The 144,179-nt window shown below is 40.2% G+C and overlaps 1 protein-coding gene across 1 annotated transcript; it reads left to right on the forward strand.

Moving 5' to 3' along the window:
- The first annotated feature begins 25,264 nt into the window (after positions 1-25,264).
- Positions 25,265-96,187, forward strand: LOC128636772 (E3 ubiquitin/ISG15 ligase TRIM25-like). Its single transcript, XM_053689751.1, has 3 exons — positions 25,265-26,101; positions 67,196-67,247; positions 95,868-96,187. The coding sequence occupies exons 1-3, from the start codon at positions 25,589-25,591 to the stop codon at positions 96,185-96,187; spliced, it is 885 nt and encodes a 294-aa protein (XP_053545726.1). The 5' UTR covers positions 25,265-25,588.
- Positions 96,188-144,179: the final 47,992 nt, after the last annotated feature.

Consider the following 144,179-nt stretch of genomic DNA (forward strand, 5'->3'; position numbering starts at 1 on the left):
CCAAACCGGCGCAAATATTGGCGTCGCCAGCTTTTGCGGGCGACGATTTTTATCGGATCGACCCCCAAATGCCCTTGCTGAACAAAAGGCAGAATAGTCCTTATAGTCACCATCTTGAATGTTGGTATCCTTACATAACGATTCAATATTTTTAGATCCAGAACTGGTCTGAAAGAATTCTCTTTCTTTGGAACAATGAACAGATTTGAATAAAACCCCAGGCCCTGTTCCAGAACTGGAACTGGCACAATTACCCCAGCACATTTCAGAAACGCTTGAGCTTTTACTGGGTTTACTGGAATGCATGAAAGAAAGAATCTTCTCACAGGCGGTCTTACCTTGAAACCTATTCTGTACCCTTGTGAAACACTGTTCTGAATCCAAAGACTTTGAATCGAATTGATCCAAACATCTTTGAAAAATCGTAACCTGCCCCCTACCAGCTGTGCTGGAATGAGGGCCGCACCTTCATGCGGATTTGGGAGCTGGTTTTGACTTTCTAAAGGGCTTGGATTTATTCCAGACTGGAGAAGGTTTCCAAACAGAAACTGTTCCTTTAGAGGAAGGGTCAGGCTTTTGTTCCTTATTCTGACGAAAGGAACGAAAACGATTAGCAGCCCTGTATTTACCTTTAGATTTTTTATCCTGAGGTAAAAAGGCTCCCTTCCCCCCAGTAACAGTTGAAATTATTGAGTCTAACTGAGAACCAAATAATTTATTACCTTGGAAAGAAAGAGAAAGCAAAGTTGACTTAGAAGTCATATCTACATTCCAAGACTTAAGCCATAAAGCTCTTCTAGCTAAAATAGCTAAAGACATATATCTGACATCAATTCTGATGATATCGAAAATGGCATCACAAATAAAGTTATTAGCATGTTGAAGGAGTTTAACAATGCTATAAGCATTATGGTCTGACACTTGTTGTGATAAAGCCTCCAACCAGAAAGTTGAAGCTGCAGCAACATCAGCCAAAGAAATAGCAGGTCTAAGAAGATTACCTGAACATAAATAAGCCTTCCTTAGAAAGGATTCAAGCTTCCTATCTAAAGGATCCTTAAATGAAGTACTATCTGCCGTAGGAATAGTAGTAAGTTTAGCAAGAGTAGAGATAGCCTCATCAACTTTGGGGATTTTCTCCCAAAACTCTAATCTATCAGATGGCAAAGGGTACAATTTCTTAAACCTTGGAGAAGGAGTAAATGAAGTACCCAGACTATTCCATTCCCTAGAAATTACTTCTGAAATAGCATCAGGAACTGGAAAAACTTCAGGAATAACTACATGAGGTTTAAAAACTGAATTTAAACGCTTAGTAATTTTAATATCAAGAGGACTAGACTCCTCCATATCTAATGCAATCAAAACTTCTTTAAGTAAAGAACGAATAAACTCCATCTTAAACAAATATGAAGATTTATCAGTGTCAATATCTGAGGTAGAATCTTCTGACCCAGAAAGATCCTCATCAGAAATAGATAAGTCAGAATGATGGTGGTCATTTAAAAATTCATCTGAAATATGTGAAGTTTTAAAAGACCTCTTACGTTTACTAGAAGAAGGAGGAATAACAGACAGAGCCTTCCAAATAGAATTAGAAACAAATTCTTTAACATTAACAGGAACATCCTGAACATTAGATGTTGAAGGAACAACAACAGGTAATGGATTATTACTAATGGAAATATTATCAGCGTTGGATAGCTTATGACAACTAACACAAACTACAGCCGGAGGAACAGTTACCAAAAGTTTACAACAAATTCACTTAGCTTTGGTAGAACCGACATCAGGCAGCGCTTTTCCAGAAGTAGATTCTGATCCAGGGTCAGGTAGTGACATCTTGCAATATGTAAAAGAAAAAACAACATATAAAGCAAAATTATCAAATTCCTTAAATGGCAGTTTCAGGAATGGGAAAAAATTCAAAATGAAACAAGCCTCTAGAAAACCAGAAGCAACTAAAAAGTGAGACTGAAATAATGTGAAAAAAACTGGCGCCAAGAATGACGCCCATATTTTTTGGCGCCAAAAAAACGTCCGCAATACACATACGTCAAAAAAATTACGCAATTACGTGAATGACGCTGGAAATTACAAAATTTTTGCGCCAAAAAAGTCTCGTGCCAAGATTGACGCAATAAATAGAAGCATTTTCTGCACCCGCGAGCCTAACAGCCCGCAATTTTGAAAAAAAGTCAATTGAAAATTTTAAGGTAAGAAAAATAAAATTTATATGCATTTTCCCAAAAAAATGAAACTGACAGTCTGAATGAAGGAATACTGATTATCCTGAATCATGGCAAATATAAGTTTAACACATATATTTAGAACTTTACATATAAAGTGCCCAACCATAGCTTTGAGTGTCATGAATAGAAATAAGATTTACTTACCCTAAGACACTCATCTACATATAGTAGATAGCCAAACCAGTACTGAAACGAGAATCAGTAGAGGTAATGGTATATAAGAGTATATCGTCGATCTGAAAAGGGAGGTAGGAGAAGAAATCTCTACGACCGATAACAGAGAACCTATGAAATAGATCCCCTAGAGCAGTGCTTTCCAAACTGTGTGTCGGGACACACTAGTGTGTCGGCAGCAGTTTGTAGGTGTGTCCCTGCTTCAGCACAAATTTTTTTTAATTTTTTTTTTTTTTGGTTTCTGACTTTCCGCCTGCTTGCTACGCATATCACATGGTTGACATGTGATTGATACCTAGGGGGATACAGATCATCTTAACCTATTGGCGCAGCTCAGTGGGAACTGAAACTATTCCCATTGGCGGCACATTGGCTCCTAACTGCACGTGTAGTCTCCTTAATTGGCTTGTGACTGCATGTGTAGTCAGTGAGTGGGACAGTAGTGTGATTGCAGCGCGGGCAGTAGTCTATCGGACTCACCGAGCTCTGAGGGCGGCAGCTTAAATGCTGAGCTGAAGTCAGTGTTTTTTTTTGGCAACTAGCTCCCAGTAGTGCATTGCTGCTCCTGCTCTTGATATATGGATAGGAAGTGGAAGCTTAAAAATGCTTGATGATGAAATGTGAGTGTCTTTATCTAATATTCCACCAAATATTCAGAAATTGTGTTCATCCCATCAACCTCATACATCCCATTAAAATAGCAAGTAGCTATTGGTGTTATTAAACTTTTTTTAATTCTTGCACATACATACTGTTACTTGTAAATAAATTTCATTATTATATACTGTAATTTATGTATGTGTCTGTATCTCTTAAAACAAGTTAGTTTAACCTCCTTTTTGCTAGTTCAACTGAATTACTGTGTCGCAAAATGATGTAGGTCTAAAAAGTGTGTCACCAACAGCAGTGTGTATGCAGTGTGTGTGTGTTAGTGAGCAGTTTGTGTATGTAGTGTGTGTGTTAGAGAGCAGTGTGTGTATGTAGTGTGTGTGTCAGTGAGCAGTGTGTATGTAGTGTGTGTGTGTTAGAGAGCAGCGTGTATGTAGTGTGTGTGTGTGTTAGCGAGCACTGTGTGTATGTAGTGTGTGTGTTAGCGAGCAATGTGTGTATTTAGTGTGTGTGTGTTAGCGAGCAGTGTGTGTATGTAGTGTGTGTGTTAGAGAGCAGTGTGTATGTAGTGTGTGTGTGTGTGTTGGCGAGCAGTGTGTGTATGTAGTGTGTGTGTGTCAGTGAGCAGTGTATATGTAGTGTTTGTGTGTGTGTGTTAGAGAGCAGTGTGTATGTATTGTGTGTGTTAGCGAGCAGTGTGTGTATTTAGTGTGTGTGTGTGTTAGAGAGCAGTGTGTATGTAGTGTGTGTGTGTGTCAGTGAGCAGTATGTATGTAGTGTGTGTGTGTCAGTGAGCAGTGTGTATGTAGTGTGTGTGTCAGTGAGCAGTGTGTATGTAGTGTGTGTGTGTCAGTGAGCAGTGTGTATGTAGTGTGTGTGTGTCAGTGAGCAGTGTGTATGTAGTGTGCTTGTGTTTGAGAGCAGTGTGTGTAGGTAGTGTGTGTGTGTTAGCGAGCAGTGTGTGTATGTAGTGTGTGTGTGTGTGTCAGTGAGCAGTGTGTATGTAGTGTGTGTGTGTGTTAGAGAGCAGTGTGTATGTAGTGTGTGTGTGTTAGCGAGCACTGTGTGTATTTAGTGTGTGTGTTAGAGAGCAGTGTGTGTATGTAGTGTGTGTGTCAGTGAGCAGTGTGTATGTAGTGTGTGTGTGTTAGTGAGCAGTGTGTATGTAGTGTGTGTGTGTTTGTGAGCAGTGTGTGTATGTAGTGTGTGTGTGTTTGTGAGCAGAGTGTGTATGTAGTGTGTGTGTGTTTGTGAGCAGTGTGTATGTAGCATGTGTGTATTAGCGAGTAATGTGTGTATGTAGTGTGTGTGTGTGTTAGTGAGCAGTGTGTATGTATTGTGTGTGTGTTAGCGAGCAGTGTGTGTATTAAGTGTGTGTGTGAGCAGAGTAGTCAAACAAGCAGAGTTTAACAACGATATAACAGTCCAGTAATATTAACAGAGCACCCAGTTAAGTAACACCTATACTTGGGCAGAGAAAAGGGGTAAGTTAGAGACTTACATAGGCGCAGGATTTGTGCCACAGGAGATCCAGACCGGTTCAGAGGGAAGAGAGACATGCGGCATTGACGTCATTGCCGCACGCTCACAGGAACCGCCACATCCCTGGCAACAACCGCCACATCCCTGGCAACAGCCAGAGCGACGCAGCGTGACACTATCAGGGCAGCCTGCAGATCTCTTGACCTTGAACCATACCTCGGAAGCTTGGCATTCTGCTGAGACGCCATCAGATCCAACTCCGGCACCCCCATTTGAGGGTTAACCTGGAGAACACCTCCAGATGGAGAGCCCACTCCCTGGGATGAAATGTCTATCTGTTCAGGTAATCCGCTTCCTAGTTGTCCACTCTGGAATGTAGATGGCAGATAGACAACAATTGTGAGCTTCCACCAACTGAATAATCCGGCCCCCTCCTTCATGTCTAAGGAACTCTGAGTTCCTCCCTGGTGGTTGATGTAAGCCACTGATCTGATGTTGTCTGACTGTAACCTGATAAACCGGGCTAAGGACAATTGAGGCCAAGCCATCAGAGCATTGTAAATCGCTCTCAACTCCAGGATGTTTATAGGGAGAGTAGACTCCTCCTGAGTCCATAGTACCTGCACCTTCAACAAGTCCCAGACTGCTCCCCAACCTAACAGGCTGGCGTCCGTGGTCACAATCACCCAGGAAGGTCTTCGGAAGCATGTGCCCTGAGACAGATGCTCCTGAGAGAGCCACCACGGGAGAGAGTCTCTTGTCGACTGATCTAGATCTATCCTCTGAGACAGATCCGAATGGTCTCCGTTCCATTGTCTGAGCATGCATAACTGCAGAGCTCTCAAATGGAATCGAGCAAAGGGAATGATGTCCATGGAAGCGACCATCAGACCAATTACCTCCATACATTGAGCCACTGATGGCTGAACAGTAGACTGTAGAGAGAGGCAAAAGGGAAGAATTTTTGATTTTCTGACCTCTGTCAGAAAAAGTGTGAGTGCGTCTTAGTTCCGGGACGCAGTGAAAGTAGTTCCGGTAGTGCAGGGATCCCGAGAGGGACTTTAGGTTAGGGTTAGATAGTAGTGATGTTGCGAACTTAAAATTTTGCAAACGTCCGCAATTGTTCACGAACGGGTGAACTGGGCGAACCGCCATTGACTTCAATAGGCAGGCGAATTTTAAAACCCACAGGGACTCTTTCTGGCCACAATAGTGATGGAAAAGTTGTTTCAAGGGTACTAACACCTGGACTGTGGCATGCCGGAGGGGTATCCATGGCAAAACTCCCACGTAAAATTACATAGTTGATGCAGAGTCTGGTTTTAATCCATAAAGGGCATAAATCACCTAACATTCCTAAATTATTTGGAATAACGTGCTTTAAAACATCAGGTATGATGTTGTATCGATCAGGTAGTGTAAGGGTTACGCCCGCTTCACAGTGACAGACCAAACTCCCCATTTAATGCACCGCAAACAACCGCAAACAGTCCATTTGCACAACCGCAAACTCCCCATTTGCACAAGGTTGGATACCAAGCTAGCCATGTCCCGTTCCTTGTCCTCACTGATGTCATTGAAGGTCTCTTCCTCCACCCAGCCACGTACAACACCAAGTGTCCCCGAAAGGTGACAACAAGCCCTCTGGGATGCCTGCTGTGTTTGGACTTCCACCTCCTCAAAGCAACCTTCCTCCTCTGACTCCTCTTCTTCAGACTCCTCTCTCTGCGTTGCCTCTCTCTGCGTTATTATAAGGTGTGTTAAGTAGTACTATTCTTATCAGTTTAATCCCTGTTACGTCCCCTATCAGGACCGGGAGATGGAAAAAGATGCTTGGTCGGTCCTCCTACTTCAAATTTGGGGCACTGCGCGTGCAATCGTGGCCGGACTTTTAGCCGACGGACATTTGGCCGACGGACATTTGGCCGAAACACAAGTGCCTGTCAGATAACAGTCCGGCCACGAGATAGATAGATTTGATAAATAGATAGATAGATAGATACATAGATTAGATAGATAGATCAATAGATGCAATAGATACATTTGATAGATACGATAGATAGATAGATAGATTTGATAGATAAATAGATATATGTGATAGATATATAATTTCCCAGACAGAGAATTACAAGACGTGTGGTCTGGGACCCATGGTAAGGTTCCCAGAGGCAGTTGCGGCGCCAGGGGACGTGTATATGGCATGGATTTTAGGAACCGGGAGATGGAAAAAGATGCTTGGTCGGTCCTCCTACTTCAAATTTGGGGCACTGCGCGTGCAATCTACTGTGCCACCAGATAGGAGGGGTGTGTTAAGTAGTACTATTCTGATCAGTTTAATCCCTGTTACGTCCCCTATCAGGGGACGTGTATATGGCATGGATTTTAGGAACCGGGAGATGGAAAAAGATGCTTGGTCGGTCCTCCTACTTCAAATTTGGGGCACTGTGCGTGCAATCTACTGTGCCACCAGATAGGAGTGGTGTGTTAAGTAGTACTATTCTGATCAATTTAATCCCTGTTACGCCCCCTATCAGGGGACGTGTATATGGCATGGATTTTAGGAACCGGGAGATGGAAAAAGATGCTTGGTCGGTCCTCCTACTTCAAATTTGGGGCACTGCGCGTGCAATCTATTGTGCCACTAGATAAGAGTGGTGTGTTAAGTAGTACTATTCTTATCAGTTTAATCCCTGTTACGTCCCCTATCAGCCGTCCCCTTGGCAGCCGTCAGCAGGTTTACCCAATGCGCAGTGTAGGTGATATACCTGCCCTGACCATGCTTTGCAGACCAGCTATCAGTGGTCAGATGGACCCTTGCCCCAACACTGTGTGCCAGACATGCCATTACTTCATTTCGCACAATCAAGTACAGGTTGGGGATTGCCTTTTGTGCAAAGAAATTTTGGCCGGGTACCTTCCACTGCAGTGTCCCAATAGCTAAAATTTTTTTGAATGCCTCAGACTCCACCAGCTTGTATGGTAAAAGCTGGCGGGCTAAGAGTTCAGACAAGCCAGCGGTCAGACGCCGGGCAAGGGGGTGACTTTGTGACATTGGCTTCTTACGCTCAAACATGTCCTTGACAGACACCTGACTGTGGGCAGATGAGCAGGAACTGCTCCGGAAGAGAGATGGAGTGGCGGATGGTTGAGAGGGGGCAAGGAGGACAGCAGTGGTTGACGTGGCTGAAGATGCTGGACCAGAAGGAGGATGGCGGCTTTGAGTTTGTGTGCTGCTTCTACTCATGTGTTGATCCCATAGGCGTTTGTGATGTGCGATCATGTGCCTTCGCAAAGCAGTTGTACCTAGGTGGGTGTTGGACTTCCCACAACTCAGTTTCTTTTGGCACAGGTTGCAAATGGCATCGCTGTTGTCAGAGGCAGACACACAAAAAAAATGCCACACTGCTGAGCTCTGCGATGACGGCATTCTGGTGGTGGCAACAGCACGCGTTGATTGACGTGCTGTCTGGCTGACCCCGGGTGCCGATGCATGCTGTCTGACTGTGCCATTAGCTCCTTGCAACGACCTCCCCCTACTTCCAACTCGTCTCCTCCTCTCTGTCTCCCCATCTAAACTTACCCCCTGTTCTTCTTCTCTTCTAGCGGGCAACCACGTGACATCCACGGACGCATCGTCATCATCAACTGCTTCACTTGTATCTGACAAATCAACAAAGGAAGCAGCAGCAGGTACAACATCATCATCATCACACCGTACGTCCATGTCTTTAATGCTGCCTGACTGAGACATATCACTGTTATCTACATCCTCTGTCAATGATGGTTGCGCATCACTCATTTCTTCCAACTGATGTGTAAATAACTCCTCTGACACATCAAGTGAAGCGGCTATGGTGCTAGTGTTGGTGGTGTCGGCAGGCGGGTGAGTGGTAACTTGAGAGGTGCCCGAAGATAAGCTGGAGGAGGATGGTGCGTCAAGGTTCGGAGCGGAAGCTATAGAAGATTGGGTGTCCTGTGTTAAAAAGTCAACTATGTCCTCCTCAGAACTTTTTGAGTTCATGGTACGTGGCCTCTGAACACTGGGCATTATTCTAGGGCCAAAGGGAATCACAGCACCATGACCACGACGGCACCTGCGGGGTGGCCTGCCTCTGCCTGTAATTTTTTTTTAAATGTACACTTACACTACTATTAAACAAGATATGAGTGGTGCCACTGGGCAAGTGGGCACAGTATACGCTGTGAGCCTGACACAAAAAAGCAGACATGTTTCACAGTCCAAAAAGTTTTTTTGTTTTAAATGTACACTTACACTACTATTAAACAAGATATGAGTGGTGGCACTGGGCAAGTGGGCACAGTATACGCTGTGAGCCTGACACAAAAAAGCAGACTGATGTTTCACAGTCCAAAAAGTTTTGTGGTTTTTTTTAAATGTACACTTACACTACTATTAAACAAGATATGAGTGGTGGCACTGGGCAAGTGGGCACAGTATACGCTGTGAGCCTGACACAAAAAAGCAGACTGATGTTTCACAGTCCAAAAAGTTTTTATTTTTTTAAATGTACACTTACATTACTATTAAACAAGATATGAGTGGTGGCACTGGGCAAGTGGGCACAGTAAACACTGTGAGCCTGACACAAAAAAAGCAGACTGATGTTTCACAGTCCAAATTTTTTTTTTTAAATTTACACTACTGTTACACCAGATATGAGTGGTGGCACTGGGCAAGTGGACACAGTATACGCTGTGAGCCTGGCACACACGCTGGCAGGCAGGTAACTGCAATTAGATTACACAAGCAGACTGATGTTTCACAGTCAAAAAAGTTTTGTTTTTTTTAAATTTACACTACTGTTACAACAGATATGAGTGGTGGCACTGGGCAAGTGGGTCTGGCACACACGCTGGCAGGCAGGCAGGCAGGCAACTGCAATTAGATTACACTAGCAGACTGATGTTTCACAGTCAAAAAAGTTTTTTTTTAATAAATTTACACTACTGTTACAACAGATATGAGTGGTGGCACTGGGCAAGTGGGCCTGGCACACATGCTGGCAGGCAGGCAACTGCAATTAGATTACACTAGCAGACTGATGTTTCACAGTCAAAAACGTTTTTTTTTTTTTAAATTTACACTACTGTTACAACAGATATGAGTGGTGGCACTGGGCAAGTGGGCCTGGCACACACGCTGGCAGGCAACTGCAATTAGATTACACAAGCAGACTGATGTTTCACAGTCAAAAAAGTTTTTTTTTTTTTAATTTACACTACTGTTACAACAGATATGAGTGGTGGCACTGGGCAAGTGGGCACAGTATACGCTGTGAGCCTGGCACACACGCTGGCAGGCAACAGCAATTAGATTACACAAGCAGACTGATGTTTCACAGTCAAAAAAGTTTTTGTTTTTTAAATTTACACTACTGTTACAACAGATATGAGTGGTGGCACTGGGCAAGTGGGCCTGGCACACACGCTGGCAGTCAGGCAACTGCAATTAGATTACACTAGCAGACTGATGTTTCACAGTCAAAAAAGTTTTTTTTTTAAATTTACACTACTGTTACACCAGATATGAGTGGTGGCACTGGGCAAGTGGGCACAGTATACGCTGTGAGTCTGGCACACACGCTGGCAGGCAACAGCAATTAGATTACACAAGCAGACTGATGTTTCACAGTCAAAAAAGTTTTTGTTTTTTAAATTTACACTACTGTTACACCAGATATGAGTGGTGGCACTGGGCAAGTGGGCCTGGCACACACGCTGGCAGGCAGGCAACTGCAATTAGATTACACTAGCAGACTGATGTTTCACAGTCAAAAAAGTTTTTTTTTTTAAATTTACACTACTGTTACACCAGATATGAGTGGTGGCACTGGGCAAGTGGGCCTGGCACACACGCTGGCAGGCAGGCAACTGCAATTAGATTACACAAGCAGACTGATGTTTCACAGTCAAAAAAGTTTTTTTTTTTAAATTTACACTACTGTTACAACAGATATGAGTGGTGGTACTGGGCAAGTGGACACAGTATACGCTGTGAGTCTGGCACACACGCTGGCAGGCAGACAACTGCAATTAGATTACACAAGCAGACTGATGTTTCACAGTCAAAAAAGTTTTTTTTTTTTTTAAATTTACACTACTGTTACAACAGATATGAGTGGTGGCACTGGGCAAGTGGGCCTGGCACACATGCTGGCAGGCAGGCAGGCAACTGCAATTAGATTACACTAGCAGACTGATGTTTCACAGTCAAAAAAGTTTTTTTTTTTAAATTTACACTACTGTTACAACAGATATGAGTGGTGGCACTGGGCAAGTGGGCCTGGCACACACGCTGGCAGGCAGGCAACTGCAATTAGATAACACTAGCAGACTGATGTTTCACAGTCGAAAAAGATTTTTTTTTTTAAATTTACACGACTGTTACACCAGATATGAGTGGTGGCACTGGGCAAGTGGCTTGGCAGGCAAGCAACTGCAATTAGATTACACAGGGAAAAAAAATGATGTTCTAGCTACACTGTCCCTCCTCTCACTAACAATGCAGCTTCTGAATGAATCTAAAATGGCTGCTGTCCAGGAGCTGGGAGGGTCTGGGAGGGAGGGTCTGCTGCTGATTGGCTGTTATGTGTCTGCAGACTGTGAGATACAGGGTCAAAGGTTACTCAATGATGACGAATAGGGGGAGGATCGAACATCGCATATGTTCGCCCGCCGCGGCGAACGCGAACAAGCTATGTTCGCCGGCGAACTATTCGCGACATCACTATTAGATAGTTCAAACACGAACAAAGTGCAGGAGAGTTTCCAAGTGTTAGATCAAAGTTGATAGCAACAAAATTGCTAGAATGCTGTAGATGGACCTGAAAGGAGAGAAAAAACAAGCTCCTTTGCGAAACTGGTATACTTCAATTTTCAGGCAAGGTGTAATTGCGAGAGCTGACTTTAAATAGGGAGGATCCATAGATGGGTGGGGATATACCTTAAAGGTGTATCACAGGGTTTCTTTGATTGCTTCCCCTTATTCCAAGACTGATTGGCCTTCCACGAAGACTTGGAATGCTCCTGTTTAGAAGAGGAAGACTTTTGACCTTTGAAGTTACGAAAGGAACGAAAATTACTTTGACGTCCTTTCAATCTGTTCTTCTTGTCTTGTGGTAGAAAATACCCTTTTCCACCAGTAATATCAGAAATAATTTCAGCCAGGCCAGGTCCAAACAAGGTTTTACCCGTGTAAGGAAGCGCCAGAAGCTTGGACTTGGAAATAACATCAGCTGACCAAGATTTTAGCCACAAAGTCCTGCAAGCTAGGAGAGTGAAGCCAGACATCTTGGCTCCTAGTCTAATAACTTGTATGTTAGCATCAGAAATAAAGGAATTAGATAATTTGAGAGCCTTAATCCTATCTTGGATCTCCTCCAATGGAGTCTCTTCTAAAATAGACTCAGACAAGGCATTGCACCAAAAGATGCTGCACTTGCTACTGTGGCAATACAAACTGCAGATTGCCATTGAAAGCCCTGATGAACATACATCTTTTTCAAATAAGCCTCCAGCTTCTTGTCCATGGGATCCTTAAAGGAGCAGCTATCCTCTATAGGGATCGTAGTTCTCTTAGCCAGAATAGAAATAGCCCCTTCTACTTTAGACACTGTGTGCCATGAATCTTTAATGGAGTCAGCAACAGGGAACATCTTTTAAAAACTGAAGACGGGGAGAAATGTATCCCTCGCTTCTCCCATTCCTGTGAAATAATCTCTGTCACACGGTCTGGAACAGGAAACACTTCCACAGAGGAAGGAACATCATAGTATTTGTTAAGCTTACTAGATTTTTCAGGGTTGACCATGACAGAAGAGTCGGAGTCCTCCAAAGTAGCCAATACCTCCTTCAACAGTACACAAAGGTGTTCAAGCTTTAACCTGAAGTTTACTTCTTCAGTATCAGATAAAGGAATTATACTGTCTGAATCTGAGATTTCACCCTCAGAGGCTACCGACGTATCCTCCTCATCAGACTTATGAGGAAGGGCAACCTGTGTAGCAGTAGGTTGAACAGTAACCTTGTTATCCTAATCTCTAATTTTTCTCTTGTGTTTTCCCTTAAGCATAGGAAAAGCAGATAATGCCGCAGAAGATACCTGAGCAGCAGTTTCTGCAGGCAAATAAACTCCTCCAGGAGGCTGAGAGGAATCGCAAGGCACTGCATGTGACGCCATTGAGGCTTGGGACGTTTGAGGAGAAAGCTGAGGTATTGCCTGAACAGCATCATCCTGGGAGACAGGCTTTTGTGGTTAAGCATGCAGAACAGAATTGCATGGGCAAAACAATTTGTGCCTCTAGGCATAGCAAGCATTTAGTAAAAGACAAAGTCTTGCTCCATGTCCATATGCCAGCCAAATAAAAAACAGAAAAAAAAACTTTTTTCTTTTTATTTTATGTAACTTTAATACTGTCTCTTTTAAAAAGAAAAAACAATTTTGCCAAGCGTTTCAGAGCGTTATATACTCTAAATAAACAAAACTAACAGAGACCTCTACACCTCAACTTTGACTGAGGTGTTTCATTTGACCTCCGGACTAGGATTCCCAAAGTACAGAAGACGACACAGACCTCCTGCCGACCAAGGGAAGCTTGCAATGTCGGAAAAGACGCGGCTCCGCTTATAACTAAAAGCGGAAGAGCGGGTCACATGACCATCCGGCTGACACAATTGCGCAGCTAAAAATTAAAAGCGTGTATAGGAAAAACTGCCTTAGCGTGACTCCGTGTCTAGCAGTCTAATCACCAGACATACCTGCATATCATGAGGAGGATATTAAAGGCATATTTACTCAATTTTAAAAGTGAAATAAAACCATTACTCCCTGTAAGAGTGTGTACTTGAAGAAAACACAAAACATACTTCCAATAAAGAGCCACAACAAAATAAAGGTTAAAAACTGTCATTAACCCTTTAGTCTCTTATCACATGATCAGTGCCTGCACCCTGCCAGAAAATATCCTATCGCAAGGATATAAAATGTCCCCAGAAATTGCAACTAATCCCTCTTTAAGTGCAATGTCTCCAGAACCTAGAAGACCAAAAAGTACTTACCTGCAATCTAGCTGTCCGGCAGGAAAACAGCTCACAAGGCGTGAAAGGACACATACTCCTTACAGAGACCTGTAGAAAAAAGAAAGAACAGAGTAAACCTACTCTGGTTTTCTATAACTAGGGCAGCAATATATTAGGAACAGAGTAAACCTACTCTGGTTTTCTATAACTAGGGCAGCAGTATGTTAGGAACAGAGCAAGGACCACTTAACTACTTCCTAACTGCTTAAAAACAACCACTAGTCTACTGAAGAGATTAACATGGACTAAGCTAAACCCAAATCCTTGCTTGCAGGGAAAAGTACCCAAAAAAGGAATTCATTTCTTGAGACACCAAATTTCACCTCCTCCATTGACAGAGGCAAAGAGAATGACTGGGGATTATGGGTCGGGGAGTGACACTTAACAACTTTGCTGTGATGCTCTTTGCCTCCTCCTGCTGGCCAGGAGTGATATTCCCACTAGTAATTGATGACGTTGTGGACTCTCCATATCTTAGGAAAGAAATATCTCTAAAATTAGACATTTCTTTACACAAGACACAACTAAGATTTTAATACACTCTCTCATCCTTTTCCGTCTCGACTACTGCAACTCCATTCTCACTGGTCTCCCCAGCTGCCGCCTAGCTCCTTTACAATCCTTAATGAATGCCTCTGTCAAGCTTATCTTCCTTACACGTCCCTTGTCATCTGCTGCCCCTCTCTGCCAATCCCTTCACTGGCTTCCTCTTGCCTCCAGGAATAAACACAAAATTCTCACTCTGACATACAAAGCCCTCAACTGCACTGCTTCCCCCTACATCTTAGACCTTGTCTCCAGATAATCTCCCTCCCTTCCCCTTTGCTCTGCTCATGATCTCCTACTCTCCTCCACTCTTGTCACCTCCTCACATTCCCATTTACAAGACTTCTCCAGACTGGCTTCCATCTTATGGAACTCTCTGCCTCGCTCCACAAGACTCTCCCCTAGTTTTGAAAGCTTCAATCGATCCCTAAAGACACTACTGTTCAGGGATTCATACAACCTACACTAACCTTCCTATCTCCACTGCTATCCCCTTGAACCCGTTAGCATGTAAGCCTATGAGCCCAGCGGTTTGTAGTTCACCTTCATAGGAGTCAACTACAACAGTGCAGCTCTCGGCAGGCCCCTCTACCCATTAGATCCCTGTGAATGTTATATTGTATACGGCCTATGTTATTAGTGCTCTGGAATCTGTTGGCACTCTACAAATACCTGATAATAATAATAATAAACCCTACACTCTGCAGCCGCAACAACCAGTCTAACAACAGTACCTGGGACCCATCCTCCAAAGAAATGGCCCTCTCATGACAAAATCCATTTTTCCAAGTGATGTGAATATGGCTTCCAGGTCGCAGGGGCCAAAGAAGCTCGAACTAAATGGAAAACCTTGTACTACATCCTGCGATCTGCCAGTGAAAAAGAGGACATGGGAGCCCATTAATGGTGGCCGTTGGCACCAACCTCCTAAACTGTGCCACAGAAACCTGGATAACATGTCAGCCACTACATTATTAACCCCTGGCACAAATGCTGTGCTGCAAAGTAAATATGTAGTTGCAAGCATTTAAGGACTAGGTGACAGAGCTATCTCACCACTATCTGAGAGGAAACGACAACCTATTGATAGCGAAGACTACAATAAGATTGTAGCACCAGAAAATTATGGAATGATACCTGAGGCTATGCCCCCAAAGCTCTATCCCACAACAATTCAAACAGTTCTAAGAGGGTAAGATTCATAGTAAGACCATGTTCTGACCAACAGGCGGGCCATGGCTCAGCTCTCCATTCACCCTCCAGAAAACTCCCATAACCATAAGTGCCAGCAGCATCTGTGTAGAAGTGTAAAACCTTGCTAAACAACGGGCTCGCTCTTCACAACAGAACATCATTAAATTAGTCACAGCAAACAGATACAGGAACATTCATAGACCAAACAGTTTGGATATGTTAGAAAAATTAAGGGATTTTGGCATTGAAGCCAAGTGCTGAATAAGGCACTAGTAAATTAATAAGAGAAGAGGTTAAAAATAAACACTTTATTTAACAAATATGCAGTAACGAACAAAAATATCAAAATGGATCAAATTAGGAAGTGGGTAATCACCATCCACTCCTACAAATATATTATTAAATGATCCAACAGATTTAAAAACATTAAAAAAGGGCTGTGTGCCCTAGAGGCTGAGTTGCTGCAACACAGAGTATAAAGTGAAAAGAGCATACAGAGACACGTATCACACAGAGCATACAGACTATGCGCTCAAAGGCATCCTCCTGTCTGCGTACTGCTGGGATTGAACCCAGTCAGCCGATTTCTAAATAAGTGCCCTGTATCTGGTTATCACATTCATACCACAAATCATTCAGTGGCTATGCATATCATAGGGTATGCTTATATTCTTAAAACTGCTCCAATTTCACTTTAAATGGCTTTTATACGTTCATAGATGGATACAGTGTATCACCAGTCGTCACTGTGTAACACATGAACTAATCATAAATTAATCTGTATACTAAATATATTAGGTAGTTACAAATGATAACTATGTTCACTTTATGCTCAATATCATGTCCAATATTAGGATAGCGGTATCTCTATACAATATAAAGTACACGTTGTGCACTAAGAGCCAGTCTAATTGACCTCTAGAAAATATATAGAGTCTGCAGTCAGTGTATAGATCACTATCGTTGGTTATTGTAGCATTAGTTTAAACAAAAGTAATAAGCTGTAGTGACTGTGAGCAACAGAGAGCGCCTCTAGGACACGCCCACCGACGCGTTTCGTCACTGTAGCGTGACTTCGTCAGAGCATAGGGGCGGTCCAGCCAGACACTCGGTGTATTATACTGTTTTGTTACCATGGAAACAGTGTCAGTGTGCGGAAGTGTTTAACCGCAACTATTTGGCGATCCTATTATGAATAGTTATGTAACAAATCTCGCAATCGGGTAGGTGTATGTGTCTAGTCTTGATGGTAAAAAGCTATTATGTCAATATTTGCAGTATCATAATAAAGACGGGTATTAATCTTGAATGCCCATGAATAAAGAGTCATTATTATTGTGTCGTGCCTCACATTGTATCAACGAGCATATATTTATACATTTTGCACTCGAATTTATTCAACCGTATTATCTATGATACAGACATTCCAATTCAAAACACTTAAAGTGCGATCATCTTTGAGTATATTTAGTTGTAGGAATTATAGAGACTAAAAAATGAATGATAATTGGAAGGTAAGGCAGCCATTAGGATATTAATAAGATATCTCCCAGTGTATTATGCCATTGCTCTAGCGAATACATGTAAGAATTTTGATATTTGCTAATTAAAGTGTTATAGATCAGTTGTGATTCCCTGGTGTAGATCCCATATTTACAGGAATGCTTGAGTTCTATTACGTTTAGTGTTTATTTATACTTCACCAATGACTATCACTACTAGTCATATTACAAATATCAACAGTCATCCACTCACATTTTATTAGTGAAATGGGGAACTTCCTAAGGGACACACTAACATATAATATTGCACTACAGCAAGTGTGATCATTTTATTTGAGGAAGGGTACAGATATTATAAAAAGCTTTTAAATGCTAATGGCTGCCTTACCTTCCAATTATCATTCATTTTTTAGTCTCTATAATTCCTACAACTAAATATACTCAAAGATGATCGCACTTTAAGTGTTTTGAATTGGAATGTCTGTATCATAGATAATAAGGTTGAATAAATTCGAGTGCAAAATGTATAAATATATGCTCGTTGATACAACGTGAGGCACAACACAATAATAATGACTCTTTATTCATGGGCATTCAAGATTAATACCCGTCTTTATTATGATACTGCAAATATTGACATAATAGCTTTTTACCATCAAGACTAGACACATACACCTACCCGATTATGAGATTTGTTACATAACTATTCATAATAGGATCGCCAAATAGTTGCGGTTAAACACTTCTGCACACTGACACTGTTTCCATGGTAACGAAACAGTATAATACACAGAGTGTCCGGCTGGACTGCCCCTATGCCCTGACGAAGTCACGCTACAGTGACGAAACGCGTCGGTGGGCGTGTTCTAGAGGCGCTCTCTGTTGCTCACAGTCACTACGGCTTATTACTTTTGTTTAAACTAATGCTACAATAACCAACGATAGTGATCTATACGCTGACTGCAGACTCTATATATTTTCTAGAGGTCAATTAGACTGGCTCTTAGTGCACAACGTGTACTTTATATTGTATAGAGATACCGCTATCCTAATATTGGACATGATATTGAGCATAAAGTGAACATAGTTATCATTTGTAACTACCTAATATATTTAGTATACAGATGAATTTATGATTAGTTCATGTGTTACACAGTGACGACTGGTGATACACTGTATCCATCTATGAACGTATATAAGCCATTAAAAGTGAAATTGGAGCAGTTTTAAGAATATAAGCATACCCTATGATATGCATAGCCACTGAATGATTTGTGGTATACATGTGATAACCAGATACAGGGCACTTATTTAGAAATCGGCTGACTGGGTTCAATCCCAGCAGTACGCAGACAGGAGGACGCCTTTGAGCGCATAGTCTGTATGCTCTGTGTGATACGTGTCTCTGTATGCTCTTTTCACTTTATACTCTGTGTTGCAGCAACTCAGCCTCTAGGGCACACAGCCCTTTTTTAATGTTTTTAAATCTGTTGGATCATTTAATAATATATTTGTAGGAGTGGATGGTGATTACCCACTTCCTAATTTGATCCATTTTGATATTTTTGTTCGTTACTGCATATTTGTTAAATAAAGTGTTTATTTTTAACCTCTTCTCTTATTAATTTACTAGTGCCTTATTCAGCACTTGGCTTCAATGCCAAAATCCCTTAATTTTTCTAACATATCCAAATTTATCTAGTGATTCAATTCACATTATAGAATTTGTATTTTTAAGGATACTAAGAATAGACAGCTATGGCGGGCTATCTATCCTCGACCATTGACTTCGATAAATGGAAACAAGAGGTCGAAAGGCTTTTTACCCTAAATGTAGGTAATGTTTGTCCACAAGCTTCCAATATTGAAGAAGCATTTAAGAGCATAGCTAAAATTATGAAGAAGCAGGTAAAGTCCTTTTGGGAGATTTTTAGTCTTGAAAACTACGTTAAAAATAAACTTATTCCTAGGGGTCTAAGGATTCAATTAGCTCCTTCCTTTCACATCTCTGATGAAAATTTCGTTTTGAGATGGCAAGAGATTCTGACACAGTGCTCACTTGACTTAATGAAACTTACATTAGAATATGAAAGAAATCAATACGAACAATTGACTAAATTAGTAGAGGAAGCTAAAGTACAAACGAACAAGTTCACTACACACAAAGATTTTGATGCTTTAGATCAAAAATTTCATATTGACAAGTTGAAAGAGGAATTAAGTGAGACTAAAAATAGAAAACTACAGAGGGACTGGTCAGATCATCAGAAGGGAAATATATATAAAGCTAATTACAAACGTAAGAACATAAGATATACACAAGAGGTAAAAGTAATGCATCTGAGAATTCCTCCACTGAATCTGAGGTTTCAGATGAGGAACCAACACAAATAGCCAATACGAATGTAACTATACCCATAACGGAACCTTCTATAACAAGGATTTTTTTAGAAAAGGATCTGTTCCCCCCAAAAAGAACAGTGAGAACGAGACAACAAACAAAAACCAGCAAACAAAAGTGAGAAATGAGGGACTTCAAATCATCAATTTGGCAGACATAGAACTAAGATCTGAACACTATACTTTGTTATCCAAAGGCCTTTCTTTTATTCCTACTCCTAAATATGACAATTTCAATTGGGTCAAAGACACACACCTCTTTGCAAGAAAATTAGCACTTCATAAATATCATAAAGAAGCTAACAAGGCATGTCTTTCCAATATGGGTATTGAAGAGGAAGATCAAGAGATAGTTAATTTGATGATAACATTACTTGATGAAAATGATGATACTGGTTATGTTCAAACGAACAGTGTGGTAAAACCCAAAAGTACCTTCATGCCCGCCATATCTAAATATCCTACCATTGACAAATTTGTTTCTCTTGTAACTACTGAACTGGAAGCTCTAAATAGCAAAAGTAAAGTTAAGAAAAATCTTAGCTTCAAAGAAAGGAAAGCACTAACTGAACTAAAGAATAATCAAGAGCTAACAATTCAAAATGCTGACAAAGGCGGCAATTTGGTTATTATGAAAAATAGCCAATACAAAGAGATGTGTTTTGATATTCTAAAAAATACAGAGTATTATCAGATTCTACCACAGGACCCTACATTGACATTTACAAAAGATCTTAAGTCATTATTAGATAGAGGCTATGGTGAAAGAATTATCACCAAATCTGAATACGTTCTATAGTCTGCCTGAGATTCACAAGGACCTTAAGGCACCACCGGGTAGACCGATAGTGTCAGGGAATGGATGCCTTACGGAAAATATCAGTATTTATATTGATAAAAAATTAAGAGAATTTGTACACACACTAACATCAACCGTTCAGGACACTAAAGACGTGTTAAAATGCTTGTAAAACATCTATGTACAAGAGAACACCTTACTGGCAAGCATAGATGTTGAGAGCCTGTACTCCAATATCTCTCACTCTTTGGGGAGAGAGGCTATACAATATTTTCTAAAAACGACCAATCGTTGTGGTAATGAGAAAGATGATTTTGTCCTTGATCTCCTAGAATTCGTGTTACAACACAACTATTTTCTGTTTGATAATAAAATATATCGACAGTAAAAAGGCACAGCGATGGGCACATGCTGTGCACCAACGTATGCCAATCTGTTCTTGGGTTGGATAGAACATACACATATCCTTAACCAAGATAATAATCCATTTATGCACTTTAGGGATCTATACATTCGCTATATTGACGACGTCCTCATACTGTGGACAGGTTCCAAGGAAGACTTCAGAAATGTTATGCAATGGCTAAATAATAACAGACACGGTATGCACTATACCTCTGCTATTGAAGAAACCAGCATTTCTTTTCTAGATCTAGAAATCAGAAAGGAATCCGATGAATCCCTAAGTACTAAGCTATTCAGAAAAAAGACATCTACTAATAGTCTCCTGAACTGGAAAAGCTACCACCCAAAAAATCAAAAGATGGGTATCCCTTATGGACAATATCTTAGGGCAAGGCGGAACTGCAGTACTATGGAAGATTTCGAGTCGGAAGCCAAAGAGTTAAGAAAGAGGTTTAAAGAAAGAGGTTATCCAAATAGATGCCTCAAAAAAGCCTACCAACGTGCGAAAGCGCTAGAGAGACCAACTCTATTACAAGAGAGGAAAACAGATGAGACCAAAAACATCAATAAAATTAGAATGATTGGCCCCTTTGATGAGAAAAACAATACAATTCGGAATATCTTCCAAAAACACTGGCACGTCTTGCACGATGACCCCGATTTATCTGAAGTAATTACTGAGAAACCAAATATAACTAATATGAGATCTCAGAACCTAAAGGATATCCTGACTAGAAGTCACTTTACCCAAGACAAACAAAGGACATGGCTCCATGAGACTAAAGGTTCTTCAAATGTGGCCGGTGTCAGGCATGTAAAAATATGGCACCTATGAAAACCTTTATACATCCTCAGACAGGAAAAAGCTACCAGATAAATGACTTCATGAACTGTAGAACAAAAAGAGTCATATATGTAGCAACATGCAAGTGCCCCTTAATCTATGTAGGCGAGACCTCCCGAGAATTGCGTACTAGAGTACTTGAACATATGGGAGACATAAAGTGGGATCGCAATGTATCCATAGCTAAACATATGAATACTGTACATAAGGATGATAAATATCAAATACATTTTTTTGCAATTGAACAGCTTAAGTTGAGAGGGAGGAGGGGAGATATAAACAAATTAATACTGCAAAAAGAATGCAGATGGATACATGAATTGAGATCTGCATCTCCCAAAGGCCTAAATGAAGCAATATCATTTAAAAGCTTTTTATAATATCTGTACCCTTCCTCAAATAAAATTATCACACTTGCTGTAGTGCAATATTATATGTTAGTGTGCCCCTTAGGAAGTTCCCCATTTCACTAATAAAATGTGAGTGGATGACTGTTGATATTTGTAATATGACTAGTAGTGATAGTCATTGGTGAAGTATAAATAAACACTAAACGTAATAGAACTCAAGCATTCCTGTAAATATGGGATCTACACCAGGGAATCACAACTGATATATAACACTTTAATTAGCAAATGTCAAAATTCTTACATGTACTCGCTAGAGCAATGGCATAATACACTGGGAGATATCTTATTAATATCCTAATGGCTGCCTTACCTTCCAATTATCATTCATTTTTTAGTCTCTACAATTCCTACAACTAAATATACTCAAAGATGATCGCACTTTAAGTGTTTTGAATTGGAATGTCTGTATCATAGATAATAAGGTTGAATAAATTTGAGTGCAAAATATACAAATATATGCTTGTTGATACAACGTGAGGCAAGACACAATAATAATGACTCTTTATTCATGGGCATTCAAGATTAATACCCGTCTTTATTATGATACTGCAAATATTGACATAATAGCTTTTTACCATCAAGACTAGACACATACACCTACCCGATTGCGAGATTTGTTACATAACTATTCATAATAGGATCGCCAAATAGTTGCGGTTAAACACTTCCGCACACTGACACTGTTTCCATGGTAACGAAACAGTATAATACACCGAGTGTCCGGCTGGACCGCCCCTATGCCCTGACGAAGTCACGCTACAGTGACGAAACGCGTCGGTGGGTGTGTCCTAGAGGCGCTCTCTGTTGCTCACAGTCACTACGGCTTATTACTTTTGTTTAAACTAATGCTACAATAACCAATGATAGTGATCTATACGCTGACTGCAGACTCTATATTTTCTAGAGGTCAATTAGACTGGCTCTTAGTGCACAACGTGTACTTTATATTGTATAGAGATACCGCTATCCTAATATTGGACATGATATTGAGCATAAAGTGAACATAGTTATCGTTTTTAACTACCTAATATATTTAGTATACAGATGAATTTATGATTAGTTCATGTGTTACACAGTGACGACTGGTGATACACTGTATCCATCTATGAACGTATATAAGCCATTTAAAGTGAAATTGGAGCAGTTTTAAGAATATAAGCATACCCTATGATATGCATAGCCACTGAATGATTTGTGGTATGAATGTGATAACCAGATACAGGGCACTTATTTAGAAATCGGCTGACTGGGTTCAATCCCAGCAGTATGCAGGCAGGAGGACGCCTTTGAGCGCATAGTCTGTATGCTCTGTGTGATACGTGTCTCTGTATGCTCTTTTCACTTTATACTCTGTGTTGCAGCCACTCAGCCTCTAGGGCACACAGCCCTTTTTTAATGTTTTTAAATCTGTTGGATCATTTAATAATATATTTGTAGGAGTGGATGGTGATTACCCACTTCCTAATTTGATCCATTTTGATATTTTTGTTCGTTACTGCATATTTGTTAAGTAAAGTGTTTATTTTTAACCTCTTCTCTTATAGACCAAACAGTCAAAGTTTCAAAAGTTCCCGGCTTGTAACCACCTGTATACGTCACAGGGAGATTTCCTCCTTCAACTACGGATCCTCAAGATGACCAAGAATAGCTCTACGCTATACTCCTCTTTCCCCAGGTTCCTTTATGCAGTCAGAATCTCCTTAGGACTAGGACTCTCAGTCCTAAGGAGATTCTGACTGCATAAAGGAACCTGGGGAAAGAGAAGTATAGCGTTGAGCTATTCTTGGTCATCTAGAGCAGGGGTGTCCAAACTTTGCTCTCCAGAGGTTTTGGAACTACATTTCCGATGATGCTCAGCCAGCATTTTATCTAGCTGAGCATCATGGGAAATGTAGTTCCAAAACCTCTGGAGAGCAAAGTTTGGACACCCCTGATCTAGAGGATCCGTAGTTGAAGGAGGAAATCTCCCTGTGACGTATACGGGTGGTTACAAGCCGGGAACTTTTGAAACTTTGACTGTTTGGTCTATGAATGTTCCGGTATTTGTTTGCTGTGACCAATTGGATTATCACACTATACATTTGGGGCTGATATCTTCTTTGTCTCTTGTAAGTTGTATATTTTAGCGTGTGGCTATATCTGCTGATTAAAATACTACCTTGAATCGGATTTGCGCTGTCTCCTGTTTTTCCACTGCAGCACTTCGTTTTTCCATTGGTGGAGAGGAAACCCACAGATTGGTGAACAGCAGAATCTCCTTGGGTCTGTAACGGGCCTTGTTTTCAGTTTACCCTAGCCGCTCTGTGAAAAGATCACATAAGTTTCTACCCTACTCCAGGTAACACGTTGTTCGCTATATTAGCGCAGCCTTCTGTTGTTTGTTTTTAAGAACCAAAATCCTCCCTCATCTCAGAAATAACCCTGATCTGCCGGCCCTTCCTACCTCCACCTTTCAATGGTTCCTCCAAGTGCCGATTAAAGATCCGGCCCATGGTGATCACCCTGCAAGCAAAATTCAAAAGCCATAACACAGACTGTAAATCCCCAAAGGTAACCAGCATGCTGCAGCAGACATAGGAACCGCTTCCAGCATAGCCAAACTTGCCGTCATATTGTTCTTATGTCCCCAGTAACTCCCATCAGCCTCAGTGCCCCCCTGTAACTCCTATCAGCCCCAGCACCCCCAGTTACCCCCATCAGTCCCAGCACCCCCTGTAACTCCCATCAGCCCCAGTGCCCCCCTTTCGTAAGTTGGTGCAATTTTTAAAGTCAGTACAATGCCACGATTTTCATGTAGGTGTGAAAATCACATGTAGGCAGGCAAATCTCACGGACTATGGACCAATCAGATGATAGGTGTTATTGCATGATCTGATTGGTCCGTGTCTCAGTGAGGTCACTGAATGCACAACCAATCGGATAATGGTTTCATGTTGTCGCTAGCGCCTTTTGGAGTTACCCACATCCAAAGGTGTCTGTCTGCTGGAGCTCCACTCTAGACAGGAAACATGTGACCTCCACTCAAATTGTTTTGTTTGCACAATAATTCTGAAAACTAAACATTTTGTTTTCTTGTTCTTAATGTTCATGCACAGAGATTTATGCTGATTGTTATTTATAAGGTAAATAACATATGTCCTGTTAGGGTAAAGTATAAGCTCTAGAAATTACTATTGCTTGTTACCTGGTACGTCCCTGAGATGATGTATTTATAATTTGCAATAATCATTACTATAGCTTATAATTTACCCTAACAGGACATATGTTATTTACCTTATAAATGACAATCAGCATAAACCTCTGTGCATGAACATTAAGAACAAGAAAACTGCAAAGCTGTGCTCCAGTCTGTTCCTCGTCTTTCTGCTTCCTGTGTCTGTCTGTATTATGTTTACTGCAGTAATGTGACAGCTGTGACATCTGACATTCCTTTAGCCATATGGAAACTAGCATCTATCATAATCTAACCACACCCTATACTGAATAGATATATATTGTAAGTTTTGTTTCCTTCCCCATCTGTCTGAGCATCAGGTGGAGCTGCTGAATGAGGCTTCTGAGAAAAAGAAAGAGAAACTGAAAGCTGTTCTGCAGAAACTGACCACAAAGAGAGAGAAGACTGAGAAAAGAGTCCAGAGTCTGCAGGAACACAGGAGAGGGGTGCAAGAGAAAGCAGCTGGTGTAACAGAGCGACACACTGCCCTGATTAGGGACATCAGGAAACAGCTGGAAGACCTAGAGAAGCGAGTCCTGAGTGAGATCACCCGGCAGCAGGAGCAGGCTTTACTCACAATCTCTAATCTGATCCAGCAGCTGGAAAAAGAGAAGGACGAGCTGACCAGGAACATATATCAGATTTAGAACTGTACAACATGGATAAGGTTGCGATCTCAGATATATTACTAGATGTAGAAACAGCTCATAATGAAGTTTTTGTATCAGATGACCTGAAAACTGCATCCTGCTCACGTATAAAACAGCAGCGACCAGATACACCAGACAGATTTACAGATTATTCTCAGGTATTAAGCACCAGGAGCTTTTCCTCAGGACTACATTGCTGGGAAGTGCAGATCAGTAAATCGGGGCTCTGGCGTGTAGGGGTCTGTTATCCCAGTATGGAGAGAAGAGGAAAGGAGTCTGGGATAGGAAATAATAACAAGTCCTGGTGTTTATGGAGTGAAAATAAAAGTCTTTCCGTGAGACATAACAATATAGTCACCTCATTACGCCCTTTATCATGTGACACAGTACGAATACTGCTGGACTATGGGGCTGGGCGCCTGACCTTTAATGAGCTTTGTAAACCGATCAGAGAGTTACACACCTTCACTGCCACCTTCGATGAGCCTCTTTATGCTGCATTCTGGGTATATGGTGCCACGGTAAGAATCCTGCGCTAGATACAGTGACCATAATAATAATGCTGAATTCTGTGTATGGGGTGATGGTGCATTCTGGGTATGGAGTGATGTTGCATTCTGGGTATGGAGTGATGTTGCATTCTGGGTATGGAGTGATGGTGCATTCTGTGTATGGGGTGATGGGGCATTCTGGGTATGGAGTGATGGTGCATTCTGGGTATGGGGTGATGGTGCATTCTGGGTATGGGTATATGGTACCTGTGTGAGAATCATGCACTAGATTCACTCTGACATAATAATAATGCTGCATTCTGGGTATGGGGTGATGGTGCATTCTGGGTAAGGGATGGTGGTGCATTCTGGGTAAGGGATGATGGTGCTTGTGTGAGAATCATGCACTAGATTCACTCTGACATAATAATAATGCTGCATTCTGGGTAAGAATCCTGCGCTAGATACACTGATCAGGGCCCTGCACAAGGAAGTCAGACATATAATATACTATATTTTTGTTGTATAAGACACAGTATAAAATAAAGCCAGGAAATTACTCTGTGTAGACAACAAATATGACTGCTGATTATTAGAGATTGTGTCTGTCTGCTGGAGCGCCACTCTAGACAGGAAACATGTGACCTCCACTCAAATTGTTTTTTTGTTTGCTTTTATTTTTAAATGAACTTTAATGTTGCAAACTAAACATTTTATTTTCTTGTTCTTAATGTTGATGCACAGAGGTTTATGCTGATTGTCATTTATTACATATGTCCTGTATGGGTAAAGTATAAGCTCTAGTAATGACTATTGTAAGTTACCTGGCACGTCCCTGAGATGATGTATTTATAACTTGCAATAATCGTTACAAGAGCGTATATACTGTATATATATATATATATATATATATGTTAATGTAATGACTCAGTTTATTTAACCTTATAAATGACAATCAGCATAGACCTCTGTGAATGAACATTAAAAACAAGAAAGCAAAATGTTTAGTTTTCAGAATTATTGTGTCTATTGGTTTGTTACATTAAAGTTTATTTAAAAAAAGATGAAAAAAACAATTTGAGTGGAGGTCACGTTTCCTGTCTAGAGTGGCGCTCCAGTAGTCAGACACCTTTGTATTAGTGAGACCATTTACTGGGCTAAAATAGTTATTGTGTAATATATTATTCTGCTACCAATGCAACAGTGGGTTGTGATATAATCTAACTCTCTGGCACCAAACAAGTTAAAGGGACAGTATTTTTATCTCTTTGTTAAAGAGTACAGTAAAACCCATCCTGTACTCTTTCTTAATTCACAGGGGTCATTACTGCCCACCGAGGTGTAAGAATCAGCGTTAGATAAATCACTACCACCAAACAGAAGGAAGGAGACATGCTATCTGTTAACAAATGTGAAACATAAAATAAACTAAGAAAAAAGATCACTAAAAAAAGTGCAAATCAAGCAATACAAAAAAATAATAAGATAAATAAATGTCTATAGGTTTCTGGAGTTCACTTGAGGCTGCACTTTAGTGAAGACACTGGCACCAAGTCACGGATCAATCTTAGTAAGAAATAAGGAAAATTAGGCACCGCATAGGACCGCATGACAAATCTACTAACAGTGAAGTAAGAATGATATCAATCATAGATAAAGGTAAAGAGTGCTACTGCAGCAGTCTCAGTAGTTCTGCTCACTGGTGTCCTAAAGACTGCAACATAAATACTCAGCCACAAATCATAGTTATACAACAATATTAAGTAAACAAGAGCCTATTGCAAGCTAAAAACAAGAATAATAAAAAAAAAACTTCATAGGCTTATCAAAAGGAGTGCATTCAACTTTAGAGAACTGCAAATAATAAATTATTTGCATTTGTTTGAAAATGTTAATATCTCCTTTAATGCAAAAATGATTATGATGATAATAATTAAAGCAATTTTAAAGGGACAATAAATTAAAAATGAAGCTGTCATCATTCTGATCAACATGCAATTTTAAGCAACCTTCCAATTCACGTTTATTTTCTAATTTGTTTCATTCTCTTGGTATCCCTTGATGAAAAGCATACCTAGGTAGGCTCAGAAGCAGCAATGCACTATTGTGATCTAGCTACTGATTGGTAGTTGCAAATATATGCCTCTTGTCATTGGCTCAACCAGCATGCTAAATCAGCTCCCAGTAGTGCATTGCTGCTTCTTCAACAAAGGATTCCAAGAGAATGAAGCAAAATTGATACTAGAATTAGGAAATGTATTTATTCATCACATATATTTCCTGCTGCTGGGTAACTATTTACTTGTAGTTTATTGCCTCCTCAGTACAGTTCACTATCGCCTAGATTTAGAGTTCTGCGGCCAAAGGGGTGCGTTAGCTACGCTGGCTTTTTTCTGGCCGCACCTTTTAAATACCGCTGGTATTTAGAGTTCACAGAATGGCTGCGTTAGGCTCCAAAAAAGGAGCGTATAGCATATTTACCGCAACTTCAACTCTCGATACCAGCGGTGCTTACGGACGCGGCCAGCTTCAAAAACGTGCTTGTGCACGATTCCCCCATAGAAAACAATGGGGCAGTTTGAGCTGAAAAAAAACCTAACACCTGCAAAAAAGCCGCGTTCAGCTCCTAACGCAGCCCCATTGTTTTCTATGTGGAAACACTTCCTACGTCTGCACCTAACACTCTAACATGTACCCCGAGTCTAAACACCCCTAACCTTACACTTATTAACCCCTAATCTGCCGCCCCCGCTATCGCTGACCCCTGCATATTATTTTTAACCCCTAATCTGCCGCTCCGTACACCCCCGCCACCTACATTATCCCTATGTACCCCTAATCTGCTGCCCTAACATCGCCGACCCCTATATTATATTTATTAACCCCTAATCTGCTGCCCCCAACGTCGCCTACACCTAACTACACTTATTAACCCCTAATCTGCCGACCGGACCTGAGCGCTACTATAATAAATTTATTAACCCCTAATCCGCCTCACTCCCGCCTCAATAACCCTATAATAAATAGTATTAACCCCTAATCTGCCCTCCCTAACATTGCCGACACCTAACTTCAAGTATTAACCCCTAATCTGCCGACAGGAGCTCACCGCTACTCTAATAAATTTATTAACCCCTAAAGCTAAGTCTAACTTTAACCCTAACACCCCCCTAAATTAAATATAATTTAAATCGAAATAAAAATAGTTAAAATAATTACAAAATTACCTGTAAAATAAATCCTAACCTAAGTTACAATTAAACCTAACACTACACTATCAATAAATAAATTAAATAAACTACCTACAATTATCTACAATTAAACCTAACACTACACTATCAATAAATTAATTAAATACAATACTTACAAATAACTACAATTAAATAAACTAACTAAAGTACAAAAAATAAAAAAGAACTAAGTTACAAAAAATAATAAAATATTTACAAACATTAGAAAAATATTACAACAATTTTAAACTAATTACACCTACTCTAAGCCCCCTAATAAAATAACAAAGACCCCCAAAATAAAAAAATGCCCTACCCTATTCTAAATTTAAAAAGTTCAAAGCTCTTTTACCTTATCAGCCCTGAACAGGGCCCTTTGCGGGGCATGCCCCAAGAAATTCAGCTCTTTTGCCTGTAAAAAAACACATACAATACCCCCCCCCCAACATTACAACCCACCACCCACATACCCCTAATCTAACCCAAACCCCCCTTAAATAAACCTAACACTAAGCCCCTGAAGATCTTCCTACCTTATCTTCACCTCACCGGGTATCACCGATCGGTCCTGGCTCCAAAATCTTCATCCAACCCAAGCGGGGGCTGGCGATCCATAATCCTGCGGCTGAAGAGGTCCAGAAGAGGCTCCAAAGTCTTCATCCTATCCGGGAAGAGGAGGCGATCCAGACCGGCAACCATCTTGATCCAAGCGGCATCTTCTATCTTCATCCGATGAGGAACGGCTCCATCGTGAAGACCTCCAGCGCGGATCAATCTTCTTCCGACGACGTCCAACTGAAGAATGACGGTTCCTTTAAGGGACGTCATCCAAGATGGCGTCCCTCGAATTCCGATTAGCTGATAGGATTCTATCAGCCAATCGGAATTAAGGTAGGAAAATTCTGATTGGCTGATGGAATCAGCCAATCAGAATCAAGTTCAATCCGATTGGCTGATCCGATCAGCCAATCAGATTGAGCTCGCATTCTATTGGCTGTTCCGATCAGCCAATAGAATGCAAGCTCAATCTGATTGGCTTATCGGATCAGCCAATCGGATTGAACTTGATTCTGATTGGCTGATTCCATCACCCAATCAGAATTTTCCTACCTTAATTCCGATTGGCTGATAGAATCCTATCAGCCAATCGGAATTCGAGGGACGCCATCTTGGATGACGTCCCTTAAAGGAACCGTCATTCTTCAGTTGGACGTCATCGGAAGAAGATTGATCCGCGCTGGAGGTCTTCACAATGGAGCCGTTCCTCATCGGATGAAGATAGAAGATGCCGCTTGGATCAAGATGGTTGCCGGTCTGGATCGCCTCCTCTTCCCGGATAGGATGAAGACTTTGGAGCCTCTTCTGGACCTCTTCAGCCGCAGGATTATGGATCGCCAGCCCCCGCTTGGGTTGGATGAAGATATCGGAGCCAGGACCGATCGGTGATACCCGGCGAGGTGAAGATAAGGTAGGAAGATCTTCAGGGGCTTAGTGTTAGGTTTATTTAAGGGGGTTTGGGTTAGATTAGGGGTATGTGGGTGGTGGGTTGTAATGTTGGGGGGGGGGTATTGTATGTTTTTTTTACAGGCAAAAGAGCTGAATTTCTTGGGGCATGCCCCGCAAAGGGCCCTGTTCAGGGCTTCTAAGGTAAAAGAGCTTTGAACTTTTTTAATTTAGAATAGGGTAGGGCATTTTTTTATTTTGGGGGGCTTTGTAATTTTATTAGGGGGCTTAGAGTAGGTGTAATTAGTTTAAAATTGTTGTAATATTTTTCTAATGTTTGTAAATATTTTTTTATTTTTTGTAACTTAGTTCTTTTTTATTTTTTGTACTTTAGTTAGTTTATTTAATTGTAGTTATTTGTAGGTATTGTATTTAATTAATGTATTGATAGTGTAGTGTTAGGTTTAATTGTAGGTAATTGTAGGTATTTTATTTAATTTATTTATTGATAGTGTAGTGTTAGGATTAATTGTAACTTAGGTTAGGATTTATTTTACAGGTAATTTTGTAATTATTTTAACTATTTTAGCTATTAAATAGTTCTTAACTATTTAATAGCTATTGTACCTGGTTAAAATAAATACAAAGTTACCTGTAAAATAAATATAAATCCTAAAAACATAATTTATGTAAGAACTTACCTGATAAATTCATTTCTTTCATATTAGCAAGAGTCCATGAGCTAGTGACGTATGGGATATACATTCCTACCAGGAGGGGCAAAGTTTCCCAAACCTCAAAATGCCTATAAATACACCCCTCACCACACCCACAAATCAGTTTAACGAATAGCCAAGAAGTGGGGTGATAAGAAAAAAGTGCGAAAGCATATAAAATAAGGAATTGGAATAATTGTGCTTTATACAAAAAAATCATAACCACCACAAAAAAGGGTGGGCCTCATGGACTCTTGCTAATATGAAAGAAATGAATTTATCAGGTAAGTTCTTACATAAATTATGTTTTCTTTCATGTAATTAGCAAGAGTCCATGAGCTAGTGACGTATGGGATAATGACTACCCAAGATGTTGATTTTTTCACGCAAGAGTCACTAGAGAGGGAGGGATAAAATAAAGACAGCCAATTCCTGCTGAAAAAAATCCACACCCAAAATAAAGTTTAATGAAAAACATAAGCAGAAGATTTAAACTGAAACCGCTGCCTGAAGTACTTTTCTACCAAAAACTGCTTCAGAAGAAGAAAATACATCAAAATGGTAGAACTTAGTAAAAGTATGCAAAGAGGACCAAGTTGCTGCTTTACAAATCTGATCAACCGAAGCTTCATTCCTAAATGCCCAGGAAGTAGAAACTGACCTAGTAGAATGAGCTGTAATCCTCTGAGGCGGAGTTTTACCCGACTCAACATAGGCAAGATGAATTAACGATTTCAACCAAGATGCCAAAGAAATGGCAGAAGCTTTCTGGCCTTTTCTAGAACCGGAAAAGATAACAAATAGACTAGAAGTCTTTCGGAAAGACTTAGTAGCTTCAACATAATATTTCAAAGCTCTAACAACATCCAAAGAATGCAACGATTTCTCCTTAGAATTCTTAGGATTAGGACATAATGAAGGAACCACAATTTCTCTACTAATGTTGTTGGAATTCACAACTTTAGGTAAAAATTCAAAAGAAGTTCGCAACACCGCCTTATCCTGATGAAAAATCAGAAAAGGAGACTCACAAGAAAGAGCAGATAATTCAGAAACTCTTCTGGCAGAAGAGATTGCCAAAAGGAACAAAACTTTCCAAGAAAGTAATTTAATGTCCAATGAATGCATAGGTTCAAACGGAGGAGCTTGAAGAGCTCCCAGAACCAAATTCAAACTCCAAGGAGGAGAAATTGACTTAATGACAGGTTTTATACGAACCAAAGCTTGTACAAAACAATGAATATCAGGAAGAACAGCAATCTTTCTGTGAAAAAGAACAGAAAGAGCAGAGATTTGTCCTTTCAAGGAACTTGCGGACAAACCCTTATCTAAACCATCCTGAAGAAACTGTAAAATTCTCGGTATTCTAAAAGAATGCCAAGAAAAATGATGAGAAAGACACCAAGAAATATAAGTCTTCCAGACTCTATAATATATCTCTCTAGATACAGATTTACGAGCCTGTAACATAGTATTAATCACAGAGTCAGAGAAACCTCTTTGACCAAGAATCAAGCGTTCAATCTCCATACCTTTAAATTTAAGGATTTTAGATCCTGATGGAAAAAAGGACCTTGCGACAGAAGGTCTGGTCTTAACGGAAGAGTCCACGGTTGGCAAGAGGCCATCCGGACAAGATCCGCATACCAAAACCTGTGAGGCCATGCCGGAGCTACCAGCAGAACAAACGAGCATTCCTTCAGAATCTTGGAGATTACCCTTGGAAGAAGAACTAGAGGCGGAAAGATATAGGCAGGATGATACTTCCAAGGAAGTGATAATGCATCCACTGCCTCCGCCTGAGGATCCCGGGATCTGGACAGATACCTGGGAAGTTTCTTGTTTAGATGAGACGCCATCAGATCTATTTCTGGAAGTTCCCACATTTGAACAATCTGAAGAAATACCTCTGGGTGAAGAGACCATTCGCCCGGATGCAACGTTTGGCGACTGAGATAATCCGCTTCCCAATTGTCTATACCTGGGATATGAACCGCAGAGATTAGACAGGAGCTGGATTCCGCCCAAACCAAAATTCGAGATACTTCTTTCATAGCCAGAGGACTGTGAGTCCCTCCTTGATGATTGATGTATGCCACAGTTGTGACATTGTCTGTCTGAAAGCAAATGAACGTTTCTCTCTTCAGAAGAGGCCAAAACTGAAGAGCTCTGAAAACTGCACGGAGTTCCAAAATATTGATCGGCAATCTCACCTCCTGAGATTCCCAAACTCCTTGTGCCGTCAGAGATCCCCACACAGCCCCCCAACCTGTGAGACTTGCATCTGTTGAAATTACAGTCCAGGTCGGAAGCAAAAAAGAAGCCCCCTGAATTAAACGATGGTGATCTGTCCACCATGTTAGAGAATGTTGAACAATCGGTTTTAAAGATATTAATTGAGATATCTTTGTGTAATCCTTGCACCATTGATTCAGCATACAAAGCTGAAGAGGTCGCATGTGAAAACGAGCAAAGGGGATCGCGTCCGATGCAGCAGTCATAAGACCTAGAATTTATGTAAGAACTTACCTGATAAATTCATTTCTTTCATATTAGCAAGAGTAGCAATAGCCCCATCAACTTTAGGGATCTTGTCCCAAAATTCTAATCGGTCAGACGGCACAGGATATAATTGCTTAAAACGTTTAGAAGGAGTAAAAGAATTACCCAATTTATCCCATTCTTTGGAAATTACTTCAGAAATAGCATTAGGAACAGGAAAAACTTCTGGAATAACCACAGGAGATTTAAATACTTTATCTAAACGTTTAGAATTAGTATCAAGAGGACCAGAATCCTCTATTTCTAAAGCAATTAGTACTTCTTTAAGTAAAGAACGAATAAATTCCATTTTAAATAAATATGAAGATTTATCAACATCAATCTCTGAGACAGAATCCTCTGAACCAGAAGAGTCATCAGAATCAGAATGATGATGTACATTTAAAAATTCATCTGTAGGGAGAGAAGTTTTAAAAGATTTTTTATGTTTAATAGAAGGAGAAATAACAGACATAGCCTTCTTGATGGATTCAGAAACAAAATCTCTTATGTTATCAGGAACATTCTGCACCATAGATGTTGAGGGAACTGCAACAGACAATGGTACTTTACTAAAGGAAATATTATCTGCATTAACAAGTTTGTCATGACAATTAGTACAAACAACAGCCGGAGAAATAGCTACCAAAAGTTTACAGCAGATACACTTAGCTTTGGTAGATCCAGCACTAGACAGCGATTTTCCTGTAGTATCTTCTGACTCAGATGCAACGTGAGACATCTTGCAATATGTAAGAGAAAAAACAACATATAAAGCAAAATTGATCAAATTCCTTAAATGACAGTTTCAGGAATGGGAAAAAATGCCAAAGAACAAGCTTCTAGCAACCAGAAGCAATGAAAAATGAGACTGAAATAATGTGGAGACAAAAGTGACGCCCATATTTTTTGGCGCCAAAAAAGACGCCCACATTTTTGGCGCCTAAATGCTTTTGGCGCCAAAAATGACGCAACATCCGGAACGCCGACATCTTTGACGCAAAATAACGTCAAAAAATGACGCAACTTCCGGCGACACGTATGACGCCGGAAACGAAAAAGATTTTTTTTTTTTTTTTTTTGCGCCAAAAAAGTCTGCGTCAAGAATGACGCGATAAAATGAAGCATTTTCAGCCCCCGCGAGCCTAACAGCCCACAGGGAAAAAGAGTCAAATTTTTTGAAGGTAAGAAAAAAATTATCAATTTGAAATGCATTATCCCAAATATGAAACTGACTGTCTGAAAAATAAGGAATGTTGAACATTCTGAGTCAAGGCAAATAAATGTTTGAATACATATATTTAGAACTTTATAAACAAAGTGCCCAACCATAGCTTAGAGTGTCACAGAAAAAAAGATATACTTACCCCAGGACACTCATCTACATGTTTGTAGAAAGCCAAACCAGTACTGAAACGAGAATCAGTAGAGGTAATGGTATATATAAGAGTATATCGTCGATCTGAAAAGGGAGGTAAGAGATGAATCTCTACGACCGATAACAGAGAACCTATGAAATAGACCCCGTAGAAGGAGATCACTGCATTCAAATAGGCAATACTCTCCTCACATCCCTCTGACATTCACTGCACGCTGAGAGGAAAACCGGGCTCCAACTTGCTGCGGAGCGCATATCAACGTAGAATCTAGCACAAACTTACTTCACCACCTCCATAGGAGGCAAAGTTTGTAAAACTGATTTGTGGGTGTGGTGAGGGGTGTATTTATAGGCATTTTGAGGTTTGGGAAACTTTGCCCCTCCTGGTAGGAATGTATATCCCATACGTCACTAGCTCATGGACTCTTGCTAATTACATGAAAGAAATAGCTATAATATAATTATAATTTATATTGTAGCTATATTAGGGTTTATTTTACAGGTAAGTATTTAGCTTTAAATAGGAATAATTTATTTAATAAGAGTTAATTTATTTCGTTAGATTTAAATTATATTTAATTTAGGGGGGTGTTAGTGTTAGGGTTAGACTTAGCTTTAGGGGTTAATCCATTTATTACAGTAGCGGCGAGATTCGGTCGGCAGATTAGGGGTTAATAATTGAAGTTAGGTGTCGGCGATGTTAGGGAGGGCAGATTAGGGGTTAATACTATTTATTATAGGGTTATTGAGGCGGGTTAGGGGTTAATAACTTTATTATAGTAGCGGTGCAGTCCGCTCGGCAGATTAGGGGTTAATAAGTGTAGGCAGGTGGAGGCGACGTTGAGGGGGGCAGATTAGGGGTTAATAAATATAATATAGGGGTCGGCGGTGTTAGGGGCAGCAGATTAGGGGTACATAGGGATAATGTAGGTAGCGGCGGTTTACGGAGCGGCAGATTAGGGGTTAATTATTGTAGGTAGCTGGCGGCGACGTTGTGGGGGGCAGGTTAGGGGTTAATAAATATAATATAGGGGTCGGCGGTGTTAGGGGCAGCAGATTAGGGGTACATAAGTATAACGTAGGTGGCGGTCGGCAGATTAGGGGTTAAAAAAATTTAATCGAGTGGCGGCGATGTGGGGGGACCTCGGTTTAGGGGTACATAGGTAGTTTATGGGTGTTAGTGTACTTTAGTACAGTAGTTAAGAGCTTTATAAACCGGCGTTAGCCCAGAAAGCTCTTAACTACTGACTTTTTTCTGCGGCTGGAGTTTTGTCGTTAGATTTCTAACGCTCACTTCAGCCACGACTCTAAATACCGGAGTTAGAAAGATCCCATTGAAAAGATAGGATACACAATTGACGTAAGGGGATCTGCGGTATGGAAAAGTCGCGGCTGAAAAGTGAGCGTTAGACCCTTTCCTGACTGACTCCAAATACCAGAGGGCGGTAAAAACCAGCGTTAGGAGCCTCTAACGCTGGTTTTGACGGCTACCGCCCAACTCTAAATCTAGGCCTATTATTCTTGTCAAGTTTGCATAGTTGCGACCAAAAACTTGCTAATCTACTAACCAAAAGTTGTTGTGGCTATCAATTAGACATTCAGCTTCCGATGTCCAAAGTTTGTCCGATTTGGTCATTTTTCTATGAATTTATTATAATTTTTTCTGTAGAGTATGGGTCCCCCAACCTCCCCACGATTGTTAATTTATACCCCCACCCTTTTCCATAGTGTAGAGTCCCCCCTCACTCTCCCTTCAACTGTTTTTCTGTAGCGTAAGGTCCCTACACCTTGGCCACTGGGCCGCGCATCTGCCTCCTGCACCAACAGAGATTGTTACAGACAGTGACACAGATCGTGCCCCATTACCATATCAAGGCAGATGCTGAAAGCCCAGTAACAGCAAGACTTGGTTGTCACTTGTTGGGCATAGATCTATATTATACAGTATGATGAATAGCGCAAGGGGTCAAAACACATTAAAATTGTTTAACCCCTTGAGTGTTAATGACGGCTCTGAGCAGTCAGAGAGTTTCCCACTCTGGTGCTAATGACGGCTCAGAGCAGGGGGCATGCTGCTTAGAAGCCTGTATCTCAGGTATCTAAACAGCTACAGACCCCCAAGACCCACCATTGGAAAGGTAATCGCCTAACCTTTCCAACAGTGTAAGTCTTGGGGATCTGAAATAAATAAAAAAAAGTAAAAAAAATATAAAATTTTAAAAACATTAAATAAAAAAAACCTTTAAAAAAACCTTAGCACCCAGGTGGGAAAATGCTTAGCACTCAAAGGGTTAAAAATGATATGTATACATATACATAAACATATTAAGCCCTTTTCCAGTCAAACGCTTATCTCAGGCAGAAATTAGTACATAGGATAGCCTTATGCTTGTCCCAGGTATTAATTAGTATGTAGGGTAGCATTATGTTTATCCCAGGCATTAATTATTATGTAGGGTAGCATTATGTTTATCCCAGGCATTAATTAGTATGTAGGGTAGCATTATGCTTATCCCAGGCAGTAATTAGTACGTAGGATATTCTTATGCTTATCCCAAGCATTAATAAATATGAAGGATAGCCTTATGCTTATCCCAGTCATTAATTAATAGGTAGGATAGCCTTATGCTTATCCCAGGTATTAATTAGTATGTAGAATAGCCTTATGTTTATCCCAGGCATTAATTAGTACATAGGATAGCCTTATGCTTATCCCAGTTATTAATTAATATGTAGAATAGCCTTATGCTTATCCCAGGCAGTAATTAGTACATAGGATAGACTTATGCTTATCCCAGGCATTAATTAGTATGTAGGATACAAGTATGCTTATCCCAGGCATTAATTAGTATGTAGGATAGCCGTATGCTTATCCCAGGCATTATTTAGTATGTAGGCTATCCTTATGCTTATCCCAGGCATTATTTAGTATGTAGTATAGCCTTATGCTTATCCCAGGCATTAATTAGTATGTAGGATAGCCTTATGCTTATCCCAGGCATTATTTAGTATGTAGTATAGCCTTATGCTTATCCCAGGCATTAATTAGTATGTAGGATAGCCTTATGCTTATCCCAGGCATTAATTAGTATGTAGGCTATCCTTATGCTTATCCCAGGCATTATTTAGTATGTAGTATAGCCTTATGCTTATCCCAGGCATTAATTAGTATATAGTATAGTCTTATACTTATTATAGGCAGTAATTAGTATGTAGGATAGCCTTATGCTTATCCCAGGCATTAGTTAGTACGTAGGATAGCCTTATGCTTATCCCAGGCATTAATTAGTATGTAGGATAGCCTTATGCTTATCCCAGGCATTAATTAGTATGTAGGCTATCCTTATGCTTATCCCAGGCATTATTTAGTATATAGTATAGTCTTATACTTATTATAGGCAGTAATTAGTATGTAGGATAGCCTTATGTTTATCCCAGGCATTATTTAGTATGTAGGCTATCCTTATGCTTATCCCAGGCATTAGTTAGTATGTAGGATAGCCTTATGCTTATCCCAGGCATTAGTATGTAGCATAGCCTTATGCTTATCCCAGGCATTAATTAGTACATAGGATAGCCTTATTTTTAAAAACATTAAATAAAAAAAACCTTTAAAAAAACCTTAGCACCCAGGTGGGAAAATGCTTAGCACTCAAAGGGTTAAAAATGATATGTATACATATACATAAACATATTAAGCCCTTTTCCAGTCAAACGCTTATCTCAGGCAGAAATTAGTACATAGGATAGCCTTATGCTTGTCCCAGGTATTAATTAGTATGTAGGGTAGCATTATGTTTATCCCAGGCATTAATTAGTATGTAGGGTAGCATTATGCTTATCCCAGGCAGTAATTAGTACGTAGGATATTCTTATGCTTATCCCAAGCATTAATAAATATGAAGGATAGCCTTATGCTTATCCCAGTCATTAATTAATAGGTAGGATAGCCTTATGCTTGTCCCAGGTATTAATTAGTATGTAGAATAGCCTTATGTTTATCCCAGGCATTAATTAGTACATAGGATAGCCTTATGCTTATCCCAGTTATTAATTAATATGTAGAATAGCCTTATGCTTATCCCAGGCAGTAATTAGTACATAGGATAGACTTATGCTTATCCCAGGCATTAATTAGTATGTAGGATACAAGTATGCTTATCCCAGGCATTAATTAGTATGTAGGATAGCCGTATGCTTATCCCAGGCATTATTTAGTATGTAGGCTATCCTTATGCTTATCCCAGGCATTATTTAGTATGTAGTATAGCCTTATGCTTATCCCAGGCATTAATTAGTATGTAGGATAGCCTTATGCTTATCCCAGGCATTATTTAGTATGTAGTATAGCCTTATGCTTATCCCAGGCATTAATTAGTATGTAGGATAGCCTTATGCTTATCCCAGGCATTAATTAGTATGTAGGCTATCCTTATGCTTATCCCAGGCATTATTTAGTATGTAGTATAGCCTTATGCTTATCCCAGGCATTAATTAGTATATAGTATAGTCTTATACTTATTATAGGCAGTAATTAGTATGTAGGATAGCCTTATGCTTATCCCAGGCATTAGTTAGTACGTAGGATAGCCTTATGCTTATCCCAGGCATTAATTAGTATGTAGGATAGCCTTATGCTTATCCCAGGCATTAATTAGTATGTAGGCTATCCTTATGCTTATCCCAGGCATTATTTAGTATATAGTATAGTCTTATACTTATTATAGGCAGTAATTAGTATGTAGGATAGCCTTATGTTTATCCCAGGCATTATTTAGTATGTAGGCTATCCTTATGCTTATCCCAAGCATTAGTTAGTATGTAGGATAGCCTTATGCTTATCCCAGGCATTAGTATGTAGCATAGCCTTATGCTTATCCCAGGCATTAATTAGTACATAGGATAGCCTTATGCTTATCCCAGGCATTATTTAGTATGTAGGATAGCCTTATGCTTATCCCAGGCATTATTTAGTACGTAGTGTAGCTTTAAGCTTATCCCAGGCATTAATTAATATGTAGGATAGCCTTATTCCTATCCCAGGCATTAATTAGTATGTAGGATAGCCGTATGCTTATCACAGACTTTAAGTAATATGTAGGATAGTATAAATACATATATATAATGGTATTTTGGTAAATATATATATATTATTCACATGCGGTTAGATTACGAGTTTTGCCTTACTGTTTTTAATGCTGAAAAAATGGCAATTCCAGTGTAATGGCCAGGAACGCATATTATGAGTCTTGTCAGTATAGCTATACGGCATGCATTTTAGCCTGCAACGCAACATCCATTCCGCACTAAAAAAAATGACGTTTTTGTGTGGGTATTTCATAGCGCCGGTATTGCAGGTTGTGCATTGAGGCTATAAAGCTTGTGTTACAGCCTATACCGACACGATCCATACCGCCATCTGAGAGCAGTAGTTATAAGTTTTGCGTAACAAAAATGTTTCACAAAACTCAGAACTAAAATGTTACAAAGTACACTAACACCCATAAACTACCTATTAACCCCTAAACCGCCACCCCCGACACTATAATAAAGTTATTAACCCCTAAACCTCCGGCCTCCCACATCACCGCCACTAAATAAACCTATTGACCCCTAAACCTCCGGCCTCCCACATCGCTGCAACTAAATAAACCTATTAACCCCTAAACCGCCGGGCCCCCACATTCCCGCCACTAAATAAACCTATTGACCCCTAAACCGCCACCCCCCAACATCGCAAAACACTAAATTAAACTTTTAACCCCTAAACCTAACACCCCCTAACTTTAAATTAAAATTACAATTTTACTATCTTAAAAAAAAAAGAAATACAAATAAACCTATCATTAAACTTTAAATTAACCTAACATAACTATTCCAATAAAATAAAATAAAACAACCAATTAAAAAATCTAAATTACAAATTTTAAAAAATCTAACACTATGAAAAAAAATTAAAAAAAATCTAAAATTACAAAACATAACACTAAATTACGAAAAATAAAAAATGAAATTATCAAAAATAAAAACAATTACACCTAATCTAATAGCCCTATAAAATAAAAAAGCCCCCAAAATTAAAACACCCCCTAGCCTACAATAAACTACCAATAGCCCTTAAAAGGGACTTTTGTAGGGCATTGCCCTAAGTTAAACAGCTCTTTTACCTGGAAAAAAAATACAAAGTCCCTCAGACAGTAAAACCCACCACCAACCAACCCCCCCCCCCAAAAAAAAACCTAGCTCTAAAAAAAAACTAAGCCCATTGCACTTAAAAGGGCATTCAGCTCTTTTAAAAAAGCCCAAAGCCCTAATTTAAAAAAAAAAATCACCCCAAAAAATGAAGAAAAAAACTAACACTAACCCCAGAATATCTACTCACATTTCCTGAAGTCCGGACATCCATCTCCATCCAGGCAGCGAGATGTCTTCATCCAGGCGGCGATATCTTTATCCATCCCGGGGGCATCTTCTATCTTAATTCTGGCGGCGCGGAGCAGAACCATCCTGGAAGCCGATGACATCCTGCGTGGAGCATCCTCTTCATACGGTCACCGCCGTACACTGAAGTTAAACGCATGGTAGCTGTTTCAAAATGGCGTACCATGCATTCCTATAGGCTCATTTGATTATTCAAATGCATTTCAGCCAATAGTATGAGAGCTTCTGAAATCCTATTGGCTGTTCAAAACTGCCAATAGGATGAGAGCTACTGAATTCCTATTGGCTGATTTGAACAACCAATAGGATTTCAGTAGCTATGAATCTATTGGCTGTTTTGAACAGCCAATAGGATTTCAGAAGCTCTCATCCTATTGGCTGATTTGAATTTGAAGAATCAAATCAGTCAATAGGAATGCAAGGTACGCCATTTTGAAACATCTACCTTGCATTCAACTTCAGTGTACGGCGGTGACCATATGAAGAGGAAGCTCCGCGCAGGATGTCTTTGGCTTCCAGGATGGCTCCTCTCCGCGCCGCCGGGATGAAGATAGAAGACGCCCCCGGGATGGATTAAGATATCGCTGCTTGGATGGAGATGGATGTCCGGACTTCAGGAACCGTGAGTAGATATTCTGGGGTGAGTGTTAGATTTATTTTTTTATTATTTTTTTTTTTTTTTTAGATTAGGGCTTTGAAAAAGAGCTAAATGCCCTTTTTTGTCAGGTTTTTTTATTTTGGGGGGTTGGTTAGGTGGGGGGTTTTACTGTTGGAGGGACTTTGTATTTTTATTACAGGTAAAAGAGCTATTTAACTTAGGGCAATGCCCTACAAAGGCCATTTTAAGGGCTATTGGTAGTTTATTGTAGGCTAGGGGGCTTTTTTTATTTTTATAGGGCTATTAGATTAGGTGTAATTGTTTTTATTTTTAATAATTTTGTTTATTATTTTTTGTAAGCTTAGTGTTTTTTAGTTTTTGTAATTTTAGATTTTTTATTTTTTTCGTAGTGTTGCTTTTTAAATTTGTAATTTAGATTTTTTAATTGGTAGTTTTTTATTTTATTAGAATAGTTATGTTAGGTTAATTTAAATTATGTTAGGTTTATTTTTATCTCACAGGTAAGTTTTTTATTTATTTTAAGATAGGGATATTGCAATTATAATTTAAAGTTAGGGGGGTGTTAGGTTTAGGGGTTAATAGTTTAATTTAGTGTTTTGCAATGTAGGGGGGCTGGCGGTTTATGGGTTATTAGGTTTACCTAGTAGCAGCAATGTGAGAGGCCGGAGGTTCAGGGATTAATAACTTTATTATAGTGTTGGCGATGTCGGGGAGCAAAGGATTAGGGGTTAATAGCTTTATTATAATGTCGGTGATGTCCAGGATCGGCGGAATAGGGGTTAATAACTTGTATTAGTGTCGGCAATGTCGGGGACGGCAGATTAGGGGTTAATAACTTTATTTAGGTGTCAGTGATGTCGGGGGCGGCAGATTAGAGGTGTTTAGACTCAGGGTTTATGTTAGGGTGTTAGGTTTAAATGTAACTTTTTTTCCCCCTAGACATCAATGGGGTTGCGTTGTGGAGATTTTTCATTCCGCACTTCAGGTGTTCTCTCTCCCCTAATATTGATGTGTATGGGGGAAAGCGTGCATGAGCACGTCAAAGCAGCCCTTGGATTTTGGGTGGTATGAAGCTTAACGCCACCATATCGCACGCAAAAGGAGGTTTTTCAGTAACTCGTAATGGCAGCGATATGGAGAGTGAAATAATGGAACTTTTTGGGTGTTAGTTTCGCACTCTGTTTAGCGCAAAACTCGCAATCTAGGTGATAATTATTTATAGGTATAGATATATACAGATATATATGAATATCTATTTAAAAAAATAACACCTAGATTACGAGTCTTGCGTTAGCCTTAAAAAGCAGCGTTGAGAGGTCCCAACGCTGCTTTTTAACGCCCGCTGGTATTACGAGTCTGGCAGGTATAGGTGTACCGCTCACTTTTTTTCTGCAATTTTAGCATACTGCAAATCCACTTACGTCAATTGCGTATACTATCTTTTCAATGGGATTTTCCTAACGCCGGTATTACGATTGCTGGAAAAAGTGAGCGGTACAGCCTCTCCTGTCAAGACTCCTACCGCATTTAAAAGTCAGTAGTTAAGAGTTTTATGGGCTAACGCCGTAACATAAAACTCTTAACTAAAGTGCTAAAAAGTACACTAACACCCATAAACTACCTATTAACCCCTAAACCGAGCCCCCCCCCATTGCAAACACTAAAATAAAAAATTTAACCCCTAATCTGCCGACCGGACATCGCCGCCACTTTAATAAATATATTAACCCCTAAACCACCACACTCCCGCCTTGCAAACACTAGTTAAATTTTATTAACCCCTAATCTGCCGTCCCTAACATCGCCGACACCTACCTACATTTATTAACCCCTAATCTGCCGCCCCCAACGTCGCCGCTACTATATTAAATGTATTAACCCCTAAATCTAAGTCTAACCCTAAACCTAACCCCCCTAACTTAAATATAATTTAAATAAATCTAAATAAAATTACTACAATTAACTAAATTATTCATATTTAAAACTAAATACTTACCTATAAAATAAACCCTAACGCCTAGATTTAGAGTTCTGCATTAGCCGTCAAAACCAGCGTTAGGGGCTCCTAACACTGGTTTTGGTCGCCCGCTGGTATTTAGAGTCTTGTAGGTAAGGGTTTAACGCTCACTTTCCAGCCGCGAATTTTCCATACCGCAGATCCCCTTACGTCAATTGCGTATCCTATCTTTTCAATGTGATCTTTCTAACGCCAGTATTTAGAGTCTTGGCTGAAGTGAGCGTTAGAACTCTAACGACAAGACTCCAGCTGCAGAAAAAAGCCAGGAGTTAAGCGCTTTCTGGGCTAACGCCGGTTCATAAAGCTCTTAACTACTGTGCTCTAAAGTACACTAACACCCATAAACTACCTATGCACCCCTAAACCGAGGCCCCCCCACATCGCCGCCACTCTAATAAATTTTTTAACCCCTAATCTGCCGACCGCACACCGCCGCAACCTACATTATCCCTATGTACCCTAATCTGCTGCCCCTAACATCGCCGACCCCTACATAATATTTATTAACCCCTAATCTGCCCCCCCCCAACATCGCCGCTACCTTACCTACACTTATTAACCCCTAATCTGCCGACCGGACCTCGCTGCCACTATAATAAATGTATTAACCCCTAAACCGCCTCACTCCCGCCTCGCAAACCCTATAATAAATAGTATTAACCCCTAATCTGCCCTCCCTAACATCGCCGACACAAAACTTCAAGTATTAACCCCTAATCTGCCGACAGGACCTCGCCGCTACTCTAATAAATGTATTAACCCCTAAAGCTAAGTCTAACCCTAAACCTAACACCCCCTAAATTAAATATAATTTTAATCTAACAAAATAAAATAAATCTTATTAAATAAATTATTCCTATTTAAATCTAAATACTTACCTGTAAAATAAACCCTAATATAGCTACAATATAACGAATAATTATATTGTAGCTATTTTAGGATTTATATTTATTTTACAGGCAACTTTGTATTTATTTTAACCAGGTACAATAGCTATTAAATAGTTAATAACTATTTAATAGCTACCTAGTTAAAATAATTACAAAATTACCTTTAAAATAAATCCTAACCTAAGTTACAATTAAACCTAACACTACACTATCAATAAATTAATTAAATAAACTACCTACAATTATCTACAATTAAATCAACTAAACTATATTACAAAAAAAAACAAAACACTAAATTCCAAAAAAAACCCCACTAAATTCCAAACCCCCCCCCCCACTAAATTACAAAAAATAAAAAAAGATTACAAGAATTTTATACTAATTACACCTACTCTAAGCCCACTAAAAAAATAACAAAGCCCCCCAAAATAAAAAAATGCCCTACCCTATTCTAAAATAAAATTTTCAAGCTCTTTTACCTTACCAGCCCGTAAAAGGGCCTTTTGCGGGGCATGCCCCAAAGAATTCTGCTCTTTTGCCTGTAAAAAAACATACAATACCCCCCCAAACATTACAACCCACATACCCTTAATCTAACCCAAACCCCCCTTAAAAAACCTAACACTAAGCCCCTGAAGATCTTCCTACCTTGTCTTCACCACGCCGGGTATCACCGATCCGTCCAGAAGAGGGTCCGAAGTCTTCCTCCTATCCGGCAAGAAGAGGTCCAGAAGAGGCTCCAAAGTCTTCATCCTATCCGGCAAGAAGAGGAGATCCGGACCGGCAAACATCTTCATCCAAGCGGCATCTTCTATCTTCTTCCATCCGGCGCGGAGCGGGACCATCTTGAAGCAGCCGACGCGGATCCATCCTCTTCTAACGACGTCCTAAGTCCGAATGAAGGTTCCTTTAAATGACGTCATCCAAGATGGCGTCCCTCGAATTCGGATTGGCTGATAGGATTCTATCAGCCAATCGGAATTAAGGTAGGAAAAATCTGATTGGCTGATTGAATCAGCCAATCAGATTCAAGTTCAATCGGATTGGCTGATCCAATCAGCCAATCAGATTGAGCTTGCATTCTATTGGCTGTTCTGATATTTTACAGGTAATTTTGTAATTATTTTAACTAGGTAGCTATTAAATAGTTATTAACTATTTAATAGCTATTGTACCTAGTTAAAATAAATACAAAGTTGCCTGTAAAATAAATATTAATCCTAAAATAGCTACAATATAATTATTAATTATATTGTAGCTATATTAGGGTTTATTTTACAGGTAAGTATTTAGCTTTAAATAGGATTAATTTATTTAATAAGAATTATTTTATTTCGTTAGAATAAAATTATATTTAACTTAGGGGGGTGTTAGGGTTAGAGTTAGACTTAGCTTTAGGGGTTAATACATTTATTAGAGTAGCGGTGAGGTCCGGTCGGCAGATTAGGGGTTAATAATTGTAGGTAGGTGGCAGCGACATTGGGGGCGGCAGATTAGGGGTTAATAAATATAATATAGGGGTCGACGGTGTTAGGGGCAGCAGATTAGGGGTACATAGGGATAACGTAGGTTGCGGCGGTGTACGGAGCGGCAGATTAGGGGTTAAAAATAATATGCGGGGGTGGCAGATTAGGGGTTAATAAGTGTAAGGTTAGGGGTGTTTAGACTCGGGGTTCATGTTAGGGTGTTAGGTGCAGACTTAGGAAGTGTTTCCCCATAGGAAACAATGGGGCTGCGTTAGGAGCTGAACGCTGCTTTTTTGCAGGTGTTAGGTTTTTTTTTTCAGCTCAAACTGCCCCATTGTTTCCTATGGAGGAATCGTGCACGAGCACGTTTTTTAAGCTGGCCGCGTCCGTAAGCACCGCTGGTTTTGAGAGTTGCAGTGGCGGTAAATATGCCTGTACGCTCCCTTTTTGGAGCTTAACGCAGCCATTCTGTGAACTCTAAATACCAGCGTTGTTTAAAAGGAGCGGGGGGAAAAAAGCACGCGTAGCTAACGCACCCCTTCTAAAGCAAAACTCTAAATCTAGGCGTAAGAGAGCTACAATATAATTAATAATTACATTGTAGCTATTTTAGGATTTATTTTTATTTTACAGGCAAGTTTGTATTTATTTTAACTAGGTACAATAGCTATTAAATAGTTATTAACTATTTAATAACTACCTAGCTAAAATAAATACAAATTTACCTGTAAATTAAACACTAACCTAAGTTACAATTACACCTAACACTACACTATAATTAGGCTGACCATATTGCCGCTTTAAGTAGGAACACATATGAAAAATACATGGGTTCTTATACAAAACATTTCTTTAAACAGCCCTGAAAACAGCCCTGACATATGTATTTTTTATATGTGTCCCTTTTTAAAGTGGCAATATGGTCAGCCTAACTATAATTAAATTAATTACCTAAACTAACTACAATTAAATACAATTAAATTAAATAAACTAAAGTACGAAAAACAACAAACACTAAATTACAGAAAATAAAAAAATAATTACAATTTTTTTAAACGAATTACACCTAATCTAATCCCCCTAATAAAATAAAAAAGCCCACCAAAATAATAAAATTCCCTACCCTATACTAAATTACAAATAGCCCTTAAAAGGGCTTTTTTGCAGGGCATTGCCCCAAAGTAATCAGCTGTAAAAAAAAATACAATACCCCACCAACATTAAAACCCACCACCCACACACCCAACCCTATTCTAAAACCCACCCAATCCCCCTTAATAAAACCTAACACTAACCCCTTGAAGATCACCCTACCTTGAGACGTCTTCACCCAGCCGGGCCGAAGTCCTCCAAGAAGCTGGGCAGAAGTGGTCCTCCAGACGGGCAGAAGTCTTCAGCCAGGCGGCAACTTCTATCTTCATCCATCCGGCGCGGAGCGGGTCCATCTTCAATCCAGCCGACGCGGAGCATCCTCTTCCAACGAAGTCCAAACGAAGAATGAAGGTTCCTTTAAATGACGTCATCCAAGATGGTGTCCCTTCAATTCCGATTGGCTGATAGAATTCTATCAGCCAATCGGAATTAAGGTAGGAAAAATCCTATTGGCTGATGCAATCAGTCAATAGAATTGAGCTTGCATTCTTTTGGCTGATTGGAACAGCCAATAGAATGTGAGCTCAATCCTATTGGCTGATTGGATCAGCCAATAGGATTGAACTTCAGATAATTTTAGATAATTTTATTTCATTGTAGTTAATTTATGGATTTAATTTAATTATAGTGTAGTGTTAGGTGCAATTGTAACTTAGGTTAGGTTTTATTTTACAGGTACTTTTGTATTTATTTTAGCTAGGTAGTTATTAAATAGTTAATAACTATTTAATAATGTATTGTATTGGGTACTTGTAAAGTGCGGCTAATCACCCGTAACGGTCTCAAGGCACTGCTCATTTTATCAACCTCGGACGGATGAAAGGCTGAGTGGACCTCACCGGGGATCGAACCTGCAACCCTTGGGTTGCTACAGAGCTCAGCCACAGTGCCTTAGCATGCTGAGCTATCTGTCCGGCTTCTGAGCTATCTGTCCGGCTTAATAACTATTCTACCTAGTTAAAATAAATACAAACTTGCCTGTAAAATAAAAATAAAACCTAAGCTAGATACAATGTAACTATTAGTTATATTGTAGCTAGCTTAGGGTTTATTTTATAGGTAAGTATTTAGTTTTAAATAGGAATAACATAATTTATGTAAGAACTTACCTGATAAATTAATTTCTTTCATATTGGCAAGAGTCCATGAGCTAGTGACGTATGGGATATACAATCCTACCAGGAGGGGCAAAGTTTCCCAAACCTCAAAATGCCTCTAAATACACCCCTCACCACACCCACAATTCAGTTTAATGAATAACCAAGAAGTGGGGTGATAAAAAAAAGGAGTAAAAAGTATCAAAAAAGGAATTTGGAATAATTGTGCTTTATACAAAAAAATCAAAACCACCATAAAAAGGGTGGGCCTCATGGACTCAGGTAAGTTCTTACATAAATTATGTTTTCTTTCATGTCATTGGCAAAAGTCCATGAGCTAGTGATGTATGGGATAACAAATACCCAAGATGTGGAACTCCACGCAAGAGTCACTAGAGAGTGAGGGATAAGAAATCAAATACAGCCATTTTCCGCTGAAAAAATAATCCACAACCCAAATAATAAGTTTATTCTTTAATGATAAGAAAAACTTAAAACATCAGCAGAAGAATCAAACTGAAACAGCTGCCTGAAGAACTTTTCTACCAAAAACCGCTTCAGAAGAAGCAAATACATCAAAACAGTAAAATTTAGTAAATGTATGCAAAGTAGACCAAGTTGCTGCTTTGCAAATCTGATCAACAGAAGCTTCATTCTTAAAAGCCCACAAAGTGGAGACTGATCTAGTAGAATGAGCTGTAATTCTCTGAGGCGGGGTCTTACCCGACTCTAAATAAGCTTGACGAATCAAAAGCTTTAACCAAGAAGCCAAGGAAATAGCAGAAGCCTTCTGACCTTTCCTAGGACTAGAAAATAAAACGAATAGACTAGAAGTCTTTCTGAAATCTTTAGTAGCTTCAACATAATATTTCAAAGCTCTTACCACATCCAAAGAATGTAAGGATCTTTCCAAATAATTTTTTGGATTAGGACACAAAGAAGGGACAACAATTTTTCTACTAATGTTGTTAGAATTCCCAACCTTAGGTAAAAATGTAAAAGAAGTCCGTAAAACCACCTTATCCTGATGAAAAATCAGAAAAGGAGATTCACAAGAAAGAGCAAATAGCTCAGAAACTCTTCTAGCAGAAGAGATAGCCAAAAAGTACAACACTTTCCAAGAAAGTTGTTTAATGTCCAAAGAATGCATAGGCTCAAATGGAAGAGCCTGTAACGCCTTCAAAACCAAAGTGAGACTCCAAGGAGGAGAAATTGATTTAATGACAGGCTTAATACGTGCTAAAGCCTGTACAAAACAGTGAATATCAGGAAGTTTAGCAATCTTTCTGTGAAATAAAACAGAGAGAGCAGAGATTTGTCCTTTCAAGGTACTTGCAGACAATCCTTTATCCAAACCATCCTGAAGAAACTGTAAAATTCTAGGAATTCTAAAAGAATGCCAAGAGAATTTATGATAAGAACACCAGGAAATGTAAGTCTTCCAAACTCAATAATAAATCTTTCTAGAGACAGATTTATAAGCTTGTAACATAGTACTATTTACTGAGTCAGAGAAACCTCTATGACTTAGCACTCCTCTTGATATTTCCAAACCCCTTGTGCTGTCAGAAATCCCCAGACAGCTCCCCAACCTGAAAGACTCGCATCTGTTGTGATCACAGTCCAGGTTGGCCGAACAAAAGAGGTCCCTTGAACTAAACATTGGTGATTTAACCACCACGTCAGAAAGTGTCGAACATTGGGATTTAAGGATATTAATTGTGATATCTTTGTATAATCCCGGCACCATTGATTCAGCATACATACGCGTCCGATGCTGCAGTCATGAGGCCTAAAACTTCCATGCACATAGCCACTGAAGGGAATAACTGAGACTGAAGGTGCCGACATGCTGCAACCAATTTCAAACGTCTCTTGTCTGTTAGAGACAGAGTCATGGACACTGAATCTATCTGGAAACCTAAAAAGGTGACCCTTGTCTGAGGAATCAAGAAACTCTTTGGTAAATTGATCCTCCAACCATGTTTTTGAAGAAACAACACTAGTTGATTCGTGTGAGAGTGCAGAACGTAAAGACTGAGCTAGTACCAAGATATCGTCCAAATAAGGAAACACCGCAATACCCTGTTCTCTGATTACAGAGAGTAGGGCACCTAGAACCTTTGAAAAGATTCTTGGAGCTGTTGCTAGGCCAAATGGAAGAGCAACAAATTGGTAATGCTTGTCTAGAAAAGAGAATCTCAGGAACTGGTAATGTTATGGATGAATTGGAATATGAAGGTAAGCAACCTGCAAGTCTATTGTAGACATATAATGTCCTTGCTGAACAAAAGGCAGAATAGTCCTTATAGTCACCATCTTGAAAGTTGGTACTCCTACATAACGATTCAAAACTTTCAGATACAGAACTAGTCTGAACAAATTTTCTTTCTTTGGGACAATGAATAGATTTAAATAAAACCCCAGACCTTGTTCCTGAGAAGGAACTGGCATGATTACCCCTGAAACCTCCAGGTCTGAAACACACTTCAGGAAAGCTTGAGCTTTTACTGGATTTACTGGGATGCGTGAGAGAAAAAATCTTCTCACAGGAGGTTTTACTCTGAATCCTATTCGGTACCCCTGAGAGACGATGCTCTGAATCCAATGATTTTGGACAGAATTTGCTCAAACATCCTTGAAAAACCTTAATCTGCCCCCTACCAGCTGAGCTGGAATGAGGGCCGCACCTTCATGCGGACTTAGGGGCTGACTTTGGTTTCTTAAAAGGCTTGGATTTATTCTGTGACAGACCCCTCTCTCAGTACTGGAAGGGTTAACTTTGTTCAGCTTTGAGAAACTATTTTCTAAAGACAGGTTTCCTGGCAGCAGCTATTGTTTACTGTAATTAAGTTTAAGTGATAAGCGTTCACATTGTTTAATCACCTCCAGAGTTCAGACTGCCAGGTGTGAAGAAGGACTCCATTGTTTTCTTGTGTTTAATTGTTTATTTGGTTAAGTAATGCAATTCTATTGTATTCTGTACAAGGGCATCTTCCCTCTATCTAATGTACTATCTTTTTCCAATCCCCCATCTGGTCTCCTAGGGAATGTCAACCAGGTGGGAGACTTGCATAAATACTGGGCATATAGCCCTCAATAAAACACATTCTATTTTACCCTCAAGATGGAGCTTGGTCTTGTGTTTGGGGGGAATTAACTGGGTTTGTGTGTTGCTGATCCTGTATTCAGGGCATCTTTCATCTGGTATTAACCCTTGATATCCAGGTTACACCATAACATATTCCAACTTGAGGAAGGCTTCCAATTGGAAACAGATTCTTTGGGGGAAGGATTAGATTTTTGTTCCTTATTCTGACGAAAGGAACAAAAATGATTAGAAGCTTTAGATTTACCCTTAGGCTTTTTATCCTGAGGCAAAAAACTCCCTTTCCCCAGTGATAGTTGAAATAATAGAATCCAACTGAGAACCAAATAAATAATTACCTTGGAAAGTGAGATATAGCAATCTAGACTTAGAAGTCATATCAGCATTCCAAGATTTAAGCCACAAAGCTCTTCTAGCTAAAATAGCTAATGACATGGATGTAACATCAATTTTGATAATATCAAAAATAGCATCACAAATAAAATGATTAGCATGTTGCAGTAAACTAACAATGCTATATAAGTCAGAATCCAAATCTTGTTGCGCTAAATTCTCCAACAGAACAGTTGAAGCAGCTGCAACATCAGCCAAAGTAATTGCAGGCCTAAGGAGATGACCTGAATATAAATAGGCTTTCCTTAGAAAAGATTCAAGCTTCCTATCTAAAGGATCTTTAAAGGAAGTACTATCTTCCATAGGAATAGTAGTTTGTTTAGCAAGAGTAGAAATAGCCCATCAACTTTGGGGATCTTTTCCCAAAACTCTATTGAAACTGTTGGTAAAGGATACAATTTTTTAAACCTTGCAGCAGGATTAAAAGGAGTACCCGGCTTATTCCATTCCTTAGAAATCATATCAGAAATAGCATCATGAATAGGAAAAACCTCTGGAGTAACCACAGGAGGTTTAAAAACAGAATTTAAATGTTTACTGGTTTTAATATCAAGAGGACTAGTTTCCTCAATATCCAAAGTAATTAACACTTCTTTTAATAAAGAACGCATATATTCAATTTTAAATAAATAAGATTTGTCAGTGTCAATATCTGAGGGAGGATCTTCTGAATCAGATAGATCCTCATCAGAAGTGGATAATTCATTATGCTGTCGGTCATTTGAAATTTCATCAACCTTATGAGAAGTTTTAAAAGACCTTTTTATGTTTATTAGAATGCGGAAATGCAGACAAAGCCTTCAGAATAGAATCAGAAACAAACTCTTTAAAATTCATAGGTATCTCATGTACATTAGAGGTTGAAGGAACTACAACTGGCAATGTACTATTACTTATGGAAATATTCTCTGCATGTAAAGGTTTATCATGACAACTATTAGAAATGACATTAGGAGATATAGGGGCATATGTATCAAGCTCCGAATGGAGCTTGATGCCCCGTGTTTCTGGAGAGCCTGCAGGCTCGCCAGAAACAGCAGTTATGAAGCAGCGGTCACAAAGACCACTGCTCCATAACCTGTCCACATGCTCTGAGCAGGCGGACAGACATTGCCACAATACAACCTGATCGAGTACGATCGGGTTGATTGACACCCCCCTGCTGGCGGCCAATTGGCCGCAAGTCTGCAGGGGGTGGCATTGCACCAGCAGCTCTTGTGAGCTGCTGGTGCAATGCTGAATACGGCGAGCGTATTGCTCGACGTATTCAGCGAGGTCTGGTGGACCTGATCCGCAGTATCGGATCAGGTCCTCCAGACATTGATACATATGCCCCAGCATCTCCACAATTTTACAGCAAATGCACTTAGTTTTGGTAGAAACGATGTTGTGACGAAACCAATCTCGCCACTGTGCATTGGAGGGCTTGTTATGGAACATTCTTTGGGCTGGAGGTTCATGGGCTTAAGGATACCCAGAGACTGCATGGAAATGTGGAATTTTATATGTTGGACACCCCATGTACTTTCATAACTCTGTCTTATGTCCATGTCACCCTGTATCCATAAATACAGGATGGGTACAGGGTGTGAGTGCCCCTTGTGGGAGCAATTGTGACTCTATAAATCAAGTGGGCATAAAGGACTTAATAGCTAATAAGGGCTGTTCTTATATTCTGTAATAAGATGTATTTTATTTATGTTTCAGATCTGATTGTGTCTCAGGAGTCTGTCTAGGTAAACTGATTGTGTTTTGTGTAATTATGTTAACTAGACTGCCCAACATCAGATTGTCTGAGTAAACTTTCTTTCCCAGTTAATTAACTTAATATGTTAATCTGTTTTACCTGTGAATAGACAATTGTTAGAGGTTTGATGCATTGTTCATATGTTTGCTTTACTGTTTAACCAATGCCCTCTGTAACCTGAAGCCAGGGTGTATAAATATGTGTGCTGCTTTTAAATAAACTATTCATTTTGCTGATATCTGTTGGACCCTCACCATGGAGCTTTGACTCATGCTTGGAGGGAGAGAGAGGGGAAATTTACTGTATGCTGCCTGTGCCTCTGCCCTTTTATGCCAGGGTTATACCGTTACAATTGGTGGCAAGCGACGGGATCGTTCCCACAGCCAGAAGGACAGCTACAGGAGACACCATTCTGTGGATTTACAAGTTGGGGGCAACGCATGTCCCAGTACAGCGACCCTAAAAGCAACAGAATGGAACCAGCAGTGTTATATGAGGAGGAGGACCTGGATGGCCGGGATGCATTAAGGAAAGGCATCTGGTACCAGGCCCTGGATTATGTACAATACCAGCAGGGTAAGAGTCTCCCCAGTGAAGAGCAGCGGTTGCAGAAGCAAGTGGCCCTGCGGATGCCCTTCCTGGGAGAGCAGCCCCTGGAGGAATGGGTGAAGGAACTAGAGCACCGGGTATGGCAGGAGCTATGGCTGGAGGATGCCTACCAGGCGCTCTGGTGGTATATGGCACAGTATATACCCTGGACAGCCAAGCATGACAAGCCAGAGGGAGAGGAGTTTGATGGTCCTGGCTTGTTATGGGAGTCCTTTGCAGAGCCTGACTTTGGGAGCCCTGTGCAGACAAGACTTCAGGACATTTTCTATGAGAGGGAGGCTAGGCATGACTGGGCTGACCCCCATGAGGTAGAGCCAGACCTGGCTCACTTAGCAGCCCTGGAGTGGGAACTGGAGCAGGACTACCGAGATCTCTTCCACTCCATTGGGAAGGCTCAGCAGGACAGCAAGGTGAAAGACACAAATCCAGACCAATTCAGCTGGGAAGATATTGTGGAGATTTACTGGGAAGGACCACAGGTGGCCGGTGGAGATGGGACCGAGGTCTCTCCACCGGTCCTGCAGGGAATTGGGAGCCCAGACTCCATTCCCCAGCGGTAGGCTGAGTTACAGGGGGCAGAGACAGTTGGTCCTGTCCCCCAGCAGCAGAGGAATATGCAGGGAATTGGGAGCCCAGACTCCATTCCCCAGCAGCAGGCTGAGTTACAGGGGGCAGAGACAGTTGGTCCTGTCCCCAGCAGCAGAGTGATATGCAGGGAATTGGGAGCCCAGACTCCATTCCTCAGAGGCAGGCTGAGTTACAGGGGGCAGAGACAGTTGGTCCTGTCCCCCAGCAGCAGAGGAATATGCAGGGAATTGGGAGCCCAGACTCCATTCCCCAGTGGCAGGCTGAGTTACAGGAGGCAGAGACAGTTGGTCATGTCCCCCAGCAGCAGAGGAATATGCAGGGAATTGGGAGCCCAGACTCCATTCCCCAGCGGCAGGCTGAGTTACAGGGGGCAGAGACAGTTGGTCCTGTCCCCCAGCAGCAGAGGAATGTACAGGGAATTGGGAGCCCAGACTCCATTCCCCAGCGGCAGGCTGAGTTACAGGGGGCAGAGACAGTTGGTCCTGTCCCCCAGCAGCAGAGGAATATGCAGGGAATTGGGAGCCCAGACTCCATTCCCCAGTGACAGGCTGAGTTACAGGGGGCAGAGACAGTTGGTCCTGTCCCCCAGCAGCAGAGGAATATGCAGGGAATTGGGAGCCCAGACTCCATTCCCCAGTGGCAGGCTGAGTTACAGGGGGCAGAGACAGTTGGTCCTGTCCCCCAGCAGCAGAGGAATATGCAGGGAATTGGGAGCCCAGACTCCATTCCCCAGCGGCAGGCTGAGTTACAGAGGGCAGAGACAGTTGGTCCTGTCCCCCAGCAGCAGAGTGATATGCAGGGAATTGGGAGCCCAGACTCCATTCCCCAGCGGCAGGCTGAGTTACAGGGGGCAGAGACAGTTGGTCCTGTCCCCCAGCAGCAGAGTGAGATGCAGGGGATTGGGAGCCCAGTCTCCATTCCCCAGTGACTGGAAGTATGTATGGGAGAAGAGCTTGTTACCCCCTCTCCCCAGCGGCAGCTTAACGCACCAGGGGGATACAGTAAGCCCCACAACTGTGCAGATGGGACCGTGGTCTCTGCACTTACAGCACAGGGGGTAGGGACAGTCGGTCCTGTCCCCCAGCAACAGGGCTGTTTAGCCAAAGGGGAGAGAGTCGGTCTCCCCCCACAGCAGCATGGTGCTTTGTCCAAAGGGGAGATGATCGGTCTCCCCCTCCAGCAACCAGGCTCCCACCAGGCTACTTCTGTGGTAGTGCTGGCACCAGGGCAGAGTACAGCTGGTCTCTGCCCACCTCGCAACCCACCAATTCAGCGTACCAGTCCCCCACACAGCTGTGGTGAGGCACCTGGACAAGTTTTCCCCGTACTCAGGTGTAGTAACCATTTATTGTGGGTGGGCTGTACTACTAATTGTGTTTTATGGGTGGGTTGCTGGACTAACCAGGGCACTGACCGGCAGGAGGTCAGATACCCTGTTAGTCTGTTTGGAAAAGGGAAGAGATGTGACAAAACCAATCTCGCCACTGTGCATTGGAGGGCCTGTTATGGAACATTCTTTGGGCTGGAGGTACATGGGCTTAAGGATACCCAGAGACTGCATGGAAATGTGGAATTTTATATGCTGGACACCCCATGTACTTTCATAACTCTGTCTTATGTCCATGTCACCCTGTATCCATAAATACAGGATGGGTACAGGGTGTGAGTGCCCCTTGTGGGAGCAATTGTGACTCTATAAACCAAGTGGGCATAAAGGACTTAATAGCTAATAAGGGCTGTTCTTATATTCTGTAATAAGATGTATTTTATTTACGTTTCAGATCTAATTGTGTCTCAGGAGTCTGTCTGGGTAAACTGATTGTGTTTTGTGTAATTATGTTAACTAGACTGCCCAACATCAGATTGTCTGAGTAAACTTTCTTTCCCAGTTAACTTAATATGTTAATCTGTTTTACCTGTGAATAGACAATTGTTAGAGGTTTGATGCATTGTTCATATGTTTGCTTTACTGTTTAACCAATGCCCTCTGGAACCTGAAGCCAGGGTGTATAAATATGTGTACTGCTTTTAAATAAACTATTCATTTTGCTGATATCTGTTGGACCCTCACCATGGAGCTTTGACTCATGCTTGGGGGGAGGGAGAGGGGAAATTTACTGTATGCTGCCTGTGCCTCTGCCCTTTTATGCCAGGGTTATACCGTTACAGATGCCAGGCAGCAATGTTCCAGTAGATACTTCTGAGACAGGATCAGATTGAGACATCTTGCAAAATGTAAAGAAAAAACAACATATAAAGCAAAATTATCAATTGCCTTATATGACAGTTTCAGGAATGGGAAAAAATGCAAATAGCATAGCCCTCTGACATAGAAAAAGCAAGAGGCAAACAGCAATGGGGTAATAAATAATGTAAAAAATTTGGCGGCAAGTATGGCACACAACGTAATTGAAATTTTTTTGGCGCCAAACACATCCGGAAATGACACACTCGTGTCACTAACGACACAACCCTGTGTGAACAACCCGGCATCAACTATGACGCCGGAAGTGACGAACTTGCGTCAACGAACGTGCCTTCCGGCGCCAAAAAAACATAATTTATGTAAGAACTTACCTGTTAAATTCATTTCTTTCATATTAGCAAGAGTCCATGAGCTAGTGACGTATAGGATATACATTCCTACCGAGAGGGGCAAAGTTTCCCAAACCTCAAAATGCCTATAAATACACCCCTCACCACACCCACAAATCAGTTTAACGTATAGCCAAGAAGTGGGGTGATAAGAAAGGAGCGAAAGCATAAAAAATAAGGAATTGGAATAATTGTGCTTTATACAAAAAAATCATAACCACCACAAAAAAGGGTGGGCCTCATGGACTCTTGCTAATATGAAAGAAATGAATTTAACAGGTAAGTTCTTACATAAATTATGTTTTCTTTCATGTAATTAGCAAGAGTCCATGAGCTAGTGACGTATGGGATAATGACTACCCAAGATGTGGATCTTCCACGCAAGAGTCACTAGAGAGGGAGGGATAAAATAAAGACAGCCAATTCCGCTGAAAATAATCCACACCCAAAATAAAGTTTAAATCTTATAATGAAAAAAACTGAAAAAAACTGAAATTATAAGCAGAAGAATCAAACTGAAACAGCTGCCTGAAGTACTTTTCTACCAAAAACTGCTTCAGAAGAAGAAAACACATCAAAATGGTAGAATTTAGTAAAAGAATGCAAAGAAGACCAAGTGGCTGCTTTGCAAATCTGATCAACTGAAGCTTCATTCCTATACGCCCAGGAAGTAGAAACTGACCTAGTAGAATGAGCTGTAATCCTTTGAGGCGGAGTTTTACCCGACTCGACATAGGCATGATGAAACAAAGATTTTAACCAAGATGCCAAAGAAAAGGCAGAAGCCTTCTGACTTTTCCTAGAACCGGAAAAGATAACAAATAGACTAGAAGTCTTCGGAAATCCTTAGTAGCTTCAACATAATATTTCAAAGCTCTAACTACATCCAAAGAATGCAACAAGTTTTCCTTAGAATTCTTAGGATTAGGACACAATGAAGGAACCACAATTTCTCTACTAATGTTGTTAGAATTCACAACCTTAGGTAAAAAATTAAAAGAAGTTCGCAACACCGCCTTATCCTGATGAAAAATCAGAAAAGGAGACTCACAAGAAAGAGCAGATAATTCAGAAACTCTTCTAGCAGAAGAGATGGCCAAAAGAAACAAAACTTTCCAAGAAAGTAATTTAATGTCCAGCGAATGCATAGGTTCAAACGGAGGAGCTTGAAGAGCCCCCAGAACCAAATTCAAACTCCAAGGAGGAGAGATTGACTTAATAACAGGTTTTATACGAGCCAAAGCTTGTACAAAACAATGAATATCAGGAAGACTAGCAATCTTTCTGTGAAAAAGAACAGAAAGAGCAGAGATTTGACCTTTCAAGGAACTTGCAGACCAACCTTATCCAAACCATCCTGAAGAAACTGTAAAATTCTAGGAATTCTAAAAGAATGCCAAGAAAAATGATGAGAAAAACACCAAGAAATGAAAAACTTCCAGACTCGATAATATATCTTCCGAGATACAGTTTTACGAGCCTGTAACATAGTATTAATCACAGAGTCAGAGAAACCTCTATGATTGAGAATCAAGCGTTCAATCTCCATACCTTCAAATTTAAGGATTTGAGAACCTGATGGAAAAAAGGACCTTGCGATAGAAGGTCTGGTCTTAACGGAAGAGTCCACGGTTGGCAAGTGGCCATCCGGACAAGATCCGCATACCAAAACCTGTGAGGCCATGCTGGAGCCATCAGCAGAATAAACAAACGTTTCTTTAGAATCTTGGAAAAAGAACTATAGGCGGAAAGATATAAGCAGGATGATACTTCCAAGGAAGTGACAATGCATCCACTGCTTCCGCCTGAGGATCCCTGGATCTGGACAGATACCTGGGAAGCTTCTTGTTTAGATGAGAAGCCATCAGATCTATTTCTGGAAGTCCCCATATTTGAACAATCTGAAGAAATACCTCTGGGTGAAGAAACCATTCGCCCGGATGTAGTGTTTGGCGACTGAGATAATCCGCTTCCCAATTGTCTATACCTGGGATATGAACAGCAGAAATTAGACAGGAGCTGGATTCCGCCCATACAAGTATTCGAGAGACTTCTTTCATAGCCAGAGGACTGTGAGTTCCTCCTTGATGATTGACATATGCCACGGATGTGACATCGTCCGTCTAGAAACAAATGAACGACTCTCTCTTTAGAAGAGGCCACGACTAAAGAGCTCTGAAAATCGCACGGAGTTCCAAAAATGTTGATTGGTAATCTCACCTCCTGAGATTCCCAAACCCCTTGTGCTGTCAGAAACCCCCATACAGCTCCCCAACCTGTCAGATTTGCATCTGTTGAGATCACAGTCTAGGTTGGAGGAACAAAAAGAAGCCCCCTGAACTAAACGATGGTGATCTGTCCACCACGTCAGAGAGTGTCGAACAATCGGTTTTAAAGATATTAATTGAGATATCTTTGTATAATCCCTGCACCACTGGTTCAGCATACAGAGCTGAAGAGGTCGCATGTGAAAATGAGCAAAGGGAATCGTGTCCAATGCAGCAGTCATAAGACCTAGAATTTCCATGCATAAGGCTACCGAAGGGAATGATTGAGACTGAAGGTTTCGATAAGCTGAAACCAATTTCAGACGCCTCTTGTCCGTCAGAGACAGAATCAAGAACACTGAATCTATCAGGAAACCTAAAAAAAGGTTACCCTTGTCTGAGGAATCAAACGAACTTTTAGGTAAATTGATCCTCCAACCATGTTCTTGAAGAAACAACACTTATAAAAGACTGGAAAGGTTCTTTCTAGAGAAAATGAGCAAAGGGAATTGAATCCAATGCTGTGGTCATAAGACCTAAAACTTCTATGCGTATATAGCAACTGAAGGAAATAATAGAGACTAAAGGTACCGATAGATGGAACCCAATAACATTATCCCTTGTCTGATAGAGACAAGGACAGTGACACAAACTATCTGGAAACCTAAAAAAGGTGACCCTTGTGTGAGGAATCAAGAGCTTTAGAAAAGAAAATCCTCTAACTATGTCCTGAAGAGTAAGTGAATCATATGAGATTCCGCATCCTCAGAAAATAATCTGAATGAAAACAGAAAAATGAAAATATGCATTTATTGTATCTAATGAAAACAAATAATGCTATCAAAGACCATAAAAAGGCAATATAGTTTGAATAAAACTCCAAAACCCGGTTCCTCAAAAGAAACTGGAAGAAATACCCCAGAAGATTCCAGGTCTGAGCAGCGCTTGAACACCATGGGTGCCAAGCCATGCTTCAACAGTACCCAAAATATATAGGACAGAAAACACAGTTAAAGAAAGTGTTAGCCTTGCTGGAATAAAATCAAAGAAATTTGGAAAAAATAAATTTCAAAGAAGCCTTAACCTGCCCCTTACCAGCCAAGCTGGAATACGGCACGTACATCGCAAAATTAGGGAGCTGATTTCGAACTCCAAATATAGACATGTTACTTGGGAAAGAACTCAGGAATTCGTTCCTTAATAAGAACAACCAAACTAATATAAGCTTAAAGTTTTAGTCTTAGAACTCAACCTTGAAGCCCAGAGTAACAGTTAAGAATTGAATCCAATTATAAAACAAATAATTGATTATCTTAGAACAAAGGAAATATGGATTTTTTTTAAAAAAAAATCACAAAATTCTTCTAGCTAAAAAAGCAGAAGACATTAAAATGAAGACACAAATGAAATTATTAGCATGATAGTCCAGTTTAAAGGACCAGCCAATACAGTGGACTTGCATAATCAATAAATGCAAAACAACAAGACAAATGCAACAGCACCTAGTCTAGTAAATGTTGTCCCTTTAACAATGCTAAAATAAATCATAATCTGATACTTGATCTTAAAGTAAACAGAGAAAATGAAGCAATTGCAATATCCAAATAAATCACAGGACCAAGAAAAGTACCTGAAACTAAATAATTTTCCATAAATAAGATACAACTATCTAAAGGAAAATAAATACTATTTTGCTATAGAAACAATAGCATAATTAGTAGAATTAGAGATAGCCCCAATAAATTGGAGAACCCTCCAAATTGAGTTTATCTGCTGGCAAAGAATATAGTTTAAAACCTTTTTGAAGAAGGAATAAAAGAAAATTCTCAGCCTATTCCATTCCCTAGTATAGGGAATTGGAAAGAAAACCTCTAAAGAAATAAATAGGTAGAAATAATGTCAGCTAGTCTTAAAGAACTAGTTACCTTAATATCCAAAATAATCAACACCTTTTCAACAAAGAACAAATGTACTTTAATAATTGAAAAATAATAAAAAAGTAGATTTGTTAGTGTCAATATCTGATGAAGAAAATTTCTGAAAAAAACATCATCAGAGAAGGATAAATCAGTATGTTGTTGGTCATTTGAAACTTCAATAATTAAAAAAGAAGTGAAAAAGACCTAAAAATTTTATTAGAAGGCACGAAGTCAGACAAAGCCTTTAACATAGAATCAGAAAAATATTTCTTATAAGTCTTCTAAATATTTCTTGTAAGAAAAGAAAATATATAAAGCATAAATACTAATGGAATCCGCATGTAAAAGTATAACATAATATCTTATTACAAACCATAGCTAAAGATAAACATTTATAACATTTAAAATAAATGAACTTAGCTTTGGTAGAACTGAAACTCAGTTAAGCGTTTTTACAAAAGTGGCTTCTGATTCAGAGTCCATTTGAGACATCTTGCAATATGTAATAGAAAAAACAACATATAAAGCAAAATTGATCAAATTCCTTAAATGACAGTTTCAGGAATGGGAAAAAAATGCCAATGAACAAGCTTCTAGCAACCAGAAGCAATAAATAATGAGACTTAAATATTGTGGAGACAACAATGACGCTCGAATTTTTTAGCGCCAAAAAAGCCGCCCACATTATTTGGCGCCTAAATGCTTTTGGCGCCAAAAATGGCGCCACATCCGGTAACGCCAACATTTTTTGGCGCAAAAACGTAAAAAAAATGACGCAACTTCCGGCGACACGTATGACGCCGGAAATGACAAGAAAATTTTTGCGCCAAGAAAGTCTGCGCCAAGAATGACGCAATAAAATGAAGCATTTTCAGCCCCCGCGAGCCTAACAGCCCACAGGAAAAAAAGTCAAATTTTAAGGTAAGAAAAAATTGAATTATTCATATGCATCATCCCAAATATGAAACTGACTGTCTGAAAATAAGGAACGTTGAACATCCTGAATCAAGGCAAATAAATGTTTAAACACATATATTTAGAACTTTATATAAAAGTGCTCAACCATAGCTTAGAGTGTCACAGAAAATAAGACTTACTTACCCCAGGACACTCATCTACATGTAGTAGAAAGCCAAACCAGTACTGAAACGAGAATCAGTAGAGGTAATGGTAAATATAAGAGTATATCGTCGATCTGAAAAGGGAGGTAAGAGATGAATCTCTACGACCGATAACAGAGAACCTATGAAATAGACCCCGTAGAAGGAGATCATTGAATTCAAATAGGCAATACTCTCCTCACATCCCTCTGACATTCACTGCACGCTGAGAGGAAAACCGGGCTCCAACCTGCTGCGGAGCGCATATCAACGTAGAATCTAGCACAAACTTACTTCACCACCTCCACAGGAGGCAAAGTTTGTAAAAAACTGATTTGAGGGTGTGGTGAGGGGTGTATTTATAGGCATTTTGAGGTTTGGGAAACTTTGCCCCTCCTGGTAGGAATGTATATCCCATACGTCACTAGCTCATGGACTCTTGCTAATTACATGAAAGAAATTATCGCGCCAAAAATTACGCAATAAAGTGTAGCATTTGGTGCACCCGCAAGCCTAATCCAGCCCGCAATTTGAAACAAAGTAGTCAATTAAAAAAAGACTAAACCCCAGGTAAGAAAAAATATTTCTTAATATTTACTTTCCCCAAATATGAAACTGACAATCTGCAAAAGGAAATACATGAACCTGACTCAAGGCAAATATAAGTACAATACATATATTTACAACTTTATAAATTACATAAAGTGCCAAACCATAGCTGAGGTGTCTTAAGTAATAAAAAACATACTTACCAAAAGACACCCATCCACATATAGCAGATAGCCAAACCAGTACTAAAACAGTTATTAGTAGAGGTAATGGTATATGAGAGTATATCGTCAATCTGAAAAGGGAGGTAGGAGATGAATCTCTACGACCGATAACAGAGAACCTATGACATAGACCCCCGTTAGGAAAATCATTGCATTCAATAGGTGATACTCTCCACGTCCCTCTGACATTCGCTGTACTCTAAGAGGAATCGGGCTTCAAAATGCTGAGCAGTGCATGTCAACGTAGAAATCTTAGCACAAACTTACTTCACCACCTCCATAGGAGACAAAGTTTGTAAAAACTGAATTGTGGGTGTGGTGAGGGGTGTATTTATAGGCATTTTGAGGTTTGGGAAACTTTGCCCCTCCTGGTAGGATTGTATATCCCTTATGCCACTAGCTCATGGACTCTTGCCAATTACATGAAAGAAAATGTATTTAATTGTAGTTATTTTATTTAGATTTATTTAAATTATATTTAAGTTAGGGGGGGTTAGGGTTAGACTTAGGTTTAGGGGTTAATAACTTTATTATAGTGGTGGCGACGTTGGGGGCGGCAGATTAGGGGTTAATAAATGTAGTTAGGTTGCAGCGACATTGGGGTCGGCATATTATGGGTTAATAAATATAATGTAGGTGTCGGCGATGTTGGGGGCAGCCGATTAGGGGTTCATAAGTATAATGTAGGTGGCGGCGGTGTCCGGAGCGGCAGATTAGGGGTTAATAGTATAATGCAGGTGGCGACGATGTCGGGGGCGGCAGATTAGGGGTTAATAAGTGTAAGATTAGGGGTGTTTAGACTCAGGGTTCATGTTAGGGTGTTAGGTGCAGACATAACTTTTATTTCCCCATAGGAATCAATGGGGCTGCGTTAGGAGCTGAACGCTGCTTTTTTGCAGGTGTTAGGTTTTTTTTCAGCCGGCTCAGCCCTATTGTTTCCTATGGGGAAATTGTGCACGAGCACGTTTAGCCAGCTCACCGCTACTGTAAGCAGCGCTGGTATTGAGGTGGGATGTGGAGCAAAATTTTGCACAATGCTCACTTTTCTGAGGCTAACGCCGGCTTTCAGAAAACTCGTAATACCAGCGCTGTCTTAAGTGAGCGGTGAGAAAAAAAGTCTCGTTAGCACCGCACCCCTGTTACCACAAAACTCGTAATACCAGTGCTGTCTTAAGGGAGCGGTGAGATAAAAAGGCTCGTTAGCACCGCACCCCTGTTACCGCAAAACTCGTAATACCAGCGCTGTCTTAAGTGAGCGGTGAGATAAAAAGTCTCGTTAGCACCGCACCCCTGTTACCGCAAAACTCGTAATACCAGCGCTGTCTTAAGGGAGCGGTGACAAAAAAAGGCTCGTTAGCACCGCACCCCTGTTACCGCAAAACTCGTAATACCAGCGCTGTCTTAAGTGAGCGGTGAGATAAAAAGGCTCGTTAGCACCGAACACACCTGTTACCGCAAAACTCGTAATACCAGCGCTGTCTTAAGTGAGCGGTGAGATAAAAAGGCTCGTTAGCACCGCACACCATTACCGACAAAACTCGTAATCTACCCGTTAGAACATATTCTGAAATGTGAAGAACATTGGAATGTGAAATATTTACAGTACAAACACATTATAACGCTTTATTAATGATGAATATTACATACATATGCTTTTATATGTTTTCAGCTACTTGACAGCAAAAGGCTCCAATGTACTTATATGTCTATAAATGTATACATATGTATTTATGTGTTTACATGTGTATATATGTCTGTAAATACAAGCATACACATATAAATACATACATATGTACACATATATAAATACCGGTATATACACATATACTCCTCCTGTATCTTCATATAGAACGACAACCAGGTTGCTATGCAAAAAATAATCTGTATAAATTAAAAAAGGGACAGCACTCACTGGATTTAGATTTAAAACAATCTGTGGTACCGTGTTTATGATGTCCTATTAAAACACAAGGATTCTTTTTAATCTAAATCCAGCGAGTGCAGTCCCTTTTTGATGTAAACATATACACATGTACATATTTAGACATGAGTTTTTTATCATTTTTATTCTTGTGTAACAGTTTACCAAAGCTCTGAAATCACGGTAACCCGATGAGAGTACTTTTAACCTTTAAAACACTTTTAACTAATAACCCCGCTCCTTCCCACGCACATAAAGAGCCGCTACTGCACCACCACTCCTCTAAATGTATGAGCCAGAGCAGCAGACAATGGTCATAAAAATTATATGTGAAGCAGAGGCAGCCGTTCTTGTTCCACTCTGCACTGGTAGTGATGGTGCTGGTGGTACTACTGGTGATATGTTGGCACTACGGGTGATATGGTGGTACTACTGGTGATATGGTGGTACTACTGGTGATATGGTGGTACAACTAGTGATATGGTGGTACAACTGGTGATATGGTGGTACAACTGGTGATATGGTTGTACTACTGGTGATATGGTGGTAATACTAGTGATATGGTTGTACTACTGGTGATATGGTTGTACTACTGGTGATATGGTGGTACTATTGTGATATGGTGGTAATACTAGTGATATGGTTGTACTACTGGTGATATGGTTGTACTACTGGTGATATGGTTGTACTACTGGTGATATGGTGGTAATACTGGTGATATGGGGGTAATATTGGTGACATGGTGGTCATACTGGTGATATGGTGGTACAACTGGTGATATGATGGTACTACTTGTGATATGGTGGTAATACTAGAGATATGGTTGTACTACTGGTGATATAGTTGTACTACTAGTGATATGGTGGTACTATTGGTGATATGGTGGTCATACTGGTGATATGATGGTACTATTGGTGATATGGTTGTACTACTGGTGATATGGTGGTAATACTGCTGATATGTTGGTAATACTGGTGATATGTTGGTAATACTGGTGATATGGTGGTAATACTGGTGATATGGTGGGTCTACTTGTAGTGGTAGCATTACTGGTGGTGGTGGTGGTGGTGGTATTACTGTTTTATAAATTAAATATATGTCATGTTTCCACAGGTACAAATCAAAACAAAATCAAATATTCAACATCCAGCGGTGAAGAAAATAGGTAAGGAAACAAGAAAGAGAAATCTAATTATTTGTTCAGTATCTTACCAGTACATATTACACACAAAATCATATGTATAGATGTACACACAAACACACTTACACATACGCGCACACAATCATACATACAGATGTACACACATACACATGCGCTCACACAATCATATATACAGATGTACACACATACACATGCGCTCACACAATCATATATACAGATGTACACACATACACATGCGCTCACACAATCATATATACAGATGTACACACATATACATGCGCTCACACAATCATATATACAGATGTACACACATACACATGCGCACACAATCATATATACAGATGTACACACATATAAATGCGCTCACACAATCATATATACAGATGTACACACATGCACATGCGCTCACACAATCATATATACAGATGTACACACATACACATGTGCTCACAGAATCATACATACAGATGTACACACATACACATGCGCACACACAATCATATATACAGATGTACACACATACACATGCGCTCACACAATCATATATACAGATGTACACACATACACATGCGCTCACACAATCATATATACAGATGTACACACATACACATACGCGCACACAATCATACATACAGATGTACACACATACACATGCGCTCACACAATCATATATACAGATGTACACACATACACATGCGCTCACACAATCATATATACAGATGTACACACATACACATGCGCACACACATACATACTTACAGATGTACACACAAACACACATACACATGCACACACACTTACATACTTACAGATGTACACACAAACACACATACACATGCACACACATACATACTTACAGATGTACACACAAACACACTTATAGATGTACACACAAACACACATACACATGCGCACACACATACATACTTACAGATGTACACACAAACACACATACACATGCGCACACACATACATACTTACAGATGTACATACAAACACACATACACATGCGCACACACATACATACTTACAGATGTACACACAAACACACATACACATGCACACACACATACATACTTACAGATGTACACACAAACACACAAAATCAAATATTCAACATCCAGCGGTGAAGAAAATAGGTAAGGAAACAAGAAAGAGAAATCTAATTATTTGTTCAGTATCTTACCAGTACATATTACACACAAAATCATATGTATAGATGTACACACAAACACACTTACACATACGCGCACACAATCATACATACAGATGTACACACATACACATGCGCTCACACAATCATATATACAGATGTACACACATACACATGCGCTCACACAATCATATATACAGATGTACACACATACACAGGCGCTCACACAATCATATATACAGATGTACACACATACACATGCGCGCACACAATCATATATACAGATGTACACACATATAAATGCGCTCACACAATCATATATACAGATGTACACACATGCACATGCGCTCACACAATCATATATACAGATGTACACACATACACATGTGCTCACAGAATCATACATACAGATGTACACACATACACATGCGCTCACACAATCATATATACAGATGTACACACATACACATGCGCTCACACAATCATATATACAGATGTACACACATACACATGCGCTCACACAATCATATATACAGATGTACACACATACACATGCGCTCACACAATCATATATACAGATGTACACACATACACATACGCGCACACAATCATACATACAGATGTACACACATACACATGCGCTCACACAATCATATATACAGATGTACACACATACACATGCGCTCACACAATCATATATACAGATGTACACATATACACATGCGCTCACACAATCATATATACAGATGTACACACATACACATGCGCTCACACAATCATATATACAGATGTACACACATACACATGCGCGCACACAATCATACATACAGATGTACACACATACACATGCGCTCACACAATCATATATACAGATGTACACACATACACATGCGCTCACACAATCATATATACAGATGTACACACATACACATGGGCTCACACAATAATATATACAGATGTACACACATACACATGCGCTCACACAATCATATATACAGATGTACACACATGCACATGCGCTCACACAATCATATATACAGATGTACACACAGACACATGCGCACACACATTCATACATACAGATGTACACACATGCACATGCGCTCACACAATCAAATATACAGATGTACACACATACACATGCGCACACACATTCATACATACAGATGTACACACAAACACACATACACATGCACACACACATACATACTTAAAGATGTACACACAAACACACATACACATGCACACACACTTACATACTTACAGACGTACACACAAACACACATACACATGCGCACACACATATATACTTACAGATGTACACACAAACACACATACACATGCACACACATACATACTTACAGTTGTACACACAAACACACATACACATGTGCACACACATACATACTTACAGATGTACACACAAACACACTTACACATGCACACACATACATACTTACAGATGTACACACAAACACACATACACATGCACACACACATACATACTTACAGATGTACACACAAATACACATACACATGCGCACACACATACATACTTACAGATGTACACAAAAACACACATACACATGCACACACACATACATACAGATGTACACACAAACACACATACACATGCTCTCACACATACATACTTACAGATGTACACACAAACACAAATACACATGCACACACACACACATACATACTTACAGATGTACACACAAACACACATACACATGCACACACACATACATACTTACAGATGTACACACAAACACATGCACACACATACATAGTTATAGATGTACACACAAACACACATACACATGCACACACACATACATACTTACAGATGTACACACAAACACACATACACATGCGCACACACATACATACTTACAGAAGTACACACAAACACACATACACATGCACACACACTTACATACTTACAGATGTACACACAAACACACATACACATGCGCACACACATACATACTTACAGATGTACACACAAACACATGCACACACATACATACTTACAGATGTACACACAAACACACATACACATGCGCACACACATACATACTTACAGATGTACACACAAACACACATACACATGCACACACACTTACATACTTACAGATGTACACACAAACACACATACACATGCACACACATACATACTTACAGATGTACACACAAACACACTTATAGATGTACACACAAACACACATACACATGCGCACACACATACATACTTACAGATGTACACACAAACACACATACACATGCGCACACACATACATACTTACAGATGTACATACAAACACACATACACATGCGCACACACATACATACTTACAGATGTACACACAAACACACATACACATGCGCTCACACATACATACTTACAGATGTACACACAAACACAAATACACATGCACACACACATACATACTTACAGATGTACACACAAACACACATACACATGCACACACACATACATACTTACAGATGTACACACAAACACACATACACATGCACACACACATACATACTTACAGATGTACATACAAACACACATACACATGCACACACATACATACTTACAGATGTACACACAAACCCACATACACATGCGCACACACATACATACTTACAGATGTACACACAAACACACATACACATGCACACACATACATACTTACAGATGTACACACAAACACACATACACATGCACACACACATACATACTTACAGATGTACACACAAACACACATACACATGCGCACACACATACATACTTACAGATGTACACACAAACACACATACACATGCACACACATATATACTTACAGATGTACACACATACACATGCACACACACATACATACTTACAGATGTACACACAAACACACATACACATGCGCTCACACATACATACTTACAGATGTACATACAAACACACATACACATGCACACACATACATACTTACAGATGTACACACAAACACACATACACATGCACACACATACATACTTACAGATGTACACACAAACACATGCGCACACACATACATACTTACAGATGTACACACAAACACACATACACATGCACACACATACATACTTACAGATGTACACACAAACACACATACACATGCGCACACACATACATACTTACAGATGTACACACAAACACACATACACATGCGCACACACATACATACTTACAGATGTACACACAAACACACATGCGCACACACATACATACTTACAGATGTACACACATACATACATACACATGCGCACACACATACATACTTACAGATGTACACACAAACACACATACACATGCGCACACACATACATACTTACAGATGTACACACAAACACACATACACACACACATACATACTTACAGATGTACATACAAACACACATACATACTTACAGATACACATACACATGCACACACACATACATACTTACAGATGTACACACAAACACATATACACATGCGCTCACACATACATACTTACAGATGTACACACAAACACACATACACATGTGCACACACATACATACTTACATATGTACATACAAACACACATACACATGCGCACACACATACATACTTACAGATGTACACACAAACACACATACACATGCACACACACATACATACTTAGAGATGTACACACATACACATGCGCACACACACACATACTTACAGATGTACACACAAACACACATACACATGCGCACACACATACATACTTACAGATGTACACACAAACACACATACACATGCGCACACACATACATACTTACAGATGTACATACAAACACACATACACATGCACACACACATACATACTTACGGATGTACACACAAACACACATACACATGCGCACACACATACATACTTACAGATGTACACACAAACACACATACACATGCGCACACACATACATACTTACAGATGTACACACAAACACACATACACATGCGCACACATACATACTTACAGATGTACACACAAACACACATACACATGCGCACACACATACATACTTACAGATGTACACACAAACACACATACACATGCACACACACATACTTACAGATGTACACACAAACACACATACACATGCGCACACACATACATACTTACAGATGTACACACAAACACACATACACATGCGCACACATACATACTTACAGATGTACACACAAACACACATACACATGCGCACACACATACATACTTACAGATGTACACACAAACACACATACACATGCACACACACATACTTACAGATGTACACACAAACACACATACACATGCACACACACATACATACTTACAGATGTACACACAAACACATGCACACACATACATAGTTATAGATGTACACACAAACACACATACACATGCACACACACATACATACTTACAGATGTACACACAAACACACATACACATGCGCACACACATACATACTTACAGAAGTACACACAAACACACATACACATGCACACACACTTACATACTTACAGATGTACACACAAACACACATACACATGCGCACACACATACATACTTACAGATGTACACACAAACACATGCACACACATACATACTTACAGATGTACACACAAACACACATACACATGCGCACACACATACATACTTACAGATGTACACACAAACACACATACACATGCACACACACTTACATACTTACAGATGTACACACAAACACACATACACATGCACACACATACATACTTACAGATGTACACACAAACACACTTATAGATGTACACACAAACACACATACACATGCGCACACACATACATACTTACAGATGTACACACAAACACACATACACATGCGCACACACATACATACTTACAGATGTACATACAAACACACATACACATGCGCACACACATACATACTTACAGATGTACACACAAACACACATACACATGCGCTCACACATACATACTTACAGATGTACACACAAACACAAATACACATGCACACACACATACATACTTACAGATGTACACACAAACACACATACACATGCACACACACATACATACTTACAGATGTACACACAAACACACATACACATGCACACACACATACATACTTACAGATGTACATACAAACACACATACACATGCACACACATACATACTTACAGATGTACACACAAACCCACATACACATGCGCACACACATACATACTTACAGATGTACACACAAACACACATACACATGCACACACATACATACTTACAGATGTACACACAAACACACATACACATGCACACACACATACATACTTACAGATGTACACACAAACACACATACACATGCGCACACACATACATACTTACAGATGTACACACAAACACACATACACATGCACACACATATATACTTACAGATGTACACACATACACATGCACACACACATACATACTTACAGATGTACACACAAACACACATACACATGCGCTCACACATACATACTTACAGATGTACATACAAACACACATACACATGCACACACATACATACTTACAGATGTACACACAAACACACATACACATGCACACACATACATACTTACAGATGTACACACAAACACATGCGCACACACATACATACTTACAGATGTACACACAAACACACATACACATGCACACACATACATACTTACAGATGTACACACAAACACACATACACATGCGCACACACATACATACTTACAGATGTACACACAAACACACATACACATGCGCACACACATACATACTTACAGATGTACACACAAACACACATGCGCACACACATACATACTTACAGATGTACACACATACATACATACACATGCGCACACACATACATACTTACAGATGTACACACAAACACACATACACATGCGCACACACATACATACTTACAGATGTACACACAAACACACATACACACACACATACATACTTACAGATGTACATACAAACACACATACATACTTACAGATACACATACACATGCACACACACATACATACTTACAGATGTACACACAAACACATATACACATGCGCTCACACATACATACTTACAGATGTACACATGTGCACACACATACACATGTGCACACACATACATACTTACATATGTACATACAAACACACATACACATGCGCACACACATACATACTTACAGATGTACACACAAACACACATACACATGCACACACACATACATACTTAGAGATGTACACACATACACATGCGCACACACACACATACTTACAGATGTACACACAAACACACATACACATGCGCACACACATACATACTTACAGATGTACACACAAACACACATACACATGCGCACACACATACATACTTACAGATGTACATACAAACACACATACACATGCACACACACATACATACTTACGGATGTACACACAAACACACATACACATGCGCACACACATACATACTTACAGATGTACACACAAACACACATACACATGCGCACACACATACATACTTACAGATGTACACACAAACACACATACACATGCGCACACATACATACTTACAGATGTACACACAAACACACATACACATGCGCACACACATACATACTTACAGATGTACACACAAACACACATACACATGCACACACACATACTTACAGATGTACACACAAACACACATACACATGCGCACACACATACTTACAGATGTACACACAAACACACATACACATGCGCACACACATACATACTTACAGATGTACACACAAACACACATACACGTGCGCACACACATACATACTTACAGATGTACACACAAACACACTTACACATGCACACACATACATACTTACAGATGTACACACAAACACACATACACATGCACACACACATACATACTTACAGATGTACACACAAGCACACATACACATGCACACACATACATACTTACAGATGTACACACAAACACACATACACATGCACACACACATACATACTTACAGATGTACACACAAACACACATACACATGCGCTCACACATATATACTTACAGATGTACACACAAACACACATACACATGCGCACACACATACATACTTACAGATGTACACACAAACACACATACACATGCACACACATACATACTTACAGATGTACACACAAACACACATACACATGCGCACACACATACATACTTACAGATGTACACACAAACACACATACACATGCGCACACACATACTTACAGATGTACACACTAACACACATACACATGCGCACACACATACATACTTACAGATGTACACACAAACACACATACACATGCACACACACATACATACTTACAGATGTACACACAAACACACATACACACACACATACATACTTACAGATGTACACACAAACACACATACACATGCACACACATACATACTTACAGATGTACACACAAACACACATACACATGCGCACACACATACATACTTACAGATGTACATACAAACACACATACTTACAGATGTACACACAAACACACATACACATGCGCACACACATACATACAGATGTACATACAAACACACATACACATGCACACACATACATACTTACAGATGTACACACAAACACACATACACATGCACACACACATACATACTTACAGATGTACACACAAACACACATACACATGCACACACACATACATACTTACAGATGTACACACAAACACATACATACTTACAGATGTACACACAAACACACATACACATGCGCACACACATACATACTTACAGATGTACACACAAACACACATACACATGCACACACATACATACTTACAGATGTACACACAAACACACTTACATACTTACAGATGTACACACAAACACACATACACATGCGCACACACATACATACTTACAGATGTACACACAAACACACATGTGCACACACATTCATACATACAGATGTACACACAAACATACATACACATGCACACACACATACATACTTACAGATGTACACACAAACACACATACATACTTACAGATGTACACACAAACACACATACATACTTACAGATGTATACACAAACAGACATACACATACTTACTTATACATATACACACAAACATACATACACATACTTATACATGTACACACAAACATACATACACATACTTATACATGTACACACAAACATACATACACATACATATACATGTACACACAAACATACATACACATACATATACATGTACACACAAACACACATACACATGTGCACACACATACATACATACAGATGTACACACAAACACACATACACACACATACATACATACAGATGTACACACAAACACACATACACACACATACAGTACATACTTACAGATGTAGACAAAAACACACATACATGCGCACACACATACATATTTACAGGTATACACACAAACACACATGTGCACACACATAAATACTTAGATGTACACACAAACACACACACACACATACTTACAGATGTACACACATACACATACATACTTATAGATAAACACACATACACATGCGCACAAACATACATACTTACAGATGTACACACAAACACACACACATACAGTACATACTTACAAATGTAGACAAAAACACACATACTTACAGTTGTACACACAAACACACACACATACATACTTATAGATGTACACACATACACATGCGCACACACATGAATACGTACAGATGTACACACATACACATGCACACACACATGAATACGTACAGATGTACACACATACACATGCGCACACACATGAATACGTACAGATGTACACACATACACATGTGCACACACATTAATACGTACAGATGCATACACATGCGCACACACATGAATACGTACAGATGTACACACATACACATGCACACACACATTAATACGTACAGATGTACACACATACACATGCGCACACACATGAATACGTATAGATGTACACACATACGCACAGATGTACACACATGCGCACACACATGAATACGTACAGATGTACACACATACACATGCGCACACACATGAATACGTACAGATGTACACACATACACATGCGCACACACATGAATACGTACAGATGTACACACATACACATGCGCACACACATTAATACGTACAGATGTACACACATACACATGCGCACACACATTAATACATACAGATGTACACACATACACATGCGCACACACATGAATACATATAGATGTACACACATACGCACACACATTAATACGTACAGATGTACACACATACACATGCGCACACATTTTAATACGTACAGATGTACACACATACACATGCGCACACACATGAATACGTACAGATGTACACACATACACATGCGCACACACATTAATACGTACAGATGTACACACATACACTTGCGCACACACATTAATACGTACAGATGTACACACATACACATGCGCACACACATTAATACGTACAGATGTACACACATACACATGCGCACACACATTAATACGTACAGATGTACACACATACACATGCGCACACACATTAATACGTACAGATGTACACACATACACATGCGCACACACATTAATACGTACAGATGTACACACATACACATGCGCACACACATTAATACGTACAGATGTACACACATACACATGCGCACACACATGAATACGTACAGATGTACACACATACACATGCGCACACACATGAATACGTACAGATGTACACACATACACATGCGCACACACATGAATACGTACAGATGTACACACATACACATGCGCACACACATACATACTTACAGATGTACACACAAACACACATACACACACATACAGTACATACTTACAGATGTAGACAAAAACACACATACATGCGCACACACATACATATTTACAGGTATACACACAAACACACATGTGCACACACATAAATACTTATAGATGTACACACAAACACACACACATGTGTACAGATGTACACACAATCACACATACAGACACACACACATACACATGCGTTCACACATACATACTTACAGATGTAGACAAAAACACACATATACATGCACACACACATACTTACAGATGTACACACAAACACATATACACACACATACAGTACATACTTACAGATGTAGACAAAAACACACATATACATGCACACACACATACTTACAGTTGTACACACAAACACACATACACATTTACAGAGGTACACACAAATACACACACATACATACTTACAGATGTACACACATACACATACATACTTATAAACACACATACACATGCGCACAAACATACATACTTACAGATGTACATACATACACATGCGCACACACATGAATACATACAGATGTACACACATACACATGCGCACACACATTAATACGTACAGATGTACACACATACACATGCGCACACACATGAATACGTACAGATGTACACACATACACATGCGCACACACATTAATACGTACAGATGTACACACATACACATGCGCACACACATTAATACGTACAGATGTACACACATACACATGCGCACACACATTAATACGTACAGATGTACACACATACACATGCGCACACACATACATACTTACAGATGTACACACATAAATATGCGCACACACATACATACTTACAGATGTACACACATACACATGCGCACACACATTAATACGTACAGATGTACACACATACACATGCGCGCACACATTAATACGTACAGATGTACACACATACACATGCGCACACACATTAATACGTACAGATGTACACCCATACACATGCGCACACACATTAATACGTACAGATGTACACACATACACATGCGCACACACATTAATACGTACAGATGTACACACATACACATGCGCACACACATTAATACGTACAGATGTACACACATACACATGCGCACACACATACACATACATACTTATAAACACACATACACATGCGCACACACATTAATACGTACAGATGTACACACATACACATGCGCACACACATTAATACGTACAGATGTACACACATACACATGCGCACACACATTAATACGTACAGATGTACACACATACACATGCGCACACACATACATACTTACAGATGTACACACATACACATGCGCGCACACATTAATACGTACAGATGTACACACATACATATGCGCACACACATACATACTTACAGATGTACACACATACACATGCGCACACACATTAATACGTACAGATGTACACACATACAAATGCGCACACACATTAATACGTACAGATGTACACACATACACATGCGCACACACATTAATACGTACAGATGTACACACATACAAATGCGCACACACATTAATACGTACAGATGTACACACATACACATGCGCACACACAATACGTACAGATGTCCACACATACACATGCGCACACACATTAATACGTACAGATGTACACACATACACATGCGCACACACATGAATACATATAGATGTACACACATACATATGCGCACACACATTAATACGTACAGATGTACACACATACATATGCGCACACACATTAATACGTACAGATGTACACACATACATATGCGCACACACATTAATACGTACAGATGTACACACATACACATGCGCACACACATTAATACGTACAGATGTACACACATACACATGCGCACACACATGAATACGTACAGATGTACACACATACACATGCGCACACACATTAATACGTACAGATGTACACACATACATATGCGCACACACATGAATACGTACAGATGTACACACATACACATGTGCACACACATTAATACGTACAGATGTACACACATACACATGCGCACACACATACATACTTACAGATGTACACACATAAATATGCGCACACACATTAATACGTACAGATGTACACACATACACATGCGCACACACATGAATACGTACAGATGTACACACATACACATGCGCACACACATGAATACGTACAGATGTACACACATACACATGCGCACACACAATACGTACAGATGTCCACACATACACATGCGCACACACATTAATACGTACAGATGTACACACATACACATGCGCACACACATGAATACATATAGATGTACACACATACATATGCGCACACACATTAATACGTACAGATGTACACACATACATATGCGCACACACATTAATACGTACAGATGTACACACATACATATGCGCACACACATTAATACGTACAGATGTACACACATACACATGCGCACACACATTAATACGTACAGATGTACACACATACACATGCGCACACACATGAATACGTACAGATGTACACACATACACATGCGCACACACATTAATACGTACAGATGTACACACATACATATGCGCACACACATGAATACGTACAGATGTACACACATACACATGTGCACACACATTAATACGTACAGATGTACACACATACACATGCGCACACACATACATACTTACAGATGTACACACATAAATATGCGCACACACATTAATACGTACAGATGTACACACATACATATGCGCACACACATTAATACGTACAGATGTACACACATACACATGTGCACACACATTAATACGTACAGATGTACACACATACACATGCGCACACACATGAATACGTATAGATGTACACACATACGCACACACATTAATACGTACAGATGTACACACATACACATGCGCACACACATACATACTTACAGATGTACACACATACACATGCGCACACACATTAATACGTACAGATGTACACACATACACATGCGCACACACATTAATGCGTACAGATGTACACACATACATATGCGCACACACATTAATACGCACAGATGTACACACATGCGCGCACACATGAATACGTACAGATGTACACACATACACATGCGCACACACATTAATACGTACAGATGTACACACATACACATGCGTGCACACATTAATACGTACAGATGTACACACATACACATGCGCACACACATGAATACGTACAGATGTACACACATACACATGCGCACACATGAATACGTACAGATGTACACACATACACATGCGCACACACATTAATACGTACAGATGTACACACATACACATGCGCACACACATGAATACGTACAGATGTACACACATACACATGCGCACACACATTAATACGTACAGATGTACACACATACACATGCGCACACACATTAATACGTACAGATGTACACACATACACATGCGCACACACATGAATACGTACAGATGTACACACATACACATGCGCACAAACATACATACTTACAGATGTACACACATACACATGCGCACACACATTAATACGTACAGATGTACACCCATACACATGCGCACACACATTAATACGTACAGATGTACACACATACACATGCACACACACATGAATACGTACAGATGTACACACATACACATGCGCACAAACATACATACTTACAGATGTACACACATACACATGCGCACACACATTAATACGTACAGATGTACACACATACACATGCGCACACACATTAATACGTACAGATGTACACACATACACATGCGCGCACACATTAATACGTACAGATGTACACACATACACATGCGCACACACATGAATACGTACAGATGTACACACATACACATGCGCACACACATGAATACGTACAGATGTACACACATACACATGCGCACACACATACATACTGTGACAGACTGTGGAATGTAGGGGTACTATTCCCTACTGAGAGTGCCTGGGGCAGTGTCGTGGTTTGAGCCACTAAGGCACAGCCCAGGTAACCAGCCTCTTGGAACTAATTTTGGACTGTTGTATTACACATGCCAGTTACCAGAGCACTCTACAGCTTGTTTCATTCCAGTAATTGTACCATCAGGAACCAGGGGGAGGGGGGCAGGTATTTTACTGAGGCTTGTGTCTTTCAGAATGGAAATCTGACCCACATGCAGCTGGGCTTATGGAACCAGTGTCGGCCACAGCCAGCCGGCTTATCTTTGTTCAGAAAACTTGTTCCCCAGACATGTAGACTCCACTAAGCCTAATCTCATTAGTGATAAGAGGGAAGCTACATGCCCAGGTGAAGGGTTGTGCAGTGGTTTGTTTACACAACAGCTTTAGACCCTTCTATTGCAGAGCTTTACAAACGTTTCATGTTGGTGACACTTTTTAGACCGACACAGTAATTCAGTTGTCCCAGCAAACAGGAGGTTAAACGAACTTGTTTTAAGAGATACAGACACATAAATTATATAATAACTAAATGTATTTACAAGTAACAGTAAGTATGTGCAAGAATTAATAACACCAATAGCTGCTTCCTATCCATATATCAAGAGCAGCAATGAACTACTGGGAGCTAGCTGCAAAAAAAAACCCCACTGACTTCTGACTTCAGCTCAGTGTTTAAGCTGCTGCTCTCAGAGCTCTCCGTGTCCGACTAACTACTGTCCAACTCACTGACTACACATGCAGTCACAAACTGATTGGGGAGACTACACGTGCAGTCACAAGCTGATTGGGGAGACTACACGTGCAGTCACAAGCCGATTGGGGAGACTACACGTGCAGTCACAAGCCGATTGGGGAGACTACACGTGCAGTCACAAGCCGATTGGGGAGACTACACGTGCAGTCACAAGACGATCGCGGAGACTACACGTGCAGTCACAAGCCGATTGGGGAGACTACACGTGCAGTCACAAGCCGATTGGGGAGACTACACGTGCAGTCACAAGCCGATTGGGGAGACTACACGTGCAGTCACAAGCCGATTGGGGAGACTACACATGCAGTCACAAGCCGATTGGGGAGACTACACGTGCAGTCAGGAGCCAATGTGCAGCCAATGGGAATAGTTTCAGTTCCTGCTAAGCTGCGCCAATAGGTTAAGATGATCTGTGACCCACTAGGTATCAATCACGTGTCAACTACGTGTTATGCGTAGCAGGCAGGCGGAAAGGTGGAAACCAAAAAACATAATTTATGTAAGAACTTACCTGATAAATTCATTTCTTTCATATTAGCAAGAGTCCATGAGCTAGTGACGTATGGGATATACATTCCTACCAGGAGGGGCAAAGTTTCCCAAACCTCAAAATGCCTATAAATACACCCCTCACCACACCCACAATTCAGTTTAACGAATAGCCAAGAAGTGAGGTGATTAGAAAGGAGCGAAAGCATCAAAATAAGGAATTGGAATAATTGTGCTGTATACAAAAAAATCATAACCACCACAAAAAAGGGTGGGCCTCATGGACTCTTGCTAATATGAAAGAAATTAATTTATCAGGTAAGTTCTTACATAAATTATGTTTTCTTTCGTGTAATTAGCAAGAGTCCATGACCTAGTGACGTATGGGATAGCAGATACCCAAGATGTGGAACTTCCACGCAAGAGTCACTAGAGAGGGAGGGATAAAATAAAAACAGCCAATTCCTCTGAAAAATAATCCACAACCCAAAACAAAAGTTTTAATCTTAATAATGAAAAAAACTGAAATTATAAGCAGAAGAATCAAACTGAAACAGCTGCCTGAAGTACTTTTCTACCAAAAACTGCTTCAGAAGAACAGAAAACATCAAAATGGTAGAATTTAGTAAAAGTATGCAAAGAAGACCAAGTTGCTGCTTTGCAAATCTGATCAACAGAAGCTTCATTCCTAAACGCCCAGGAAGTAGAAACTGACCTAGTAGAATGAGCTGTAATCCTTTGAGGCGGGGATTTACCCGACTCTACATAAGCATGATGAATCAAAGACTTTAACCAAGACGCCAAAGAAATGGCGGAGGCCTTCTGACCTTTCCTGGAACCAGAAAAAATAACAAATAGACTGGAAGTCTTCCTAAAATCTTTAGTAGCTTCAACATAATATTTTAAAGCTCTTACTACATCCAAAGAATGTAAAGATTTCTCCAGAGAATTCTTAGGATTCGGACACAATGAAGGGACAACAATTTCTCTACTAATGTTAGAATTCACAACCTTAGGTAAAAATTGAAATGAAGTCCGCAACACCGCCTTATCCTGATGAAAAATCAGAAAAGGAGATTCACAAGAAAGAGCAGATAACTCAGAAACTCTTCTAGCAGAAGAGATGGCCAAAAGGAACAAAACTTTCCAAGAAAGTAATTTAATATCCAGAGAATGCATAGGTTCAATTGGAGGAGCTTGTAAAGCCCTCAGAACCAAATTAAGACTCCAAGGAGGAGAGATTGACTTAATGACAGGTTTGATACGAACCAAAGCCTGTACAAAACAATGAATATCAGGAAGATTAGCAATTTTTCTGTGAAAAAGAACAGAAAGAGCAGAGATTTGTCCTTTCAAGGAACTTGCCGACAAACCTTTATCCAAACCATCCTGAAGAAACTGCAAAATTCTAGGAATAATAAAAGAATGCCAGCAGAATTTATGAGAAGAACACCAAGAAATGTAAGTCTTCCAGACTCGATAATAAATCTTCCTAGACACAGATGTACGAGCCTGTAACATAGTATTAATTACTGAGTCAGAGAAACCTCTATGACTAAGAATCAAGCATTCAATTTCCATACCTTCAAATTTAATGATTTGAGATCCTGATGGAAAAAAGGGCCTTGAGATAGAAGGTCTGGTCTTAACGGAAGAGTCCAAGGTTGGCAACTGGCCATCCGAATGAGATCCGCATACCAAAACCTGTGAGGCCATGCTTGAGCCACCAGCAGTACAAACGAACGTTCCATTAGAATTTTGGAAATCACTTTTGGAAGAAGAACTAGAGGCGGAAAGATATAGGCAGGATGATAATTCCAAGGAAGCAACAACGCGTCCAATGCCTCCGCCTGAGGATCCCTGGATCTGGACAGATACCTGGGAAGTTTTTTGTTTAGATGTGAGGCCATCAGATCTATTTCTGGAAGTCCCCAGATTTGAACAATCTGAAGAAATACCTCTGGGTGAAGAGACCATTCGCCCGGATGTAACGTCTGGCGACTGAGATAATCCGCTTCCGAATTGTCTACACCTGGGATGTGAACCACAGAGATTAGACAGGAGCTGGATTCCACCCATACAAGTATACGAGATACTTCTTTCATAGCCTGAGGACTGTGAGTCCCACCTTGATGATTGACATATGCCACGGTTGTGACATTGTCTGTCTGAAAACAAATAAACGATTCTCTCTTCAGAAGAGGCCAGAACTGAAGAGCTCTGAAAATCGCACAGAGTTCCAAAATGTTGATTGGTAATCTCGCCTCCTGAGATTCCCAAACCCCCTGCGCTGTCAGATATCCCCATACAGCTCCCCAACCTGACAGACTCGCATCTGTTGAGATCACAGTCCAGGTTGGACGAACAAAAGAAGCCCCTTGGACTAAACGATGGTGATCTATCCACCACGTCAGAGAGTGTCGTACATTGGGATTTAAGGATATTAATTGTGATATCTTTGTATAATCCCTGCACCACTGGTTCAGCATACAAAGCTGAAGAGGTCGCATGTGAAAACGAGCAAAGGGGATCGCGCCCGATGCAGCAGTCATGAGACCTAGAATTTCCATGCACAAAGCTACCGAAAGGGAACGATTGAGACTGAAGGTTTCGACAGGCTGAAACCAATTTCAGACGTCTCTTTTCTGTTAGAGACAAGGTCATGGACACTGAATCTATTTGAAAACCCAAAAAGGTTACCTTTGTCTGAGGAATCAACGAACTCTTTGGTAAATTGATCCTCCAACCATGTCTTTGAAGAAACGACACAAGTTGATTCGTATGAGATTCTGCAGAATGTGAAGACTGAGCAAGTACCAAGATATCGTCCAAATAAGGAAATACCGCAATGCCCTGTTCTCTGATTACAGAGAGAAGGGCACCGAGAACCTTCGAAAAGATCCTTGGAGCTGTTGCTAGGCCAAACGGAAGGGCCACAAACTGGTAATGCTTGTCTAGAAAAGAGAATCTCAGAAACTGATAATGAGCTGGATGAATTGGAATATGAAGGTATGCATCCTGTAAATCTATTGTGGACATATAATGCCCTTGCTGAACAAAAGGCAGAATAGTCCTTATAGTCACCATTTTGAATGTTGGTATCCTTACATAACGATTCAATATTTTTAGATCCAGAACTGGTCTGAAGGAATTCTCCTTCTTTGGAAAAATGAATAGATTTGAGTAAAACCCCAGACCCCGTTCCAGAACTGGAACTGGCACAATTACCCCAGCCAACTCTAGATCTGAAACACATTTCAGAAACGCCTGAGCCTTCACTGGGTTTATTGGAATTTGAGAGAGAAAAAAATCTTCTCGCAGGCTGCCTTGCCTTGAAACCTATTCTGTACCCTTGTGAAACAATGTTCTGAATCCAAAGACTGTGAATCGAATTGATCCAAATATCTTTGAAAAATCGTAACCTGCCCCCTACCAGCTGCGCTGGAATGAGGGCCGCACCTTCATGTGGACTTGGGAGCTGGCTTTGACTTTCTAAAAGGCTTGGATTTATTCCAGACTGGAGAAGGTTTCCAAACGGAAACCGTTCCTTTAGGGGAAGGGTTAGGCTTCTGTTCCTTATTCTGACTAAAGGAACGAAAACGATTAGCAGCCCTGTATTTACCTTTAGATTTTTTGTCCTGAGGCAAAAAAGTTCCTTTCCCCCCAATAACAGTTGAAATAATAGAATCCAACTGAGAACCAAATAATGTATTACCTTGTAAAGAGAGAGAAAGCAAAGTTGACTTAGAAGTCATATCTGAATTCCAAGTTTTAAGCCATAAAGCTCTTCTAGCTAAAATAGCTAAAGACATATACCTGACATCAATTCTAATGATATCAAAGATGGCATCGCAAATAAAGTTATTAGCATGTTGAAGAAGTTTAACAATGCTATGAGTATTATGGTCTGACACTTGTTGCGCTAAAGCCTCCAACCAGAAAGTGGAAGCAGCAGCAACATCAGCCAAAGAAATAGCAGGTCTAAGAAGATTACCTGAACATAAATAAGCTCTCCTTAGAAAGGATTCAAGCTTCCTATCTAAAGGATCCTTAAAGGAAGTACTATCCGCCGTAGGAATAGTAGTACGTTTAGCAAGAGTAGAGATAGCCCCATCATCTTTAGGGATTTTGTCCCAAAACTCTAATCTATCAGATGGCACAGGGTACAATTTCTTAAACCTTTGAGAAGGAGTAAATGAAGTACCCAGATTATTCCATTCCCTAGAAATTACTTCAGAAATAGCATCAGGGACAGGAAAAACTTCTGGAATAACTATATGAGGTTTGAAAACCGAATTTAAACGCTTAGTAGATTTAGTATCAAGAGGACTAGACTCCTCCATATCTAATGCGATTAACACTTCTTTAAGTAAAGAACGAACAAATTCCATTTTAAATAAATATGAAGATTTATCAGTGTCAATATCTGAGACAGAATCTTCTGAACCAGATAAATCCTCATCAGAAACAGACAAGTCAGAATGATGACGGTCACTTAAAAATTAATCTGAAATATGAGAAGTTTTAAAAGACCTTTTACGTTTACTGGAAGGAGGAATAACAGACAGAGCCTTCCTAATAGATTTAGAAACAAATTCTTTTACATTAACAGGAACATCCTGAGCATTAGATGTTGAAGGAATAACAACAGGTAATGGATTATTACTAATGGAAATACTATCTACATTAGCAAGTTTATCATGACATTCATCAGAAACTACAGCCGGAGGAACAGTTACCACAAGTTTACAACAAATGCACTTAACTTTGGTAGAACCAGCATCAGGCAGCGTCTTTCCAGAAGTAGATTCTGATCCAGGGTCAAGTTGAGACATCTTGCAATATGTAATAGAAAAAACAACATATAAAGCAAAATTATCAAAGTCCTTAAATGACAGTTTCAGGAATGGGAAAAAATGCCAATGAACAAGCCTCTAGCAACCAGAAGCAATGAAAAATGAGACTGAAATAATGTGAAAAAAAGGTGGAGACAAGAATGAGGCCAACATTTTTTGGCGCCAAAAAACATAATTTATGTAAGAACTTACCTGATAAATTCATTTCTTTCATATTAGCAAGAGTCCATGAGCTAGTGACGTATGGGATATACATTCCTACCAGGAGGGGCAAAGTTTCCCAAACCTCAAAATGCCTATAAATACACCCCTCACCACACCCACAAATCAGTTTAACGTATAGCCAAGAAGTGGGGTGATAAGAAAAAAGTGCGAAAGCATAAAAAATAAGGAATTGGAATAATTGTGCTTTATACAAAAAAATCATAACCACCACAAAAAAGGGTGGGCCTCATGGACTCTTGCTAATATGAAAGAAATGAATTTATCAGGTAAGTTCTTACATAAATTATGTTTTCTTTCATGTAATTAGCATGAGTCCATGAGCTAGTGACGTATGGGATAATGACTACCCAAGATGTGGATCTTCCACGCAAGAGTCACTAGAGAGGGAGGGATAAAATAAAGACAGCCAATTCCACTGAAAAAAATCCACACCCAAAATAAAGTTTAAATCTCATAATGAAAAAAAAACTGAAATTATAAGCAGAAGAATCAAACTGAAACAGCTGCCTGGAGTACTTTTCTACCAAAAACTGCTTCAGAAGAAGAAACACATCAAAATGGTAGAATTTAGTAAAAGTATGCAAAGAAGACCAAGTGGCTGCTTTGCAAATCTGATCAACTGAAGCTTCATTCCTAAACGCCCAGGAAGTAGAAACTGACCTAGTAGAATGAGCTGTAATCCTTTGAGGCGGAGTTTTACCCGACTCGACATAAGCATGATGAATCAAAGATTTTAACCAAGTTGCCAAAGAAATGGCAGAAGCCTTCTGACCTTTCCTAGAACCGGAAAAGATAACAAATAGACTAGAAGTCTTTCGGAAATCCTTAGTAGCTTCAACATAATATTTCAAAGCTCTAACTACATCCAAAGAATGCAACGACTTTTCCTTAGAATTCTTAGGATTAGGACACAATGAAGGAACCACAATTTCTATACTAATGTTGTTAGAATTCACAACCTTAGGTAAAAATTTAAAAGAAGTTCGCAACACCGCCTTATCCTGATGAAAAATCAGAAAAGGAGACTCACAAGAAAGAGCAGATAATTCAGAAACTCTTCTAGCAGAAGAGATGGCCAAAAGAAACAAAACTTTCCAAGAAAGTAATTTAATGTCCAGCGAATGCATAGGTTCAAACGGAGGAGCTTGAAGAGCCCCCAGAACCAAATTCAAACTCCAAGGAGGAGAAATTGACTTAATAACAGGTTTTATACGAGCCAAAGCTTGTACAAAACAATGAATATCAGGAAGACTAGCAATCTTTCTGTGAAAAAGAACAGAAAGAGAAGATTTGACCTTTCAAGGAACTTGCAGACAAACCTTTATCCAAACCATCCTGAAGAAACTGTAAAATTCTAGGAATTCTAAAAGAATGCCAAGAAAAATGATGAGAAAAACACCAAGAAATGCAAATCTTCCAGACTCGATAATATATCTTCCTAGATACAGTTTTACGAGCCTGTAACATAGTATTAATCACAGAGTCAGAGAAACCTCTATGACTGAGAATCAAGCGTTCAATCTCCATACCTTCAAATTTAAGGATTTGAGATCCTGATGGAAAAAAGGACCTTGCGATAGAAGGTCTGGTCTTAACGGAAGAGTCCACGGTTGGCAAGTGGCCATCCGGACAAGATCCGCATACCAAAACCTGTGAGGCCATGCTGGAGCCACCAGCAGAACAAACGAGCACTCCTTTAGAATCTTGGAAATCACTCTTGGAAGAAGAACTAGAGGCGGAAAGATATAGGCAGGATGATACTTCCAAGGAAGTGACAATGCATCCACTGCCTCCGCTAGAGGATCCCTGGATCTTGACAGATACCTGGGAAGCTTCTTGTTTAGATGAGAAGCCATCAGATCTATTTCTGGAAGTCCCCACATTTGAACAATCTGAAGAAATACCTCTGGGTGAAGAGACCATTCGCCCGGATGTAACGTTTGGCGACTGAGATAATCCGCTTCCCAATTGTCTATACCTGGGATATGAACCGCAGAAATTAGACAGGAGCTGGATTCCGCCCATACCAGTATTCGAGATACTTCTTTCATAGCCAGAGGACTGTGAGTCCCTCCTTGATGATTGACATATGCCACGGTTGTGACATTGTCCGTCTGAAAACAAATGAACGACTCTCTCTTTAGAAGAGGCCATGACTGAAGAGCTCTGAAAATTGCACGGAGTTCCAAAATGTTGATTGGTAATCTCACCTCCTGAGAATCCCAAACCCCTTGTGCTGTCAGAGACCCCCAAACAGCTCCCCAACCTGTCAGACTTGCATCTGTTGAAATCACAGTCCAGGTCGGAAGAACAAAAGAAGCCCCCTGAACTAAACGATGGTGGTCTGTCCACCACGTCAGAGAGTGTCGTACAATCGGTTTTAAAGATATTAATTGAGATATCTTTGTATAATCCCTGCACCACTGGTTCAGCATACAGAGCTGAAGAGGTCGCATGTGAAAACGAGCAAAGGGGATTGCGTCCGATGCAGCAGTCATAAGACCTAGAATTTCCATGCATAAGGCTACCGAAGGGAATGATTGAGACTGAAGGTTTCGACAAGCTGAAACCAATTTTAGACGTCTCTTGTCTGTCAGAGACAGAGTCATGGACACTGAATCTATCTGGAAACCTAAAAAGGTTACCCTTGTCTGAGGAATCAATGAACTTTTTGGTAAATTGATCCTCCAACCATGTTCTCGAAGAAACAATACAAGTCGATTCGTATGAGATTCTGCTAAATGTGAAGACTGAGCAAGTACCAAGATATCGTCCAAATAAGGAAATACCACAATACCCTGTTCTCTCATTACAGAGAGAAGGGCACCGAGAACCTTTGTAAAAATCCTTGGAGCTGTTGCTAGGCCAAACGGCAGAGCCACAAACTGGTAATGCTTGTCTAGGAAAGAGAATCTCAGAAACTGATAGTGATCTGGATGAATCGGAATATGCAGATATGCATCCTGTAAATCTATTGTGGACATATAATGCCCTTGCTGAACAAAAGGCAGAATACTCCTTATAGTTACCATTTTGAATGTTGGTATCCTTACATAATGATTCAATATTTTTAAATCCAGAACTGGTCTGAAGGAATTCTCCTTCTTTGGTACAATGAAAAGATTTGAGTAAAACCCCAGCCCCTGTTCCAGAACTGGAACTGGCATAATTACTCCAGCCAACTCTAGATCTGAAACACATTTCAGAAATGCTTGAGCCTTCACTGGATTTACTGGGACATGGGAAAGAAAAAATCTTCTTGCAGGAGGCCTTATCTTGAAGCCTATTCTGTACCCTTGTGAAACAATGTTCTGAATCCAAAGATTGTGAATCGAATTGATCCAAATTTCTTTGAAAAATCGTAATCTGCCCCCTACCAGCTGAGCTGGAATGAGGGCCGCACCTTCATGTTGACTTGGGAGCTGGCTTTTGCTTTCTAAAAGGCTTGGATTTATTCCAGACTGGAGATGGTTTCCAAACTGATACTGCTCCTGTAGGGGAAGGATCAGGTTTTTGTTCCTTATTGTGACGAAAGGAACGAAAACGATTAGTAGACCTAAATTTACCTTTAGATTTTTAATCCTGTGGTAAAAAAGTTCCTTTCCCCCCAGTAACAGTTGAAATAATAGAATCCAACTGTGAACCAAATAATTTATTACCCTGGAAAGAAAGGGAAAGCAAAGTTGACTTAGAAGACATATCAGCATTCCAAGTTTTAAGCCATAAAGCTCTTCTAGCTAAAATAGCTAGAGACATATACCTGACATCAACCCTAATGATATCAAAGATGGCATCACAAATAAAATTATTAGCATGTTGAAGAAGATTAACAATGCTATGAGAATTATGATCTGTTACTTGTTGCGCTAAAGCTTCCAACCAAAAAGTTGAAGCTGCAGCAACATCCGCTAAAGATATAGCAGGTCTAAGAAGATTACCTGAACATAAGTAAGCTTTTCTTAGGAAGGATTCAATTTTCCTATCTAAAGGATCCTTAAAGGAAGTACCATCTGCCGTAGGAATAGTAGTACGTTTAGCAAGAGTCGAGATAGCCCCATCAACCTTAGGGATTTTGTCCCAAAACTCTAATCTGTCAGATGGCACAGGATATAATTGCTTAAAACGTTTAGAAGGAGTGAAAGAATTACCCAAATTATTCCATTCCCTGGAAATTACTTCAGAAATAGCATCAGGGACAGGAAAAACTTCTGGAATAACTACAGGAGATTTAAAAACCTTATTTAAACGTTTAGATTTAGTATCAAGAGGACCAGAGTCCTCTATCTCTAATGCAATTAAGACTTCTTTAAGTAAAGAATGAATAAATTCCATTTTGAATAAATATGAAGATTTATCAGCATCAACCTCTGAAACTGAATCCTCTGAACCAGAGGAAACATTATCAGAATCAGAATGATGATGTTCATTTAAAAATTCATCTGAAAAAGGAGAAGTTTTAAAAGACCTTTTACGCTTACTAGAAGGAGGAATAACAGACATAGCCTTCTTAATGGATTTAGGAACAAAATCTCTTATGTTAACAGGAACACTCTGAGTATTAGATGTTGATGGAACAACAACAGGTAATGTAACATTACTAAAGGAAATATTATCTGCATTAACAAGTTTGTCATGACATTCATTACAAACAACAGCTGGAGGAACAGATACCACAAGTTTACAGCAAATACACTTAACTTTGGTAGATCCAACATCAGGCAGCGATTTTCCAGAAGTATCTTCTGATTCAGGGTCAATCTAAGACATCTTGCAATATGTAATAGAAAAAACAACATATAAAGCAAAATTGATCAAATTCCTTAAATGACAGTTTCAGGAATGGGAAAAAATGCCAGTGAACAAGCTTCTAGCAACCAAAAGCAAATAAACAATGAGACTTAAATAATGTGGAGACAATAATGACGCCCCTATTTTTTAGCGCCAAAAAAGACGCCCACATTATTTGGCGCCTAAATGCTTTTAGCGGCAAAAATGACGCCACATCCGGTAACGCCGACACTTTTGGCGCAAAAACGTCAAAAAATGACGCAACTTCCGGTGACAAGAACGACGCCGGAAATAACAAAGAATTTTTTGCGCCAAAAAAGTCCGCGCCAAAATGACGCAATAAAATGAAGCATTTTCAGCCCCCGCGAGCCTAACAGCCCACAGGGAAAAAAGTCAAATTTTAAGGTAAGAAAAAAATTGATTATTCAAATGCATTATCCCAAATAATGAAACTGACTGTCTGAAATAAGGAATGTTGAACATCCTGAATCAAGGCAAATAAATGTTTAAACACAAATATTTAGAACTTTATATAAAAGTGCCCAACCATAGCTTAGAGTGTCACAAAAATAAGACTTACTTACCCCAGGACACTCATCTACATGTAGTAGAAAACCAAACCAGTACTGAAACGAGAATCAGTAGAGGTAATGCTATATAAGAGTATATCGTCGATCTGAAAAGGGAGGTAAGAGATGAATCTCTACGACCGATAACAGAGAACCTATGAAATAGACCCCGTAGAAGGAGATCATTGAATTCAAATAGGCAATACTCTCTTCACATCCCTCTGACATTCACTGCACGCTGAGAGGAAAACCGGGCTCCAATCTGCTGCGGAGCGCATATCAACGTAGAATCTAGCACAAACTTACTTCACCACCTCCACAGGAGGCAAAGTTTGTAAAACTGATTTGTGGGTGTGGTGAGGGGTGTATTTATAGGCATTTTGAGGTTTGGGAAACTTTGCCCCTCCTGGTAGGAATGTATATCCCATACGTCACTAGCTCATGGACTCTTGCTAATTACATGAAAGAAATGACGCCCACATTATTGGCGATAAGTACAACGCCTATATTTTTTGGCGCCAAGTATGACGCCACATCCGGTGACGCAGAAAAAAATAACGCCCACATTTTTGGCGCAAAAAAAGTCTGAACACAAAAAACGTCAAAAAAATGACGCAACCATGAACATCTTCCGGCGTCAATTAGGGCGCCGGAAATGACAACATTTTTGCGCCAAAAAAGTCCGTGCCAAAAATGACGCAATAAATTGAAGCATTTTCAGTCCCCGCGAGCCTAATAGCCCACAGGGAAAAAAGTAAATTGAAAAACTTTTAAGGTAAGAAAAAATAATCATTCATATGCATTATCCCAAATAATGAAACTGACTGTCTGAAATAAGGAATACTGATTACCCTGAATCATGGCAAATATAAGTTTAAACACATATATTTAGAACTTTATAAATAAAGTGCCCAACCATAGCTTTAGAGTGTCATAATAAAATAAGACTTACTTACCCCAAGACACTCATCTACATATAGTAGATAGCCAAACCAGTACTGAAACGAGAATCAGTAGAGGTAATGGTATATTAGAGTGTATCGTCGATCTGAAAAGGGAGGTAGGAGAAGAAATCTCTACGACCGATAACAGAGAACCTATGAAATAGATCCCCTAGAGGAAGACCATTGTATTCAAATAGGCAATACTCTCTTCACATCCCTCTGACATTCACTGCACTCTGAGAGGAAAACCGGGCTCCAGCCTGCTGCGAAGCGCATATCAACGTAGAATCTAGCACAAACTTACTTCACCACCTCCACGGGAGGCAAAGTTTGTAAAACTGAATTGTGGGTGTGGTGAGGGGTGTATTTATAGGCATTTTGAGGTTTGGGAAACTTTGCCCCTCCTGGTAGGAATGTATATCCCATACGTCACTAGCTCATGGACTCTTGCTAATTACATGAAAGAAAGAAATTTAAAAAGAATTTTAGATTCAAAAAAATTTGTGCTGAAGCAGGGACACACCTACACACTGCTGCCGACACACAGTTTGGAAAGCACTGCTCTATTGTCTACTCAAATTCCAAAAAGGGCATTGTCCCTGGAACAGTATAAAAATTTGTATCTTTGGTTTTAATAAAGTGTTCTTTTTTGTTTGATCCCAAAATCGGTCTTGCCTGATTCTTGGGGTAAATATTTAAGGTGGTGGTTCCAGTCTCGAGGAAGCAGTGTCTTGGGGATATACCCAGGAAGCGCACAAGTGAGAGCCATCACATTGGTGGCAGCAGTGGGATAACTTACTTACACCTGGAGCATCCAAACCACCACCGGTATTCCCCATTGGATGAAGAGTCATTATGCTAACCTAAGGAGGACATCTCTGAAAGATCTGCTTGAAGCACAGGACAAACCACCAGTGGGAAGATGAAGGTGGCCCTAATTGCATAACTTATATAAGGTGAAAGAGCTCAAGAAAAACCCCAAGAATCGGAGGCAAGAAATGCTGAGTTAACTAACCTCCAGAATGAAATTCAGTGGAGGCTAGCACTGTTCAGCACCCCTCCCCCTCTGGAGGTGATTAGTCAGATCATCGTGGATGGGACCCGCTTAAGGATGCTGGATATCCAGCAGGTCAATGGGGAACTGGCACCAGTGAACCAAGGGAGTTGGAAGAAGTTGCCCTATGCTACATTCCATGCCTTCCAAGATGGCCAAGAGGAGATTGACCAGTACTTGCAGGTCTTTGAGACTGAATGGGACCTGCAGGGAATCGATTAATGGGACCGGGTAACTCTCCTTCTAAACAAGTTTTCAGATTGAGCATTGGACATCTTTGAGACAATTCCTACAGAAGACAAGAAAGAAAAAAAAAAAAAACTATTGGCCCAGTATGATATCACCCTGGAGTCCCATCGACTCAAATTCGATAGCCTGTGAAAGAAAGAGGGGAAACCTTATACAGAATTTGCACATCAGATGTCCCAGTCTGTGGACACCTGGTTTGCCGGATGCCAGGCAACTACTTTGGCAGAGGCTAGTCAGCTCGTTCTGTTAGAACAATTCTATGATCAAATGCCCCTAGAAGTCCAGGACTGGGTCAAGGATTGCAAATCCTTAACCATGGACCAAGCAGCAGTCCTGGTGGACCAACAAGTCACCCCTTGCAGAAACTGGCCAACCCAACTGCTAACCGTCCCCCGGCTCCAGCAACTCAGATAGCGATACCCCCTCCGAATCTTCACCCAGCTCTCACTCTGGTGCTCAAGAAGATGGGACCCAGTTGTTTTGGCTGCAACCAGATAGGGCATATGAGAGCTAACTGCCCCAGGAGTGACTCTCAGACCACCTTCCCGAGCAGCAGTTCATTGCTTAGGGACCCATCTGTCTGGTCAGGGAGGAGCCTGGGAGGAAGAGGAATTTGGTATCTTACATGAGGTAGATCCCGTCCAAGCTGCTTCGACAGACAATTGCTAACACCACCGACAAGTAGTGAGGGTGAATGGGCGGCCTACCCAGGGCTTGCGAGACAGTGGGGCCACTGTCACCCTGATACAACCTCAGTTGATCACCTCAGCAGAACACACTGGTAGGGCTATTGCAGTGTGGGTAGCCAGGGGCACAATTCTGCAGATCCCTAAAGCTAGTATCCATTTGGATTGGGGGGTCGACGCCCAAGATATTGAGGTTGGAGTGATGCGGAAGTTGCCGACTTATGTACTACTAGGGAACAATCTGGGCCATCTCTCCTCTTCATTCCAGGGGGACAGTATACCAGCAACTTGTGCCATAACCATCTGACACAGGCAAGGCGGGCACTTGAGGACGGGACCCAGGTAAGAACTGACTCTTCCATCCCCAACTCGACATTGTCATCCTTCCCCTGGACCTCCCAGTTTTCCCAAGATACCCTTGCTGACCCTTCCCTAGACAGTTATCGGGAAAGAGCAGAGACTGACTCCAGAAGGTGAAAGAATAGAATGGGAGGGGGGATTATTGCACACGATCACTGAAAGAAAAGGTCCTCACTCCGTGCCCAAGTGACAGTTGGTGGTGCCACAGAACTATCGACACCACCTACTTAGCATCGGGCATAACATCCCCCTAGCCGATCATTTCAGTGTGACCAAAACCCATCACCACCTTAACCAGCTATTCTACTGCTGGACCTGTGACACTTGTCAGAGGGTGAGCAAGAGGGTTGGAAATGCTGTTGGCCTTTCCCGGCAAATGAATTGTAGTTGTGACTTACCTCTAAGTCACCCTGCCTGGGTATGTCTGCCTGTACTGCTTCCCTAGTTCTGGGACTACCAATAATCAGAAAAATACCCCAATAATCAGACAAGACTGATTTTGGAATATAACAAGAACACTTTATTGAAGAGTGTACAGACCTTTTATACTCTTTAAGGGACAATCCCCCTTTAACTGGGTAATCACATCAAACAGAGGAACAATAGGAATGCTATTAACACATATAACAGTTGGTCTGACTCTGGGCACGTAGGCTCCCTTTGATGGGTAAAAGGATTAGTGGTGCCTGAGTCTAGTGCAGGTTCTATTGATAAGAATTGAGTCCTCTGGGTGGGGTATAGAGGTGACTGAAACTAGTTCCAGGGATCTGGTTACGTGTGATACAGATTCCTGCCCTGAAAGACAAAACTCTCAACAGAACCCCTGCCCCCCCCCCCCAGCATTCCTGATAATTCCATTCGTTTTACTAGTGAAAATGGTATTGGGCTTCTGTAACCTACACATCTAAATAACCTGTCCAAAAACAGTTCCAGGAGGCCAGTACTAGGGCTGTGCCTTAGCCGCTCATACCATGACACTGCCCCGAGTACTCTCCTGGTATAAAGATGATATCCCTGACATCCTTAGCCCTCAGTTCATCACAATACTTCCCCCCTGTTCCATAGTCTGGCAGACCCAGCTCGATCCACATGGGTCAGCTTGGGGATGTCCAGGAGTAAGGACTACTTATAAATCCATTTGCCGGAAAAGGCCATCAGCATTCCCATTTTGCTTTTCCTGGTTGATATTGAACGGTAAAATTGTAGGGCTCCAGTGCAAGACACCAGCGCAATAGGCGCCCATTGTCCCTGGAAACTCTGTTGAGCCAAACTAAAGGCTTGTGATCAGTGACCACAGTGAACAATCGTCCATAGAGGTACGGCTGTAACTTTTTCATGGCCCACACCAGTGCCAGACACTATCTCTATGGATGCATATCCCACTTCCCGGGGTAACAACTTGCGGCTGATATAGGCCACCGGGTGCTCAATGCCGTTGACCCTCACATGGCTCAGTACTGCTCCCAACCCAAAAGTAGAGGCATCTGTGTGGACATTAAAACGTTTGTTTTTGGATCAGGAGCAGCTAGAATGGGTGTTGATATTAAAGCACTCTTGAGTTGTTGAAAGGCAGCCTCACACTCTGGGAACCACAGGACCTGTCGGGGAAGGTTTTTCTTGGTCAGGTCAATAAGGGATTTGGCAATAGTGCTGTAGTTGGGGACAAACCTACGGACCTGGGTTTTTATCCGGGTAGTAGGCAACTGCCTCAACTTTCACAGGTTCGGGACTCTGTCACCCACAACTCACACAATGTCTTAGGCACTGGACCTCGGACATCCCTATGCTAAATTTCTCTGGCTTCAGGGTCAATCCTGCAGCCCTAATGCTGTCCAACTCCGTACCTAGGTGGAGCTGATGCTCTTCCCAGGTATCGCTGTAGATCGCAATGTCATCCAGATATGCGCAGGCATAGTCCTGGAGGCCATTGAGGAGCTGATCTACCATCCACTGGAACATCACCAGAGCATTTTTCATCCCAAACGGCATGACTGTAAACTGGTACAGGCCGAATGGGGTGATAAACACCGGAATAGCTTACATGTCCAGCGGAATTTGCAGTACCCTTTGCATAGGTCAAGGGTGGTCAGAAAGTTTCCCCAAGCGATGCGATTTAATACCTCATCCACTCAGGCATCGGGTACGTGTCAGTCGTGGTGCGGTCATTAAGTCTTCGGCAATCTACTCAAAAGCGGATCGTACCATCCCACTTTGGCACCAACCCTACTGGGGTTGCCATGGGGCTATTGGACGGCTAGATGACTCCTAGATTGAGCATCTCCCTGATCTCTTTCCTCATCCCATCTCTAACTGCCTTGGGTACCCGCCTGCCGTAGAGGCTGTTGTCCTGGGGTCTTCACATGATGCACTGCCATGGTAGTGTAAACAGGGGCGGTGGAGAACATCTCCTTACACTGGGTAAGGGTCCTCCTGACCAGCTCCTTCTGTAAGGTCCATAGCTGCTCATCTAACCTCACTGCCTCTATTCCTACACCATCTCTAGCCTGCCTGGGCGACTTCGGCAGGGGAAGGTTCTCTTTGTCTTCCCCGGCGGGAGCGCATATAGCGTCAACCTCTTCCAACCTCTCCTAGTATGCTTTAAGTTTATTCACATGGCAGGTCCACTGGACTCTTTCATCTGAACATTTAGCAACCAGGTAGGTAGTGTCACAGAGTTGTTTTACCACTTTGCAAGGTCTTTGCCAGGCGGACTGTAACTTGTCTGCCTTGGTTGGCTTCAGGGCGAGAACTTTCTGTCCCACAGCCAAGGTGCAGTTCCAGGCAATCGTACCACTGTTTCTGCCGTCTCTGCATGTACTGAAGGTTCTCCCGGACAGCGTCCGTGAGTTCTTTCAGCTGGTCCATCAAAGCTAACACATACTGTATGATAGAGGTCTCCTCATCCCCCTACCCTCCTTCCCAGTGAGCTCTAATTAAGTCTAGCGGCCCCCTCACCATGCTCCCATAAAAAAGCTCAAGTGGGGAGAACACAGTGGATTCCTGTAGCACCTCCCGATAAGCAAACAGGAGGTGGGGCAGGAATTTCTCCCAATCCCTGTAAGAGGTTGAAAATGTCCCAAGCAATTGCTTCAGAGTTCCATTGAACCTTTAACAGTCTGTTTGTCTGGGGGTGATAAGGAGAGCTATGCAGAGGTTTTATCCCGCATTGTATCCAGTGTTGTTGGGTCAGTTCAGCAGTAAACTGAGTCCTCTAGTCAGAGAGTATCTCCCAGGAAAAACCCGCCCTGGCAAAGATCCAAATCATGGCCTCTGCCACTGTCTCTGCATGGATATTTGTCTGGGGAATTGCCTCCGGGTAGCAGGTAGCATAATCTACCACCATCAAGATATATCTCTTACCAGAGGGACTGGGGCGAGGTAGGGGTCCAACCAGGTCTACAGAAATCCCACTAAATGGCTCAGAGAGCCATCGTTAGAGTATACAGGGAAGCCTTAGAGTGGTCACCCCTCTTGCCCACCCGCTGATAGGTATTGCATGTCCGGCAGTAGTGCCTAATGTCCCCCATGATCCCGGGCCAAAAGAAGAACTGGGTAAGGCAGTGGTGAGTCTTGGTCAATCCAAAATGACTAGCTAGGTGAATGTCATGCCCGATGCTAAGCAGGCGAGGCCAATAGTTCTGCGGCACCACCAGCTGTCTCTTGGGCACAGAATGGGGCCCCCTCCCTTCGGTGATGGGATACAGCAATCCCTTCTCCCACTCTATTCTTTCACCCTCTAACCCTCCGGGGTCAGTCCCTGCTCTCTCCCAATAGCTAGCTAGGGATGGGTCGTAAGGGTGGCTTGGGCAAACTGGGAGGTTCTGGTCCAAGGAAATGTTGACAGGGTCATGTCACAGTCAGGGGATCCTTTCCTTACCTGGGTCCCATCATCAAGTGCTGGTTCTGCCCGCCGTGCCTGCTGCCATGTGGTCATGGAACAAATTTCAGGTACCCTCTCCGGTGGATAAGAAGAGGTGGCCCAGGTAATATCCAAGCAACACATCAGCTGTTAAGGTAACTTCCGCATTATTCCATCCTCAACATCCCAAGCACCGGCACCCCAGTCCAAGTAGATGCGGGCTGTCGGGATTCGCAGAATCTTGCCTCTGGCTACCTGTACTGCGATGGCCTGGCCGTGTGTTTCTCTGCGGTGACCAGTCAAGGCTGTACCAAGGTGATAGTAGCACTGATGTCTCTCAGCCCTTTGCTGTGCTGCCCATTTACCCTCTTGAAAATATAACAGCAGCTCCTTAGTTCAATACAATCAGTTTATTGAAGAGACAGTTATACAGGTAGCAACGTTTTGGGTGGACACCCCTTAGTCTCATGTGCCCCCGAAATGTTGCTACCTGTATACCGGTCTCTTCAGAAAAACTAATTGTATTGAACTAAGGAGCTGCTGTTATATTTTGATTGGATCTGTATTGGAGGAGTTGGCCCATGGCTCCTCACAGCGTGCTCCTTTGGGCTCTTCTGCTGGACTTTGCACTATTGTATGTTTACCCTTAAGGCCTGCAAGTGATGTTGCCGGTTGTCCAACAATGCTTCTTGAATGGGGTCAACCTCATGCAAGATTCCAAAATCTTCCTCACCCTCTGGGCCCACAGAGATGATCATCCGGGTATCTATGCAATGGGCTGCTACTCTGAGTGGACTGGTTGATTTGCAATTCGTGTTAGACTGTAACACTTCTCGGGGACAATGATTCCGGATGTGTCCCACTTGTTTGCAGGTATAACACCTTGGCTCCATCTTTTTAACAGGAGGAGTAGGAGCAGGGCGGAAGGTCTGGGGATTTACAGTCAGCCGTGTTACCGAGATTATGGCACAGGGTTGACTGGTCTCTGGAAGGGACAGATCAATGGATGATGGGTTCATCGTGAGTCCACCTACTGGTGCGCCAGGACCGCTGCCTGATCCACTGTCAGCGGTTTACAATCTTTAACCCAGTCCCAAACTTCTGGGGGTGTTTGGTCGTAGATTTGTTTCAACAGGATAAGTTGGCCAGCCTCCACCAACACCTGACATTGTGCAAACCAGGCATCAACAGATCGGGACATTTAATAAGCCAGCTCCGTATAGGGTTGTCCCTCTCTGTTCTGAAGATGGTGGAACTTAAGCCACTTAGACTCCGGAGTAATGTTGTACCGAGCCAGCAATCTCTCTTTTATCCAGTCATGGTTTTTGCAGTCCTCCGCAGGGATGGTTTCAAAGGCATCCAAGGCTTGACCAGACAACTTGCTGAGAAGAAGAGTTACTTGATCACCCTCATCGATTCCATGCAAGTCGCACTGGGTCTCGAAGACCTGTAGGTAGTGGTTAACCTCCTCCTGACCATCCTGGAAGGAGCAGAACACTGCATAGGGCAGTTTCTTTTGTGGTCTTCCGTCCATGGGTATCAGTTCCCCGGTGACCCGTTGGACCTCCAGCATCTTCAAGCAAGTTGCATCTGAAATAATTTGGGTGATCACCTCTGGAGGGGGTGCAGTATCGTACATAGCCAAACGCCACTGGATGTCCTTTTGAAGGTCGGTCAGTTAGGCACTTCTCACCTCCAACCCCCAGGTCTTGTCTGGGGTGCTATTGTCCTCCATCAGCTCATCAATCAGCGTGGCCTTTGATTTACCACTGGTGGTCTGTTATCGAGCCTCAAGCAGGTCTTTCAGTGTAGTATGCTTGAGGTTGGAGTAGTGACACTCCATCCGCTGGAATCCCAGTAATGGTTTGGATGCCCCAGATATAAGAAAGCAAATCAAACCACTGCCACAAATGTGACGGACCTATAAGTTACCCTGCTGTTCTGCTTCCCTAGTACTGGGACCATCAATAATCAGAAAATACCCCAATAATCAGACAAGACTTTTTGGAGTATAACAAGAACAACACTTTATTAAAGAGTGTACAGACATTTTATACCCTTTAAGATACAATCCACCTTCAACTGGATAATCACATCAGACAGGGGAACAATAGGAATGCTATTAACACAGATAACAGTTGGTCTGAATACGGGCACAAAGGCTCCCTTTGATGGGTAATAGGATTAGTGGTGCCTAAGAGACTGAGGCAGGTTCTTCTAAAAAGTAATAAGTCATCAGGGTGGGGTCAAGAGGTGACTTAAACTAGTTCCAGGGATCCGGTTACGTGTGATACAGATTCATACCCTAAAAGACATGAGTCTCAACTAAACCCCTGCCCCCCAGCATTCCTGATAATCCCATTGCCAGTAGAAAACACACTTTTACAAGGGAAAATCATATTGGGCTTCTGTAACCAACATGTGTAAATAACCTGTCCCAAAAAAGTTCCAGGAGGCCGGTACTAGGGCTTTGCCTTAGCCGCTCAAACAATGTCCAGAGTAATCTCCCGGTATAAAGATAGTACCCTTGCAGTCCTTAGCACTCAGTTCATCACATTCAGTAACAGTAGTGCAAGTACACACAGAATCAGCAGACAAGACAGGTCAGACAGATAAAGGTTCAGTAACAGTAGTGCAAGTACACACAGAATCAGCAGGCAAGGCAGTTCAGACAGATAAAGGTTCAGTAACAGTAGTGCAAGTACACACAGAATCAGCAGACAAGGCAGGTCAGACAGATAAAGGTTCAGTAACAGTAGTGCAAGTACACACAGAATCCGCAGACAAGACAGGTCAGACAGATAAAGGTTCAGTAACAGTAGTGCAAGTACACACAGAATCAGCAGACAAGGCAGGTCAGGCAGATAAAGGTTCAGTAACAGTAGTGCAAGTACACACAGAATTAGCAGACAAGGCAGGCCAGACAGATAAAGGTTTAGTAACAGCAGTGCAAGTACACACAGAATCAGCAGACAAGGCAGGTCAGACAGATTAAGGTTCAGCAACAGTAGTGCAAGTACACAGAGAATCAGCAGACAAGGCAGGTCAGACAGATAAAGGTTCAGTAACACTAGTGCAAGTACACACAGTATCAGCACACAAGGCAGGTCAGACAGATAAAGGTTCAGTAACACTAGTGCAAGTACACACAGAATCAGCAGACATGACAGGTCGGGCAGATAAAGGTTCAGTAACAGTAGTGCAAGTACACAGAGAATCAGCAGACAAGGCAGGTCAGACAGATAAAGGTTCAGTAACAGTAGTGCAAGTACACACAGAATCAGCAGACAAGGCAGGTCAGACAGATAAAGGTTCAGTAACAGTAGTGCAAGTACACACAGAATCAGCAGACAAGGCAGGTCAGGCAGAAAAAGATTCAGTAACAGTAGTGCAAGTACACACAGAATCAGCAGACAAGGCAGGTCAGGTGTATAAAGGTTCAGTAACAGTAGTGCAAGTGCACACAGAATCAGCAGACAAGGCAGGTCAGACAGATAAAGGTTCAGTAACAGTAGTGTTAGTACACACAGAATCAGAAGACAAGGCAGATCAGAGAGATAAAGGTTCAGTAACAGTAGTGCAGTTACACACAGAATCAGCAGACAAGGCAGGTCAGGCAGATAAAGGTTCAGTAATAGTAGTGCAAGTACACACAGAATCAGCAGACAAAGCAGGTCAGGCAGATAAAGGTTCAGTAACAGTAGTGCAAGTACACACAGAATCCGCAGACAAGACAGGTCAGACAGATAAAGGTTCAGTAACAGTAGTGCAAGTACACACAGAATCAGCAGACAAGGCAGGTCAGGCAGATAAAGGTTCAGTAACAGTAGTGCAAGTACACACAGAATTAGCAGACAAGGCAGGCCAGACAGATAAAGGTTTAGTAACAGCAGTGCAAGTACACACAGAATCAGCAGACAAGGCAGGTCAGACAGATTAAGGTTCAGCAACAGTAGTGCAAGTACACAGAGAATCAGCAGACAAGGCAGGCCAGACAGATAAAGGTTCAGTAACAGTAGTGCAAGTACACACAGAATCAGCAGACAAGACAGTTCAGACAGATAAAGGTTCAGTAACAGTAATGCAAGTACACACAGTATCAGCAGACAAGTCAGGTCAGTCAGATAAAGGTTCAGTAACATTAGTGCAAGTACACACAGAATCAGCAGATAAGCAGGTCAGGCAGATAAAGGTTCAGTAACAGTAGTGCAAGTACACACAGAATCAGCAGACAAGGCAGGTCAGGCAGATAAAGGTTCAGTAACAGTAGAGCTAGTACACACAGAATCAGCAGACAAGGCAGGTCAGGCAGATAAAGGTTCAGTAACAGTAGTGAAAGTACACACAGATTCAGCAGACAAGGCAGGTCAGGCAGATAAAGGTTCAGTAACAGTAGTGCAAGTACACACAGAATCAGCAGACAGGGCAGGTCAAACAGATAAAGGTTCAGTAACAGTAGTGCAAGTACAAACATAATCACCAGAAAAGGCAGGTCAGTCAGATAAAGGTTTAGTAACAATAGTGCAAGTACAGAAAGAATCAGCAGACAAGACAGGTCAGGCAGATAAAGGTTCAGTAACAGTAGGGTAAGTACAAAGAGAATTAGCAGACAAGGCAGGTCAAACAGATAAAGGTTCAGTAACAGTAGTGCAAGTACACACAGAATCAGCAGACAAGGCAGCTCAGACAGAAAAGGTTCAGTAACAGTAGTGCAAGTACACACAGAATCAGCAGACAAGGCAGGTCAGACAGATAAAGGTTCAGTAACAGTAGTGCAAGTACATACAGAATCAGCAGACAAGTCAGGTCAGGGAGATAAAGGTTCAGTAACAGTAGTGCAAGTACACACAGAATCAGCAGACAAGGCAGGTCAGACAGATAAAGGTTCAGTAACAGTAGTGCAAGTACACACAGAATCAGCACACAAGGCAGATCACAAATATAATGTATCAGTAACAGTAGTGCAAGTACATACAGAATCAGCAGACAAGCAAGGTCAGACAGATAAAGGTTCAGTAACAGTAGTGCAGTAACAGTAAAGCAAGTACACACAGAATCAGCAGACAAGGCAGGTAAGGCAGATAAAGGTTCAGTAACAGCAGTGCAAGTACACACAGATTCAGCAGACAAGGCAGGTCAGGCAGATAAAGGTTCAGTAATAGTAGTGCAGTAACAGTAAAGCAAGTACACACAGAATCAGCAGACAAGGCAGGTAAGGCAGATAAAGGTTCAGTAACAGCAGTGCAAGTACACACAGATTCAGCAGACAAGGCAGGTCAGGCAGATAAAGGTTCAGTAACAGTAGTGCAAGTACACACAGAATCAGCAAACAAGGCAGGTCAAACAGATAAAGGTTCAGTAACATTAGTGCAAGTACACACAGAATCAGCAGACAAGGCAGGTCAGGCAGATAAAGGTTTAGTAACAATAGTGCAAGTAAAGAAAGAATCAGCAGAAGAGACAGGTCAGGCAGATAAAGGTTCAGTAACAGTAGTGTAAGTACAAAGAGAATTAGCAGACAAGGCAGGTCAGACAGATAACGGTTCAGTAACAGTAGTGCAAGTACACACAGAATCAGCAGACAAGGCAGGTCAGACAAATAAAGGTTCAGTAACAGTAGTGCAAGTACACACAGAATCAGCACACAAGGCAGATCACAAATATAAAGTATCAGTAACAGTAGTGCAAGTACATACAGAATCAGCAGACAAGCAAGGTCAGACAGATAAAGGTTCAGTAACAGTAGTGCAGTTACACACAGAATCAGCAGACAAGGCAGGTCAGGCAGATAAAGGTTCAGTAATAGTAGTGCAAGAACACACAGAATCAGCAGACAAAGCATGTCAGGCAGATAAAGGTTCAGTAACAGTAGTGCAAGTACACACAGAATCAGCAGACAAGGGAGGTCAGACAGATAAAGGTTCAGTAACAGTAGTGCAGTTACACACAGAATCAGCAGACAAGGCAGGTCAGACAGATAAAGGTTCAGTAACAGTAGTGCAAGTACACACAGAATCAGCAGACAAGGCAGGTCAGACAGATAAAGGTTCAGTAACAGTAGTGCAAGTACACACAGAATCAGCAGATAAGGCAGGTCAGTCAGATAAAGGTTCAGTAACATTAGTGCAGTTACACACAGAATCAGCAGACAAGGCAGGTCAGGCAGATAAAGGTTCAGTAACAGTAGTGCAAGTACACACAGAATCAGCAGACAAGAAGGACAGGCAGATAAAGGTTCAGTAACAGTAAAGCAAGTACACACAGAATCAGCAGACAAGGCAGGTCAGGCAGATAAAGGTTCAGTAACAGCAGTGCAAGTACACACAGATTCAGCAGACAAGGCAGGTCAGGCAGATAAAGGTTCAGTAACAGTAGTGCAAGTACACACAGAATCAGCAGACAAGAAGGACAGGCAGATAAAGGTTCAGTAACAGTAGTGCAAGTACACACAGAATCAGCAGACAAGGTAGGTCAGACAGATAAAGGTTCAGTAACAGCAGTGCAAGTACACACAGATTCAGCAGACAAGACAGGTCAGGCAGATAAAGGTTCAGTAACAGTAGTGCAAGTACACACAGAATCAGCAGACAAGACAGGTCAGACAGATAAAGATTCAGTAACATTAGTGCAAGTACACATAGTATCAGCAGACACGGCAGGTCAGACAGATAAATGTTCAGTAACAGTAGTGCAAGTACACACAGAATCAGCAGACAAGGCAGGTCAGACAGATAAAGGTTCAGTAACAGTTGTGCAAGTACACACAGAATCAGCAGACAAGGCAGGTCAGAGAGATAAAGGTTCAGTAACAGTAGTGCAAGTAAACACAGAATCAGCAGACAAGGCAGGTCAGACAGATAAAGGTTCAGTAACAGTAGTGCAAGTCCACACAGAATCTGCAGACAACACAGGTCAGACAGATAAGGGTTCTGTAACAGTAGTGCAAGTACACACAGAATCAGCAGACAAGGCAGGTCAGGCAGATAAAGGTTCAGTAACAGTAGTGCAAGTACACACAGTATCAGCAGACAAGGCAGGTCAGACAGATAAAGGTTCAGTAACAGCGGTGCAAGTACACACAGAATCAGCAGACAAGGCAGGTCAGGCAGATAAAGGTTCAGTAACAGTAGTGCAAGTACACAGATAATCAGCAGCCAAGGCAGGTCAGACAGATAAAGGTTAAGTAACAGTAGTGCAAGTACACACAGAATCAGCAGACAAGGCAGGTCAGACAGATAAACGTTCAGTAACAGTAGTGCAAGTACACACAGAATCAGCAGACAAGACAGGTCAGACAGATAAAGGTTCAGTAACAGTAGTGCAAGTACACACAGTATCAGCAGATAAGGCAGGTCAGACAGATAAAGGTTCAGTAACAGTAGTGCAAGTACACACAGAATCAGCAGACAAGGCAGGTCAGACGGATAAAGGTTCAGTAACAGTAATGCAAGTACACACAGTGGGGCCTAGTTATCAAGCCGTCAACCTCAAATACGCTGGAATTCCGCAGCGTATTTGTGGCGAGGCTGATACGCCTTAGTTATCAAAGGCTCGAGACCGGCAAAAGTAGAATTTTGTGACGTAAACTTCGATCCGCCAGACTCAGTCCGACACAGATCGATTCTTACGTCACTCCAGATGTTCCGCACACAAGTGCGGCACATTCTCACTACTTTTGCTAGTTATCAAAAAACTAGCAGGTACGCTCGGCACTTTTACGGCCCAGCGTACCTGGTTTTCAATCCGCCACCCTGGAGGCGGCGGATCCCATAGGAATCAATGGGAGTCTGACCATAGCGAAAGTACAAGTTCGCTGCTGACAGACATCCCATTGATTTCTATGGGAGCTGTCTACACCTAACACCCTAACATGTACCCCGAGTCTAAACACCTCTAATCTGTCCCCCCCTACACCGCCGCAACTAAATAAAATTATTACCCCCTAAACCGCCGCTCCCGGAGCCCACCGCAAGCTACTCTATACATATTAACCCCTAAACCGCCGCTCCCGGAGCCCACCGCAACTATAATAAATGTATTAACCCCTAAACCGCCGCTCCCTGAACCCGCCGCAACCTATATTAAATGTATTAACCCCTATCCTGCCCCCCCTACACCGTCGCCACCTATAATAAATTTAATAACCCCTAATCTGCCCCCCCTACACCGTCGCCACCTATAATAAATGTATTAACCCCTATCCTGCCCCCCACTACGCTGCCGCCACTGTAATAAAATTATTAACCCCTAAACCTAAGTCTAACCCTAACCCTAACGCCCCCCTAACTTAAATATTAATTAAATAAATCTAAATAAATTAACTCTTATTAACTAAATGAATCCTATTTAAAGCTAAATACTTACCTTTAAAATAAACCCTAATATAGCTACAATATAAATAATAATTATATTCTAGCTATTTTAGGATTTATTTTTATTTTACAGGTAACTTTCAATTTATTTTAACTAGGTACAATAGCTATTAAATAGTTATTAACTATTTAATAGCTTACCTAGCTAAAATAAACTGAAATTTACCTGTAAAATAAAAACTAACCTAAGTTACAATTACACCTAACACTACACTATACTTTAATAAATTATTCCTATTTAAAAATAAATACTTACCTGTAAAATAAACCCTAAGATAGCTACAATATAATTAATAATTATATTGTAGCTATCTTAGGATTTATATTTATTTTACAGGTAACTTTGTATTTATTTTAGCTAGTTAGAATAGTTATTAAATAGTTATTAACTATTTAATAACTACCTAGCTAAAAGAAATACAAAATTACCTGTAAAATAAATCCTAACCTAAGTTACAATTAAACCTAATACTACACTATCATTAAATTAATTAAATAAACTACCTACAAATAACTACAATTAAATACAATTACATAAACTAACTAAAGTACAAAAAATAAAAAAAGCTAAGTTACAAAAAATAAAAAAATAAGTTACAAACATGTTAAAAATATTACAACAATTTTAAGCTACTTACACCTAATCTAAGCCCCCTAATAAAATAACAAACCCCCCCAAAATAAAAAAATGCCCTACCCTATTCTAAATTAAATAAATTTCAAAGCTCTTTTACCTTACCAGCCCTTAAAAGGGCCATTTGTGGGGGCATGCCCCAAAGAAAACAGCTCTTTTGCCTGTAAAAGAAAAATACAACCCCCCCCCAACATTAAAACCCACCACCCACATACCCCTAATCTAACCCAAACCCCCCTTACAAAAACCTAACACTAAGCCCCTGAAGATAATCCTACCTTGTCTTCACTCAGCCGAGCAGCGATGGAACCGAAGTGGACATCCGGAGCGGAAGAAGTTAATCCTCCAAGCGGCGCTGAAGAAATCTTCCATCCGATGAAGTCATCATCCAGGCGGCGCTGAAGAAAAGTCTTCGATCCGGGCGATGTCATCTTCAAAGAGGCGCTGAAGAGGTCTTCTATCCGGGCGATGTCATCTTCCAAGCCGGGTCTTGAATCTTCCTCCCGCCGACGCGGAACCTCCTTCTTCACCGACGGACTACGACGAATGAAGGCTCCTTTAAGGGACGTCATCCAAGATGGCGCCCCCTCAATTCCGATTGGCTGATAGGATTCTATCAGCCAATCGGAATTAAGGTAGGAAAAATCTGATTGGCTGATGGAATCAGCCAATCAGATTGAGCTCGCATTCTATTGGCTGATCGGAACAGCCAATAGAATGCAAGCTCAATCTGATTGGCTGATTGGATCAGCCAATCGGATTGAACTTGAATCTGATTGGCTGATTCCATCAGCCAATCAGATTTTTCCTACCTTAATTCGGTGAAGAAGGAGGTTCCGCGTCGGCGGGAGGAAGATTCAAGACCCGGCTTGGAAGATGACATCGCCCGGATAGAAGACCTCTTCAGCGCCTCTTTGAAGATGACATCGGCCGGATCGAAGACTTTTCTTCAGCGCCGCCTGGATGATGACTTCATCGGATGGAAGATTTCTTCAGCGCCGCTTGGAGGATTAACTTCTTCCGCTCCGGATGTCCACTTCGGTTCCATCGCTGCTCGGCTGAGTGAAGACAAGGTAGGATGATCTTCAGGTGCTTAGTGTTAGGTTTTTGTAAGGGGGGGTTTGGGTTAGATTAGGGGTATGTGGGTGGTGGGTTTTAATGTTGGGGGGGGTTGTATTTTTCTTTTACAGGCAAAAGAGCTGTTTTCTTTGGGGCATGCCCCCACAAATGGCCCTTTTAAGGGCTGGTAAGGTAAAAGAGCTTTGAAATTTATTTAATTTAGAATAGGGTAGGGCATTTTTTTATTTTGGGGGGGTTTGTTATTTTATTAGGGGGCTTAGATTAGGTGTAAGTAGCTTAAAATTGTTGTAATATTTTTAACATGTTTGTAACTTATTTTTTTATTTTTTGTAACTTAGCTTTTTTTATTTTTTGTACTTTAGTTAGTTTATGTAATTGTATTTAATTGTAGTTATTTGTAGGTAGTTTATTTAATTAATTTAATAATAGTGTAGTATTAGGTTTAATTGTAACTTAGGTTAGGATTTATTTTACAGGTAATTTTGTATTTCTTTTAGCTAGGTAGTTATTAAATAGTTAATAACTATTTAATAACTATTCTAACTAGCTAAAATAAATACAAAGTTACCTGTAAAATAAATATAAATCCTAAGATAGCTACAATATAATTATTAATTATATTGTAGCTATCTTAGGGTTTATTTTACAGGTAAGTATTTATTTTTAAATAGGAATAATTTATTAAAGTATAGTGTAGTGTTAGGTGTAATTGTAACTTAGGTTAGTTTTTATTTTACAGGTAAATTTCAGTTTATTTTAGCTAGGTAAGCTATTAAATAGTTAATAACTATTTAATAGCTATTGTACCTAGTTAAAATAAATTGAAAGGACCCTGAAGTTAGAGCGGAGACTTTATCCACGCTTGCCTCTTTCTTGAGCACTAATCGCACTCCCCTTATTTCGGAAGAAGTGTTATGGGCTACACTTAAGTCATACCTCAGAGGTTTCTATATTGACAAATTTACCCAGATCAGAAAGGCGCGAGGAACCTCTCTTGCTTCACTTAACTGTCGACTTAGGACCTTGAAACTTGAGCTCTCTAACTCTTATTCCGCTACAACAAATACTCAACTATCGGAGATCACTAACCAGATCAAGGACTTGGAAGTTGGTGAATCCCAGCGCATGTTAGACAGACTTAAACAGGTCTACTATCATAATAACAATAAGGTTTCTACCTTGCTAGCCAGAAAACTAAGAAATCGGACGGCGCAAGCCAAAATCACCTCCATAAAAACTACGGGTGGTCACGTAACCTCCCCAACAGCTATAGGGGAAGCTTTTAGAGATTTTTACCACCAGCTGTACAATTTGAGCTCTTCAGATCCCACGAAAACTCTTGATCCTACTAGCATTCGTGAATACCTCTCCTCTCTAGATCTCCCTCGGCTAGACCAAAACGAAATATTGACTCTAACTTCCCCTATCTCTCTTCAAGAAGTCACCCTAGCCATTAAAGACCTCAAACTTGGGAAGTCTCCAGGTCCTGATGGCTTCACAAGTCGATTCTACAAATCCTATTCCCTTCAAATTTCCCCAATTCTCTGTAAGGTCTTTAACGAAGTGTTTATCAAAGGTAGTTTCCGAAAAGAATTTCTTGAAGCCTCTATCATTACTATTCTAAAAGTTGGCAAGGATCCTCAGGATTGTGGGAGCTATCGCCCAATCTCTCTGCTTAATATCGACACCAAACTCTACGCAAAGATAATTGCAAATCGACTTGCCCACATCACCCCCGCTCTGATACATCCAGATCAAGTGGGTTTTATCCCTCGGAGAGAAGGTCCAGACGCCACAAGGCGCATTCTAGATATTCTAATGGAGAGCGCAAAGGGAGATACCCCCACGTTAGCCCTATCACTGGACGCTGAGAAAGCTTTCGATAGGGTGAGGTGGGAGTACTTATGGGAAACTCTGCGGGTCTTTGGGATCCCTGACAAATTCGTTGTTGCTATTCAGGCTCTATACTCCAGTCCATCCGCGAGAGTCAAGGGAATAGGGTTTCAGTCTAAGAGCTTCGACATAACCAATGGGACGAGACAAGGCTGTCCCCTTTCCCCGCTCTTATTTGCTTTCTCCATTGAGCCATTAGCTCAAGCCATGAGGACAGCCCCGGATATTCTTGGCGTTACCGTAGGCCCACACCAGCACACCATTTCCCTATATGCGGATGATGTAACCCTCCTGCTGACTAGTCCTCTTAAGTCCCTCCCTCCCGTCTTCAAGATCATCTCCCATTTTAAGGTTCTAAGTTACTATAAATTAAATGTTACCAAAACTGAAGCTTTACATGTTAATATCACACCCATGATCTCCTCATTCTACGTGAAAGGTATCGGTTCCAATGGTCACCCCACTCCTTAAAAATTCTGGGTATCCACCTCTCCCCAAATGCCTCCACTGTCATTCTTAGGAATTTCACAGAGAAACTCCCCGATTGGAAAAAACTACTAGAGTCTTGGGACTTTCGAGATATCTCGTGGACCGGTAGGATTGCCGCCATTAAAATGTCTTTTATCCCGAAAATTATATATCTATTCCGCACTATCCCATTGAATCTACCTCGCCCAATCCTGAATAAGCTTCAGAGTCTTATTACAGGTTATGTCTGGAAGGGCAAACACCCACGAACGTCGAGACAAACACTTCAAAGAACATGTGATAGAGGTGGCCTTGGAATGCCCAATATCATTCTTTACTATCAAGCCGCACGCCTAACCCACTTGATTGACTGGGGACACTCTGATGACTCTCCACGTTGGAGAGATATTGAACGGTCTTTACTCCCTTTAGGAGTGAGGTTGTGTGACCTCCCTTGGATCCCCTCTCACTATTGGAAAAACCTGGGTACTTCACACCCAATAATACTAGACACCCTCAAGTTCTGGAATCAGACAAGACACTTAGATTCGATTGCTCCCCACCCCTCCCCCTGTCAAACCATAGCTAGTGCTCTTTTCTGCCTTACTGATACTCATATCTTCAGATGGTCCTCCCTTGGAGTAGACCGAGTTGCTGACCTCTATGGACATACCGGAGGTATCTCTCATACATCGATCTGTAGTAAACTTCGGACCCCAACCCCGTTGAAGTTTGAGGCCTTCCGACTCTCTTCCATTTTCAGATCATGGGGTTTCCCCAGAGAGTACCTCAGAATCAACACAAAATGGGAACAACGATGGTCCCTTCCTCACAAACTTAAGGGAACCTTATCGTTTCATTACGAGATACTATTAGATCCCTCCTCTCAGCACAAAGTCTCCCAGTTTATAGCCTGGGAAACTGAACTTAACTTCACGGTTGACGCCGACTCCTGGTACAGTGAACTCGAGTTTACTAGAAAGTTATTACACTCCACATCCCTTTGGGAACTCCACTATAAAATCACAGTGAGATGGCATCTGGTCCCAGTTACCCTTCATAAGATTTATACTTCTCAATCTCCTCTCTGCTGGAGGGGCTGTGGACAAACTGGAACTCAGGCACATATCTGGTGGTTTTGCCCGAAACTCTCCCCCACATGGTTTTGGGTAACTAACTTACTTAACTCCCTAGGCATATTTATACAGCTCAACCCCCAAATTGGTTTACTTCACCTCAACTTCCCGGCCCTCACACCTACACAGAAAGCCTTGTCCATTTATGTTTTGATGGCCACTAAGTTAGAAATCGCAAAAGCCTGGAAACAAGCCTCTCCTCCTAGCACCCCACAGATCTTAACTACTGTCAATTACATATCTAAGATGGAAGCCCACTCCCACTCAGTCATTAATAAACTAGATTTTTATCATGCTACTTGGGCCCCTTGGTGGGAAAAATTCTCTAACTAACCTAATCCTACATTGTTAGGACCTTAACCACCTATATCTGACACCATATACCATCAATATTAGATGTTACAGCCCTATCATAGTACTCACCCTCTCCTTAGTTCCTTCCCTAACCCATTACTGGCTCCTCATCCTCTTCTCCGTTCCTCGCCCCATTACGCCTCGCCAAACTATCCTATGACAGCATATATATATCCCCACTTACTTACTATTAATATAAAATTGAGGAAGATACTCTCTCTTTCTTCTATTCGTTTTACGTGAAATGTGATACAACATTAGATTCTGACGTTGATGATTGCTGTTATTTCCTTGTATTCATACTTTTTAAAATGTTGTCTTTGTATGATAATGTTGTATTATGTGTTTTCCTCAAACAAATAAAAATATTTATAAAAAAAATAAAAATAAATTGAAAGGTACCTGTAAAATAAAAATAAATCCTAAGATAGCTAGAATATAATTATTATTTATATTGTAGCTATATTAGGGTTTATTTTATAGGTAAGTATTTAGTTTTAAATAGGATTCATTTAGTTAATAAGATAAATATTATTTAGATTTATTTAATTAATATTTAAGTTAGGGGGGCGTTAGGGTTAGGGTTAGACTTAGGTTTAGGGGTTAATAATTTTATTACAGTGGCGGCGGCGTAGTGGGGGGCAGGATAGGGGTTAATAAATTTATTATAGGGGGCGACGGTGTAGGGGAGGCAGATTAGGGGTTAATAGGTTTAATATAGGTTGCGGCGGGTTCAGGGAGCGGCGGTTTAGGGGTTAAACTATTTATTTAGTTGCGGAGAGGTGCGGGATCAGCAGGATAGGGGTTAATAACTTTATAATAGAGGGCGACGGTGTAGGGGGGGCAGGATAGTGGTTACTAGGTATACTGTAGGTGGCAGCGGTGTCCGGGAGCGGCGGTTTAGGGGTTAATACATTTATAAGAGTTGCGGCAGGGTCTAGGAGCGGCGGTTTAGGGGTTAATACATTTATGAGACTTGCGGCGGGGTCTAGGAGCGGTGGTTTAGGGGTTAGTAACTTTATTTAGTTGCGGGAGGCTCCGGGGGCGCCGGTATAGGGGTTAGAGCAGTGTAGTTTAGTGTGAGTGCTTAGTGACAGGCTAGCAATAAAGCTGGGAAAAAGCCGAAGAGCAGCGAAATCGGATGAGTGATAACTGTCACAGTCCGCTGCTCATCGCCCCGCGGCTTTTTGACAGCTTTATTTGATAACTTAGGCGTATTTTTTCAGGTCCGCGGCAGCGATGTGAGGCGAGCTTAGGCGGGCGTATTGGGCCGGCAAAGCCAGAAAAGTAGACGGCTTGATAACTACCCCCCAGTATCAGCAGATAAGGCAGGTCAGACAGATAAAGGTTCAGTAACATTAGTGCAAGTACACACAGAATCAGCAGACAAGGCAGGTCAGGCAGATAAAGGTTCAGTAACAGTAGTGCAAGTACATTACACAGAATCAGCAGACAAGGCAGGTCAGACAGATAAAGGTTCAGTAACAGTAGTGCAAGTACATACAGTATCAGCAGACAAGGCAAGTCAGGCAGATAAATGTTCAGTAACAGTAGTGCAAGTACACACAGAATCAGCAGACAAGGCAGGTGAGACAGATAAAGTTTCAGTAATAGTAGTGCAAGAACACACAGAATCACCAGACAAGGCAGGTGAGACAGATAAAGGTTCAGTAACAGTAGTGCAAGTACACACAGAATCAGCAGACAAGGCAGGTCAGACAGATAAAGGTTCAGTAACAGTAGTGCAAGTACACACAGAATCAGCAGACAAGGCAGGTCAGACAGATAAAGGTTCAGTATCAGTAGTGCAAGTACACACAGAATCAGCAGACAAGGCAGGTCAGACAGATAAAGGTTCAGTAACAGTAGTGCAACTACACACAGAATCAGCAGACAAGGCAGGCCAGGCAGATAAAGGTTCATTATCAGTAGTGCAAGTATACACAGAATCAGCAGACAAGGCAGTTCAGACAGATAAAGATTCAGTAACAGTAGTGCAACTACACACAGAATCAGCAGACAAGGCAGTTCAGACAGATAAAGGTTCAGTAACAGTAGTGCAAGTACACACAGAATCAGCAGACAAGGCAGGCCAGGCAGATAAAGGTTCATTATCAGTAGTGCAAGTACACACAGAATCAGCAGACAAGGCAGGTCAGGCAGATAAAGGTTCAGTAACAGTAGTGCAAGTACACACAGTATCAGCAGACAAGTCAGGTCAGGCAGATAAAGGTTCAGTAACAGTAGTGCAAATACACACAGTATCAGCAGACAAGGCAGGTCAGACAGATAAAGGTTCAGTAACAGTAGTGCAAGTACACACATAATCAGCAGACAAGGCAGGTCAGACAGATAAAGGTTCAGTAACAGTAGTGCAAGTACACACATAATCAGCAGACAAGGCAGGTCAGACAGATAAAGGTTCAGTATCAGTAGTGCAAGTACACACAGTATCAGTAGACAAAGCAGGTCAGACATATAAAGGTTCAGTAACAGTAGTGCAAGTACACACAGAATCAGCAGACAAGGCAGGTCAGACATATAAAGGTTCAGTAACAGTAGTGCAAGTACACACACAATCAGCAGACAAGGCAGGTCAGGCAGATAAAGGTTCAGTAACAGTAGTGCAAGTACACACAGAATCTGCAGAAAAGGCAGGTCAGACAGATAAAGGTTCAGTAACAGTAGTGCAAGTACACACAGAATCAGCAAACAAGGCAGGTCAGGCAGATAAACGTTCAGTAACAGTAGTGCAAGTACACAGAGAATCAGCAGACAAGGCAGGTCAGGCAGATAAAGGTTCAGTAACAGTAGTGCAAGTACACACAGTATCAGCAGACAAGGCAGGTCAGAGAGATAAAGGTTCAGTAGCAGTAGTGCAAGTACACACAGTATCAGCAGACACGGCAGGTCAGACAGATAAAGGTTCAGTAACAGTAGTGCAAGTACACACAGAATCAGCAGACAAGGCAGGTCAGACAGATAAAGGTTCAGTAACAGTAGTGCAAGTACACACAGAATCAGCAGACAAGGCAGGTCAGGCAGATAAAAGTTCAGTAACAGTAGTGCAAGTAGACACAGAATCAGCAGACAAGGGAGGTCAGACATATAAAGGTTCAGTAACAGTAGTGCAAGTACACACAGAATCAGCAGACAAGGCAGGTCAGGCAGATAAAGGTTCAGTAACAGTAGTGCAAGTAGACACAGAATCAGCAGACAAGGGAGGTCAGACAGATAAAGGTTCAGTAACAGTAGTGCAAGTACACACAGAATCAGCAGACAAGGCAGGTCAGATAGATAAAGGTTCAGTAACAGTAGTGCAAGTACACACAGAATCAGCAGACAAGGGAGGTCAGACAGATAAAGGTTCAGTAACAGTAGTGCAAGTACACACAGAATCAGCAGACAAGGCAGGTCAGATAGATAAAGGTTCAGTAACAGTAGTGCAAGTACACACACAATCAGCAGACAAAGCAGGTCAGACATATAAAGGTTCAGTAACAGTAGTGCAAGTACACACAGAATCAGCAGACAAGGCAGGTCAGACATATAAAGGTTCAGTAACAGTAGTGCAAGTACACACAGAATCAGCAGACAAGGCAGGTCAGGCAGATAAAGGTTCAGTAACAGTAGTGCAAGTACACACAGAATCAGCAGACAAGGCAGGTCAGACAGATAAAGGTTCAGTAACAGTTGTGCAAGTACACACAGAATCAGCAGACAAGGCAGGTCAGCCAGATAAAGGTTCAGTAACAGTAGAGCAAGTACACACAGAATCAGCAGACAAGACAGGTCAGACAGATAAAGGTTCAGTAACAGTAATGCAAGTACACACAGTATCAGCAGACAAGGCAGGTCAGGCAGATAAAGGTTCAGTAACAGTAGTGCAAGTACACACAGAATCAGCAGACAAGGCAGGTCAGGCAGATAAAGGTTCAGTAACAGTAGTGCAAGTACACACAGAATCAGCAGACAAGACAGGTCAGACAGATAAAGATTCAGTAACATTAGTGCAAGTACACATAGTATCAGCAGACACGGCAGGTCAGACAGATAAATTTTCAGTAACAGTAGTGCAAGTACACACAGAATCAGCAGACAAGGCAGGTCAGACAGATAAAGGTTCAGTAACAGTTGTGCAAGTACACACAGAATCAGCAGACAAGGCAGGTCAGAGAGATAAAGGTTCAGTAACAGTAGTGCAAGTAAACACAGAATCAGCAGACAAGGCAGGTCAGACAGATAAAGGTTCAGTAACAGTAGTGCAAGTCCACACAGAATCTGCAGACAACACAGGTCAGACAGATAAGGGTTCTGTAACAGTAGTGCAAGTACACACAGAATCAGCAGACAAGGTAGGTCAGACAGATAAAGGTTCAGTAACAGCGGTGCAAGTACACACAGAATCAGCAGACAAGGCAGGTCAGGCAGATAAAGGTTCAGTAACAGTAGTGCAAGTACACAGATAATCAGCAGCCAAGGCAGGTCAGACAGATAAAGGTTAAGTAACAGTAGTGCAAGTACACACAGAATCAGCAGACAAGGCAGGTCAGACAGATAAACGTTCAGTAACAGTAGTGCAAGTACACACAGAATCAGCAGACAAGACAGGTCAGACAGATAAAGGTTCAGTAACAGTAGTGCAAGTACACACAGTATCAGCAGATAAGGCAGGTCAGACAGATAAAGGTTCAGTAACAGTAGTGCAAGTACACACAGAATCAGCAGACAAGGCAGGTCAGACGGATAAAGGTTCAGTAACAGTAATGCAAGTACACACAGTATCAGCAGATAAGGCAGGTCAGACAGATAAAGGTTCAGTAACATTAGTGCAAGTACACACAGAATCAGCAGACAAGGCAGGTCAGGCAGATAAAGGTTCAGTAACAGTAGTGCAAGTACATTACACAGAATCAGCAGACAAGGCAGGTCAGACAGATAAAGGTTCAGTAACAGTAGTGCAAGTACATACAGTATCAGCAGACAAGGCAGGTCAGGCAAATAAAGGTTCATTACAGTAGTGCAAGTACACACAGAATCAGCAGACAAGGCAGGTCAGACAGATAAAGGTTCAGTAACAGTAGTGCAAGTACACACAGAATCAGCAGACAAGGCAGGTCAGGCAGATAAAAGTTCAGTAACAGTAGTGCAAGTACACACAATATCAGTAGACAAGGCAGGTCAGACATATAAAGGTTCAGTAACAGTAGTGCAAGTACACACAGAATCAGCAGACAAGGCAGGTCAGGCAGATAAAGGTTCAGTAACAGTAGTGCAAGTAGACACAGAATCAGCAGACAAGGGAGGTCAGACAGATAAAGGTTCAGTAACAGTAGTGCAAGTACACACAGAATCAGCAGACAAGGCAGGTCAGATAGATAAAGGTTCAGTAACAGTAGTGCAAGTACACACAGAATCAGCAGACAAGGGAGGTCAGACAGATAAAGGTTCAGTAACAGTAGTGCAAGTACACACAGAATCAGCAGACAAGGCAGGTCAGATAGATAAAGGTTCAGTAACAGTAGTGCAAGTACACACACAATCAGCAGACAAAGCAGGTCAGACATATAAAGGTTCAGTAACAGTAGTGCAAGTACACACAGAATCAGCAGACAAGGCAGGTCAGACATATAAAGGTTCAGTAACAGTAGTGCAAGTACACACACAATCAGCAGACAAGGCAGGTCAGGCAGATAAAGGTTCAGTAACAGTAGTGCAAGTACACACAGAATCAGCAGACAAGGCAGGTCAGACAGATAAAGGTTCAGTAACAGTTGTGCAAGTACACACAGAATCAGCAGACAAGGCAGGTCAGCCAGATAAAGGTTCAGTAACAGTAGAGCAAGTACACACAGAATCAGCAGACAAGACAGGTCAGACAGATAAAGGTTCAGTAACAGTAATGCAAGTACACACAGTATCAGCAGACAAGGCAGGTCAGGCAGATAAAGGTTCAGTAACAGTAGTGCAAGTACACACAGAATCAGCAGACAAGGCAGGTCAGGCAGATAAAGGTTCAGTAACAGTAGTGCAAGTACACACAGAATCAGCAGACAAGACAGGTCAGACAGATAAAGATTCAGTAACATTAGTGCAAGTACACATAGTATCAGCAGACACGGCAGGTCAGACAGATAAATTTTCAGTAACAGTAGTGCAAGTACACACAGAATCAGCAGACAAGGCAGGTCAGACAGATAAAGGTTCAGTAACAGTTGTGCAAGTACACACAGAATCAGCAGACAAGGCAGGTCAGAGAGATAAAGGTTCAGTAACAGTAGTGCAAGTAAACACAGAATCAGCAGACAAGGCAGGTCAGACAGATAAAGGTTCAGTAACAGTAGTGCAAGTCCACACAGAATCTGCAGACAACACAGGTCAGACAGATAAGGGTTCTGTAACAGTAGTGCAAGTACACACAGAATCAGCAGACAAGGTAGGTCAGACAGATAAAGGTTCAGTAACAGCGGTGCAAGTACACACAGAATCAGCAGACAAGGCAGGTCAGGCAGATAAAGGTTCAGTAACAGTAGTGCAAGTACACAGATAATCAGCAGCCAAGGCAGGTCAGACAGATAAAAGTTAAGTAACAGTAGTGCAAGTACACACAGAATCAGCAGACAAGGCAGGTCAGACAGATAAACGTTCAGTAACAGTAGTGCAAGTACACACAGAATCAGCAGACAAGACAGGTCAGACAGATAAAGGTTCAGTAACAGTAGTGCAAGTACACACAGTATCAGCAGATAAGGCAGGTCAGACAGATAAAGGTTCAGTAACAGTAGTGCAAGTACACACAGAATCAGCAGACAAGGCAGGTCAGACGGATAAAGGTTCAGTAACAGTAATGCAAGTACACACAGTATCAGCAGATAAGGCAGGTCAGACAGATAAAGGTTCAGTAACATTAGTGCAAGTACACACAGAATCAGCAGACAAGGCAGGTCAGGCAGATAAAGGTTCAGTAACAGTAGTGCAAGTACATTACACAGAATCAGCAGACAAGGCAGGTCAGACAGATAAAGGTTCAGTAACAGTAGTGCAAGTACATACAGTATCAGCAGACAAGGCAGGTCAGGCAAATAAAGGTTCATTACAGTAGTGCAAGTACACACAGAATCAGCAGACAAGGCAGGTCAGACAGATAAAGGTTCAGTAACAGTAGTGCAAGTACACACAGAATCAGCAGACAAGGCAGGTCAGACAGATAAAGGTTCAGTAACAGTAGTGCAAGTACATACAGTATCAGCAGACAAGGCAAGTCAGGCAGATAAATGTTCAGTAACAGTAGTGCAAGTACACACAGAATCAGCAGACAAGGCAGGTGAGACAGATAAAGTTTCAGTAATAGTAGTGCAAGTACACACAGAATCACCAGACAAGGCAGGTGAGACAGATAAAGGTTCAGTAACAGTGGTGCAAGTACACACAGAATCAGCAGACAAGGCAGGTCAGACAGATAAAGGTTCAGTAACAGTAGTGCAAGTACACACAGAATCAGCAGACAAGGCAGGTCAGACAGATAAAGGTTCAGTATCAGTAGTGCAAGTACACACAGAATCAGCAGACAAGGCAGGTCAGACAGATAAAGGTTCAGTAACAGTAGTGCAACTACACACAGAATCAGCAGACAAGGCAGGCCAGGCAGATAAAGGTTCATTATCAGTAGTGCAAGTATACACAGAATCAGCAGACAAGGCAGTTCAGACAGATAAAGATTCAGTAACAGTAGTGCAACTACACACAGAATCAGCAGACAAGGCAGGCCAGGCAGATAAAGGTTCATTATCAGTAGTGCAAGTACACACAGAATCAGCAGACAAGGCAGGTCAGGCAGATAAAGGTTCAGTAACAGTAGTGCAAGTACACACAGTATCAGCAGACAAGTCAGGTCAGGCAGATAAAGGTTCAGTAACAGTAGTGCAAATACACACAGTATCAGCAGACAAGGCAGGTCAGACAGATAAAGGTTCAGTAACAGTAGTGCAAGTACACACATAATCAGCAGACAAGGCAGGTCAGACAGATAAAGGTTCAGTATCAGTAGTGCAAGTACACACAGTATCAGTAGACAAGGCAGGTCAGACAGATAAAGGTTCAGTAACAGTAGTGCAAGTACACACAGAATCAGCAGACAAGGCAGGTCAGGCAGATAAAGGTTCAGTAACAGTAGTGCAAGTACACACAGAATCAGCAGAAAAGGCAGGTCAGACAGATAAAGGTTCAGTAACAGTAGTGCAAGTACACACAGAATCAGCAGACAAGGCAGGTCAGGCAGATAAAGGTTCAGTAACAGTAGTGCAAGTACACACAGTATCAGCAGACAAGGCAGGTCAGAGAGATAAAGGTTCAGTAGCAGTAGTGCAAGTACACACAGTATCAGCAGACAAGGCAGTTCAGACAGATAAAGGTTCAGTAACAGTAGTGCAAGTACACACAGAATCAGCAGACAAGGCAGGTCAGGCAAATAAAGGTTCAGTAACAGTAGTGCAAGTACACGCAGAATCAGCAGACAAGGCAGGTCAGACAGATAAAGGTTCAGTAACAGTAGTGCAAGTACACACAGAATCAGCAGACAAGGCAGGTCAGGCAGATAAAAGTTCAGTAACAGTAGTGCAAGTACACACAATATCAGTAGACAAGGCAGGTCAGACATATAAAGGTTCAGTAACAGTAGTGCAAGTACACACAGAATCAGCAGACAAGGCAGGTCAGGCAGATAAAGGTTCAGTAACAGTAGTGCAAGTACACACATAATCAGCAGACAAGGCAGGTCAGACAGATAAAGGTTCAGTAACAGTAGTGCAAGTACACACAGAATCAGCAGACAAGGCAGGTCAGGCAGATAAAGGTTCAGTAACAGTAGAGCAAGTACACACAGAATCAGCAGACAAGGGAGGTCAGACAGATAAAGGTTCAGTAACAGTAGTGCAAGTACACACAGAATCAGCAGACAAGGCAGATCAGATAGATAAAGGTTCAGTAACAGTAGTGCAAGTACACACAGAATCAACAGACAAGGGAGGTCAGACAGATAAAGGTTCAGTAACAGTAGTGCAAGTACACACAGAATCAGCAGACAAGACAGGTCAGGCAAATAAAGGTTCAGTAACAGTAGTGCAAGTACACACAGAATCAGCAGACAAGGCAGGTCAGACAGATAAAGGTTCAGTAACAGTAGTGCAAGTACACACAGAATCAGCAGACAAGGCAGGTCAGGCAGATAAAAGTTCAGTAACAGTAGTGCAAGTACACATAATATCAGTAGACAAGGCAGGTCAGACATATAAAGGTTCAGTAACAGTAGTGCAAGTACACACAGAATCAGCAGACAAGGCAGGTCAGGCAGATAAAGGTTCAGTAACAGTAGTGCAAGTACACACATAATCAGCAGACAAGGCAGGTCAGACAGATAAAGGTTCAGTAACAGTAGTGCAAGTACACACAGAATCAGCAGACAAGGCAGGTCAGGCAGATAAAGGTTCAGTAACAGTAGAGCAAGTACACACAGAATCAGCAGACAAGGGAGGTCAGACAGATAAAGGTTCAGTAACAGTAGTGCAAGTACACACAGAATCAGCAGACAAGGCAGATCAGATAGATAAAGGTTCAGTAACAGTAGTGCAAGTACACACAGAATCAACAGACAAGGGAGGTCAGACAGATAAAGGTTCAGTAACAGTAGTGCAAGTACACATAGTATCAGCAGACAAGGCAGGTCAGACAGATAAAGGTTCAGTAACAGTAGTGCAAGTACACACAGAATCAGCAGATAAGGCAGGTCAGACAGATAAAGGTTCAGTAACAGTAGTGCAAGTACACACACAATAAGCAGACAAGTCAGGTCAGATAGATAAAGGTTCAGTAACAGTAGTGCAAGTACACACACAATCAGCAGACAAAGCAGGTCAGACATATAAAGGTTCAGTAACAGTAGTGCAAGTACACAAACTGGGAGCCAGGAAAGCAGAACTCTTCTGCTTTCCTGGCTCCCAGTTTGTGACAATAAAGAGAACCTCTGCATAAGGACTTTGTGGTGCGTCTGCTATTTTTGTTTTATATTACTTTGAGGATTTTTGCAGTAATCCTACTGCAGTATGCACCCTATAAAGGATTGAAGTGCTGGATTTCTGAATTGTTTCTAGTAGTGCAAGTACACACAGAATCAGCAGACAAGGCAGGTCAGACATATAAAGGTTCAGTAACAGTAGTGCAAGTACACACAGTATCAGCAGACAAGGCAGGTCAGGCAGATAAAGGTTCAGTAACAGTAGTGCAAGTACACACAGAATCAGCAGACAAGGCAGGTCAGGCAGATAAAGGTTCAGTAACAGTAGTGCAAGTACACACAGAATCAGCAGACAAGGCAGGTCAGACAGATAAAGGTTCAGTAACAGTAGTGCAAGTACACACAGAATCAGCAGACAAGGCAGGTCAGACATATAAAGGTTCAGTAACAGTAGTGCAAGTACACACAGAATCAGCAGACAAGGCAGGTCAGGCAGATAAAGGTTCAGTAACAGTAGTGCAAGTACACACAGAATCAGCAGACAAGGCAGGTCAGACAGATAAAGGTTCAGTAACAGTAATGCAAGTACACACAGTATCAGCAGACAAGGCAGGTCAGGCAGATAAAGGTTCAGTAACAGTAGTGCAAGTACACACAGAATCAGCAGACAAGGCAGGTCAGACAGATAAAGGTTCAGTAACAGTAGTGTAAGTACACACAGAATCAGCAGACAAGGCAGGTCAGATGGATAAAGGTTCAGTAACAGTAGTGCAAGTACACACAGATTCAGCAGACAAGGTAGGTCAGACAGATAAAGGTTCAGTAACAGTAGTGCAAGTACACACAGAATCAGCAGATAAGGCAGGTCAGACAGATAAAGGTTCAGTAACAGTAGTGCAAGTACACACAGAATCAGCAGATAAGGCAGGTCAGACAGATAAAGGTTCAGTAACAGTAGTGCAAGTACACACAGTATCAGCAGACAAGGCAGGTCAGGCAGATAAAGGTTCAGTAACAGTAGTGCAAGTACACACAGAATCAGCAGACAAGGCAGGTCAGACATATAAAGGTTCAGTAACAGTAGTGCAAGTACACACAGAATCAGCAGACAAGGCAGGTCAGACAGATAAAGGTTCAGTAACAGTAGTGCAAGTACACACAGAATCAGCAGACAAGGCAGGTCAGGCAGATAAAGGTTCAGTAACAGTAGTGCAAGTACACACAGTATCAGCAGACAAGGCAGGTCAGGCAGATAAAGGTTCAGTAACAGTAGTGCAAGTACACACAGAATCAGCAGACAAGGCAGGTCAGAGAGATAAAGGTTCAGTAACAGTAGTGCAAGTACACACAGAATCAGCAGACAAGGCAGGTCAGGCAGATAATAATGCTATAACCGTGTGCGTTTAAGCCTTGCAAAATTTTTATTTATTTTAGAAACAAACTTTCACAAATAAACCCACATATGGGAAATGCTTCTTCTTTGTAAGACTGTATTGAAAATCCAACTTGCAAATTTATATTATTTGGGATTAGAATCAGTTGGACACTCTAGCTAAATGATTTTAGCTCACATATCTTTAACAAAACCTATTATTAAATGATAATGATTGCGCAAGTGCAGGGCTTGGCATTTATACCGCTGCACCTAAATGTGCAGTTTTTAGGTTAAGTGAATCTGCACAGTAAGGGCTCCCAGCTACATACATATCTTCATAAATCATTTTATTTATTGCTTTTATTTATGGTTCAAAAATACTCTAAATAGAGTTCATTCTAAAACAGCATCTCTCTATGTATTAAATATATATATCACACCTGAGGAAGGGGCATGTCCCTGAAATGCGTAGTGGTAACGTATACACAAAGTCTGGCCAGGCAAGTGTTTGCATTTTTTTTCGCTATATATTTAACTAAAGTACTATTGGTTTTTATATATATTTTTTTAACCTGTAATTTAATAGAATGTATGTTTATCCTGTGAATTAACATATTGTGTTTTTGCGGGGACTGATAGGCATCGTTTATTTACTATCCTATATTATAAAAGACAAGTGTTTGTCTGAAGCCGTCATGCGCAGTACAGACAAACACTTGGCCTTAGACAGCAGCTGATCGCACGCGCACCCCTGCAGATGAAACCAGCAGCGCGAGGACCGGCAGGTGAAGGCGCAAGGAGAGAGAGAGAGAGAGGAGAGAGAGAGAGAGAGAGAGAGAGAGAGAGAGAGAGAATAAAACAAAAAAAGAAAATAACACGGCCCGTGTGAACGTGCTTTAGGACTAGTATCCTATATTTTGCTACACCGTTCATAATATGCCATTAGGCGTTTGTTAGGAGATGTGTTAGATTGGATTACAACCATATAATTGATACACACACCTACGTGATAGCATTGTTCTAAATGTTTTGTAGATCGGTATTTGTCAATTTTTTTTTTTAAATGTTTTAAGACATGATTTGTCAATAAAACAAAGTGATTTTTTTTATATATACATTGTGTATTGTGAGTCTGTATCTGATCTGCTGTATACAGTGCTGTTTATATATTTCTAAACAATATATATATAGCTAGTTAGCTATAGTAGAGCATCACATTGTATTCTTATATCTAACCATATGAAAACCACAAGATCAACCCAAGAAGTAAATTGTTTTTCTTTTTTATGTAAAAGTTTAAAATATAAAGCTAAGCACTAATTTGTAAACTGAATTATTGTATCTCTTCCATCTGCATTTAAGAAGCCGTTGGACCTGATCATGAAGACATACTTATTAACTGTCTGTACTCTCTAATTGAAGAAGATCACAAACGGTTTAGAGACAAGTTGGCTAATTTTCATTTTAATAACATCTCTCCTATACCATTTGGAAGATTAGAAAAAGCAGGCACTGTGGAAACAAAGAGGCAGCTCATGGATTGTTATGGAAGGGATGCTCTGGAAGTGACATTTCAAGTTTTACAGCGAATCAATCTGATGGGACTTGCAGCCAAACTACAAAAGGAACTTGAAGGCAAATGTAAGTATCATCTGATGTACTGACAGAACATTCTTATTGCACTGGTCCTTTATCAGTCCCCAATATAGATCATTAATGGTTTCACATACACCTTTTATATGTGTATTATATTATTATATATATATCGTATTCATCTTACTTATTTATAAACTAGAGGTAAGAAGTTTGCATCATGTGTGAAAAGCTAAAAACAAACACAAATGAGAAATCCATAGGCTGGCAGATCAGATATTTATACAGGGACAATATGTTATACAGCACTATATAAGTGACATTAATGAGATGTCACCTCTCTGAGACAGAATGTCATATAGTCATACTGAGACAGAATGTCATATAACCATACTGAGACAGAATGTCATATAACCATACTGAGACAGAATATCATATAGTCATACTGAGACAGAATGTCATATAGTCATACTGAGACAGAATGTCATATAGTCATACTGAGGCAGAATGTCATATATTCATACCGAGACAGAATGTCATATAACCATACTGAGACAGAATGTCATATAGTCATACTGAGACAGAATGTCATATAACCATACTGAGACAGAATATCATATAACCATACTGAGACAGAATGTCATATAGTCATACTGAGACAGAATGTCATATAACCATACTGAGACAGAATATCATATAACCATACTGAGACAGAATGTCATATAGTCATACTGAGACAGAATGTCATATAGTCATACTGAGACAGAATGTCATATAGTCATACTGAGACAGAATGTCATATAACCATACTGAGACATAATGTCATATAACCATACTGAGACAGAATGTAATGTAGTCATACTGAGACAGAATGTCATATAGTCATACTGAGACAGAATGTCATATAACCATACTGAGACAGAATGTCATAAAGCCATACTGAAACAGAATGTCATATAACCATACTAAGACAGAATGTCAAATAGTCATAATGAGACAGAATGTCATATAGTCATACTGAGACAGAATGTCATATAGTCATACTGAGACAGAATGTCATATAACCATACTGAGACAGAATGTCATATAGTCATACTGAAACAGAATGTCATATTGTCATACTGAGACAGAATGTCATATAGTCATACTGAGACAGAATGTCATATAACCATACTGAGACAGAATGTCATATAGTCATACTGAGACAGAATGTCATATAGTCATACTGAGACAGAATGTCATATAACCATACTGAGACAGAATGTCATATAACCATACTGAGACAGAATGTCATATAGTCATACTGAGACAGAATGTCATATAGTCATACTGAGACATAATGTCATATAACCATACTGAGACAGAATGTAATGTAGTCATACTGAGACAGAATGTCATATAGTCATACTGAGACAGAATGTCATATAGTCATACTGAGACAGAATGTAATATAACAATACTGAGACAGAATGTAATGTAGTCATACTGAGACAGAATGTCATATAGTCATACTGAGACAGAATGTCATATAGTCATACTGAGACAGAATGTAATGTAGTCATACTGAGACAGAATGTAATATAACCATACTGAGACAGAATGTCATATAGTCATACTGAGACAGAATGTCATATAGTCATACTGAGACATAATGTCATATAACCATACTGAGACAGAATGTCATATAGTCATACTGAGACAGAATGTCATATAACCATACTGAGACAGAATGTCATATAGTCATACTGAGACAGAATGTCATATAACCATACTGAGACAGAATGTCATATAACCATACTGAGACAGAATGTCATATAGTCATACTGAGACAGAATGTCATATAGTCATACTGAGACAGAATGTCATATAGTCATACTGAGACAGAATGTCATATAGTCATACTGAGACAGAATGTCATATAGTCATACTGAGACAGAATGCCATATAACCATACTGAGACAGAATGTCATATAACCATACTGAGGCAGAATGTCATATAGTCATACTGAGGCAGAATGTCATATAGTCATACTGAGACAGAATGTCATATAACCATACTGAGACAGAATGTCATATAGTCATACTGAGACAGAATGTCATATAGTCATACTGAGACAGAATGTCATATAACCATACTGAGACAGAATGTCATATAGTCATACTGAGACAGAATGTCATATAACCATACTGAGACATAATATCATATAGTCATACTGAGACAGAATGTCATATAGTCATACTGAGACAGAATGTCATATAACCATACTGAGACAGAATGTCATATAACCATACTGAGAGAGAATGTCATATAACTATACTGAGACAGAATGTCATATAGTCATACTGAGACAGAATGTCATATAGTCATACTGAGACAGAATATCATATAGTCATACTGAGACAGAATGTCATATAACCATACTGAGACAGAATGTCATATAGTCATACTGAGACAGAATGTCATATAGTCATACTGAGACAGAATGTCATATAGTCATACCGAGACAGAATGTCATATAGTCATACTGAGACAGAATGTCATATAGTCATACTGAGACAGAATGTCATATAACCATACTGAGACAGAATGTCATATAACCATACTGAGACAGAATGTCATATAGTCATACTGAGACAGAATGTCATATAGTCATACTGAGACAGAATGTCATATAGTCATACTGAGACAGAATGTCATATAACCATACTGAGACAGAATGTAATGTAGTCATACTGAGACAGACTGTCATATAGTCATACTGAGACAGAATGTCATATAGTCATAATGAGACAGAATGTCATATAGTTATGAGACAAAATGTCATATAGTCATACTGAGACAGAATGTCATATAGTCATACTGAGACAGAATGTCAAATAGTCATACTGAGACAGAATGTCAAATAGTCATACCGAGACAGAATGTCATATAGTCATACTGAGACAGAATGTCATATAAGAATACTGAGATAGAATGTCATATAACCATACTGAGACAGAATGTCATATAACCATACTGAGACAGAATGTCATATAACCATACTGAGACAGAATGTCATACAGTCATACTGAGACAGAATGTCATATAGTCATACTGAGACAGAATGTCATATAACCATACTGAGACAGAATGTCATATAGTCATACTGAGACAGAATGTCATATAACCATACTGAGACAGAATATCATATAACCATACTGAGACAGAATGTCATATAGTCATACTGAGACAGAATGTCATATAGTCATACTGAGACAGAATGTCATATAGTCATACTGAGACAGAATGTCATATAACCATACTGAGACAGAATGTCATATAACCATACTGAGACAGAATGTCATATAGTCATACTGAGACAGAATGTCATATAGTCATACTGAAACAGAATGTCATATAGTCATACTGAGACAGAATGTCATATAGTCATACTGAAACAGAATGTCATATAGTCATACTGAGACAGAATGTCATATAGTCATACTGAGACAGAATGTCATATAGCCATACTGAGACAGAATGTCATATAACCATACTGAGACAGAATGTCATATAGTCATACTGAGACAGAATGTCATATAGTCATACTGAGACAGAATGTCATATAGTCATACTGAGACAGAATGTCATATAACCATACTGAGACAGAATGTCATATAGTCATACTGAGACAGAATGTCATATAACCATACTGAGACAGAATGATATATAGTCATACTGAGACAGAATGTCATATAACCATACTGAGACAGAATATCATATAACCATACTGAGACAGAATGTCATATAGTCAAACTGAGACAGAATGTCATATAACCATACTGAGATAGAATGTCATATAGTCATACTGAGACAGAATATAGTCATACTGAGACAGAATGTCATATAGTCATACTGAGACAGAATGTCATATAGTCATACTGAGACAGAATGTCATATAGTCATACTGAGACAGAATGTCATATAGTCATACTGAGACAGAATGTCATATAGTCATACTGAGACAGAATGTCATATAGTCATACTGAGACAGAATGTCATATAGTCATACTGAGACAGAATGTCATATAGTCATACTGAGACAGAATGTCATATAACCATACTGAGACAGAATGTCATATAGTCATACTGAGACAGAATGTCATACATATAACCATAACTGAGACAGAATGTCATATAACCATACTGAGACAGAATGTCATATAACCATACTGAGACAGAATGTCATATAGTCATACTGAGACAGAATGTCATATAGTCATACTGAGACAGAATGTCATATAGTCATACTGAGACAGAATGTCATATAACCATACTGAGACAGAATGTCATATAGTCATACTGAGACAGAATGTCATATAACCATACTGAGACAGAATGTCATATAACCATACTGAGACAGAATGTCATATAACCATACTGAGACAGAATGTCATATAGTCATACTGAGACAGAATGTCATATAGTCATACTGAGACAGAATGTCATATAACCATACTGAGACAGAATGTCATATAGTCATACTGAGACAGAATGTCATATAACCATACTGAGACAGAATATCATATAACCATAATGAGACAGAATGTCATATAACCATACTGAGACAGAATGTTATATAACCATACTGAGACAGAATGTCATATAACCATACTGAGACAGAATGTCATATAACCATACTGAGACAGAATGTCATATAGTCATACTGAGACAGAATGTCATATAGTCATACTGAGACAGAATGTCATATAACCATACTGAGACAGAATGTCATATAACCATAATGAGACAGAATGTCATATAGTCATACTGAGACAGAATGTCATATAGTCATACTGAGACAGAATGTCATATAACCATACTGAGACAGAATGTCATATAGTCATACTGAGACAGAATGTCATATATACATACTGAGACAGAATGTCATATAGTCATACTGAGACAGAATGTCATATAACCATACTGAGACAGAATGTCATATAACCATACTGAGACAGAATGTCATATAACCATACTGAGACAGAATGTCATATAGTCATACTGAGACAGAATGTCATATAGTCATACTGAGACAGAATGTCATATAGTCATACTGAGACAGAATGTCATATAACCATACTGAGACAGAATGTCATATAGTCATACTGAGACAGAATGTCATATAGTCATACTGAGACAGAATGTCATATAACCATACTGAGACAGAATGTCATATAACCATACTGAGACAGAATGTCATATAGTCATACTGAGACAGAATGTCATATAAACATACTGAGACAGAATGTCATATAACCATACTGAGACAGAATGTCATATAGTCATACTGAGACAGAATGTCATATAGTCATACTGAGACAGAATGTCATATAACCATACTGAGACAGAATGTCATATAGTCATACTGAGACAGAATGTCATATAACCATACTGAGACAGAATGTCATATAGTCATACTGAGACAGAATGTCATATAGACATACTGAGACAGAATGTCATATAGTCATACTGAGACAGAATGTCATATAGTCATACTGAGACAGAATGTCATATAGTCATACTGAGACAGAATGTCATATAGTCATACTGAGACAGAATGTCATATAGTCATACTGAGACAGAATGTCATATAGTCATACTGAGACAGAATGTCATATAACCATACTGAGACAGAATGTCATATAGTCATACTGAGACAGAATGTCATATAGTCATACTGAGACAGAATGTCATATAGTCATACTGAGACAGAATGTCATATAGTCATACTGAGACAGAATGTCATATAGTCATACTGAGACAGAATGTCATATAGTCATACTGAGACAGAATGTCATATAGTCATACTGAGACAGAATGTCATATAACCATACTGAGACAGAATGTCATATAGTCATACTGAGACAGAATGTCATATAGTCATACTGAGACAGAATGTCATATAGTCATACTGAGACAGAATGTCATATAGTCATACTGAGACAGAATGTCATATAACCATACTGAGACAGAATGTCATATAGTCATACTGAGACAGAATGTCATATAGTCATACTGAGACAGAATGTCATATATCCATACTGAGACAGAATGTCATATAGTCATACTGAGACAGAATGTCATATAACCATACTGAGACAGAATGTCATATAACCATAATGAGACAGAATGTCATATAGTCATACTGAGACAGAATGTCATATAACCATACTGAGACAGAATGTCATAAGTCATACTGAGACAGAATGTCATATAAACCATACTGAGACAGAATGTCATATAGTCATACTGAGACAGAATGTCATATAGTCATACTGAGACAGAATGTCATATAACCATACTGAGACAGAATGTCATATAGTCATACTGAGACAGAATGTCATATAGTCATACAGAGACAGAATGTCAAATAGGTCATACTGAGACAGAAAGTCATATAGTCATACCTGAGACAGAATGTCATATAGTCATACTGAGACAGAATGTCATATAGTCATACTGAGACAGAATGTTCATATAGTCCATACTGAGACAGAATGTCATATAACCATACTGAGACAGAATGTCATATAACCATACTGAACAGAATGTCATATAACCATACTGAGACAGAATGTCATATATCATACTGAGACAGAATGTCATATAACCATACTGAGACAGAATGTCATATAGTCATACTGAGACAGAATGTCATATAATCCATCTGAGCCAGAATGTCATATCGTCATACTGAGACACGAATGTCATATACCATACTGAGACAGAATGTCATATAGTCATACTGAGACAGAATAGTCATATAGTCAGTACTGAGACAGAATGTCATACTAACCATACTGAGACAGAATGTCATATAACCATACTGAGACAGAATGTCATATAGTCATACTGAGACAGAATGTCATATAGTCATACTGAGACAGAATGTCATATAACCATACTGAGACAGAATGTCATATAGTCATACTGAGACAGAATGTCATATAACCATACTGAGACAGAATATCATATAACCATAATGAGACAGAATGTCATATAACCATACTGAGACAGAATGTTATATAACCATACTGAGACAGAATGTTATATAACCATACTGAGACAGAATGTCATATAGTCATACTGAGACAGAATGTCATATAGTCATACTGAGACAGAATGTCATATAGTCATACTGAGACAGAATGTCATATAGTCATACTGAGACAGAATGTCATATAGTCATACTGAGACAGAATGTCATATAGTCATACTGAGACAGAATGTCATATAGTCATACTGAGACAGAATGTCATATAGTCATACTGAGACAGAATGTCATATAGTCATACTGAGACAGAATGTCATATAACCATACTGAGACAGAATGTCATATAGTCAATACTGAGACAGAATGTCATATAACCTAATGAGACAGAATGTCATATAGTCATAATGAGACAGAATGTCATATATTCATACTGAGACAGAATGTCCATATAGTCATACTGAGGCAGAATGTCAGTATAGTCATACTGAGACAGAATGTCATTATAACATACTGAGAAAGAATGTCATTTAGGTCCATACTGAGACAAATGTCATATAACCATACTGAGACAGAATGTCATATAGGTCATACTGAGACAGAATGTCATATAGTCATACTGAGACAGAATGTCATATAGTCATACTGAGACAGAATGTCATATAGTCATACTGTGAACCAGAATGTCATATAACCATACTGAGACAGAATGTCATATAGTCATACTGAGACAGAATGTCATATAGTCATACTGAGACAGAATGTCATATAGTCATACTGAGACAGAATGTCATATAGTCCATACTGAGACAGAATGTCATATAGTCATACTGAGACAGAATGTCATATAGTCATACTGATACAGAATGTCATATAGTCATACTGAGACAGAATGTCATATAGTCATACTGAGACAGAATGTCATATAGTCATACTGAGACAGAATGTCATATAGTCATACTGAGACAGAATGTCATATAGTCATACTGAGACAGAATGTCATATAGTCATACTGAGACAGAATGTCATATAGTCATACTGAGACAGAATGTCATATAACCATACTGAGACAGAATGTCATATAACCATACTGAGACAGAATGTCATATAGTCCATACTGAGACAGAATGTCATATAACATACTGAGACAGAATGTCATATAGTCATACTGAGACAGAATGTCATATAACCATACTGAGACAGAATGTCATATAACATACTGAGACAGAATGTCATATAGTCATACTGAGACAGAATGTCATATAACCATACTGAGACAGAATGTCATATAGTCATACTGAGACAGAATGTCCATATAACATACTGAGACAGAATATCATATAACCATAATGAGACAGAATGTCATATAACCATACTGAGACAGAATGTTATATAACCATACTGAGACAGAATGTCATATAACCATACTGAGACAGAATGTCATATAACCATACTGAGACAGAATGTCATATAGTCATACTGAGACAGAATGTCATATAGTCATACTGAGACAGAATGTCATATAACCATACTGAGACAGAATGTCATATAGTCATACTGAGACAGAATGTCATATAGTCATACTGAGACAGAATGTCATATAACCATACTGAGACAGAATGTCATATAACCATACTGAGACAGAATGTCATATAGTCATACTGAGACAGAATGTCATATAACCATACTGAGACAGAATGTTATATAACCATACTGAGACAGAATGTCATATAGTCATACTGAGACAGAATGTTATATAACCATACTGAGACAGAATGTCATATAACCATACTGAGACAGAATGTCATATAGTCATACTGAGACAGAATGTTATATAGTCATACTGAGATAGAATGTCATATAGTCATACTGAGACAGAATGTCATATAGTCATACTGAGACAGAATGTCATATAGTCATACTGAGACAGAATGTCATATAGTCATACTGACACAGAATGTCAAATAGTCATACTGAGACATAATGTCATATAGTCATACTGAGACAGTATGTCATATAGTCATACTGAGACAGAATGTCATATAGTCATACTGAGACAGAATGTCATATAACCATACTGAGACAGAATCTCATATAACCATACTGAGACATAATTTCATATAGTCATACTGAGACAGAATGTCATATAACCATACTGAGACAGAATGTCATATAACCATACTGAGACAGAATGTCATATAACCATACTGAGAAAGAATGTCATATAGTCATAATGAGACAGAATGTCATATATTTATGAGACAAAATGCCATATAGTCATACTGAGACAGAATGTCATATAGTCATACTGAGACAGAATGTCATATAACCATACTGAGACAGAATGTCATATAACCATACTGAGACAGAATGTCATATAACCATACTGAGACAGAATGTCATATAGTCATACTGAGGCAGAATGTCATATAGTCATACTGAGACAGAATGTCATATAAGAATACTGAGACAGAATGTCATTTAGTCATACTGAGACAGAATGTCATATAACCATACTGAGACAGAATGTCATATCGTCATACTGAGACAGAATGTCATATAGTCATACTGAGACAGAATGTCATATAGTCATACTGAGGCAGAATGTCATATAGTCATACTGAGACAGAATGTCATATAACCATACTGAGATAGAATGTCATATAGTCATACTGAGACAGAATGTCATATAACCATACTGAGACAGAATATCATATAACCATACTGAGACAGAATGTCATATAGTCATACTGAGACAGAATGTCATATAACCATAATGAGACAGAATGTCATATAGTCATACTGAGACAGAATATAGTCATACTGAGACAGAATGTCATATAGTCATACTGAAACAGAATGTCATATAGTCATACTGAGACAGAATGTCATATAGTCATACTGAGACAGAATGTCATATAGTCATACTGAGACAGAATGTCATATAGTCATACTGAGACAGAATGTCATATAGTCATACTGAGACAGAATGTCATATAACCATACTGAGACAGAATGTCATATAGTCATACTGAGACAGAATGTCATATAACCATACTGAGACAGAATGTCATATAACCATACTGAGACAGAATGTCATATAACCATACTGAGACAGAATGTCATATAGTCATACTGAGACAGAATGTCATATAGTCATACTGAGACAGAATGTCATATAGTCATACTGAGACAGAATGTCATATAACCATACTGAGACAGAATGTCATATAGTCATACTGAGACAGAATGTCATATAACCATACTGAGACAGAATGTCATATAACCATACTGAGACAGAATGTCATATAACCATACTGAGACAGAATGTCATATAGTCATACTGAGACAGAATGTCATATAGTCATACTGAGACAGAATGTCATATAACCATACTGAGACAGAATGTCATATAGTCATACTGAGACAGAATGTCATATAACCATACTGAGACAGAATATCATATAACCATAATGAGACAGAATGTTATATAACCATACTGAGACAGAATGTCATATAACCATACTGAGACAGAATATCATATAACCATACTGAGACAGAATGTCATATAACCATACTGAGACAGAATGTCATATAGTCATACTGAGACAGAATGTCATATAGTCATACTGAGACAGAATGTCATATAACCATACTGAGACAGAATGTCATATAGTCATACTGAGACAGAATGTCATATAGTCATACTGAGACAGAATGTCATATAACCATACTGAGACAGAATGTCATATAACCATACTGAGACAGAATGTCATATAGTCATACTGAGACAGAATGTCATATACCCATACTGAGACAGAATGTCATATAACCATACTGAGACAGAATGTCATATAGTCATACTGAGACAGAATGTTATATAGTCATACTGAGATAGAATGTCATATAGTCATACTGAGACAGAATGTCATATAGTCATACTGAGACAGAATGTCATATAGTCATACTGAGACAGAATGTCATATAGTCATACTGACACAGAATGTCAAATAGTCATACTGAGACATAATGTCATATAGTCATACTGAGACAGTATGTCATATAGTCATACTGAGACAGAATGTCATATAGTCATACTGAGACATAATGTCATATAACCATACTGAGACATAATGTCATATAGTCATACTGAGACAGAATGTCATATAACCATACTGAGACAGAATGTCATATAACCATACTGAGACAGAATGTCATATAACCATACTGAGACAGAATGTCATATAGTCATAATGAGACAGAATGTCATATATTTATGAGACAAAATGCCATATAGTCATACTGAGACAGAATGTCATATAGTCATACTGAGACAGAATGTCATATAACCATACTGAGACAGAATGTCATATAACCATACTGAGACAGAATGTCATATAACCATACTGAAACAGAATGTCATATAGTCATACTGAGACAGAATGTCATATAGTCATACTGAGACAGAATGTCATATAGTCATACTGAGACAGAATGTCATATAGTCATACTGAGACAGAATGTCATATAACCATACTGAGACAGAATGTCATATAGTCATACTGAGGCAGAATGTCATATAGTCATACTGAGACAGAATGTCATATAGTCATACTGAGACAGAATGTCATATAGTCATAATGAGACAGAATGTCATATATTTATGAGACAAAATGCCATATAGTCATACTGAGACAGAATGTCATATAGTCATACTGAGACAGAATGTCATATAACCATACTGAGACAGAATGTCATATAACCATACTGAGACAGAATGTCATATAACCATACTGAAACAGAATGTCATATAGTCATACTGAGACAGAATGTCATATATTCATACTGAGACAGAATGTCATATAGTCATACTGAGACAGAATGTCATATAACCATACTGAGACAGAATGTCATATAGTCATACTGAGGCAGAATGTCATATAGTCATACTGAGACAGAATGTCATATAAGAATACTGAGAAAGAATGTCATTTAGTCATACTGAGACAGAATGTCATATAACCATACTGAGACAGAATGTCATATCGTCATACTGAGACAGAATGTCATATAGTCATACTGAGACAGAATGTCATATAGTCATACTGAGGCAGAATGTCATATAGTCATACTGAGACAGAATGTCATATAACCATACTGAGATAGAATGTCATATAGTCATACTGAGACAGAATGTCATATAACCATACTGAGACAGAATGTCATATAGTCATTCTGAGACAGAATGTCATATAGTCATTCTGAGACAGAATGTCATATAGTCATACTGAGACAGAATGTCATATAGTCATACTGAGACAGAATGTCATATAGTCATACTGAGACAGAATGTCATATAGTCATACTGAGACAGAATGTCATATAGTCATACTGAGACAGAATGTCATATAGTCATACTGAGACAGAATGTCATATAGTCATACTGAGACAGAATGTCATATAGTCATACTGAGACAGAATGTCATATAGTCATACTGAGACAGAATGTCATATAGTCATACTGAGACAGAATGTCATATAACCATACTGAGACATAATGTCATATAACCATACTGAGACAGAATGTCATATAGTCATACTGAGACAGAATGTCATATAGTCATACTGAGACAGAATGTCATATAGTCATACTGAGACAGAATGTCATATAACCATACTGAGACAGAATGTCATATAGTCATACTGAGACAGAATGTCATATAACCATACTGAGACAGAATGTCATATAACCATACTGAGACAGAATGTCATATAGTCATACTGAGACAGAATGTCATATAGTCATACTGAGACAGAATGTCATATAGTCATACTGAGACAGAATGTCATATAACCATACTGAGACAGAATATCATATAACCATACTGAGACAGAATGTCATATAGTCATACTGAGACAGAATGTCATATAACCATACTGAGACAGAATGTCATATAACCATTCTGAGACAGAATGTCATATAGTCATACTGAGACAGAATGTCATATAGTCATACTGAGACAGAATATCATATAGTCATACTGAGACAGAATGTCATATAGTCATACTGAGACATAATGTCATATAACCATACTGAGACAGAATGTCATATAGTCATACTGAGACAGACTGTCATATAACCATACTGAGACAGAATGTCATATAGTCATACTGAGACAGAATGTCATATAGTCATACTGAGACAGAATGTCATATAGTCATACTGAGACAGAATGTCATATAGTCATACTGAGACAGAATGTCATATAACCATACTGAGACAGAATGTCATATAACCATACTGAGACAGAATGTCATATAGTCATACTGAGACAGAATGTCATATAACCATACTGAGACAGAATGTCATATAGTCATACTGAGACAGAATGTCATATAATCATACTGAGACAGAATGTCATATCGTCATACTGAGACAGAATGTCATATAGTCATACTGAGACAGAATGTCATATAGTCATACTGAGACAGAATGTCATATAGTCATACTGAGACAGAATGTCATATAACCATACTGAGACAGAATGTCATATAGTCATACTGAGACAGAATGTCATATAGTCATACTGAGACAGAATGTCATATAGTCATACTGAGACAGAATGTCATATAGTCATACTGAGACAGAATGTCATATAGTCATACTGAGACAGAATGTCATATAACCATACTGAGACAGAATGTCATATAACCATACTGAGACAGAATGTCATATAACCATACTGAGACAGAATGTCATATAGTCATACTGAGACAGAATGTCATATAACCATACTGAGAGAGAATGTCATATAGTCATACTGAGACAGAATGTCATATAGTCATACTGAGACAGAATGTTAGTCATACTGAGACAGAATGTCATATAACCATACTGAGACAGAATGTCATATAACCATACTGAGACAGAATATCATATAGTCATAATGAGACAGAATGTCATATAGTCATACTGAGACAGAATGTCATATAGTCATACTGAGGCAGAATGTCATATAGTCATACTGAGACAGAATGTCATATAGTCATACTGAGACAGAATGTCATATAGTCATACTGAGACAGAATGTCATATAACCATACTGAGACAGAATGTCATATAGTCATAATGAGACAGAATGTCATATAGTCATACTGAGACAGAATGTCATATAGTCATACTGAGGCAGAATGTCATATAGTCATACTGAGACAGAATGTCATATAGTCATACTGAGACAGAATGTCATATAGTCATACTGAGACACAATGTCATATAACCATACTGAGACAGAATGTCATATAGTCATAATGAGACAGAATGTCATATAGTCATACTGAGACAGAATGTCATATAGTCAAACTGAGACAGAATGTCATATAGTCATACTGAGACAGAATGTCATATAACCATACTGAGACAGAATGTCATATAGTCATACTGAGACAGAATGTCATATAGTCATACTGAGACAGAATGTCATATAGTCATACTGAGACAGAATGTCATATAACCATACTGAGACAGAATGTCATATAGTCATACTGAGACAGAATGTCATATAGTCATACTGAGATAGAATGTCATATAGTCATACTGAGACAGAATGTCATATAGTCATACTGAGACAGAAGGTCATATAGTCATACTGAGACAGAATGTCATATAGTCATACTGAGACAGAATGTCATATAGTCATACTGAGACAGAATGTCATATAGTCATACTGAGACAGAATGTCATATAGTCATACTGAGACAGAATGTCATATAACCATACTGAGACAGAATGTCATATAGTCATACTGAGACAGAATGTCAAATAGTCATACTGAGACAGAATGTCATATAACCATACTGAGACAGAATGTCATATAGTCATACTGAGAAAGAATGTCATATAGTCATACTGAGACAGAATTTCATATAACCATACTGAGACAGAATGTCATATAGTCATATTGAGACAGAATGTCATATAACCATACTGAGACAGAATGTCATATAGTCATACTGAGACAGAATGTCATATAGTCATACTGAGACAGAATGTCATATAACCATACTGAGACAGAATGTCATATAGTCATACTGAGACAGAATGTCATATAACCATACTGAGACAGAATGTCATATAACCATACTGAGACAGAATGTCATATAACCATACTGAGACAGAATGTCATATAACCATACTGAGACAGAATGTCATATAACCATACTGAGACAGAATGTCATATAACCATACTGAGACAGAATGTCATATAGTCATACTGAGACAGAATGTCATATAACCATACTGAGACAGAATGTCATATAACCATACTGAGACAGAATGTCATATAACCATTCTGAGACAGAATGTCATATAACCATACTGAGACAGAATGTCATATAACCATACTGAGAGAGAATGTCATATAGTCATACTGAGACAGAATATCATATAGTCATACTGAGACAGAATGTTATATAGTCATACTGAGACAGAATGTCATATAACCATACTGAGACAGAATGTCATATAACCATACTGAGACAGAATGTCATATAGTCATACTGAGACAGAATGTCATATAACCAAACTGAGACAGAATGTCATATAGTCATACTGAGACAGAATGTCATATAGTCATACTGAGACAGAATGTTAGTCATACTGAGACAGAATGTCATATAACCATACTGAGACAGAATGTCATATAACCATACTGAGACAGAATGTCATATAGTCATAATGAGACAGAATGTAATATAGTCATACTGAGACAGAATGTCATATAGTCATACTGAGACAGAATGTCATATAACCATACAGAGACAGAATGTCATAGTATTCATTACTGAGACAGAATGTCATATAACCATACTGAGACAGGAATGTCATATAACCATACAGGACAGATTGATATAGTCAGACTAGAGACAGAATGTCATATAGTCCATACTGAGACAAGGATGTCATATTAGTCATACTGTAGGACAGAATGTCATATAGTACATACTGAGACAGAATGTCATATAGTCCATACTGAGACAGAATGTCATATAGTCATACTGAGACAGATAGTCATATAGTCATACTGAGTACAAGAATGTCATATAGTCCATA

Source organism: Bombina bombina, chromosome 7 (genome assembly GCF_027579735.1).
Source record: "Bombina bombina isolate aBomBom1 chromosome 7, aBomBom1.pri, whole genome shotgun sequence".
Lineage (NCBI taxonomy): Eukaryota > Metazoa > Chordata > Amphibia > Anura > Bombinatoridae > Bombina > Bombina bombina.

What these genes read in the sequence shown, in the direction of transcription:
- LOC128636772 (XM_053689751.1), top strand. Translation starts at nt 25,589, where the DNA reads ATGGATAAGGTTGCGATCTCAGATATATTACTAGATGTAGAAACAGCT. An exon ending in TCTGGGTATATGGTGCCACG is followed by an intron (nt 26,102 to 67,195) that starts GTAAGAATCCTG and finishes ATGTTTCCACAG; the next exon opens with GTACAAATCAAAACAAAATC. An exon ending in TCCAGCGGTGAAGAAAATAG is followed by an intron (nt 67,248 to 95,867) that starts GTAAGGAAACAA and finishes AACTTATATAAG; the next exon opens with GTGAAAGAGCTCAAGAAAAA.